Below are 115,856 nucleotides of genomic sequence, written 5' to 3'. Positions count from 1 at the left end.
TACTTTTTTCAATGACTTAACTTTTTTGAAAATTTTTTACAAAAATTACCCATAAGTCACAAGTTACTTATAAAACACTTTTATTTTTATTATTATATTTTTAATAACCCATAAGCCGTTAATAAGTCTAAATTATCCAAATAGACATTTTTAATACCCAGCTTATCAGATAAGTCACGTTAAGATATAAGTCACTTTAAGTCATAAACCATAACCCCAAATGGTCTCTTAATGTGACTTTTGTCATAAGTTGAGAGCTTAAAGTGTTTGTTTGGATAATTTGACTTATTAATGACTTAAAGGTTATTAAATATATAAAGATAAAAATAAAATTGATTTTTGGGTAACTTATGACTTGGGGGTAATTTTTATCAAAAAAAAGTCAAGTCACTAAAAAAAAGTAACTCAAACTAACTTCTAACTTATTTCTGATTTTAAACCGACTTCTGACTTACTACACAAAAAGACATTTTTCAACTTTAAGTTGGATGCAGACTCATAGACAGCAAGACATTAGTTTACTTCAAAAAAATTTGATTTAAAAATCTACCAGCAGACGTAAAAAGAAACTATACTTTAGTTCATAAATTTTGTTTATATCTTACCGGTGCTTACTCTTTCTCAAGCTTTAAGTGATGATGTATTAGATAAATCTTTGAATGATTTTACAAACAATTAGCTTGGATAGAATCATGTACCCTACATGATTTTCTGAGTTAGCTGCATTTTAGTAACACTACATGATAGATCACACGAGCTGTAAACTTCAAAGCATTTATAAATTCACTGAATTGAGCCTAAGAGCCACTAAGAGTCTCTTGGAACAATCTTTTTTCTTATCCTCCTCAAATTTCAAGTTAAGAGCATAAATAAAAAGCCTCTTGGAGATGCTCTAAATGCCAAATTATAGACGAGAATCTTTACACCGTCCAAACAAAATCAATGATGATCATGAACAAATAGCCCTCTACTTTGGAAGATATAAAGATGAACGACTTTAAAACCAAATGAAACAATTTAAAAAAAAAAAAAAAACTTTTAAAGGTTTAATATAAGCTCCTGCTTTGAATAATCTACCCGAATCCTGACAGTTTGGCACCACTAGTCAATCTGCAAGCATCTCAAACCTAGGGCGTATACCACTAGACTTTAAACCCTTTACACATTAAACCGCAAAAATAGTTACTTGTCCTTACTTGTAAATTCTTTTCTTGCAGCTCGTGCATCATTTGCAATCTGCTTCTTTCGCCTTGCACCACCAGCAGAAGCAGGGTCCACCAATGGGCCAGACCAATTTTGAACAGGTTCAACAGAGTATGAGAGTGAATTGGAACTAAATGGCACATCAGTGGGAATATAGGTAGGATCCATGTGATGTGAGGCACCCAAGGGAACACCAAGTCCTCCATCCTCATGAGGTGGTGGAAACTTTTCACTCTTGCTCTTGGCATTTGCATGGCTAACTAAACGCCGTCGCTGCTTGAAAAAAGATATGATTATTAAATGATACAGACGCCAAAAAATTAACCAAACAAACCTTTCCGTTATTATAATGAATTCATGGTGAGCAATTAGATACTCGAATTTCCATCTCAAATAACTAGAACAGTGAAAGGTCAATTCTAGCAGCTACAATGAATCGGTATATTCAGACAACGGGCACATGAACAAAAGATGTCTTTACCATGCTCGAAAAAGTAACTTTGAAGCACGAGCTTCTTCCAAATTACTTACATAATACAGTACTAATATGCAACCATCATTTAAAATGTTATATAGAAAGAAGAATCACTTTCCATGCTGGCCGATATGCCGCAATCATTAGCAGAGGCTTAAACCACCCCCCCCCCCCCCCCCCCCCCCAATATAAACATTTTCTAAAAAACTTTCAAGTCAATTTATTTATTTATTTATTTTTGTAAATCAAATATATGGAAATAGGAAATTTTAAGCACGGATTCCCATACGATGTGAACAAGATAGTACTCATCGGGTTCTTTGGATTGCAAAAGACTCTCACATTGTAGCTGTTTATGGCATTCAGCATCATGACAAATACCAAGTAATAATCCTCCTAGCTATAAATACATATCTGGTAATTATAAACGGAGTGATGCATATACACAGTGAGAGCTCACAGCATGAACTAAAATTTTCTTATAGAGAATCAAAAGATGTAGATATCAAAGTATTATGACATGGGACGTAAAGTCTGTTTCGGTAAACTTCAAATTGATACTTATGGCTTAAAGTTACTCAACATGATAAACTGAAAGTGAAAATTTTAACTTAGTATCTTTTTGAGTAATTTAGTAGTACAGGTAACTTATGATTAATTAAACATGTAATAATAAAAATAAATTTGATAAAATGTCCATTTGAATGATGATAGTAACTCCTATCATATAATATCACCAAAATATAATAAGTTGTTCATAAAATTACTTCCTACCAACTTTTAACTTGGACAGTTTTATTAACTTTGTCAGCTACACAAACACGAATAATTTAACTTAAGTCGAAAAACACTTTTAGGCTCGGGTTCATATACTTACCTGATTAGGATAACTACAACATCAGTCAGTAGAGAAATATATAAATAAATAGAATTGAAGGACTTGATTCATAATAACTAAGATGGCAGAGTGACTAGTACAAAAATTCAAATCCACAACACTTCATTGCTTCCTGGACTAAAGTTTCTTCATTCATATTGCGTGTTACAGGTATTTATTCTACTGTTAATCTCTCAGACAAATCATGGAGGGATCCCAACAACTTATGTGGATGTACTCAGTATCACCGATAGAGATGGCTAGCTATCATATTTTCTAGTGTGCATGTGCATGAAAATGAAGACTTGTATAAATCTTAACTTCTCATATTATACACCTCATTTCCCCAACCCTGCTTTGTCTTCTTTAGTAATGAAGACATCTTTTTTTGTACTTGAAGTCTATCGTCTTAGGATAAGCTTACGAATTTTTGATTTAAAATATTTCTAATTAACCATAAGAGGTAAAAGCAGGCTATTTTTGGGCAGTAGGAAGCAAAGTATGAAAAGTTTAAAACTTAACCAATTTTTTTCCAACTGATCTCAATGGTCTCTAGTATATGACAACAGATAATAGGATAAACCACACACTCCATGCATAACAAATTACTATTAGAGGATATAATAAGAAGACATACATCAAGATTAGGTTGCAGCTCAGCATTAGCTTCAGGAGCAGGATATGCTCGAACTGCCCTAGTTCGCGTTCTCTTACCACCGTCACCTTGGGCTTTACTAGCAGCTCTTCCTCTGCAAAGTGCAAAGAGCAAATTTAATGCATGGGTCAGCCTTAATACATGGGAAGAACAGATAAACACTGTAAGATATCACTTGGAATGTAAAGCAATTCAACTTCACATACACTATAATATCGAATGCGGAAGTCCTAACCTATATCTTTCACTAGGTTTGGTTGGTGAAAGATCCGTTGTGCCATAAAAAATTATTTGCTCACAGTAATACAAGATGCACAATTTTGACTCGATTTCACCTAAATGGTTTTTATACTGTCATAGACCAAGACCACCACAACATGACATCAAACAAAGTTTTCCAATGAATTAGCATCATAATAAATCCAGTCACTTGTAAAGGCAGAGAGCAGACCCGATCATTTTAGGAATTTTTAGCATCTAAATTACATATTGAAAACTTCAGGGACGAGTTTCTAATATGCTGACAAACCTCGAGGGTCAAACTACAATATTCTAGCATTTTTTTTACCATATACAGTGGCTTTGGAAACCGATGAACAATATTTTTTGCTTTTGTTGTGATGATTTAAGACGATGATGACTGTATGCTGCAACACATTTCGACGATCAAATCTTTATAGGAAGAGAAAAAAAAAAGGAGAGAAAAAGAAGAAGAATAAGGTGAATGATATGTTGAGGTCCTTTTCTTACCATTTACAGAATAGGGTGTAGTAATCTGTAATCCTAATCCTGCCTACTATATTACTCGTACTATATATATTTGGAACCAAAAGCACAATCTCAATCCCTTTAAAAAAACGATAACAGTGATGATGGTAAATGTTACAAGGTTTAAATCAAATTGGACAATTAAAATTGGTGACTAAGGGTCAGCACACAAGAACAAATGGGTCCCTTAATAAAGCAACAAGCAATGCACATTCAAACTTCATTGTTATCATCCCACAGTGAACTTTAAGGAAGAAAACTGTAACCTCAGCTTTCACCTCTGCGAGTTGGGAATAAGTGAAACTAGAGGTTCCAGAATTTTCAGGAGATGTTACGGGAGACATGTTTCCTAATTTGAATGGGGCTTGCAAAGATTTTTCAATCGGAGTATAAAGGACAGTTTATATATTCAATGCAAAGCCTCGAGGTACAGGTCTTAACTTGCGGGTTAAAGAAAAACTGAACAAACTTCATATTGATAGTGGAGAAACAGACTCTGTTCATTTGATTAGAGTGAAGTAATACATGTGGGTTAAACAAACTACTCAATAGTATTATTTGTCTAATAGTTTATATATTTTAGTTTACATGGAAGACTTAGGTTCCCGTATATTGATCCCGATTAAAGCCAACAAAATGTAAGAAGAATGTTCTTTAGAATTATCTGGTAAGCGAAAGTTTTGGGCAGTAATAATTACAAGGAAGCTCTGTAGAACAGGACATTAGGTTTAACTATTGTCATTCAAGGAGGCTGAATTTATCCACATCTTACTATCCTCAAACTGTAAGTGGATCTTGATCCCTGACAGTTGTGCAAGGACAAATATAGGTTATGAAAATGAGATTGATTAGTAAAAGAGATGGGACTGCTGAAGTTGTCCTCACAAGTCGCAGTTAATATAACTGCAAAACTAGAATGGTTCATTTAAAGTCAGTGAGGTATATGTTCTCAAAACAAGCTAAATATTTGCTACAAAGATACGACTTATAAATCAAATTTGATGGTTTAGTTCACTGCGGAGCATATTCCATACAAGGGGGATTAGAAAACAATAAATTTATCAATGAGTTGAAGGGACCTAGTCAACACAGAAGACAAATGAGAAACAATACCGCACCCAAATCATACAATTTGTGATTATTTATTATTCACAAGGACTAGAAAACTAGTAAATTGAATCATAAACCTTCAAATGGATTGCAGTAATCAGATCATATTACAGTCAAATTCTTGCTTTATTAATTTTATTACCTTCGAGCTTCATCATCCCGTCGTTTAGCATCCATTTCTTTGCTAGGAGGATATTTTGGGAGGCTAGAAGGATCACAGGCAAATGGTTCTGTAGTAAAAAACTGCACAAAAATGAAAGTTAAAATTTATATGCGGCATACCAACAAGATAATATACTACCAAGACAGCCAAGTATCACAGAAAACTGCAAAAAGTATAGTACTGAAACAGTGGTGAGGAATAAACTTATATGGGGAAACCTGCCGATACCATCCAGATGACTAAAAGTACTAAACTGTCTTGAGGAACATACTTAACATATGAACAACAAATTTTCCTAAGTGTAATTGTAAGTCCTTAATGACTACAAAGGTTTTAAGCGCTGTTTACAGATCAAATTTTATCAAGGCCGCAACAGATGATAGATGACATCCTAGCATTGTTACATGATTACGGTTTATTATTATAATGCCGTCGGTTTCTTTTTCACCCGAAGAATCATCAAAATCATCCCAGCGCATCTAATTCAGTTATAAAACATAAATTTTGTTTTATGAAGTGAATATAACGATTTTAGACACTACTATAGGTAATCACTTCAACTGCACCTGCAGTGACATGTATTTCACTATCTGTACACTGATACAAAATTGTAAGCATTGGTTAATTAGAAAATTCTACAAGCTGAATCATAAACTGTAAATAAAAAATATTAGGACATGAATGAATGGAGATTTGTACCCAAGGTATATTGTCAGACAGATTTAGATGGGAGTATTAGCACTCCCAGGAAATATTTTTATTTTTTTTTGTCAAGTTGTTAATCTTTGTGTTAGCACATACTATATGTTTGGCCTTAGAACTTACGAAGCCAATACAAAAGTATATAATCTAGTAAAGTAGAACGAAATTTAAGACCTGTAGTAACTAAAAAGCATAATTTATTTTAGGTAGATGCCCAACAGTCCAACACATTTAAGGCAGACCATAGTAAACAGTGATGCAAAGCGTCATAGGAGCTCAGTAGGGCTCAGCTGGGATAAATGGAACACTGATTTTACCAATAAACTTACTTCAGTTTTTAGTGCATGTGTTGCTGTCTTCCGCTCTGCAGGGTCAATTGCAAGAAGAGTCTCGATCAATGGCAATGATGATGGCGGGAAGGCTTTAAATGTCTCTGAAATGCATCGCTTGTAAGGTTCTCGAGGTCTAAATAGAGTTGCATTTGGCAATTTTGACTTTTTCCAATATTCATCCGAAGGTGAACCACAGAGCTTGTAAATCTTATGCAGCTGTTCTACCTTGTGAACATAATGTATATAAGACATAATATTTTAGTACCAAAGACGACAATATAAACATAAATAAAATTGATCAGTTGGGAACTCCATAATGTATAGAATACGTCGATTCAAACATAATATTGTTCTCGCTAATTTCATACTAAAATTTATAAGAAACAAGATCATAGGTTCATGCAAAAAACTATATGGTGATCAGTAAAGTAAACATTGACTGACTCACTGACAATTACTGAAAAGGCTTCTAAAGGCCCCTTATACTCGTGGATAGCACCTCATGTGTATCTCATCTCCAATAACACAGAACATTTATTATTAGCATTTGGTAAGACATGAAGTGACTTATTTCCACTCACCAGAATACCCGAAGCAGACTGCTTTTTTTATGGACAACCCAAGCCTGTTCAAATGAAAAACAAAATTCGACCAAACGAAATATTCCCCATGGCAATTAAATTTGGTCGACATAGATTGATTTAACTTGTCCTTACACTTACAGAGTTGCTTACATGTAAAGAGCAAAATGGAGAGGAAACGAAATGTTCTACATTACTGTGCTTAATTTATCATAGCAAATGTCCCTCATTCTATATATCATTTTATGCATCTTTCTGTTTCCATCAACCAGACAACTAATAATGCAGGACCGCCTAGAAGAAACCACCAAGAGACTTGGGTTGAAATTATAGGCTCTGGAAGCCTAAAAATTAAAATATTCTTGTATTAGTTTAAATAAGAATATTTATTAGGAAACCACTCTTTCTTGAGATTTTAGTAAGGAAAGATTTCTTTAGTTCTATTACATATTAGAAACTGAAGCATATGACCGATACTGAAAAGATCTTGTTTTGTATGCTTCATCCTTCTAGATTGTCCAGCATTAGATAATGTTTTTATTTAAAGACATACTAGTCTATAACCCATGTGATGCACGGGCCTTTTTTAATAATCAATAATTTTTTAATATATTAGTTTTAAAATGTTGTTTAAGGGATTTGAACCATAAACCTTTTAAGCATCTTAAATATTAAAATATTAAATAATATGTAATATAAAATCTAACAGTTCTAATCTATTTGATATTTGAGATCTAACAACTATAACTATACCAAACTACAACCAACCGTGAACCAACCAAACTTTTGCAAGTTCAGCTTTAATAATATAGTATAGATAGTATAGATAGATATATTATACAACCCTACTCAGAGCTTCTGGATTATCTTTGCATGCCATTATAGACTTTAAAGAAATAAAAGGAAGGAGAAGATTTAGGAAATTTTACCAAAAACTAACCATTAAAGCAACAGTATATTAAGCCATACTGTGTAGTTTAAAATTTATAATAATTGAAAAAAGTCAGACGCAGTACCTCTGTGCGACCAGGCATGATAGGTTTTCCAGCCAACAACTCAGCTAATATGCAACCTGCACTCCATAAATCAATGCCAACACTATAATCAGTAGCACCAAGAAGAAGTTCTGGAGGCCGATACCACAGTGTAACAACCCGGCTAGTCATGGGATGTTTGTGTTTTGGATTAAACACTGTAGCCAACCCAAAATCAGCTATTTTAAGGATTCCCCCATTATCAAGAAGAAGATTCGACCCTTTTATGTCACGATGAAGCACATTACGCTTGTGACAGTGCTCAAGTCCAGATAAAAGCTGTTGCATATAACATTTAACCTGCTCTACTGTAAACTTAACGCCTGGGCTTGCAGCTAAACCAGCCAAATCATGTTCCATATATTCAAATACCAGATACAAACTGCATGACATCCTTGAAGTGACCAAACCTTCCAATTTAATGACATTTGGATGATCAAGTCTCCGCAAAATGACAATTTCTCTAGCCATGAACTTCACGCTCTCAGGTTCCAAATTATCGAATCTCACCTTCTTTAATGCCACAATTTTACCTGTTATATTATCTCTAGCTTTGTACACATTGCTATAAGTTCCTTGCCCAATCTGGAAACACATACATAGCCATAAAAACATTGCCCATTAATATCAATTACATATAAACCAAAGATCCACAAATATCATATATATATCCCACCTTGTCGATTTTTTCAAAACTGTCGGCACGTCGAGGTAACCAACCCTCAAGTGCTTCGCCAAGAACATCCGAAAGCCAAGGTGGCCATCCAGCTGCAACCTGCTCTCCATGTCTACTCTTAGCAAAACTACTCAACCTAGGATTTGCCTTCCCTTTTCTTCTCTCACCCTTTGACCTCCCCTCTTTCTCCACCTTCTCCGTCTCAACAACCTCATTACCAACACCATTACTATTCTCAACCGTACTGGCACCAACTTCTGAACTCTCACTAACTTCAACACTCACATTACTCTTACTCCTCCTTCCGTTCCCAATCTCCCTTCTCCCTTCCGGACCATTATACACTACGACCGAAGAACCCTCTTTCCCTAAAACACACCCCATGGATAACCAATCTAAATTTCACCACTCAACATAATTCCCTCTTTTAATCAAAAACTCAACACTAATCCAAAACCCCACTTAACAATTTCCTGCTATAAACACAAACAAACACAATATCAATTTACTCGGCAAAATCGAAACAAAATCACTACATTAGTCAACTAAACAACCCTTAACATAACACAAGAAAACAACAACTAAACAAAGATTTGACAAAAAGGGGTTCACAAAAGAACAAAAACCCTAATGAATCGAACCAGTACCTAATGAATCGAACCAGTAGAAGAAGTTGAAACTGATACACTGACCTGAAGAAAAGAGTTTTTGTGATCTTTGGTTTTTCTCCCAAGAAATTTGTTTAATTTATAGTTTTTTGACTTTGGGAAGATATAAAAATATAAGGAAATTGTATGTATATATTATGGGTGTGTGTATTGATTGACTTGCAGAGGGTGATGTAACAATGGGAAGTTGTCAGCTGTAATTGCGGACTTGCACCCAAATCAGAATCAGGTTCTAAATCCGGGTCGGGTCAACCAGTTTTCATACTTATTCTTTTCCTTTTTTGACTATATTGGCTAGATAATTATATCACATTCTCCAAATTTAAAGAATTTACTTTCATAAGATCGTATTATAAATTTCTTCAAAAAAAAGATTGTATTATAAATATTTTATTATTGTTATGACATTTTAATACCTTATTATGATAATCACATTAAAATGAATTAAAACAATTGTCAATATGAATATATGACATTATATCTTTTATATCCAATATAAATAAGAAAATGATATGATGGGTATAAGACATTCAAATAAATTAATATTCGTGTATTTTTACTATCTTATATCTTAGATATTATAGAAGATACTGGAAGATTGGAGAATTTTAAAGCTTGGGGAAATGGACACTAATTATAATTATAACATGGGCTTGAATGATCCATAATATACATGAATAATAATTGTATGTTTAACGCAATTATTATAAAAGATATGTTTGGTTACAAGTTAAGCAGGTTATTAGGTATCAATCCAATGTGAACTGTCAGATTGGATCGGAAATTTCAAAATTTGAATTTAATTAGAGTTAGATAATATTGAATTCAATTCTAATTTAATTAAATTTGAGATAGTTATATACGTAATTATATTGTGTTTGTCATGTATGCTTACTATATATATCTATACTATCTATCTATACTATAATATAATAAGCCAACATAGGTTTAATTGGTAGTCGTACAAAATTTTGGTTTGGTCATCTCTTTTATAACTACAAGTCGGTCACATGTAGACTTCTTTTACTCTTATAATATTAAAGAGTTTTATACCGTTCAAATTACAAACACTTTTGATGTAATACAAGATAAAAAAACTCCACCATTATTCTTTTAGATATAATTTATATATTATTTATAATACTATATTATAATAAACCGATATTGGTATAATTTGTAGTCGTCCTAAAATTGTAATCAATTGGTAAATATAATCTGGTTAAAATTAATTCATTATACTACTAATAAGATGATGTTAAAATTTAAATTATAATTACTAAATTACGAATTCTATACCCGTCCGTGCTTCGCACGGGTTAAAGGCTAGTACTATATAACAAGACAACATGAGCATAATTTATAGTCATCTAAAATTTTGATTATATTTGTTTATTTGGTGATGTAAGTCTATATATAAGTCTGCAACACCTAGAGTTCTCATACTCTTACATCATTAAATAGTATTATGTGGTTTGAATTACAAACACATGTGATGTACTACAAAATAAAATTTTTTACCATTATTCATTTAAATATAATTTATAATTAGTTAAAAAATAAAAAAAATATACCTACTATCGTTAACATATATTATTATTATAAAAAATTATGAATAGATGTATAATTTATAATAATTATTAGTCTAATCTCTTCTCCTCCGAAATAAGAATATTGTATGATCGACTAAGTATTGTAGTTTGATCGATTGTATCATGTATAATAATTTAGATTAATAATACAAGTTGAGATGTGGATTTCCGCGTCATATATATTTTTTTTTTCTGCGCTTTGCGTTAGAAGGTAAATCTCGTATTTTATCTCTTACAAATCTTGCATCCCTTCTTTATAAAATATTCTTTACTCTTTCTTTTTTTGAGTAAAAAATATTCTTTACTCTTAATATTATATTAGAAAAAAATCTGAATGGGCATATATTAGATGAAGGTCGGGCAAGGAGGTGAAATGTTTATATATGTCTTATCCAAATAATTTACATTTATCATATTTATTTTTAAAAGTTTATTTTATTCTTATAAATTTTAAGAGATTATAGTCTTACAAAATTATATTTCAATCATATTTTATTTATTTATATCAGATCATATTACCACTCTCACAAAATATTATATTTTCTTTGAAATTGACTAGAAATAAGATTAAATGTGAACTCGCGCTATTATAAACCTCATATTTAGGATAAATAAGATAATAATTCAAAAATTAGAATCGTTTTGAAAACAATAATTGAATCAAAAAATAATTACTCTTTAACAAAGAGTTTTACACTGTTGCTATAAACGTTATTTAAACTAGTATTTCTTTATCGCGCTCCGCGCACCGGCATCAAGTATTTTGCTGTTATTTGACAAATAAATTTAATAAATAATAATATCTAAATTTAAATTTTTGAATACATCAAAATTTAAACTTTTAGATGGGATGAAAAATTTATATTAGACATAATTTTCTGATACTAATTAAGTTTATTAAATAACATTAACGTGAAAATACGTCAAACTAAATATCATATTACTCCCCCCCCCCCCCCCCTCTCTCGTTGTCCATTTTTGACTTTGAACAGTCAAATTAACTAGAGTTTGACTGAACATTGTATATATTGCATAGTTAAAAAAATATTTAAAAAATTATATCATTGGAAGGTACAAACAATATATTTTAGAATGCAATTTTTGATTTCTTAAAATAACTAAAGAATCGTCCATAATATTTTGTCAAAAAATGGTCAATTTGACCATTGAGAGTCAAACGGAGAAAACTAAAAAGGGACGGAGAGAGTAATAAAATTTTGAAACAATAAGTTAAACTGAACAAATAAATTTATAAATCTGAATGACTAGATCTATGTATGAGGATACGTTTATAAACTCGTACATTTTATTATTATATACTTTTGTGAATAATGAAATACTAGCCTCAAATCCTTGCGAAGCTGTAAAATCCTGTGGTTTTATTTATTTATTTAAATATTTCTATATAATTAGTATTGTTATTATGAGTTAGATTTTAGATTTAAATTGTTTGTATCTATATATTTAGATATTAGCATTAACTGAAAGCTTCTAGAAATTATTTTGTGTTAGTGAATTTGAATAATAAAATAGAGAAGATTCTTTATTAATGGAAAGAAGCGTAGAATTAAAGACCTTATATTTGGAAATTGGTTTATGAGGTGGAGAAAATTGTGACCCAAGTTTGGAACTTCCTATTTACGAATAGGTTTTTTGTGCTATATAAGAATCCTTTTAGAATCTGAATAAGTCGTACAACAATTTACGTGGACGGATATGCTCTCTTTTTCTCTTTGATTCTAACACGTATATGTTGACTTGAGATATTGATTTCCTGCTCCTTGTCATGTGTATTTGATGTAAATATATCTTGTTTGCTTAATCGTTTATGCTATTTGTATATAGTATTTTCTGTGAATCAGTTGGGTTGTAAAAATCGTAATAAATTGAAAATTGTTCGGATTTTGTTGATTCTGTACAACAAAATATACAACTTTTTTCTAAGGCAGTATGTTGAAATTCGCAATGTATCTATGCTAAAAATCACAGTATTTGTTACCCTTCAATTCTTAGTCGCGAAACTTTTTCCCATGTTCAAAAAATTCGCTACAAATTGATCGTATGTCCAAAATTTACTCATGATATCAATCTGGAAAGCTTGAGATATAATATTTCGTTATCAGTCATACCCGTATGTTGTTTAAATTGATTTAATTGTCTAAACTGACTTACAAAGATTCAGGGCTGTTTATACTTTTCTGCCGAGTTGTTCAGTGTTTAAAAATTCATATCTCCCTCGTGTTTTGCCATGAAATTGTGATTTTTACCAATTCTGAAACCTTTGAGAATGCTCTTTAAGTGTTTAGTTATAGTCTAATTGAGATCAGTTTGTTTGCTTCGTCAAAATCTGCTTTAAATGTAAACTGGTCCTGAGTAAAATTCTGTTGTGTTACTTGAACTTCTAAAATTCATAACTAATTCGTTATCTGTTCGTTTATTATGAATCTGATCATTTTGGAATCCTTGTTGAATGTACTTTAATTCTCCAGGTGACTATTTTCTCATATTCAGAAGCTATCTTTGGTTAATATTGAGATTTGTAACAGCATGTATGTTATTTATCTTATTCGATAAATGAAATTGTGTTGATTGTTATTAGTTGTTAAAGTTTGAATTTTGTTAAGACTTGTTATGTGCCTTGCTCTTGATTGTTTAAGGAGTACTACATGTTAATTATGTTTTGTTTATTAATTAAATGTATAGGCTTTGTTCGTGTTATTAATTTCGGATTTTAAGTGTCGACCTTGGGGTAAGTACTTTTGACTCGCTTTTAAATTTTGAAAAGATATTTCGATTCTTTTTTTAATTCGTATAAGATAGAAGAGTTTTGATTTCGAATTTATAAGATATAAGTATTTGTGAATTTTAGAACACAGTCTCTACGTTTCGAACCTGTTTGTAGTCTACGTTATAGTTCCAGAACTAGACTTAGATACCCTTAGTAGGCGCACAAGTGTGCAACTTCGGATACCTGCTAAAGGCGCGTGACTATTGAACTTTAGATTCCGGTCACTAGGTAAGTGTGGCAAAAGAATAAAAATAAGATCTCGGTCACTGAGTAAGTGTGGTCGTAGAGCAAGATTGTGATATTTAATAGATTTTCATTTCGTTTTATTTTGTTCTGATCCGTTCTATTTAAATTCTGAAATTGTTTTTAAAACATAAACTTTGGGTTGGAATTGTTTTTGCAAATATTTTACAAATTGTTATTGTTTTTCGGAAACAATGTTTTATAAAACCGCCCATTGATTTTGAGATTTATTTACAGTCAAATTGTTACTTGCTGAGCTGTGTAGCTCATCCGTTTTTTCTATATTTCAGGTTCTATTGTGGAAGAATTTTGAGAATAAGATTGAGGACTTTTGGATTTTATGCTTCGTGATTATTTGCATTAGTGAATAAAGACTTAGTGTTTATTATGAATAATTTGATGAATTTATTAGTTATTGGTTTTGGATTTATGGAGCTGCGTCTCCTAGTTTATGACTTTTGATTATTGGGTTAGACCGCTGCTTTGACTTATATATTGTTTGAAGAATAGGTTTAAGTAAGGGTATTATTTATGCTGTGAAATTAGTTTTTAATATTCCGAAAAATCGGGATGTTACAGAAACACAAGGTAATATAGATTTCAAAATTTAATGTCTATAATTTAAATTTTAAAATTAATTATTAACGTTTTGGTAAAAATAAATTGAAGTTTAATCACATTAACCGACTGACATATTTTATCTTAAAACTTTAGCTCATAATAATTTTAAAATATAATAAACACAACATTTTTTGCATGTGCAGTTCTACTGTAGAACCATAATTAATACTAAAAATAAGGTAAGGGTTCTAAGAGGAACATGACTCATACAAATATTTAATAAAGTAACAACACCTATATTAAAATTTAAAATCACATAAGGAATATATTTTATCAAAGTTATAGACACCATTGAAAAGTTTTGTTTTTAAAACAGGGAAAACACAAGTTATCACATTCCACCCTCCTTAAAAAAATTTGGTCCCCAAATTTAAACACAACAATGAAATGAAAGCACAATACAGTATTTAAGTGGAAATGAGTTATCTTTCCTCAATCTTGCTTAGGTTGTTATTGATAGACACGTTCAGAGTTTGGTCCGAAAAGAGATGCCAAAGTACCTTTGGTTGCATTATCTTTATTCCGATTGGGATCGTGTTTTGGACATTCAGAACTTTATGTCTCATCTCTCCACAACTAAAACAAGCACATGTATTCTAACGGTAGTCCTTATTTAAGTGATTCCTACCACATCTAGATTATGAGAGCTTGTTTCATGAACTTCTTCGATTTGCATTTCCACCATTGCCTCGATTGTTGAACTTTCCTAACGGTCCGGTCTCATTAAATCCCTTCATAGGCTCATCAGTCTTCTTAGTCTCAAGATCTTTCTTTCCATCATCTATTACCAATCCCCTCTCTACTACCAAGGCTTTGTTCAACACCATCTTGTAGTTGTTCAGCTCAAAAGCAGCCACATGCCTCTTAATCTCACTTCTCAGTCATTCCTCAAACCTACGCGCCCTACTAAATTCATCCACAATTACAGCCGGTGCATACTTAGCTAAACGAGCAAATTCGGCTTCATACTCCACCATAGTTTGTTTCTCTCCTTGTTCAAACCTAATAAAATCTCTCTCCTTGTTCCAACCTAATAAAATATCTCTCCAAATTAGCTCTTATTGTCCTAGGAAAATAATTATCCTTAAAAAATTCAATGAAAGTTTCCCAAGTGTAAGGTTGGGCAGCCTCTTTGTAATTGCCTTCCACTCGTCTATTATCCATAAGTCACCAATCATAAGGACTCCCTTGGAGTTAGTAACTTTCCAAACTAACATTCTTCTCATCATTACTACCTAACAACTCAAAAATTCTCTCCATCTCCTGTAGCCACTTATCCACTTTTGAAGGATTTGTAGATCCCAGAAATATTGGAAGACTCAATCTCTTAAGCTATCATGCTTCTAGGTCTATTCTGTTGGTTTCCAACCAATGTCGCTAAAGTTTCTCCCAATTGATTCATCAGATTTGCACCTGCATTAATGTTGTTATTGGTGTTTCCGTTATTATTTCGTTGTTGGCGATACATGATTCCTACATAATTTATATAAAACTTAATCATAGTACAAAATATAAAATATAAAAATATAAAAGCCAAAATATAAACTGATAACCATTTTTTTATTCATAAAAAAGTTGAAAACAATACAAGATTCTTTTTTCCCTACTCAACACATAAAAAAAATACAAACAAAAGAAATACATCATTTCCCAAACATAATCTTCCTTTGTAAATACTCTCCACTACACACGACTTGAGGTTCACTAAAATATCTAATCAGATGAATAGTTGTCTGAAGGAGAAGAATTTGCAGAGGGAGGGTAATCATAATGATGACATCCCCTTAAAGCATCCCCTACAACTGCAACACTCTGTAAGTCCTCAACTCGTGTTTCTTTTGCAAAAATCTTAATATGCTTTTTGGCACTCTTATTCACACATCTACCCCTTAATGAAGAATCAAGAAATCTGTTACAGTCCTCAACTAACTCAGCTTGAAGACTTTCAGTTTCCATCTCAAGTTCAGACCTCTTAGCATGGCCATTATTTTAATGATCTCTCCAAGATTATCTTGAATTGGTCTGTCACTATCATTATCAGAGTCAAGGTCAAAGTTATTAACAGAATTGTCACTGTCTGAGCTAGGGTCGTAGTTTGATGGTGGTGGTGAACTATCAACGAGATCCTCAATGTCAGACATCTCAAACTCAACATACTCATCTGCCATCTACAAAAGTCACAACGATATATTAATATTTTAAACCATAACTCACAGGTTACGCCTAAATGGCAGTCTACAAGAAGTTAACCTTGGCTCTGAATACCAACTGTATAGGGATGGGCACTTCGGGGTCGTGGAGTATTATCCCCACCCCAATCCCCGAATTCGATATCCGTCCCCGAACCCCGAATGGAGATTCTTTTCCTCCCCGATCCCCGCCCTGAACGGGGAACGGGGAACCCTCGCGCGGATTCGGTGAATTTTAGTTTTAATAAAAAAAACTTTTATAATATATAATATACTTATAATAAAAAAAACAAACCACTAACTCATAATATACTAATAAAATGATATTATCTCATATTTTCAACATCAAATTATATTAAAATTGATTTATAATATAAATAAATGATAATTATGAAATTATAGATATATTATATTACAGTATAATATAATAATAATCGATCAATAAAACTAAAGATTATTTTTTTAATTTTTAATAATATTATAAAAGATATCTATTTTTAATAATTTATTTAGTATAACATATATATAAATATATTATTATTTACATATATATACAATCCGGGTAGACACGAATCCCCGACCCCACCCCGATCCCCGAATTTTTTATAAAACCTTCCCTGTTCCCCGCCCCGATCCCGGAAAATTCCCGAAATACCCGATCCGAACGGGGCGGGGATCGGATCGGGGTCGAGCGGGACGGGGGAATGCCCGTCCTTACAACTGTAATGACCCAACTTTTTAAGAAAATAGCTTATATTTACATGCTAAATCTCAAATGTCATAAATTTAACAAATAGACTCCAAATGCAATGATATTACAGTTAAAATCGAAGAAATCATAGTTTGACATAAAATTTGAATAAAGTGACACAACTCTATAAAATACTAAAAATATGTAAGTTCAAATCTTTGGAGCAAACTAAGCCAATTCTCTCCCGATCCAAAAGCTAGTCACCTGAAAACTTGTAAGTAATGAGCTATACAAGCCCCACAAGATAACCCATCGTACAAGCTAGTGGATCAAGTGTTTTGCATAATTTCATAAGTTCCATAAATCCAGAATCATTATTCAAATTTATAATTCATAGTGACATAAGTTAATTCCACAGCTCACTAAGATCACAAATACCCGGTGACTCGATATCATGAGTTCATAATTTGTTAGTAATGCGCCCTTACTAAGGTTTCATAAAGTGTGCAACCCCGAAGGTATCACAACAGGCACTATTAGGTATTATAGGCTAGTTCCGGAACTATACGTAGATACTAAGGTTTCATAAGTCAGTGCTAAATGAGAATGTATATATCTAAAATATTTAACTTGATAGCAAGTCAGAAAAAAATAACTTAAACATCAAAATAATAACAAGGTCACATATTACTTATAAATAATATATTTATACACAATAAATTTAACTTGAGACATAATTAAACAAGCAACTCTATTAAAACTGAACCTTTTTAATATAATATAGTTACATAAAATAATATATAAAGAAATGATTTTGAAAAAAAAGACTCTTTAAAATAGTTTGTCTTTTAAAAATATAATAAACTAATATATAAACAATAACTTAGCACTGGTTTACAATATTTATTAACGGGGATAATTAAATAAAACAATTGATCATACAAATAATCTTAACAATTATATAAATAAATACAAGAAGATATAAACTAAGTACATACACTAATCATAACACGTATTATAAACCAAGCAGATATAAACTAATATTATATTATATATACAGACAACATTATTTTTATCTGAACATGCACAATTATAACCTACACTGCTTGTGTGCAGGTAAACACATAAAGCCCACTCAAACAAGTCCATCCATCACTTTTAAACATTTATAATATATATACTATAATAAGCCAACATGGGTATAATTTGTAGTCCAAATTTTTAGTTATATTTTTTGATTTGACACTCTCCCTCTAAAACTACAAGTCTACAACATGTGGAGGTCCATTACTCTTACATTGTTAAATAGTTTTAAATACTAAAAACACTCATGACATAAAATAATCTAGAAACGTTTTCCAATTCATAGCATCTAAAACTCACACCAACTAAAAACCCCAGCTAGAGCGTCCCAAGTTGATGAGTTCTAATCCTCTCCCGTTATCATGATGGCGTTCTCCGTTACAATGACGATCATACTCGCGTCCCCTCCGTCGATCACTCCATCTCTTCCTCAGGTTGTTGATTCGATTTTATGGACTTAATTCTTTGAATTCAGTAAGTTTATTCTCTCAATACCATATGTAATCAAGATATCCCCGTCTCTTTGAATAGGTACGTTTTTTTCTCGAATATCTTGTTGTGATCAAAGATAATTGTCTGTTGTGGTTTATTGTCCAATTTGTTTGTTTTGTATATATTACAATAGTATATCTAGTTCATAGTTATGTTTTTATATTTTTGCTCTTCTGATTTTAAGGTTGTGTAAAAAAATTTAGGTAATCGAAATCATGAATTTGTATATGGTTTGTTAATTTTGTTTGGATTGCTGTGTAGATCAGGTCGAATTTGTAACCTTTTTCCCGATTTTTTCTGACATGGTTTTGTCTTTGCCGGATTTTTGTTATGGTTGGCAGTAATATTATTCTGAAATCATGTCCATTGTAGAGTTCGATAACTGGTCTTGGTGTTCTTGATTGTGTGGGTATGTTAAGTGTGTTTTTGATCTTCTAAATTAATAGTTTTAATTTTTAACATATTTTTAGGTGCATGTTATCATTTTATTTTATTTATGTCATTGTTTTTGAATATTATATATGTATGTAATGTGCAATATTTTGAAATTGGAAGGATTCTAATTTGGTATGTTTAGCATTTGATTGTGCTAATTTATCGTTTAATTTGATGTCTCATATCGCATGTGCTAATATTGTGGCTAATTTGTGATATTTCAAATCTCTTGCAAGTTAAATATTCTTTATGAATATTTAGTATCATTTATGGGGGTCGTTATTGATGATTTTATTGTACCTTTAATGGCTTTAAGTACCTGTTTGGTTGCCATTTTTATGGATTGTGTTACCATTGTGGTGGTCATTAAATATGATATATTTAATTATCTTTTAATGTCTATTATTTTAATCCTCGATTAAATAATTTAATTTTATGTGTCTAACCAAAGGAGGTTAGATTTCTTTTGTTAGTTTTAATTAATATTTCTTTATTATCTTATTTGTACTCTATTAAACATGTACACTCCTTTCTTTTTTTGTTTTTTACTAGATTTATTATTTTTTTACATTAATTAAATTTATATATATAAAAATATATATGATTTTCTTGTATATTGATTTATGTTTTGTTTTGTTTGTTTCACTTTTCAGGATACTTGGGTTGCGAGCTGTTTCGTGACTTTCTTATTTAAACTTTATTGTCTAAACGTCCGAAGTTATACTTGCATGACTTTTGGTTAGATGATAAACTTTCTTGAAATAAAGAAATCCCGGATGCGGTTTTATTGTATTTCAATACAATTTATCTATGAATATGTAGACCTTAGAAAGAAAAAGCACTCATGACAATATATTATCATATAATATTTTATAAAAAAATTTATAATGATGTTAAAACTAAAAATATAAATACCAAATTTTGAATATCTTTTTTTTAACAAAACCTTTTTATATAACTTTTTTTTAACTCTAACGTGTTCTATTTCAATACAAACACTAACCATTACGTAACCCTTTCTAACTCTAATTTATTACACGATAAATATCTTTTTTCGTACATATGAAAATATACGAAATCTGAAAAATCTGATTTAAAATTAATTGAATAATAAATTATCACATATTAATGACACAAAAATATTTATAAATAGATAATAAATTGTAAAAGCTAAATTTTTGTGAGAACATATAATTAGTTGGTTAAAATAATTTAATTAAAATTCAACTCATTAATACAAAAATATTAATAAAAAGTTATTAAAATTTAAATAATAAATTATGAATTATCTACCCGCCCGTGCTTCGCACGGGTTAAAGGCTAGTATTATAAATAATTCACAATTTAGTTCTATCTGTCCATATCTCAATCACTCCAGACTTCAACAAAAATTAGGGGCCGTTTGGTTTGACTCAGGGAAATGGAATGGAATTCTGAAAGGATAACGAAGCGAAAGGAAAGGAATGATGCTGAATTGTATTATCTGTTTGGTTTTGATCCGGAAACCGAATGAAAGTTATATGATTATTTTTGTATATAATTTTTTAAATATCACATAACTTAAAAAAAGTTAATAATATTTATTTTTATAATGATATATTTTTTTATTTTTATAAACTAATATAATTTATTATTTAAAAATATTATTATTTTTTGAATGACTTGACTTATAAATTATTTTTAATTTATAAAAGTTAAATTAAAATTTAATTTTGATTTTCAAAAAAGCATTCACATATCACCTCTTATTTTTAATGATTTGTGAAATAAATTATAAATAGAATTGAAAAAGGATAAGGAAAGGGAAATCAAATACCTAGTGGGGGGTGGGGAATGGACAAGGAAGGAAGTTGGGTAAACCTACAACTAAAAAAGAGGAAAGGGAATGACAAATTTTATAAAACAAACACCAACAAAGGGAATGAAGTTAGTTATTTCCCTTTCCCTTTGTCAGTTATCCCAAACAAACGGCTCCTTAATCATTTATACATATGTAGCTAATCAAATATAAACATATTAATTTAAACAATCTCATAATATTCAAATATCCACAAATATTTACTAAACGATTTTGTTTATAAATATACAAGTAAAATATAATAATGGATATGAATGACATAATAATAATAATAATTTTAATAAAATAATCTATATTGATTACATAAATCTAATATAATTTATAGAAGATTAACATCCATATTAAATTATAAAATCAAAGATATTCATATCCAAAATTGATACATATACATACATACATACATACATATATATATATATATATAATGCATACTTTTCAGAATTTAATTTTAAATATAATTTTAATCACTCCAAAATAACTTTTGGATCTAATGAAAATCATACTCAAATATATACAAAAGCAAAATGACTAACAAAACATAAAAACACGAGACCTTTAAAACTAGATAAGTAGATATTGCACAGACACTTAATGACAAAAGACATATAATATGTAGCAGCCACCAACAGTATGTGTAAAACTAGGAAGAAGAGACATGCATATACACAGTGACAACCTAAATCCAATGTACTAAACAATTTATACATATAATATCAAATATGAGCAGACAGTATAAAACAGAGTAGAGCACATAAGCAGAGACATAAACCTACACATAGACGTACCTTGTAAAGAAGAGCTGTACAAAAAAATAAGTGAAGCAAGTACGTATATTTATGTACATAATTAGTTCAATGTGTTCCTACCATTATGGGTACGTGGTCACTATTTTAAATTAATATCTATCTACTTACTAACGGAAGTTTTGGCTTAAGCCTTTGCTTAAGGATAACACATAAGTATATAAATATTTTATAAAGTAACAACACCTATATTAAAATTCGTAATCACATAAGGAATATATTTTATCAAAGTTATAGACAACATTGAAAAGTTTTTTTTTATAAGACAAGGAAAAACACAGGTTATCACTATCTACCCACCTTAAAAAAATTTGATCCCCAAATTTAAACACAACAACGAAGTGGACGCGCAATAAAATATTTAAGTGGAAATGAGTTGTCATCTTACCTCAATCTTGCTGTTGATAGACATGTCTTTAGTTTGGTCCGGGAAGAGATGTCAAAGTACCTTGGTTTGCATTATCCTTATTCCGATTGGGTCGCGTTTTTAACATTCAGAAACTTTATGTCCTATCTCTCCACAACTGAAACAAGCACCTGTATTCCAACAACAGTCCTTATCTAAGTGATTCCTACGAGATCTAGAACATGAGAGCTTGTTTCCTGAACTTGCTCGATTTACATTTCCACCATTGCCTCGAATGTTGAACTTTCGTGACGCTCCGGTCTCATTAAATCTATTCAAAGGCTCAGCCATCTTCTTAGTTTTACGATATTTCTTTCCATCATCTATTATCAATCCCTTCTCTACTACCAAACCTTTGTTCAGCACCATCTTGTAGCTGTTCAGCTCAAAAGCAGCCACACGCCTCTTAATCTCACTTCTCAGTCCTTTCTCAAACCTACGCGCCCTACTAACTGTAAAGCATAATGTAACCTAAATGTAATTACGATAACTCAACACAACAAAAGGACAGGAAACAATACGTAAGTATAATACAGGAATCTACAGGTTGGAGATCCGATACGAACAGACAAAGACAATTAAGATATCTAAGACGAACATCAGTCCACTGGAAGAAATTCATTAATATGTTCAAGCCTCAGTGATGAATAAAGCACAATCAGTTTCTGCTATCAAGATTGCCTGAAGATCAAGTATCAAAGACCAGAAGATTCTAGTATATCTATTTTGATTATTTATAATCAAATTTATCGAAGCAACATCTAACCCGGAATGACTAATCAAGTATATTATCAAGCAAAAAGATTTAAGGAATTATTTCAGTTCGAGTCGTTCGTGAACCAGACCAGTGCACAGGACGTCAGGACGTACGAAAGTATTCAATGGATTCGATCAATGAATAATTGATCAAGTCAATCAAGCTGTTCCAGTTGCATTAGCATGGAATTAAATTTATATTTATTTATGTATATATATATACTATTAATTGGAATTTACTTGAAAGATAAATAATTCAAGAAATTTATTCAACAATTAATAATATATTGGGTTATATGGAGTACAATATAATTGGAGTACATGGAGTACAACCTTAGAGCCATTGGATTAAAACAGATCCTGCGGTCCCTAATAAACAGATCCATTTTTCTTGTTTTAACTTTAAAAAAAGCATAATACACACGCGGTTGAACATATCTCGTATACATTTCCGTATCTTCGTATACTTCACTATACCATATCCTGCTTTCAAATCTCAACTGCCGTTACGGATATAGTGCAAGATATACGCCTTTATCCTTTTCGTTGTTTGCTATAAGATTGAAGTGGCGTCGACTATAGGGGAAATCGCGAGGAACAAATGGCGACTCAGATTAAGATGATTCTGAGATGATTCTGGGTATGTAATTGAAGTCTTTCCTTAGTTTTCTCGCTTTTTTGATTTGTATGCCATCCTAAAGGTCTAATCGGAGTTGAATAACTAGGGTTGTAAAGTAGTATTAATCTAAATTTGTCTCATTAGGTCAGAATTTTTTTTTTGTTTTGTTGAAAAGGGATTGCATGACAGAAATATCGATTGTCCCGCGGCTTAATTCTATGTTTGTAGTGATTTTTTTTATTAATAATGAAGCCTATGAATCAGTCTAGAATAAATGGGTTCTCCATTTTGTGCTATTAGTTGATAATCTTGTTTACAATATGTGTTCTGCCAAATTAGAGATTATTTTTATATTTTGGGGATTTGTTTACAATTTCATACTCAGATCTTTTGCTACTGATTCATAGTGCAGGACTGCAGGTAGCATTGCTGAATACAAAACAAAACAGAAGTTCTGCAGAACATTCATCATGTACCATTTTCTATGGTCTGGAGAGAAAACAAGAACATTTGAATGATTATTATGCTACTTCATACCATAAATATCTGCTGACCTTTAGCTCCATAAAAGAAACTTGACTCTTGTTGATTTTCAGTTCGGAAATGTGTTAGTGCAGAACACTAAGTGTTTTTTTAGGGATTGTGTCATGCAACATATTAATATTAGTCCTTTATTTAATTGAAGTATGTTTGTGGTGTTCTGCGGTATAGCTATATTTTTTTTAATTGCAGTTGGGTTTTTATTGCAAGATTGATGCTCTAACAATTATGCCTGTCCACCCTTCTGACCTGTAAATTTGTAATACATCTGAACGTGTGTAATTGCATAACACTATGACAAAGGGGACAATAGAAGGTGATTCCAAAATACACAGGACTGGGAAGGTTATGGTTAATAATAACATGACAAAGGTAATAGCTTTAAGCGTTAGAGGGGATAGCTTTTAATTTGTGTTTGAATAAATGTATGCTTTAACGTGGTTTATATTCAATTGCAGGCAGCAACGACTGCGTGAGGTAAGATTAGAACAAAGTTAAGAATATAAGGACATACGATGGATATATACAGAAGAAGTTCACTACATCAATTATGACTGATGTGCTGTTAATTTTGTCAGACGCACAATCGGAATGGGTTAAGAACACGAGATTTGAAGTAGTAATGTTGCCTGCGCTAGGTGAGAGCACGCTAGGGGTCTGCAATGCATGCTGTGTCAAAAAAGACATAATATACAGTCATCGTTTTTCTCCCCTTTTGTAACTTATGCATTGTGCCCTCCACAACACATATTTTTGAAGAATTTGTTGTCCTCCATGAAGTTATTTCGCTGACCCTGCTTCCTCCGATATAACTATATAATTTGAACAAAGTTTTGAGCGCGCGGGACAGAAAAATACACATGATCTGTCGACTCCAAATGAGAAACGTTTATACTCAAAATATTTACACACAAACAACTCAACCAGAATACAATTATTAAAGGCAATCCAACGAATTTGATTGATGACGATCAATTGCCATGTGTGTCTGTGGAGAATGAAGAAAAAAAAAAAGAAAAAAAAAAAGCTATGACTCGAAAACTTGTAAAATCTCCGATATTGGAGTGCAGCACAAACTAAGAACATGGAAAATGCAAAGTTGAATGTACACTTCATTTTATCAGAATAGAGATGCTAGAATCTTGCGGTAGTTGTAACTGCCAGTTAATGAGTACAGTATACGTATAGACATACTAACATAAATACAGTATGACTTAAATGAATTTATTTTATATTAACAATAGAAAACTGCCAAACAAATGTCAGCCCTTGGATGGAAAATGAGTGGATGGTGGATACTTTGTCCTCCAATACTCCAATCATTATGTGTACTCCATTGAACTTTTCTCTCTATGTATATACATATTTATAATATAAATTACTATGTAGAAGTTTGACTAAGTCAAACTTGCGCCTACATATGTAGTTTGGCGCAAGTTCACTTGTGAACTTGGAATTTTTCTAAGTACCAGGATGCACTGATACACTGTATAATAGTGTGGCGCAAGTTCAAGGTCAAGTCACGGTCAATGGAGTGATAGCAGTGAACACTCTCCACTGTATAGGTGCAACCTTGATTCACTTGGAGAAAATTCTAAGTCCTGAAGCGCAAACTCAAGTCATTGCTCCAGTCAGATGAGAGATAACTGTGAAGGTGTTCCACTGTGGCGCAACAATTGACGAGCGCAACATTGGACCAAGCATCATGGCGCCATCTTTGACTTTCTGTCAAGGCACAACTTTGTTCTTTTTACTTAGAATAATTCTAAGTAAATATCCTCTCACTCCACTGCACTGTTGAGGCGCAACATTTGACTGGCGCCATGTTTGACTTCTAGAGAGGCGCAACTTTAAGTGTTTTGAGTTAGTTTTTATTTGGACAATTCAATTTAACCACAGTTAAATTGAATTCGTCCAAGACGAACTCGTTAACCATGGTTAGATGTTGGAAGCCTATAAATAGAGCATTGTAGTTTTATTTTGAAACTAACTACACACTTTGTAAGTGCACACACTATACACATTCTCGAGAGCAAAGTTAGAATATCGATTTAATCGAGAGTTTGTATTAGAGTGATTGTAGTCTCTGCAGGACTGCAGCCGACATTCGTGTTGGAATTTGTAGCACCCGAGGATTATTTTTAATATAAGAATATTCCCCGACTTGCTGGAGTTGTTTGATTACGATTGATTTAAACTGGACTTAAACAGAATTATTCCGCAATTAAATTAAATCGAAGAAATTGGTATAGACGTATTCAACCCCCCCTTCTACGTCTGATTGGACCTAACACTAACTTCATCCACAACTAGAGCCGGTGCATACTTAGCTACACGAGCAAATTTAGCTTCATACTCCACCATAGTTTGTTTCTCTCCTTGTTCTAACCTAATAAAATTTCATTTCAAATTAGCTCGATTGTCCTAGGAAAATATTTATCCCTAAAAGATTCCGTGAAAGTTTCCCAAGTGTAAGGTTAGTGATTTGTAGTCTTTGTAGCCAACCTTGTGATGGAATTTATAGCACCCGAGATATATTTCTAATAGATTAATATATCCCGAACTTATTGAATTTGTTTGATTACGATTGACATAAACTGAAATAGAATTATATTCCGCAATCGATTTAAAATGACGAATTGGTAAAAGACGTATTCAAGCTCCCTTTCTACGTCTATTGGGACCTAACAAAAAACCATACAGAGATTCGTCATTCCTGACACTGCATTATAAAATATAATTCTAGACATAAATATTAATTGTGATAAAATATATAAATGTTTGACACATATACAAATTTATATTGAATTTTTTGAATTTGTAATTTAAAATACACAAAAACAGATGCACACACATATCCAAACACACACACACAAACTAATATATATGTGTGTGTCTGTGTGTGCATATATATGTTATATATATATATATATATATATATATATATAGTCATGTTCCACTACAAACCATCTTATTCTACAAACTACAAACTGCAGCCCAACCCAAACAAATTATAACCCAGCCCATTAATTTTTGAACAGCCGCACCTTTTCTAATGTTACAACGTCCTAATATACACATTCTATACATACAAAACAAACACGCGCTGTCGTTCATCTTCTTCATCTTCAAGGTGCGATGACATCCTTTACACCATCACTTTCCATTCATCTCACATTACAATCAGATTATTAATATATCCGAGCTATCTCCAATAATCATCAATAATACTAGATACAAATCACTAACTTATCAGGAGGAATCACTAATTTTTGTAACACAAATCACTATTTTCCAAACCAAATATCACTAATTTTACAACATATATCACTATTTTCTAAAGCGAATATCACTAATTTGTACGGAAGAAATCATCAATTTTTATAAATATATTAACAGCTATATAAGAATTTTAACAACGTTAAAATCCATGAATGCGTTCTAATCATTCTTGAGAGAAAGATTGTTCGAAAAAGATCTAGGAAGGGGAACATAGATGAGAGAGATAGTCATGACGGGAAAAGGAAAAAGAAGGTGATGACAGAGAAAGGATGAAGATGGTGATGGCGAAGAAAGGATGAAGATGGTGATGGTGAGGAGTAGAGGTTGGGCAGATGTAATAATGGTGATGGTGAAGTCAGGAGCAGTGAAGTAGTGGCCATTGATGGCGGATGTGGAGTTGGAAGAGAGAGAGAGAGAGAGAGAGAGAGAGAGAGAAAATGGGGTTGGTGAGAGATATGTGGCTAAAGTAGTGGCGGCGTGGAATGAGGGCAAAGACTTGGGCAGATTTTGGGGGAGGATTGCTATGCTGGGTTGAATTAGTGCAGGTGAGTGCCTTTAGTAAATTAAGGAGTTTTAATAGTGGTTTTTAGTTTTTATTTTAAGATTGGTTTGTATTTGATCATGAGCCTATATATATATATATAGGCAAGTGATCAAATACAAACCAATTATTGAATGCAAAATTAAAACCAGTTTCCCTACCACTATTTATAACTACGGGTATCACTAATTTATACTGCACTGATCACTGTTTTTAAACAGTATATAAACAACGATTTTTATTATCAAAAGTGAGAAAATCTACTTATCTAAACTATTGATAATCGACTATAGATATCAATTTCAGTCATAGGAAGGTTCTTGGCGGTAGGAAGCCGCAAGAGAAGCTGTATGATGGTGGTAAGTAGTCGTTAGTTTTGGTAAGTTATGATGGAAAGTGTATGTGACTATTGGTGATTGTAGGCAACGGTGGCAAGTCATAGAAACATCTGGTAATGGTGGTAAGAGGTCCATTATTATGGTTCGGGTGAAGATAATGGTCATATACGTTGCATATACATGTATGTATATATATTTATATTTGAGAGATATGTTATATATATATAAAATAGTTATCAGTGATGTACAAAATAGTGATTAAAAATTGAATTTTTAGTTTGTAGGCTAATTTGGTTTGTATTGGAGTATGACTCTATATATATATAGGCTCATGATCAAATAGAAACCACTCTTAAAATAAAAACTGGAAACCAGTTTCCCTACCACTATTTATAACTACGGCTATCACTAATTTATACTGCACTAATCACTGTTTTTATACATTATGTAAAAACCGATTTTTATTATCAAAAAAATTGAGAAAATCTACTTATCTAAATTATTGATAATCGATTATAAATGATTAATTTTATCCGTAGGAAGGTTCTTGGTGGTAGGAAGCCGCAAGAGAAGTTGTATGATGATAGTAAGTAGTCGTTAGTTTTGTAAGTTATGATGGAAAGTGTATTTGACTATTGGTGATGATAGACAATGATGGCAAGTCATAGAAACGTTTGGTAATGGTAGTAAGAGGTCCATTATTACGATTTGGGTGAAGATGATGGTCATATACATTGCATATATGTGTGTATATATATTTATATTCGCGAGATATGCTATATATAAATTAGTGATATGTTATGTACAAATTAGTGATTTCTGTAGTTAAAAATAGTGATAAAAACTGTCCAGAAACTGGTTTTTAGTTTTTAGGCTAATTTGGTTTCTATTGGAGTAGGACTATATATATATATATATATATATATATATATATATATATATATAGAGAGAGAGAGAGAGAGAGAGAGAGAGAGAGAGAGAGAGAGGAAAGTTCTATGGAGACCGCAATTTCATCGGAGACCTCGGAGACCGCGTATGTTCTGCAATCAAAACACTATAAAATACATTATTTTGTAAAATATGTTCTACAAATATCATATATTCATTAAAATTGTTGAAAATCATCTATATTTAATAAGTAAATAATGTATGTTCTTCAAGTTGAACAAATGTTCTGCAGACTAGACATATTTCATAGAACAAAACATTTTGTAATGTTGCACATGTAAAACTTATATGATATTCAAGATTTTAGATGAAATAATGATTTGGTAGAACATGATTTGCAAAACTATATGTTTTACAATGTTTTTATGAAATATTTTACTTGCAGAACATAGGTGGTCTCCAGGTCTTCAGAAAAAATGTGGTCTCCATTGAACTTAACTCTCTCTCTCTCTCTCTCTCTCTCTCTCTCTCTCTCTCTCTCTCTCTCTCTCTCTCTGTATATATATATATATATATATATATATATATATATATTATATATATATATATTTAATGTTTATAGTTGTTTATATTATATCTCATATCAAAGATATAAAAGTAAATATAATATAATGACAACATTTCACATTTAAAATATTAATAAAATAAGAATGCTTACTTTTATCTAATACTTGAAAAATAGTCAGGATTTAGTATCTCTTAAAATAATAAACAATAAGTTACACAAAAAATATTTTTTTAAATTCACATCACTATATTTTAAATTTTTAACATATATCATACAAAAATCTAGAAACTAACATGTTTCAACATTGTTAAAGTTTCTTGGCGTCACCGAATGACGACTCTCTAATTTTAATGAGTAATTTAAAATATAATTATAAATTTTAGTTTAAATTCGTCAAAATTTTCGATGTTATATTATCTAGAAAATGATTAAATTATCTTTATATTTTTTTGAAAAAATAGTATTACCCATTATAAAATTGATTTTTCTAATAATCATATTAATATAGCTCGCCAATTCAAACCCTAGCAACGTTGCTTATCATCAATTACCCATTCATTAAAAAAAACTGTAAGAAACAAATATGAATAAATGGTACTCATTCTCAAGAGAGGTAATAAAGGGATATCCATTTTCATTAAAGATTCACAAATACAAATGGCCCAAAACAAATGCTATCATTTGAGGTAGAATTTTTGAAAATTGAAGAGACCTAGGTTCACTTTTTGCACTTCTGAGCTTGAAGTTGTATTTCTATTTATTAAAATTTGTGCTATCTTTTGGATGTAATTTACAAATCTTTAAACATATGTGAAAATAAACAATCTAAATCATTGTGACATTTTTTTTGAAAATGAGAATAAATCTCACAAATATGAATCGGCAATTCACCGTGATAATTCTTTCATTCAAGAAAGCCTATTATCTAACCATCGGACATGCAAGATGACCGGGGGCAATTTAGACAATAAAACTTTAATGTCCGAAAAGAAAAACTCGTCTTCTTCCAAGAATCCTGAAAATAAAACAAAGGAAACAGGAAGAATATAAGTCGATATATATTTATAACAGATTATATATATTATAAAAATAAAAAATATATCCAGTAATTAATTATTAATAAAATCACGTGTATGTGCATGTGTTGATCAAAATATACACACAATTATGATAACTCATAATTGAGACAATTAAACTCTTAATTAAGCCACAGTTAATAAAATATTAACGCCCTCAATTAAGACACAATTAACGCTCTCAATTAGGAGGCACAATTTACGCCCTCAATTATGAGGCACAATAAACGCCCTCAATTAGGAGGCACAATTTACGGCCTCAATTATGAGGCACAATTAACGCTCTCAACTAAGAGGCACAATTAACGTCGTCAGTTAAGGCACAATTAACGCCTTCATTTCTGAACCCGGAACTGCCGTCGTCGCAACCCTCAACCACCACCACTACGGTATCTCTCCCGCACACACGACCGCGAAGAGGACGATGTATATCCATCAGTAGGCGTAACATACACCAACCTCAAACGCAGATCTAAAAAACTCGAATCACTACCAAAAGAATCAATATCGGTAAAATCAAAATAATCCCTTCTCAAACAACACTACTTCATCACTCTGTTCGCATCATCATTGGTAACCACCCACCTCATCCCTATCTTTGTCTACCTCCATCCTATCTTTGTCTGTCCTTAACTCAAAACACCAAAATGAGTGACTAAATCGACGAAGATTTCAAAACACCCACCACAACAATGGCAGAAATCGACGACAAACCGTCTCAACCCTCCCCTTCCATCTCCAAATCTCCGGTGACCTACGCCATCTGGCCCCCCTCCCAACGCACCTGCAACGCCGTCACCAAACGCCTCCTCGAGACGCTCTCCTCCCCCTCTGTCATCTCTAAGCGCTACGACACGCTTCCCGAGGAAAAGGCGCGAGTGATTGCCGCCAAGATCGAGGGCGAGGCGTTCGCCACCGCCTTCATCACCGCGTCGCCCGATGACGATGGGATTGAGATTCTCCAGGGCTACGAGTCAAAAACACTGCTTCTGATCTCGCATGCTTTTGAGGCATGTAATCATTTTTCTTCACTGATTTTATTGCTCACTTCTAAGACTGGTGATTTCAGACGACCTCTCCGCGCCTTGTTTATCGCTCTAAATCTCTATTTGCTTTCTCTCTCTAGAATTTACACACTTTTTCCAAAATCATTGTGACATTAACTTCATATAGTATTAATTATTTATTGAATTTTCATAGTAATGAATTTTCTATATATATATTTAAAATATTTTTATCAAAATTTTCATTTCCACACATATATAAGATGAAATATTAATACTTATTACATTCTATGATAATTTTTTATAGAGTGTAATAAAAAAAAATCATTATCATAATACTGCCTCCATTTCAAATTACATGTCCACTTTCAAAAAAGCACATAGTTTAAGAAAAGTGGATTTTGAGGGGGAAAAAAAAGGTGTATTAAGTCATTAATTGAACCTAATATGTGGTATATGGTAGATTTTGGAAACATAAATTTGAAATATGTGAAGGAGAGTTGATTTTGGAAATATAAATTTACATTGAAAGTTGAAGTGGACAAGTATTCTAATTTTTTTTTTCTTAAATTGGACATGTATTTTGAAACTGATGGAGTATAATATATATATATATTCTATGTAATTATATTTATGAATAGATGCAACGCATAACGATGATAATAAATATTACAAATAATTTTAATCAGATATATTAATTGTGATAATGAGCTACAATTGTTCGGCACATGCACAATTATATATCTAATTTTTATCTCCTTGAATCGGCAATCTTTGTCTTGTTAACTCTTGAGCTTCTGTCCTAATTTTTGAAGGTGTGCTACAAAACAAACTCCTGCAGCATCCCTGAATTTGAACATCATTATCTGCCACAAGGTTTTACTTGATGAAGATTCAAATCAAATCATAACTCTAAAGACAGTATCTTTGAGACACCAAGGCTTGCTTTCATAATATGGACTTGAGATGATAGTATGATTCCCTGTTGATATTGCTGTAAAGAAATTAGCTGTCTTTTAGAGCTTCCGTCAATGTTACTGTCAGATATAAACAATCTGTCGTCATCTACAACTAGTTGTACTGTGTAGCTATACTGTCAAATAATTAACAGTAACTTCCCCTTATTTTTGCTATCATTCCTTTGTACGACTTGACTTGAACAATTTAATGAACATCTTCCAAGTGTATATTTATTACATAAGAGTTATTACTGGAGCTAGATAGACATATTCTGGTTGTGACAACATATTCTGCTTGGAGTAAACTAAATAAATCATTTCAAAAGTTAAGTCGACTGCTATCTATCGGCTATCGCCCATATATCCTAACATTTACTTCTATATATTAAAAGTAGACTAAAGGTAAAAAGAGCAAGATAAATACCTGTGAAAACACAGTTTCTGTAATGCCATGGGCTCCTTATCTTCTTCGTTCTCCATGTCAGTTTATACTTTCTATTGTCCCTCTGCTCTTTGCCTCAGCTCAAGTATTCTCTCCCTACCCTCAATTTCTATTCTGTACAGTACTGGATTGCCTCTCCGAGATCGGTTTTAGGGGGAACGTTTGCTTCAATATTAGTGTGTATATAAATTGGATTTACACGACACACCCTTTCTCCCAATGAATTTCCTGAAAAAATGTGGCAGGCCGAAACTGTGCATGACCAAAGAGGTTGTAGAGGAGCGTAGGGCGCTGAAGCAATTGCCGAATGCTGCTCGTCATGACCCAAGTATGTTTTCTAAGATCGTCATTTGCTGTGTTGTCTACGTGTTAGTGGGGATAGATCAACATCAAATTTTTATGTCAGAGTTCTGTTGCCATAGGGCATAAGTTGGCATCGATCTGCAAATGGTTTTGTTGAGATGGCTACTTTATGTAAAACAAGGTTATCATAGTTTAAGATTCAAATATGATCATAAAGCTCAAAACATATAGTTTGCTTAAATCCTTCGGATATAAAAATATGCACGTATGCTATTGCTATTATTGTCCCGTCAGTGAACTGGATCCTACAGCCTTGTGGCAGTCAACTACTTCTTTGATGGTAGGTGATCTCCTAAAATGATTTCTATTTACACACATTTTATATATGTACACACATGCAGGCCATATCAAGCACCTTAAGCATTTCGTGTTCATAGCTCTTGCGTCTAAGGACAAGATCAAAGATTTCTTCTTGTCTATCTTCACATCTTAGTTGAGTTTTATATTTGACTGCTGGTGTACAGACAAGTCCACTTTAATTGAGCTTTGATATTACCATCATATTTATTGGAGAAGGAATATGATTCTCTTTTTAAATTAATTTTGTATTGTAATAAATCTGACATACTTGGTTAAACGGACTTTGGGACTGTATTCTTCATTAAAAAAATTATATATAATTATAGATGTATAATTTATCTTAAAATTTATGCAATCAGACAAACCAGATTGTTGGTTATCTAGCTTATAATGGATACTTTTTGTGAACAAGCAAAGTTTAGCTGATTTCAACTTCTCGATTTTGAGCATTAATTTGTGATAATTCATCTTGTTTAGGTTCTTATGTGTCACTGATCAAGAATTCAATCAAGGTTGACGGGTCCAGAAGAAAGTTCTTCTAAATCTTCTTGTACAAATGCTGCAACAAGGAGTTTTGTGAGTGATTTTATTCCATGTATAATCGGGGTTAATAGGCAAAAAGATCACTGAACTCATGGTCAACTTGTAATTAGGTCACTAAACTCAAAAAGCTTGCAAATGGATCATATAACTAGAATTAACTTGCAGTCAACTCACTGAACTAATAAAAACTTGCATTTAGGTCACTACGCCGTCAAATTCAGTTGACTTTAACGGAATCCGTTAAAAAAATTTAAAAACTTTGAAAAAAAGAAAATTGATTTTTTTAAAAAAAAAATTTCAAAAAACTTATAAATTTCTGAAAATATTGAAAAAACTTTAAAAAATATGTAATTTTTAAAATAATATGAAAAAATGTAACAACTTCGGAAAAATCTAAAAAATTTTAATATTTAAAATTTTGAAAAATCTGGAAATTTGGGAAAAACTCTGAAATTTTTTTAGTTTCATAATTGTAAGTATAATTTTTGAACTTCCAGATTTTTTCGATTTTTTAATTTTTTTTCAAAATATATAGATTTTTTTTGAAGTTTTAAATTCTTTTCATATTAGTTAAAAAAATTTATATTTTTTCCACATTTTTTATTAATTTTTTAATGGATACCGTTAAAGTCAACTGATACTTAACGGCGCAGTGACCTAAATGCAAGTTTTTATTAGCTCAGTGAGTTGACTGCAAGTTAAATCCAGTTCAATGATTCATTTGCAAGCTTTTTGAGTTTTGTGACCCAATTGCAAGTTGGCTGTGAGTTAAGTGATATTTTTGCCTATTAACCCACTCTATTATTTCTCAATTATCTGCTACTTACAATCCTTCCACTCTTCTTACATTACACTTGTTCAAATGTCACTAACCCTGTCAAATATTGCAACCATTTAAGAGAGTCGATGAACTGATCACATTCGCGGGTAAGCTGAAATTAGCATAATATACCTTTGTATCTAACATTATGGCTACAACCTTGCCTTCAAACTGAGCATTGTACTCTTTAACAAGATCAATGGTTTTCTGATGAGAAGCATGATCACTGTGGGACATATTTTGACGAGCAACATTTATTCTAGTTTCAGCGAGCTTCCGTATCATTTCACACGAACTTGAAGAAGGACTAATTTTGCATACTAATGAGGCTTGTGGTTACTGTCATGCTAAGGTCTGGCCTCATGAATATACTGACCGCTATACAGGAGCCAAACCAAAAGGGTACTCAATCTATTGTGGGAAGGGGAAAATTCAACTGTGACTTTTGGAAGCTGCTCCTCTTGAATTAAACAACCTCCTAACAACTTGTGGAGAGCTTAACAGAATGTTTGAGAAGAAGAAACTTAACTACAATAATTTTTCTATTTCACATCATTCAGAGGGAAGATTGATCGATCTTTGAATAATGGTTCTGGTCCTTTGGTTTCAAGAGCATACTCTGGCTATCAACTCACCCTCGCCCAAAGTGTGGAGCACATGTCAAAAAAACAAAAGCTAAATTGAGTTTCTTCGACACCCCACTAAATATCATACTGCAAAATTAAGAGGCATCAAAACTTAGCTCTATCAAACAATATTAAACCACATTAGTATATGTATTAGATCATCTATTATTCACCTGTTATGTCTGTTTTGCCCATACACCTGTTTCCTTCGCATGCACATTTTACATTATTACAAATTCTACGCGGTCCTGTTTACTTAGAAATTCGGTCTTTAATACATCCTTGTATGCCACAACTTATAAATGCATCTTGCCTATTCAAAGGGTGTAAAATAAACACAGAACAAATTTTTATTAGTTATCTTGCACGGCTACTTAGCTAAGAAAAAGATAAGAAGTCTTCCTCAAAACATGGACACATGTCATTTAAAGGGAAAATTATCAAAACTATATCCACTCATAAGTTCATAAACTGAAAAAGAACACATCGACCCAACATTATTATTCACAGAGACACACGAATTTATACAGCAGTACGTGCCCATGCCTCGGACGGGATTCCACGCTAATATATCATTTTTTTAAATATATTCACATAAAATGATTCATCTTTAAATTCGATTTGCACCGGATCCTTTGAAGTTATAAGTGTGACAATCATATAGAGTTGTAACATAAGAATGTGTTTCCGTATTTGATTAATTTGACAACTTCTTAATATTTACATTTTTTAAGTTACAAAACTAGTATATATTCACTTTTTCACGGAGTTCTAATTTATCTTAAAAATGAATCTTAAGATAATTTTTTTTAGAAACCAAGATTAAAAATAGTTTTTTTTTTAAAATTCTACAAATATATTTTTTAAAATTTTACGAACATATATTAAATGATCAGTCAAATATAAATAGAAAAAGCTAATTTAAGAAAATGATTTCGTGTAGAGTAATTGGGCGCTTAGGATTAAGATGAAATATATTTCTCCCAATACAACTTGTTTCTTCCCCTCTCTTCTCCCCTTCGTCGTCGTTTACCGATAAAAAGCCCAAGCTACCAAACACACAGATTGAAATTTATACATACAAAACATCATCACTGTAGACTACACACACACAAACACCTTATATAAACACACACACATTCTCAGCGATCGAGATCTTCGTTGACCGTATCGAGCTTCGACAGCTACTCTTTTATGTTCACTCGCTAATCATCTCTCCTTGTTTTCTTCGTAAAGGTACGATCTTTATGCGTTTTTCAACTTTTTCACCGTTTAATTTTATATTTATGTGTTTGTATCTGTAATTAAGCTCGATTTAGTGAGGCTTTTTATTTTCACTGATTAGTTGGTTGAAAATTAGGGCTTTTGTTGTTGACTGTTGTTTTGGTATGATTGGGAGTAGGTTGAATTGTTTGTGGTTTAATTTGCGGTGTGCTTAGGGTTTTAGGTATGCACCGAGTGGGAAGTTCCGGGAACACGTCGAATTCGGTTCGTCCGCGGAAAGAGAAGAGGCTGACTTATGTGTTGAGCGATGCGGATGATACTAAGGTTGGTTGTGTTTTGGTTTTCGGTGCTTACTTTTACTTCTTTGCGTTTGAATGTGAATGCCAGGCTTATTTGAGTTTTAAAATCTTTTGGCAAGTCATCATTGGTTTACCTGTTTAATTTTGTGTAGTGGTGTTGGTTTTGTTGAGCATTTTTGAGTGTACACCAAAAGTGGTTTTCCTATGTATGTATGTGAGGGCTTCGTAGTTATCGATTCTATCGTACATGTAAACTGAAAAGGGGGCATGACGTATGCATTTTTTAACCTTATCATTTTAGTGGTACTGATAAGAGGATAGCTGCGGATTAGTTTACGTATATGAGCAGTGTGGATATAAAGAAGCAAATAACTGAAATATAAAATACTAATTAATAGCCATAAAATAAATTGTGAGACTCCCACAGAATATGTGTAACTGATAAAGTCATCTAAGGTGGGCCCGAATGCTCGATCCGCATTCCTTTTTATAAACCATGTTTTTCAAAATATAAATCTCATTTTTTTAGTCCATTACCTTCCTTGAAACTTAGATGCCGTGCAAAACCTATATTTAATCCAGTCACTTAAGTTTCTGAAATTGTTTCTTTAATCACCAAACTTTATAGCAGATTAAGATGTTTAAATATTCTTGTCTTAAGAGATTAACCTTTAAAGAGGTGGGAAAAAATTTATTGCTCATTTCAGATAGTAATCATTAAGAAACAGTAGACAAAAAAAGTTATCGCAAACTTGATCTTATTTTAGATCTTACTTGTCCATTTTACAAACCAATGCATACTTCTACTACCAAATTCGACAAAGTCGAGTCAGTTCATTAAAATCTAGGAAGAAATCGTGCCAATATTGTCAGAGATACTAAACCACCACATGACCTCATAAAATCTAGGAGGATATTTGGGATCGTTAATGCCAAACCACATTTAAAAACATTAGTAATTTAATTGGTTTTCCTCTGGTGTCTACTAGACTATATGTTCATTATTCCTGATATTAATCAATATTGTTTTGAGCAACAGATTTTTGGTAAACTATGTAAAATTGCTTACTGGAAAAGCTTTGACAGATAATTTGACACTTCATATTATGCAATTTGAACTCGGTACGTGGATGATGTTTTATGCTATCTTTTGCTCTTTTATCCAACTTGTAAAATATTTGCACTTCGGCGCTCGACGAAATTGCATCAGACCATATTAAACTTGTTACTAGTTCTTTCATGGCAAAAAAGTATAGAACACAGCACTATATTACTATGTTTAAAAATAGTTTTTTCAACAATACCTATATAAAAGAGGAATCAATATATGATTTTTATCATGTCCTTGCCATGTTTTATATGTATCTCTGTAATTACAATCTCAAATTACAGAATTTGTGACATGCACAGACAACTAAAAGAATTAAAATCTATTTATGTCTAACCTATCTCCTGGCAGTTTATCTCTGTATTATGACCAAAAAATTTCTGATTGTTTCAGTAATATTTTCTTAACACTTAACAGCTTGTTATATTTTTTGAATGTTTGTCTTTGTTTGCAGCATTGTGCGGGTATAAATTGCTTGGCTTTATTGAAGTCACCCGTACCTGATGGGCACGACTCCCTCTTCACTGGGAGCCGTGATGGCACCTTAAAGAGATGGACAATAGCTGATAATAATGCTACCTTCTCGACTACCTTTGAGTCTCATATAGACTGGGTATTGCAATTCTGAATCTTGATGAAGGCTGTATAACGTTATCTCCTATGTTATTTGACTGCGTCTTATGAGAGTAATTACTGTATCTGCTATCAAAAGAACTTTTTAAATTATCTAGGTCCTAATTAGGCGAATTAAGCATTAAGCTAAATATAGGCATACATATATATTAGATATTCTATATATATAATTTGATTGTTTCCATTAACAATTATACTAATGTAGATTAGATCATTTTGATTGAATTAAAGATTTGATCAACTTCTGTTTGTTTATTTTTAAGACTGTCACAATGAAATTTTACCACTCGGATTAAATAAGCCAAGTCAAATTATATATTAGATAAGTGTTCGATATGTATTGTTGAACTCCCAACTTCCTAGACGTTGCCTACTTAATTCGCCTACCCTTTTAAGAATTAAGTTAATCTGGACACTTATCCATTTTTGACCCCCTTTCCGCCTATGCAGCGACTTCACAACTATGGTTAATATATATATATGTATGTACGTACGTATGTATGTATGTATGTATGTGTAAACACGTAAACACATAATGGGGCGTTTATTAAATTTGTTATTATTATTGATAACAAATTATAGATTTAGCTACAGGACATGTATTCCTTGCCAGATACATGAACACAATATTTGAATGTCCTTCCATTTACTGAAAAAGTCTCATCCTTTTGTGGAACTACAGGTCAATGATGCTGTCCTTGCAGGTGGTAATACACTAGTTTCCTGCTCATCGGACACCACAGTCAAGGTCTATATAGAACTCTGTCTTTGTCTATATTAAAATCTTCAGTACTTCATCTATTAATAATATTTGGACTCCCATTTATCTGTACCAGACATGGAATTCTTTGTCAAATGGAACTTGCACCAGGACTCTTCGTCAACATTCTGATTATGTTACATGCCTTGCTGCAGCAGAAAGAAATGTAAACTCTCTCAATTTTTTTGTGCTCACCAAATGCAGGGATTGTGTTTTCCTATCAGTCTAATCTTGCAAAATAATTTTCTAGTCGTTAATGCAAGATGAAGTAAAATATATTTCGGAACATTTAATTATTGGATTATTTCATCTTTGTAGGGGAACATTGTTGCCTCCGGTGGGCTTGGTGGTGAGGTCTTCATATGGGATGTTGAAGCTGCCCTTTCTCCTGTCACCAAGTCTAGTGATACCGCGGAAGACGATTGTTCAAATGGTAACGGTGCCGGAAATTCACAACCGACTACTAGTCTAAGGACTGTCGGATCAAGTAATAGCATTTCCTTGCACACAACACAGTCACAAGGATATGTGCCTATTACTGCTAAAGGCCATAAAGAATCAGTTTATGCATTGGCAATGAATGATACCGGTAGCCTTCTTGTTTCTGGTGGAACAGAGAAGGTATATCCAAATCTTATAGAAGTCTTTATTATTTGCTTTACAAGTTTGCTGCTAAATTCCTCCTTGCTGGTTTGTGGGTTTTTATAATTTATATTGAGAGATTTAGCGTATCTATTGGTTTTGATGTTTCGTCCTTCGTGATGTCATTACATGGATATGACTTTAAAAGATTGATACTAGGATGTCGTTACATGGATCATATATGACTTTAAAAATTATATGTTTTCTTTTAGGTTGTGCGTGTTTGGGACCCCAGAAACGGTTCAAAGACCATGAAGCTGAAAGGGCATACAGATAATATTAGGGCATTGCTTTTGGATTCTACTGGCAGGTTTGTTGCACTGTTAAAATTTACCAGACCATAATTTTCTTGATGTTTTAAATATGGACTTAGCTGATTGAACTTTGTTTAATTAATTTCTGAAGTTACGGCGAAGTAGTGGCATTGTGACACGCTATAATAGGTGAAATTAAGTTTTCTGTTATTTTATGTGTTCTATTTACGAGTTCAACGTGAACACTTCTAGAAATCAATCTATTATACAGAAATAGTTAGAAAACGTATACTACGAATTAAAAGATTATTTTCATTAGACACTTATGTTGTTGTTTCTGATGCTGCTGATGTTATTGTTAGCTTGCGTTAGTAATTGCAATCATATATTGTCCAATCAATTTAAGAATTTAAGGGATTGTAAAAAATTGAACTGTTAACAGCTCTACTATTTATCTGGAAAGAGGATGATGAAACTAGAAATATTAAAAGATTGAAAATGGTTGCAAAGTGTTAAGGAACATGAGTGTCATAACAACTGGACGATTAAAGAGATAAAACATAAACAATTGAAGGAGACGTTGTATACGCAACTAACTTAGATTGTTTGTTTTTTTTATGGAGATTTAGTGTACTAAAAGCTATCGAAGTAATAGATATTTTAACAGTTCTGATGGTATGACGGTGGTTAACTTTTTAATGATTTGAGCAAACTCTACAAGTTGGTAACTGTTCTACTACTTTCTCTATGCAGGCTCTGCTTATCAGGATCATCAGATTCAATGATCAGGTAAATGACTAATGTTATCATTAGCCGCATAACTGTCAAAATTTCAATTTTATGGGTATTTAGCTTGGTTCCTTCTATTTTTCAGAAAGCTTCTTCAGATTTTAACCTTACACCATTAGGTACACAATGACTTTGGTATGTCAAGAACTTGTTAGAAATTAAGTAAGAGACGGAAGGTTTAGTACTACTTCTTCATTGAAGGCAGCTGGGTTTTGTTGCAGTTAAATTGTTATAAAGAAAACACGGAGCTTCAAGCATTCACAAAAATATACTCTTTTATGCATGTCCTTCTCCCTGTCTTTGAATTTGTCACCCCTCTAACCTCTTCTGCCAGTGAGGATTACTGACAAACAATTGTGCTGCACCACTTAACCTCCTTCGTGTCACTTATGAACCTTAACCTTAAGTGCTGTTTTGTTACTGCATCACTGCCTTTGTTTTGCCATCACTAGCCAGTGTAATAATTAAGTTCAAAGTTTAATCCAACAATCAAGTGCACCAAAATGTTCATTAACAGATTACTGTCTTAGATCAAATGTCGATTGAGAAGGGATCCAGCAATAGTCTTAACCCACCATCAGCTTCATACTAATTTGATAGGATCACAATCTTGGTACCCTCAGTTGCATGATGCCAAAATTTTTGGGCTCTATTGAGCATCGCTCTTTTCAGTTTGTCCGATCCAAAAGATCCAAACATCTCTCTTAAAAGTTGACCCAGATTTCATCAATTATCTTTCGGAACTTGTCCAAGACTACCTCTGATTTTGTCTAAAGTCTTTTGTGAGTTAAAATTTATTATTCAGCTGAGCCATGAAAGAAGGCCATGTTCGCACTAAGATATAAACAATTTGGAAGTGAGAGAGGAACTCACTGCATATCTGATATATGTTGATTTTGGCCTGCTTTTTATGAGAGCTGATCTAATATTAACTTGAGTAGGAAATAAATCTGAAATAGCAACATTGAATAAAATATTACTATTACTGTGTTAATAAGTTACTCTTATAGGCTTGCTATATTAGTCACTTTATTGTGCTCTATCACTGTAGTAGCCTTTTGCATGCACTACAAACCAAATAGCCGGGGGCAGGAGTATCTGTTTCATTCTATGTGAGAAAATTACATTGTTTCTGGTAAATTTTTGACTTAAAGCCCATTAAGGTGCGACATTTACTAAAGAACTTTTGTATAATATTGTATCTACTTATTTTCTTGTTATGTTCTTACTGGCTTTCAGAAAAGATAATTTGTACATGTGCAGTTGTGATTCTAAGATTTGAAAGTTAACATGTGAAAGTTGTCATCTGTAAGTGTTCTACACCATTGATGCGGTGCCAAAAATTAAAAGACTAGTTTGTATTTGTGTTTATGTTATTATTCAGGTATAAGGATGAATATAATTCCGTTGGAAGTTAAATATGTTAGTTAAGTATATTATTGGGCTTATTCTAGGTTCTTGGTACAGTAATGTGATGGGAGTTATTTTTTTTATTTTATTGTTTGAATCATGGTAGTGGATTAGTAAAAAAAATCATATATCGAGTACACTCTTATAGTTTTCTTGTTATCAGGAATACTTTTAGCGTTTCTATATCTGTACAAGGAGATGTACTCTTATATTTTTAAAGACTTCAACTGATCATTGAAATTAAGATTCTTCTCGTTATAGCTTGTTATATGTTCTGATCCAAACACACTCTCCGTCATCCTGCTAAGGATATTCTTGGGCAGAGGTTCTGTGTTCACATCACCCAAGCCTATTTATCGTCGTTTATAATGTAGATCCTTCTTTTTAGTTGTTTTGCTGAATTAACAATTATGTCTTCATCTGTTTACAGTCATTTAATTGACCAGCTCTTTTGTTTCTATTTTTAGACTTTGGGACCTTGGCCAGCAGCGTTGCGTGCATTCATATGCTGTGCATACAGATTCAGTTTGGGCACTTGCTAGTACCCCCACTTTCAGTCATGTTTATAGTGGTGGCAGAGATCTTTCTGTAAGTGCTGCGGAACTAATGTCTTTCTTCTTTTGTTTCTTGTATTATATTCTCTCAAAGGTTCTACAAGATATTTAAACCAATACTATTTGTATACTCAGTTGTACTTGACAGACTTGTCAACAAGAGAAAGTATCCTACTTTGCACAAAGGAACATCCCATCTTACAGTTGTCATTGCATGATGATAGTATATGGGCTGCAACTACAGATTCCTCTGTACATAGATGGCCAGCTGAGGTTCACAATCCTCAAAAGGCTTTCCAAAGGGGTGGCTCATTCTTGGCTGGAAATCTGTCATTTTCAAGGGCAAGAGCTTCATTAGAAGGGTCTACTCCTGTGAGTCATACTTAATTAAAATTTTTGCTCATTTACATACCTATATCGTCTTTTTAAGTGAAACATTAGTATAATAAGTAAAATTCTATCTAGAAAAGAAAGTAGTCAGTCCAGAATGTGCTGGGTGAAATCTTATTAATAATATCTGAAGATGGATCATCAGAGAATGATGTTAACCAATGTTTCACATCGACCTCGAGAGACTACGCATTTACTTCATGACATTAATTTTCTAGTAGAACTTATATATCCATTATAAGAACTTCTATCTGTCTTATTTTGTTGTTGCAACATTTCTTGTCTCTCTTGCTACTCTCAGCTCCAGAAAGGCGGTACAAAATTTTATTTCAATCTCTCTGCAAAATCTTGAGAATCTAGATTGACAGGACTGGAGTGCGATCTTATATATATATATAAATCTACTCTAACATACTTCTTTCTACCATATATACTATATTATTAAAGCTGAAATATTGGAAGTATGGTTGATTGTTATTTTTGTATGGTTAGTTTAGATCTAACCTTTAGATCTTTTAAAATAAACTAAGAGCAAGTCCAAGAGATGCCCTATATCATGTCCTAAGTATTTGGGGTATTTGATGGAAAAAGTTGCTCCAACAATGTCCTAGTGATGCCTTATATCACCAGGACAAGCTCCTCAAGCCCTATTTTTGAGGTACATCTCTCCTTGCCCTATTCCATATTTTATTATAAATTCTCATCAACACTCACGCTCTCTTTACTTTTATATTATGATTTAGTGATGAAAGAGAGTCTTTAATAATAAAATATTAAACATCTTGTGTGAATAAGGCACATTGTTGGAGTTCAAGTTAGTAAAATATGTCCTAACATACTAGGACATATTTTATATTATATTTAGGGCTTCAACTAAGACACTCTTGGACTTGCTCTAATGAGAACATTAGACTAGATCTGATACTAAAGAATAGTTTTAAGGTTCGAATCCCATTAGCATGTTCAAATTAAAAATTTATAATTATCAATTCTGAAGATGCAAATTGAACATGCTAATATAGTAACTTTTGTTTTAATTAAACATTATAATATATTGTTTACATTAGAATCTCATTAAAAATCATATATAAAATAAGACATATATACGAAAATAATAAAATATTGAAGAAGATCGCTCGGGTGAGGAACTAGTATGATATATATCCCTCAACAACTAAATTCAAATGCCTGCCACAACTGCATATCTATACTATACTGTAACCGGAACAGGGTATAATTTGTAGTTCGGTTGATCTTTTTTAGTATTTACTGTTGGATCTCGGGTCTTTTGAAAGCAAATCCATGACATCCGCTAGATTCAATATCAATGGATATTTTTTATTTTAAATTCATACCTTCGAAGTTCAGAGGTTCGATTTTTATCAACATCATACTAAAAGTAAATAATTTACCTGTATGATAATACTTTACTATTTAATTATACTTTCATCAGAATTATCTTTTTGTAGTTACAAAAAACTTTGTTAATATATTAAAGGATGCCCGTGCATTGCACAGGTTGTAACCTAGATATTTAAATGGTAGAAGTGCTTTATCCTGACCCTTTTTTAAAAACAAAAGAATGATAATATTGTAGGTTCCTGTATATAGAGAACCATCGCTTAGCATACCTGGGACTCGAGGAATCGTGCAACATGAAATTTTGAACAACAGAAGGCATGTTCTCACTAAGGTAAGGTGGCAGCACTAGTCTTGTTAAATTTTTAGTTCTGTAATAGAACTGTCCTCTCTGTTATTAGTTCTTCTAGTGTTTATCTAGGTCTATGTAATTCAGCTTTGGCCTGCAATGTTTCTGTAGGATACTGTTGGTTCAGTGAAGCTGTGGGAAATTACCAGAGGGGTTGTCATTGAAGACTACGGAGAGGTTTTTACTATGTCTTTACTTGATATTGTCCAGTGTATGGAGAAATGTTTTTTTAATATGATATATTCTTTTTCACAAGATTGTGTTCTACAAATATTACCTTATTTTATTTCTCTGATTATATATATCTATATCTATCTTTATAGATATATATTCCAGGTGTCTAATTTTTAAATGCCTAATATATATTTAATATATCTATTTCAGGTTTCTTTTGAGAAGAAGAAGGAAGATCTTTTTGAAATGGTGAGAAGTGGTTGTAAAGTTAAAGTGTTTTAAACTCTGTCGAACAAATTTCCAGATTTTATTTACTTTTTCCTTTCAGGTAAGTATTCCTGCATGGTTCACTGTGGATACCAGGCTTGGGAGCTTGTCTATACATTTGGATACCCCACAATGCTTCTCTGCTGAGATGTATTCTGCAGATCTTAATATTGTCGGGAAACCTGAGGATGACAAGGTACACCTGCTAATATGGTCCCTACCTTTTCCACATTTTCCTGTTGGACATTAAATTTGACATTCAGGATGTCTGTGTCTACCACTTCTAAGTATTTGATATTTTAATCCAGATAATATTTACCCTATTATTTGTTTGATTATATATAATGTCAAGCGAGGAAATATTCGTTTGTAGGCCTTTCGCTTTGTACTTCTGTTTCCACGTCACTATGAACTTAAGAGGGCACTTTTCATCACCATGATGACATTCCTAATATTGTTTTCAGAAGTTTCTAAGATAGTTCTGGAATAAAATGTCTACATCACACATAACAACAATCTGCTAGGTGTTAGAGAGTAGTATAATCTTTGCCAAATCACATAATGTTCCATGCAGAGCTTTACTGTTTGGTATCTGTTTTCAGCTGCTTTAAATTTGCTTTTACGTGTAAATTTGATTGTGTGCAAGGCATCCTCATATCATGTAAGATTTTTTTTCCTGCAAATTCATGATATTGTGGTTTCTCATTCTGTTGACAAACACATCAGATCAATTTAGCTCGGGAAACCCTTAAAGGTCTGCTAGCTCATTGGTTGAGCAAAAGAAGGAACAGATTTGGAACCAAGGCCTTGGCAAACGGTGATGTTCCTACTGGTAAGGAGATTACTTCAAGGAGCATCACCCTTTCGAAAGTCGAGGTAGATGGCAACAGTGAAAACGACTCTTTGGTGTATCCTCCATTTGAATTCTTAGCATCTTCATCTCCCTCTATTATTACCGAGGGCTCCCAAGGTGGCCCATGGAGGAAAAAGATTACAGATCTGGATGGCACAGAAGACGAAAAGGACTTCCCCTGGTGGGTTTTAGACTGTGTATTAAATAACCGTCTGCCTCCCAGGGAAAACACCAAGTAACTTCTGATCTTTATTCATTTTCTTTACCTCAGTGACCTTTAGATAAATATAGCATGACATTATGAACTACACTTTATTATATCAGGAATGCTACATATATAATGACTTGACAAGCTAATCAATAATAATGACTGCTGTAGATATAAAATACATATAAAATGTGATTCTACTATAGAATACCACGACTTATATATTATAAAATTTAACACTTATAATATGAACAAAAAATTTGTTTTTCGAAACTGGTTCTACGGTAGATTAATTCTGGTTCTACGGTAGAATGATTCTAGATAATTATTATTCTCCTGTAGAATCATGTTGGAATACTGTATAATTTTCAATGATTTTTGGAGTAAAATAATTGTATTTCTTTTTCGATTTACTAATTAAGATTTGTAATTAAATTTCACAAAAAATATAATAAATATATGTATTATATATATATTTATAGTGGTGTACTACGGAACTCCATATAAGAGGGTATGCTACGGAGTGCTACCCATATGCGTGTGTGTGTGTCTATACTTGTATCATTGTCTGTTCTGTGCTCTTTGAATATATTTGCAGTTTCTCTTTAGTTACCATTTTGATGCTGGTATTTATAACTTATTAGTATGTGGTGCTTTTCAATTTAATTATCATTGGGGAATATCATTATAACTAATATGTGATTTATATATAATTTTTACATTTTAACAGTACATCGCGTTCAGTTTTAATACTGAGTACTTTTTGTGCTACGCCAGTTATATATGGCCGCGGTAATTTTTTAGCTCATAGCATTTTTAAGGCGTGTCCTTAATTCCTATTGCTCAACTTCAACAGATGCAGCTTCTATCTACAACCTTTGGAAGGTTCAGCTGCCCAGATGCTTACACAAGGGAAACTGAGTGCGCCTCGCATATTGAGAGTACACAAAGTGAGTGTTTATTGAGTTGGACTTGAATACATCGCAAACAGTAGGAGGTCGTTCCCATAACCTTTTAGTTACGGAGAATACTACCATTAGCTGATCTTGACAAATCTTTCAAATCATTATATTATCAAGTCATAGTGGTCGGGTGTTGATATGTGGGCTACCTTTATAGTGTGTGTGTGTGTGTGTGTGTGTGTGTGTGAATGTATATAGGGAAGTTGCATGTCCGTTTTTACAACCTAGTATTTATCAAATGATACAGCTTGAAAAGAAGTGAAACAACAAATACTTTGAACCTTTATGTGGACAAAAAATTGCTCAACAATGACATGGAAACCTGTAAAGTTTCATAGCTGTTTTTGTTGGGGTTCAGTGTGTTAGTTGGACGTCTGCTTCTGAATCAACAGCAGGCGATAATGGATATTCACGTCTTAATGTCTTGCCCCAATTTATGTTGTAGGTTGTTAATTACGTGGTTGAAAAGATGGTACTCGACCAACCGTTGGATATTGTAAACCCCGAAGGAGCTAAATCTTCTGGATTACCCGGAGGACAGATACAGCATACATCTTCAGGAGGAGATGCTTCTTTTCGATCTGGTTTAAAACCCTGGCAGAAGCTGAAGCCTTCTATAGAGATCTTGTGCAATAATCAGGTAGTTAGTGACACAAGACATGGTAGTTAATATTTGTCTCAATGTCCAAGCAGCAATATTTCGTGCAATGATCACTCAATTGTTATTTTCCTTATGCTTAAGTTTTGTACTATCGGTTATGCATGGATGCACTCTTTATTGTTCTCGGTCAACCTAGAAACAGTTTTATAAGTGATGGTTGTACATAAAGTATGCTTTATGTGTAGCTATTCGTCCAATGTATGTGAGGTTTATATCACTAGGTGATTTTTTAGTGAATTGGATGTGAGCTGCATGATAGGCTCAAATTTGTTTAGGTTAGGAAAACATTTTGTATATCACTCTGTCAGCTTTGTCATTTTACGAGTGGGATGTAATCAAACCAAATTGATTGCTCTCGGAACCTTACCGAACCAAACAGAACTAAATCGAACCATGCGTGGTATTGCCCATGCTTGGTATTACCCATGCTTAACTGTTGGAATATACTCGAACTTAGTTCAAGCTCACGATACTATATCCACAAGCTGTTTGTTGAAGAAATTTTATGTTTTAGAGCAGCTTGTGTGTATTGTTTCACTCATAAATTTTGTAAACCATTAGCTCATAGATCTTAATAAGGAGTTGAAAATTGCTTAATGAAGACCTGGTAAGAACTAAGAAACTCTAAGTGGTGTTTTTCACATCATTAATTTGTTTCATATCTATCATGTTTATACTTAATCAGATCAGTTTAGGCATTATTGACGAAATCAAGTCAATCACAGTTTCTTGACGCAAAACCTTACTGTAATGTTTTTAATTTTTGTGTTTATTATGAAAGGTGTTGGGTCCTTTTCTAATTAAATATATATTTATCAAGTAAGAATTGTATGCCTTAATGGTAAATATGGACTCTCTCTAATGGCATAACTAATTTTCTTGCTTGTCATGATTCTTGCATCTCCAAAAATTGAACATCTTTCTTTTCAGGTCTTGTCTCCTGAGATGAGCTTGGCTACCGTTCGAACCTATATATGGAAGAAGTCTGATGATCTTGTGCTGAACTACAGAATAAAGCAGGGAAGATAACTCTCATAGAGTTGGGAAGGTGTGTAAAATTTAGTGCTGATTAGATATTTTGTTATAATTTCTAGTTGGTTCACATTAGGAAGGTAGTTCTTGTTCTAACATACGATTATAATACATAGCATTTATCCTCTTTATTTGCCAAGTTGTTGAACATCTTTGAGTAGTAATTTGTGCAGTACTGGAACTGAAAATTAATGGTGTTGTATGAGTTAGTAAAGTGTAAATGTGTTCGTCTATAATTTATGCTTTTGTATAATATGATTTCTGTTATTATATTGAATTTCTTACTAATATTATAATCAACTTGTTCTTGTTGCTTTTTTCGTCATGGGTCTAACAACTGAGTTATAATTTTTTTTAATAACATTTCTCGTGTATCAACTAATTTTTTGCAGGGCTGAGCTACCTTGCAAGATTTTTGGGAGTGATCCATTTTTCTGAGGTGCTTCTCATGATAAAAAGTACTTGATGCGTTGCTTGTATATCTGGCTGACAAGTTGGTTACTAGATCTAGCAGCACTAGAGGTGCTGGTCAGCAGTTGCCTAGTTAAAGATGAAAAGAATTGCATGTTGAAGTTTGGTGCTGACATGCTAGCTCTTTTTATACATGTGTGGAGTGAGTTGCATCAGTTGATCAAAGTAAGGAATGTTAACAGAGGAGTAAGAGGGATACTTTTTAGATGAGCCAAATTGGCGAGATATGATGTCGACAAGCTTTGTAGATTTGTATTATCGGGCTACTCTTCCTGTAAAATTGATGTGTTATTTATTAGATAATTATATTTTTCTGCAAATAAAACAGTTTCGGCCCTCCAAATATTTTCTCCCTCTTTCTATCTTGTTTCTTTAGGAGTTTTTCTTTCCATTGCTTGATACGTATTTTTAAGGCTCATATAAGACATGGTTTCATAACTTATTTTAAAAAATTTATACATCAAACTCTTTTCAAAAGAAAAAAGTTCAAAATAATTATCAAATTGTACTGTATGAGAGCATTAAAATACAGGAAAAGTTACAAATATATTAATTTGGATTTGATTTTTTTTATATATTAATTTAGATTTGATTTTTTTTACATGTATTTTTAGGAAGTTTGACCATATATTTAAAATTGGTAGCTTAAAATTTTTTCTTCTGAATAAAATATTTATATTATATTTTTATTTAGCTAAACAAATTATAAAAAATATTAATTTTTATTATATCGTCAAAGCACTTATAAATAGGTATACAAATTTAAAAATTGTCAAAAACATATATAAAATATATTGTATTTCTGTAGTTGTACTTATGTTTTAAGATTTATATTCTGTTTCTAAATTTTTTTTGAAATGAAATCCGTGCAACGTAATGCATGGAATGATTTAATATGTAGGGAAAATTTAGCAAATATACTGTGTTTGTAAGAAAAATTATAATTTTACTATTTTTTAACATAATTACGAATATATTGTGTAACTGAATGTAACCAAATGCATTTTTCATATTTTTATAAAAATATATTAGGTATATAAACAACGGGATGCAAGACAAACAAAAAAGACATATACGATACTTAATAATGTACCTTGAGGGTGGAAGGTAAAAAAAAAGATGATAGACTGTGTTTGGGAAAAGAAGAGAAGCCGGAGCTGATGTTAAATTTGATGAAAAGCCTTCTCTCTCTAATTTGATAGAATTTCTTAACTTTTCGACTACGGTAAAGTTGCATTTAGCTACTAGTCCTAACTCTCTAGGTGTACTTATTTTTCCACCTTTATAACCACTTACAACTTATTATGTAATGAAATATATTTTTTCAAATTATATTTGTAGTTCCAGATGCTAGTAGTTGGTAATTAAATGTATTTTTTAAAATTATAATTGTGGTTGCAGATATTATTGCTAGTAGTTGAAGATACAATTGCAAATGTAACCTCCGTGATTTTGCAAATTTTTTTTGGGGAAATGATATTTTGCAATTTTTATTGTATTTTCGCAATTTTATTTAAAAAATTACAGTATCATGGTTTTTCTTTGTTTTTCCATTTATAAGAATGAGAATACTATTTATTTTGTATCTATAAATTCTTGTTTGTATTAATAAGATTCACACTAATTCACATATTGTGCTTTTCTTATTAGATATCCGCAATACATATGCATATATTTTGGACGGAAATCATATGCAATCATAAATAAAATCTACTCCCTCCGTTTCATAATACATGTTCACTTTTGAACAAATCACATATATTAAGAAAAATTAACTTTTGTAAAAAACCTTCATTTATTATTGTATTTATTGCATTAACCAAGTATAATATGTGAGATATATTTGATCTAGGAAATATAATTTAATAATTAATAGGATGTGGTATAAACTTCATCTAGGAGATACAACTATTGACTACATTGCATTTAAAGTTGAAATGAGATAACTAATTTGAAACAATTTTTAGTTATCAAAAGTGGACATGTAATGAAACAGAGGGAGTAATTGTTTTGGAACAATCAATCACCGGCTAGTTGCATGTGCTCTAGTATTAATTTTTACCGGAAAACACATGAGCTGCTAGGCCCGCTCTTCCTCATTCGAATTCAAATTCAAAATAAGTGTCTGTATATATCACTGCCAACACCCTATTTCCCTCTCTTTATAAACCCTCAACCCCCCACTAATTCACACACACAAAAATATTTAGAATTTTAATTAAATAAAAGGGGTCAGAGCTGATAATAATTCAGGCTTTGGAGACAATTCTTTGTTGTTACCTACATTCAAAGGTTTGGCCTTTTAAGTCATTAGTCTATGATTGATTGCTTTCTTGAATTTCGTACATTTCTTGGATTCTTGAATTTGTTTTGGCAGTTGATGAAGAGGGGTTCTGTTGATGATGATGAAAGATTAAAACTTGGGCTTAAAAGACCCAAAATGAAAGATCTTCATTCTGTGTTTACTTCCCAAAGTGAAGGTAATTGCTTCCTTTCTTGTAAGGTTCAATTGTCCAAATGCGTTGCTAAATGTTTGGCCATGCTTTGATATATATTAAGGTTTGATGATTACAAATTTAATTTACATTGGGACGTGTAAAGTTTGGATTTTGAGTAGCTTTTATAAACGTTAGTGTGGGAGTGGGTCTAAAATGTATTGAAATTTGATTAAAAAAATAATTTATGTATCGAGTTATATCATTTTAAGGATTTTAAAAAAGAATGTAGATGTAGATATGGGAGTTGGGTTTTTGGTTGACACACCCTGATTGCAATAATTTTTCCAATTGAGTCTTGAGTGTTTATTTCGTTTATGAATAAATTTCTCTCTTTTTAAGAATGCCTATTTTTTTGGGGTATGTATGTGTTCTGGACTGTGATTCAGTGTAAAATACATGTGGTTTATATGCTTAGTTTGTGTGTGTTAAGTTTGCGATCAATGGAACAGGGATTGTCCCACATTATACAAAATATTGGATGAAAGGACATGCTGCTGATAGTTACTATGCTGCTCAGAAAGAAATGTTTCGAGCCAAAAGAGAAGCTATTACCATGAATTCTGATGTTACTCAATCAGTAGAAAGGAAGAAGGGCGCTGCCTGTACAGCACTTGATCTAAATGCCACAGTTGATTTGACCAAAGACAGGACTCCAGCGTGTGCTTATAACAACAACAATCTGACCTCTAGTTCTAATATCAAGATCGACAAGTTAAAAGGCTTTGGCTTTGATCTCAATGTGGAAGATGTTTCAAGTTCTGCTGATTATGACCTAGTCTGTCCTAATAAACATATTAAGCAATTAAAACTAAGAGATGATTCGGAGTGTGAGAGTACGTGTAATCCAGTGGAAGATAAAGATCCAATGAAAGTATGGAAAGAGATGAAGCAAAATGGTTTCATGTCATCTTCCCATGGAGGTATACCAATTCCAAAACCACGTGGGAGGAAAAGTAAAGCTGACGGTCTCAAAAAAAAGATGGAAATTGCCAGGAGGGAACAGGTTGATAGGTTTGCAAAGATTGCTGCTCCTAGTGGACTGCTCAATGGATTGAATCCTGGGATTATTAACCATGTAAGAAACAGCAAGCAGGTTCATTCTATAATTGAGGCTCTAGTAAGGTCTGAAAGACGTCACAATTTCCATACTGGAAACAACAAAGAGAAAATTCAGATGAAGACAGAAAGAATAGAATCAAGTGATAACCGAAGAAACCTGAACTTGTCAGGAATTGAAGGATATAATCTTTGTCAAGAAGATTGTCTGCTAAATAATGCATTAACAATCAGACAGACAAGTCACTTCCCAGTACGAGACAACAATGCCTCAAGCTTGGTACTGAACAACATTTCTAATTAAAGTAATTGTTCCTTATAATTCAATCCAATATATCAGGATATAAAACTTGCCCTAAAATCTTAATTATCTGAAACTATTGCATTGCAGGATACCAGCACTTTGTGTGATCAAGACTCGACAGACTTATCAAGCGTTTCTTCTTTATCTTTCAAAGGTCTCTCTATACCATTTAACTCTAAAATTGTGTATATATTGGTACTAAATTTGTATCGTTTGACTTGAATGAATATGTCAAAAAAATGCAAGTTAGTCTTACATTTTAAGATCATAATTAGAATATAGTATTTAGAAGTGATTGAAGTAGCATGTGAATAATTAATGACAAATTGGAGGTGTTTGACTGTCAAGTTGAGCAGTTGAATCAATTAACTGATTCTGCAGACTGCAGCATTTTCATTTTTTTAGCATAAGTTGTTAACTCCAAGTCCATGAAACCAGCACGAGTAATAAATTTTTCACTACTCTCCCTGGGATTCACAACATAGTGTAATGTGAGTCGATGGCCAACATTGATCTGAGTTGATGGCCAACATTGATGTTTAATGGATAAAAATAAAGACCACTTTCACAAGGATAAGATACACCCAACTATCAATGATTATTGAGAACCTTTAGATTGCTTATGTCTTTAATAACCAATGATTTTAATATAGATTGATCACGACACAACTTTTATAAAAGTTGAGAGATTCCCGACATTATTGTATATTGCATGAAATAAAGGTTAACTTGTAAGCTAATATATGATTTTTGTATCCACAGCTGCTAATGTAGCTTCCCAGTGGCTAGATCTTCTTCAACATGACATAAATGGTCGCCTTGGAGGTATGCTCAGCATGAAATCTTGTACTTTATTAAAGATATAAATAAAAAATTTATCATGTCAACCTTGTATTATATGCTGTAATTATTTCTTGCAGCACTACGACGCAGTAAGAAAAGAGTTCGATCTGTTATTCAAACGGAGCTCCCTCTTCTTATATCTGGAGAATTTTCTCATAATCAGGAGAATGATACTTATGTTAGGAAGATTCCCTTCTCTACTTCATCAGTGAATGCAACAGCAAACATGCACAAAGCTAAATGGAACGTGCTGTTTAATCAGATGGAAAATGCACTTTTGAGTGAAGAGAGGCAACTGGTATGTCCTTCAGAACCAGGGGCGGATCTAGGAATATTTTGTTAGGGGGCACCAAGCAAATTTTCGAAAAACACTTATATATTTTTAGTTTTTAAGGGGGGCACTTATATAATTTTGTAAAATTTAGAATGGTGAAAAAACGTCAAAAATTCTTTTAGGGGGGCGGGGCACGTATCTCCCCATGCCTCTTACTAGATCCGCCCCTGTTCAGAACTTTACTGTCTCCCTAAATTTATATACATATCTGTTCAGAAAGATCTATTAAAAATAATCCTAGTTTAATCAGCAATGTCATCTGAGACATGTAAAGAAATGGAACTTGGGCACCATTACTGTAATATATTACTCAGCTTCTTAAGTGAAGTCATTATCACTTATAATTTTGCAGTATATTGAGATATAATAAACCAAATTCATCCTATCAATACTTATAGATCTTTTGCTATATTTATTTTATTTCCATATGCAACTCATAATTGTTATATCAATGCGCCTAAAGACAGGGTCATTAACTTTTGAGTTCTGATGCTTCATTTATCGTCCTTTGCCTAGTCCATTCTAATACATTCTTGTGTTCTCTGCCCAATATTATAGGTCTTAAATCTTCTTTTCTATTTAAGTAATTCTTTCTGTGGTCCTGCACTTATCTTCAAGAAGTGTTTACTACCTAGTTATACAGTTTGCAGACATTGTTTGGAAACTAACTACTGTTGCTTAAGTAGTTCAATTCGTCTCACTTTTTATCATGGATGGGGAACCCTAAGTAGTTATCTTTATTTATTATTGTACACAGGAAAATTGGTTAAACCAAGTAAAGGAGATGCAGACACAGTGTGGCTGTGGTCTTTCCCAGCTTACTGGAAAACCTGGTATGCAGCAACTAGGGATACCGGGGACTGAATACAGGTAAATTTCAAGGAACAATCTAATCGTGTTAAAAACATGAAAGGCTTTCTAGGAATTCCGAATAGCAACATCCTCTCATCTTTGTAAAGCGAAAGCACCAAAATTACACAAAAATAAGGGTTAAGTGTCCAAAAATGGCACATCCAGGGAAGGTGGCTTATGGTTGGTACCCGCTCAAAGCGTTTTAAAACTGCTTTACAAGTGGAACACCATTTTCCACTTTTAGGAGGTACCCAATTATTATAAAAATTTAGTGTCACTGGCATGTGTTTTGCACGCATGAGTAACACGGGCGCCTTTATCAAAATTTCAAGCAATAATGCCTTAAAGATCACGTCTGGAGAATCTGACCCCAAATATCACTATATAATGTTACATCGTTTAGCGTTTATAATTTTTTTTAAAGAAAAAAAACGTTATATCGTGTTGCCTTTGCTGTTATTTTTAAGCCCAAACCCATAAGAAAAATACATACAAACCCTATAAACATTAACGCAGATGATGTAATGTTATGAGATAATATACTTTATCTAACATTGGAAGCCCAAGCCCAGATAAAATATCAATGCTACATCATGTAGTGTTTTATTCTTATAAATCCTAACGATACATGATACAGTGTTTTAATATGGTATCCAGAGCTGCGATATTTTCATAATATGATATTTAGGGCATTTCAACTCTAAATTGTGATATTAGGCCTTTTCTCTGGAGGGTTCATTGAGTTACTTGGGTGCTAAAATGGCTCACACTTCTTGGTAACCAACTGACATCACAGCATTACGTCATGGTTCATCTATAATAGCAATGAGGAAGATCATCATATCTTTCTTAGGCAGAAAACATCTCTGGGGAGACTAACTAGGTACTAATCTCACTATCTGATCATGATACTGCAGGATAGAGAATTCCGAGGACTTGGAAGGAGTTGTAGCAGTGATGGCAGCCGCGGCTGCATTTTATTCGACGTGCAACTTCTCAGTGGAAAACTTGCCCTGCTTTTGAGAATTTCAGCTGCAGCTCAACCCCTGCATATCGAGTATGAGCCAGTTTTAGATCCTGATCAAAGTGGTTCTCCTTGCATAACATCTTAGTGAAGTCTTAGAGCATGGGTGTAAACTTTGCTTTTCTATGTTCTCTAGTCATTTTTAACACTACTGTTTAAAATATCACGCCACTGGTTAACAGCTTTATTTAATTTGTCGTTAGTTTAAAAATAATTCAAAATAAAGTTGGCATCCTGCAACTCCAAAAGAATGTTAAAGAGAGTGTTTTGCCGGCGTAAACACTTTTCTTGACGTCTCGTTGGAGATGCTCTTCTATAACATTAAAAATATATTTTTTTAATTTTTTCTCTGATAAAGTAAAAAATTTAATAGCATGAGCAAAATTAGAGTTTTGTTATTTATAAAAAAAGGGTTTGTTTTGTGGATGAAAATAACTAAATTAGGTCAGAGCCTAAATACAAACATGGTTCGCATGTGATGTAAAAGGAGTTAGCTGTCCTAATTATTTTATCATTGGAACTGCTATGGGTCAAGATCTTTATATTCGATTTGAAAAATGAGATTAATTATTGTTTGATATTGTCCGGACTTGATTGTTATAAATTGAATTAAAAATCACTTTCCGCAACATAATCAATAACATGGAGTGATTAATAAAAATTGGACTAACAGTAAAACAGAAATAAAATTTGTGGCAAAATTGATTATGAACAAGAAGGGTGAAAACTTAAAATTAAAAAAAAATTAGTATTCTTCTCTATAAAATTTTTGTTTTAAACTGTTTGTTCAATATGTAGGATCACATCGTAAGTCATCCCAAAAATACTATAACTAGGATTACTGCCCGCTTCGCACGATTCTATTTTTTAATTTTTTTATTAATAAAAAATGAATAAATAATTTAAGATTTTGTTGAATTGAATAAATGTAGTGGAATTACAATGCACGGCCCTTTTTTACAACGGTTTTTCTATGGTGTGCCCATGGGCACACATTAAGCACCAAAATTTATGAAATTGGAGGGTTTCTATTGGCTTACCTTCTTTAATAATGGTGGACCCCCTGCAGTTACAACAACCACACCAATCAAAACCCTCCATTTTTATTAATGTTAGTGCTTAGCATGTGCCCATGGGCACACACTAGCCAAACCGTTTTTACAAAATGAACGGGCGTTTATTGGGCGCATAAAAACCTAGAATTTACGGTCCATCAAGTTACCATATTTTTGAGGAAGTTGCGTTATAATTCTATGGCCGTGTCTTAAAAGCTGAGTGATAGTTGTGCTTTAAACCTCCCTAGTTGAGTTAAAAGCCTCTTCCTATCTGTTCTCCCTTGGACATGGCAGCCTCCTTCCAGGGGTGTCGATGGATCGGATTTGGATCGGATCGGCCTTGATCCATATGCTGATCCGTTAAATATTTTTGGATTCGGATCCGGATCAGATTATAGCAGGATTTTTTACAACATGATCCATATCCGAATCCGTAGGATAACGGATTTTCGGATCAGAGCTCCGCTCCATGTATATTTATAAAAAAAAATAAAAAAAATTCCATTATTTGTATTTAGAATTTTCAGATGGCAAAATAATTTTGCGCAAACAAAACAAAAAATAGAGTTACACGGCCAAATTTGCACAGACTAACAATGTCACTGTATAACTAAGATGTCTTGTAACACTCTTATTAGTTAAGAGTAGACTAGCAAACTTTCTCATGTTCTGAATTTAAGTCATATATAGTAAGCTCTGTAAGTGTGTGTATTAGTTTTACTTTTATTTACTTTTATATATATTATATTAGTTAAGTAATATATATAAATATATTAATATAAATAAATAAATATATAAAGCCGGATCGGATTTTTTTCCGGATCGGATCGTATTAAATCCATATCCTATACATATCGGATTGGATTTTTTCTGAATCGGATTTTTTTCGGATCGAATATTATTTTAGGTGATCCATATCCGCTCCGTTAGCTCCTGGATCGGACCGGGTCAGACCGATCCATATTATTTTAGCTGAACTGAAAATAAATGTTTACAATATATACGTAAAGAACCTATTAGTTTATATAAAAGTCTTTCGGTAGTAAAATTAGAAAATACGTGTATAAATTTAGGATGTGCATGTAGCACCATCCTAATTTTAATACTAATTCAAAATAAATATTTTTATTGAAAATTATTTATCATATTAATATAAAATAATTTCTTTCTTTAATATAAATTTAGTTATGATATATTTCTCAACTACCCCTTTTGAAATATATAAGTTATCTAAATATTAATATTTTGTGTTAAAATTATTAACAAATTATTAATTTTTTATAAAACAAAATTGACTATTCATGCATAATTATTACACAAACACTCCTCGGCATGGCCTAGCGGCCATACCTCGGCTTTCAAATATGTATATTTTAAATATAATTATGATTTAATTTTAAAGTTGAGAATTACGTAACGTCTTACTATAGAAAAGGTAATATAAATCTTTAAAATTCAGAATCATGTAACGTCTTTCTAGAGTAAGAATAGAAAATACATATATAAATTTAGGATGGGCATGTAGCACCATCCTAATTTTATTACTTATTCAAACTTATTCAAAATAAATAATCTTATTAAAAATTATTTATCACTGATGATAAAAATAATGATTATAAATATAAAATAATTTCTTAGTTTAATATAAATTAAGTTATGATATATTTCTCAACAACCCCTTTTGAAATATATAAGTTATCTAAATATTAATATTATAAATATTAATATTATGTGTTAAAATTATTAACAAATTATTAATTTTTTATAAAACAAAATTGTCTATTCATGCATAATTATTACACAAAGACTCCTTGGCATGGATTTCAAATATGTATATTTTCAATATAATTATGATTTAATTATAATAAACATAATAATTGTTTTAAATATATTATATTTATTATGATATTAAGTGCTTAGATATTTATATCTAAATTTATTTATGCATCAAAATTTTATTTTAGAGTTTATCCTTTCTAGACTTTAATTTATTTATGCTTTTTGCCCATGGAAACATGCATCATAGTAAAATCGTAAAAATGAATTGTTTGTCGCATTTAGAATAATGTAATCTTAGAAAGAAAAAAGGTATAAAACTATATTTTAAACTCCGTCTTCATCACCTTTAAAAAAAAAAAAAACAAACTCCGTCTTTATCACACCATACTTCTTGGTTGCGAAAACAACTGGTTCGCTTTTACTCTTGTGATATGGAGTTCTAAGTTCATCATCACCCATTATCAGCCCCACATGGAATGATAGATAAGCTTCGGAAAATTCCTGGGTTGTAACATATCTGTAAGGTGCTAGTATTGCTTCTCATCTTGTTTTGATGTTACCTACAAAACATGTTATTTAGACAATGCAAACAACAAGTTAGATTGTAGAAGGGTGGCGGGGTTGGGGGGGGGGGGGGTTGAATACAATCTACAAAAATTTGAACAACTTTTGCACAACAGATTATATTCAAACTACAAGAGAACATAAAAACTAAAACAGAAATTTAAAGAACAAGGATCTTAAAAATTTCAGGTGGATTGTTTGATCCAACTGAGAGATTTTTTTATATCAAGAACCTTCCAAGTAAAAATACTTGGCTGCTTACAAAAGAATGAAGAGCAGAAGATTACAATTTCTTGCTAACTTTCTTTAGTGCTTTGCTCTTTAGTTCTTGGTTTTTGGATACATTGAAATGTAGAATTACAAAGTGAATATATACTACTACAAACAAAACTAGTCTGTAAAAGTATTTTCCTACTCACTTTCTAGCTAGTACAAATATAGAATTTCTTGGACTTGATATTGCATTTGGCAGCTTGAAATTCTTGTTGCTTTGCCAGAAATGGTAGGCTTCGAGGTTCTCAATATTTGACTAAACTCCTTTTGGTTTAGCTTCCAAAGCTGGTGCAGCATCTGTCACATCAACCCATGTGAACTTTGTCTTTAACCTGACTTGTAGCTATCAATTGCTGATAATCAATTGCTAATATCATCAATTGGTAATCCTCTGAAATAGCAATTGATAGTCTTCTTTGAGTTATGGGATAATGATGATGTTGATATAGCGGTTGATAGTCTTTCTTCCAAATAGCCATTGATACTTTAAAATTACCGATCGATCTTCACTTCACTTGGATAGATTACATGACTTCTCATATTTACAATTATGTCACCCTATCTAAACATCCATTGATAGATCAACTGCTAATCTAAAAGTACATATTATTTTTACATCAACTGCTAAGATACTCCGGCTTTGTTACAATACTTCATCAGCCGTTGATGGGTCAATCTGATCAATTGATACTGCCTTAACATGCCATCAATTGATCAGCTACATGCAATTTTATTTTAAGTAAGAATAAAATACTTTGTATCATCAAGCATCACATATTCCTAACAATCTCCCCCTATTTATATCTGTAGGAATTTCAGATATAAATTTGAGGTGCTTGATGATTACAAAACACACAATAAAGAAAACAAATATCTTTGCATTAAAGAGAAGAATTTAAATTGCTGAAAGATAAGAGTTTTACAAGGATTGGATTTTTGCTCCTCTAGACTGAGCAGATATTCATTGTTTCCTTTTCTTCTGTCTGGACAATTTCTTGTTTATCTCCCTCTCTAGATCTTCAATGAACTTGGCCTCTTCTGTGATCTTAGAATTGAGTTTGTTCTGCATTGCCCTCAAGATGTCTATATCAGCATTTCTAGCATGATCCTTTAATCTGAAAAATCTCTTAACGCCTTGATCATCTCTAAAAGTCATCAGTCTTGAGGGATGATTGTGAATGCAGCTACCAATATCAGGAAGGGACAATCTTAAGGGGAGATCAGAAGGTTCATTCCATTTCTTCCTTATATCTTCAATTCTTTTAAGAATTTCACTTCTGATTCCTTGAGAATATGAGGTTCTGTTGTCCAGCTTCAGGTACACTGTCTTCAAATCATTGTAGTCTTGATCTAAGATCCTTTCTAGTGGCCATGCAATTCTTGCCTGAGATAAGTAGTGGAATTCCAACCTTTCTGGAAGCTTCTTAGTCCTTGTCAAGGCCTTTACACTTAGCAATTCATTCAGATACAGATTGATTGGGGGCTGTTCACTGATATGAAATGCATAAGCATAAGTAGATTTAGGGACCTTAGCAATTTCTGGAACAGGAGGAATCACCACTTCTCTTGAGGGAGACTTAACTTGAACAGGCCCAACTGGATCATGCCTTCTAGGATTTCCTCCTTTCTTTTTGATATTAGCAGGCACATGTTTGGCTTTGCCTCCAGTTTTACTTTTCTTTGGCCTTAGAGAATCTGCCAGCTCATCTTCTTTAGTCACAAAGATTTTTGGGAAGTTCATGGATGAGATGTCAAACTCTACAGGCTCTTCTTTCAGCTCTTCTGGATTGATGAATGGTTTTGATTGAGTAGTAGAAGCGGGAGGTGGATCTTGTCTTGGAGACTTCACTTTTTCTTCTTCATGTACCACAGTAAGATTTGGTACATTTTTCTTCACACCAGCCCTAGTCTTCTTTCTAGCCTTCTTTTCCATATTCTTCTTGGCTTCATCCAGAATTTGTTGCTGAATAGCAATGTTGGACTCATCAGCCAAATCACCAACTTCTTCACCAAGTTCTTGCAGCAATTATGCAGCAAATCTTTCAATGTCTGCATCTTCATTTACAGAAGGCTCTTGGGTTCTTTCTTGTTCTTCTTTGGCCTTAGCATACAAGGGGTGTCCAGGAGGCACACATATAACTTCATTGTTCCTTGTAATGTAGGCAAATTCAGATCTCCACACAGAGTCTTGATCTAATTTGCCAACAACTAGCTTTGGCTTGACAGGCTTCCCTTCTGCAAGATCTTTGGCTTCTTGCTCAGCCCTTTCCTTCTAAGCCTTCTCTCTCTCTCTTTTCCTCCTCAGTCTCATCCCACTTCTTGCCAAATTTACCTGTTAGGTCCCGATACGATTGTAGAAGGGGGGGTTGAATACAATCGTCACAAAATTCGCGCGGAATAAATCTGATTTAAATATAACTGGATAATCAGATTTTAATTAATTAAATAAACAAGGTTCAAGTAAAAAGTAATTTAAACTTGAAAGTCGTTATTAAATTAATTAAGGTTCAGTTTTAATGTCCACTAAATATTCTAGAATAAATTTGACAGGAAGTATTCTAATTTAGGGATTAAAACAATCGAGTGATCAAAGCACAGAAAACTGTGGATATAACAAGCAAGTTACGAACAACTTGAAAGCTTAACAATGCTTTGAAATCAAAGAGAATGAACACTTGAAAATGAAGAATGGATGCCATATTTATAGGCAAAGCATTGTACATGCAAGACAATCACTAGACAAGACAATTACAAGCTAGCAAAGACAATTACAAGAAGGGTAAGACAATCTAGGCTTGGGCAAGACAAAAAGGGGCAAGGGATGACAATCACAGATTGTCTACCAAGCTTTAACCAAGTCAGAAAGACAATCTAAGGGGAAGGGAAGACAATTGCACTGCCAGTAAGACAACTGCCAGAATCGGCAAGACAATCCAGGATTGTCTTGCACACCAACCACTTGACTCGGCAAGACAAGACAAAGAGATTGTCTTGCTGTCATACTCATACCTTCGGCAAGACAATTCACAAGAATTGTCTTGCACACCATTGAAACACTGAAATGAATCGGCAAGACAATTAGAAATTGTCTTGCTGATTCAACCAAGACCCAGGCAGACAATGGAGAATTGTCTTGGAAGCAAAGTGAAGCCACTCGGCAAGACAATCCAGAATTGTCTTGCTGAGGTGGTTTTTGTGATTAAATAAAGAAATAAAATAGTATATTAAAATAGAAAATTATTCACTTAATTAATTTAATCATATAAATTCATAAATTAAATTAATTCGAGAGTGAATTAATTTAATAAATAAATTACATAATTAATATAATTATTTGAGAAGTGAAATAATAGTCTATTAAAATATTTAATCACACAATCTTTAGTAGAACAGCTTCCGGTCTTCTTTAAACTTGAATAACTTCTTCTTGATTTGTCGAACGAACAAACTACCACTTCTGCTTGACTTCAAATATTTAATTTGAATAACTGATACACAGAAGTACTGTCTGGTTCATCTGTATCTAGTTAAATCAAATATTCTTTGTCAAATAAACAATAAGAATTTGGTTAGTTCGTCGAGTCTTCGTCTTGTACGTACATCTTCATTAAATGGAATCTTCTGATGAAATAAATACTTGAATCTTCATACCTTCCGAACTCCTTGAACTGCTACACAGTTTATTTGACACTGAGGCTTGATCATATGGAATGAACTTCTTCCAGTGGCTTGTATCAGATATCTTGGAATTCTTCTGACATTCTGATTCTTGTATCTACTAGACTTTCTTGAACTGATTCCAACTAAACTATCTACTATCTACTGACATAACTTATCAGAGACGGTTCCAGGTTGAGTTACAAGTTGAGTGGTTATCAGACACTAGTTGAGTTATCACTGGTTGTACAAAATAGGATTAGACATATACCTTTGAATAAGGCCTTTCAATCTCCCCCTATTTGTTTGTTAGACACTAACACACAAATTCAGATGAGGATAACTCAACTAACAACAACTAACAACTTTCTATGACTCAATAAACATTAATACCAACTCAACCTATTAGGAAACAATCCCAATTGATAAGAGAAACATAAAACATTAAAATGCATAGTAGATGGTTTCTGGTAATACATATAACATTGTACCAGTCTCTATTTTTCTTCAGACAACTACTTCTTCTGGAATACCTTTCAATCTCTTAAGACCTTTCAATCTCCCCAGAGGCCTTGCAATCTCCTTCCAAGATATAACATGTAATTCTCCCTTAATCTTCTCCCTCATATGTTCATAATATTCTCCCCCTTAGATGATAGATTAGAACATTGATATTCTCCTTCCATGGGTTCTGGCAATATTATTCTTCCCCTATGTGACTCTGCACTCCCCCTAAGTGAGGCATAGAACATTCTTCCCCTTAGAGCATGGATCATAGAATATTCTCTCAGAATATTCCCTCAGAACATTCTCCCCTTTAACATCATTGAACATTCTCCCCCTTAGTTGAGGAATCCTCAATTGTTATCAATAATGATTCCAACTGATTAGATAAAACATTGAATGACAGAATCCAGTATGAAGAAGACAGGGTTTCGTAGAAGGTGCATCCAGTAGAAAAGTAACCATAGTAAGCATCCACTTAGATAAAACATTATAGATACCAATTTTGAACAATAAGGTTTAAATTTGGTTAACAGTGGGTGTCTCACAAAAACATTCTGCAGGTGTATCACTCGACACTTAAAAAATCTCTCTGTTTATAGGTAAAGGTGTCACTCACAAGTTCTGTAAGTGTTTCACTCCACACAAATCCTGAGCTTCCATAGATGGTGTGATGTACCTGCAATTAAGATCACCTTTGCCTCCTCATGGAAGGTCATTGGTGGTGCAATGGGAGTTCGTAATTCCCGATCCTCGTAGACTCGTCGGATAAATCCAAGTCATAGTCCACAAGTTGCCAACTACTTTCAGAAAGTAGTAAATCCTTTAAAGGATCCAGAGTTTGATTCTGGGAGGGTAGACGTTAGGCCTTTCAATGGCATGGAACCTATGTTTCCCTCGGATACCTGTTAAGGCATATGATCCTTAGAAGAATCCTCTACCAGAGTAGATTGCCTTTCACCTTCGAGGGTGAAAGATCCCTTAGGGGATCCGGAAATATTCCTTCCAGGAGGGTAGACAAGGACGTTTTAGATGGCAACGTGTCCAAGTTTCCCTCGTATGCCTATGAAGGCACTTGGTTCAATAAAGAACCTGCAATTCCAGTGTCTATCCCTGATATGGACGACAAAGTTATTGCAACCGTCAATTACTTAAATATTTACCAACCACAGAAATATTCACAATATTAGTATTCACAACATGGATACCAATAAGAAATACTTTACAAGCATGCAACAAAATTAAAATGGAATTAAACATAAACATAAAAACTATTTACAAGAGCTCATGTCATGTTTAACATGCCAAGTTCACAAACCAATCTTGAGAAAGTGGATTTATCAAGTGGTTTAGTGAAGATATCAGCAATCTGATCAGTTGATGGTACAAAGTGTAACACCATAGTTCTATTCATGACATGTTCTCTAATAGTATGATACCTTATGTCAATGTGCTTGGTTCTCGAATATTGTACAAGATTGTTGGAAATGGCTATCGCACTTGTATCATCACAAAATATAGGGAATTTTGTTTGATACAAGTCCATAGTCATTAAGCTGATTCCTAATCCATAAGATCTGAGCACAACAGCTACCTCCCACAATATATTTTGCTTCGTATGTCGAGGTAGATACTGAGTGTTGTTTCTTGCTGTACCAGGAAACCAACTGTCGTCCTAGAAACTGACAGCTTCCAGAAGTGCTTTTCCTATCAATCCTGCATCCTGCATAATCAGAATCTGTATAGCCTGTTAGGTCAAAACCAGTGTTCTTAAGGTACCAGATACCTAAATTTGGTATGCCCTTAAGATATCAAAATATCTTTTAACAGTTATAAGATGTGACTCTTTAGCATTACTCAGGAACCTTGCACATAAACATGTTGCAAACATTATATTAGGTCTACTAGCAGTGAGATAGAGTAATGAGCCAATCATACCTCTATTGCTTGAAATATCAACTTTCTTACCTGATATGTCCTGTTCAAGCTTAGTGGCAGTGGTCATGGGTGTCTTTGCCAGTGAAGAGTCTTCTCGATTGTATTTCTTCAGAAGATCTCTGACATATTTTTATTGGCAAATGAAGATCCCATCATCTTTATGACTTACTTGAAGACCAAGAAAGAATGACAGTTCACCCATCATACTCATCTCATAGTTACTCTGCATTAACTTAGCAAATCTCTTGCACAAGTTATCGTTAGTAGAATAATATTATCAACATATACTTGAACAAATATCATATTATTATCATGCAATTTGTGAAAGAGAGTTTTGTCTATGACACCACTAAGGAAATTGTTTCCAATTAAAAACTCAGAGAGTGTGTCATACCAGGTTCTTGGCGACTGCTTGAGGCCATAAACAGCTTTAAACAAGAAGTACGCAAAATCAGCAAATTCTAGATTTTAAAAGCCAGGGGCTGTTCTAGATATACTTCTTCTTCAAGCTTTCCATTCAGAAATGCACTTTTCACATCCATATGATAGAATTTAAAGTTGGAATGTGCAACAAATGCAAGAAAAAATTCTGAACGCCTCAAGACGTGCAACTGGAGCGTAGGTTTCATCATAATCAATTCCCTCTTCTTGGGAGTAACCTTTAGCAACCAGTCTGGCTTTGTTCCGTACAACAATGCCATCACCATCAAGCTTCATCTGGTAGACCCATCTAATTCCAATAACAGACTTTATCTTTGGTCTTGGAACCATGGCCCAGACTTCTTGTCTCTCGAAATGATTGAGCTCTTCTTGCATGGAAAGAACCCATTCCGGATCGGCTAGTGCATCTTCAATTTTCTTCGGTTTTTCCTGATATAGAAAACCCAAATATAGACATTCATTCTGAGTTGCACTCCTAGTCTAAACACCAACATCTGGATCACCAATGATTAGTTCAAAGGGATGATCTCTACTCCAGATCATCTCCCTTGGAAGATATAATCTTGATGATTCGCCAGAATTATCATTGTGATGCTGTGTTTGACCAGTTGATCCACCATCTCCCCCTGAGTTGCTGCCAGGTTGACTAGATGATCCACCACTAGCACTAGTAGAGTCCACAGTGTTTCCATTGTTTTCTCCACCAATACCTGGATCAATATTAGCATTGTTAGTCTCATTACTAGTTGTAGCATCAGGTTATTCATCGTCATCATCCGAGTCTGAGTCAGGATATTTATCAAACTTTAGTGACTCAGATGGATCTTCAAATTGGATACTTGGGAGTTTAGTGTCATCAAAAGTAACGTTGACACTTTCCTTGACTTGTAATTGATCAATGATAAACACCTTATATGCTTGATGAGAATAACCAACAAATAATTGCTTAAAGTGCTTTGGGTTCAAACTTGCCACGATGTTCATTGCCATCCTTAAGCACATCTCAAATACATGAAAGTACTTGACCGTTGGTTTCTTTTCGTTCATACGCTCATAAGGAGTTTTCATATTTTCCTTGTTGATCAGAGTTCGATTCTGGGTGTAACAAGAAGTATTTACAGCTTCAGCTCAAAAGTAGATGGGCAACCTTGATTCGCATAGCATAGTTCTTGCAGCTTCAATCAAGGTACGATTCTTCCTTTCTACTACTTCATTCTGTTGTGGAATTCTTGGCGCTGAGTATTGTCTTGTTATGCCATTGTCGGAGCAAAATCTGTTGAGAGTTTTATTCTTAAACTCTATTCTATTATCGGACCTTATTGCTCTGACACGAAGTTTATCATTCGAATCCAACTCGATCTCCTTGATAAGATCAATTACCAATTGAGGAGTTTCATCCTTAGAATGTAAGAATAAAACCCATGTGAACTTAGAGAAGTCATCAACAATCACCAAGGCATATCTCTTTCTTGATAAAGACATCACATTGACTGGACCAAATAAATCTATTTTTAATAGTTGCAGTGGTTCAGTAATGTTACTGGTGTCTGTGCCTTTGTATGATGCTAACTTAGCCTTCCCATTCTGACATGCCTCACAAAGTCCTTGTAGAGTGAATTCCAAAGGAGGCAGTCTTCTCACCAAATCCCTCTTGACCAAAGAGTTTACAATTTTAAAATTAAGGTGAGACAGCTTCTTATGCCATAGCCAACTATCTTCAGATGAAGCCTTTGAATAGAAACAATTATCTTCATCATTGGTTCCTGAATTGAGATCAGCTACGTACAAGTTAGCTTTTCTTACTCCACAGAGAGCAAGACGGTCATCTTTAGTGTGAGATATCAAATACTTCTCCTTGACAAAGTTTACTTGGAATCCCTTGTCACAGAAGATTGTGCTTGAGTCCTTCAACCAAAGAAACATTTTCAATGATAACATTTCCACCAAATAAATTGCCATATCCCGTAGTACAACCTTTGCTGTTATCTCCAAAGGTGACAATTGGGCCAGCTCTCTCAATCACATTTGATAGCAGGGCTCTATCACCGGTCACATGTCTAGAAGATCCACTATCGAGGATCCATACAACCTTTTCAACCTTGTTTGGCTCCCTGCACATATCAAACGAATTAAACCTTCTTCGGAACCCAAACTTGGTTGGGCCCGGCATACTTAAAGAATTGACCTTTGTCAGCTTTGACAATAGATCCTGTTCGAATAACATCAGCATCCACCTTGACTGTACTTACTTTCCTACAAACAGCCTTGAACACTTTAGGTTTAGGCTTGGGAAAATAAGTATCCTTCTTGATAGGAGAAGGACCGGCAGTCTTGGTTTTTGCAAACTTACTATTTATGTGTTTTCTAGGTGTTGTGTTTTCTTTGTTAGCATGCATACTTTTAAAATAAGCAGACATTACATTAAACGCACACAACATGCAATTATCAACACCACAAGGTTTATGGCATATATCAACTAAAGGAACAGTAGGCATGTTATTCAGAACAACAGGGGGTTTAATAGTTTCTACATTAACATTTTCAGAAGTTCTAATGTTATTAGTAGAAGAGCATGTATTGTTATCATTCCTGCATTTAACAAACTTATTAGGCTTGTTAAAATTATTCTTTAAGCCATTGGCACCTATGCCAGCTTTGGGCGAACTGAATGTGCCCTCGACTTGCATTGGCTCTACAGATGCCAAAATCTCCTTCTCATTCTCAATATCCTCTAAATTCATTTCATATTGAATAATCACGGGCATATCAAGTTATGGTTCTGCGACAGGGGTTTTGAATAAAGGTTTGGGAGCATCCTTTAAAACATGTGGGATACCCCTGTCTTCAGCACTCTTAACAAAAGGAGTTATATTACTAGCCTTACCTACCGACTTGTTGTAATCGAAACCTATACCAACTTTCCTTTTAATCACTTGTTGGTCCACTAGGTTCTTAACAATATTAGTCGACTCCTTATAAGCAAGGCACCTAACCTTCTCTTCAGCTAACTGCTCATTCAACTTTTTCTCCCTAAATTCTAACACTTTGACTTTGTTAGACTGAGTCAACAAGTCACCAGTTAATTGTTCAATTTTAGGGGTGAGAACAAGTTTTTCTTTTAACTTTAACTCATGAACTTCTTGCTTTAAAGCTTTGTGTTCAAGAGTCAGAGCTTTGAGCTTATTACGAGCGTCATCACGTTCAAGTCCTAATTGCATAAACAGTTTAGGGCAAGTAGGATCTACCGGAAGTCCGCCAGTGCGATGTGGAGGTGTAGAAGGTTCCATAAAAGCCATTAGAGCAACATTCCCCCGCTCTTCCTCCTCATCACTATCTGTGTCATCCCAGCTTTTTCCTTTTGCCACATAGGACTTCCCTTGGCTGCTTTGGCCTTGATGCTTCTTTAGCAGAGCCTCATACTTCTGCTTTAGCTCGTCATAAGATTCTTTCTTCTTTTCCAGCTGATTGGGCTTCTTGCACTCCGATGCAAAGTGACCAGGCTCATCACAGTTGAAACATTTAAACTTGCTTCGATCAACCATCCCAGTCTTGTAAGCCCCCTTTGATGTTGTGGACGAAGATCCCCCTTTCTGAAATTTACTACCAGAAGATTTAAACTTGTAGGAGGGATTCTTCCTAAATCTCATGTGACCAAACTTCCTGGCAAACATAGCAAGAGATTCGTCCTCCAGCTGATCTAACTCTTCCATCGAGTAAAATTCATCATCTCCCGTACTTACTGAAGTATGTCCCATTTCCGGCACAACATACTCGTGGGAGCTTCTTGAAGGTACAACAACCTTCCTTTCTTTCACAAGAGGTGATTGTATTATGAGGGCAGTAGAATTGCTGACAGACGTAGACGTGTTCAGTGTCTTTCCCCATCCGTATCTCTGTTTAGTTTGAGCCTGTTCCAATTCATAGGTTTTCAGTTACCCATACAGCTGTTCCAATGAGATCTCTGTCAAATCTCTGCTTTCTCTGATGGCGGTTATCCTATGCTCCAGATGCTCAGGGAGTGTCAGCAAAAACTTCAGGTTCATCTCTTTGTTGTCGTAGTATTTCCCGTTCAGATTCAGATTGTTTATCAAATTGTTGAATCTGATGAATACTTCAGAAATTCCTTCTTCGGGATTAGAACCAAATTGCTCATATTGAGCCACAAGAATTTCCTTCTTGTTTTCACGTACTTCCTCAGATCCTTCATTGATAATTTGTAGAGTGTCCCATATCTGCTTAGCACTTGTACAATTGACAACATTATTGTACATCACTGGATCCAATGATTCGATCAGAATGAGCTGTAGAGTTACATCTAGATTTATCAACTCATTATCCTCATCCGAGAACTCAGCAGGTGTTTTCAGATAGGTTCTGTGACGAATAGTAACTCCATCTTCAGTATGTTCCAGGATAATATTCATTGGGGGCGAAAGACCCTTCGTCAAAATATTTATGTATTTTTTATTCGCCGCCCGGAGGAACAAAAGCATGTGTCTCGTCCAGAGACCAAAGTTAGCCTTGTCAAAAGGTGGAATTTTAATGCTGCTAATTTTTGCGGTAGACATGGTAGAAGATTGGGTGTTTGAGTGTTTGGGAAAAGATTTGGATTTTGACAGAAAAAATAATTTTCAATCAAAAATAATTTTTGGAATAAAATTATCTCGAATTAAAAATTATTTGAAAAAAGATTTGAAAGAAAAATAATTTTCGATCAGAAATAATTTTTGGAATAAAATTATTTCGAATTAAAAATTATTTGGAAAAAGATTTGAAAGAAAAATAATTTTCGATCAGAAATAATTTTTTGGAATAAAATTATTTCGAATTAAAAATTATTTGGAAAAAGATTTGAAATAAAAATAATTTTCGATCAGAAATAATTTTAGAAATAAAATTATTTCGAATTAAAAATTATTTGGGAAAAGATTGGATTTTTGAAGGAAAAATAATTTTCGGCCAGAAATAATTTTTGGAATAAAATTATTTCGAATAAAAATTACTTGGAATTTTTAGAAATTTTCAGAGTGAGTGTAGGATCTGATAAGGTAGATTATATCAACCGCTCTGATACCAATTGTTAGGTCCCGATACGATTGTAGAAGGGGGGGTTGAATACAATCGTCACAAAATTCGCGCGGAATAAATCTGATTTAAATATAACTGGATAATCAGATTTTAATTAATTAAATAAACAAGGTTCAAGTAAAAAGTAATTTAAACTTGAAAGTCGTTATTAAATTAATTAAGGTTCAGTTTTAATGTCCACTAAATATTCTAGAATAAATTTGACAGGAAGTATTCTAATTTAGGGATTAAAACAATCGAGTGATCAAAGCACAGAAAACTGTGGATATAACAAGCAAGTTACGAACAACTTGAAAGCTTAACAATGCTTTGAAATCAAAGAGAATGAACACTTGAAAATGAAGAATGGATGCCATATTTATAGGCAAAGCATTGTACATGCAAGACAATCACTAGACAAGACAATTACAAGCTAGCAAAGACAATTACAAGAAGGGTAAGACAATCTAGGCTTGGGCAAGACAAAAAGGGGCAAGGGAAGACAATCACAGATTGTCTATCAAGCTTTAACCAAGTCAGAAAGACAATCTAAGGGGAAGGGAAGACAATTGCACTGCCAGTAAGACAACTGCCAGAATCGGCAAGACAATCCAGGATTGTCTTGCACACCAACCACTTGACTCGGCAAGACAAGACAAAGAGATTGTCTTGCTGTCATACTCATACCTTCGGCAAGACAATTCACAAGAATTGTCTTGCACACCATTGAAACACTGAAATGAATCGGCAAGACAATTAGAAATTGTCTTGCTGATTCAACCAAGACCCAGGCAGACAATGGAGAATTGTCTTGGAAGCAAAGTGAAGCCACTCGGCAAGACAATCCAGAATTGTCTTGCTGAGGTGGTTTTTGTGATTAAATAAAGAAATAAAATAGTATATTAAAATAGAAAATTATTCACTTAATTAATTTAATCATATAAATTCATAAATTAAATTAATTCGAGAGTGGATTAATTTAATAAATAAATTACATAATTAATATAATTATTTGAGAAGTGAAATAATAGTCTATTAAAATATTTAATCACACAATCTTTAGTAGAACAGCTTCCGGTCTTCTTTAAACTTGAATAACTTCTTCTTGATTTGTCGAACGAACAAACTGCCACTTCTGCTTGACTTCAAATATTTAATTTGAATAACTGATACACAGAAGTACTGTCTGGTTCATCTGTATCTAGTTAAATCAAATATTCTTCGTCAAATAAACAATAAGAATTTGGTTAGTTCGTCGAGTCTTCGTCTTGTACGTACATCTTCATTAAATGGAATCTTCTGATGAAATAAATACTTGAATCTTCATACCTTCCGAACTCCTTGAACTGCTACACAGTTTATTTGACACTGAGGCTTGATCATATGGAATGAACTTCTTCCAGTGGCTTGTATCAGATATCTTGGAATTCTTCTGACATTCTGATTCTTGTATCTACTAGACTTTCTTGAACTGATTCCAACTAAACTATCTACTATCTACTGACATAACTTATCAGAGACGGTTCCAGGTTGAGTTACAAGTTGAGTGGTTATCAGACACTAGTTGAGTTATCACTGGTTGTACAAAATAGGATTAGACATATACCTTTGAATAAGGCCTTTCATTACCCATATGAATGGCAAGACCAGGTAGCTTAGATTTATCTGATTTTGGCATAGGGAAATCTATAGCCAACTTGTTCTTACCATGTGGCTTTATTGGGGATGGAGGATCAATCAGGCATGGCTTGAATTCATTTACTGAAGATGACTCACCTTGACACTTTATGCTCTTGACTGTGACAGTCTTAGCTTTCTTTGGTGGCCTCTTCTTCTTTGCAGCTGGAGGAGCCTTGGATCCTGAGACAAGAGCAAGTTGCTCCCCCTTAGATAGTGACTCTCCCTCAGATGTAGGCATTTGTTCTCTGGAGGGTAGAGAAATAGTTGCAGGAGGATTTTCAGAGATGGTTGATGGTAGAGCTGAAGAGGTGGCAATGACAGATGTAGATGGAGCTGATGTTGATGGTGTAGTAGAAACAGTAGAGACTTGAGAGACTTGTGCAGAAGTAGTGGCAACAGTGGCAGCTCTTGAAGACTTCTCCCCCTTTTTGGAATTAGCAAGCACATCACTAGGAATAGGAATGTTCTGAGCTTGGAGGAGAGTGAGAAGTAATCTCTGTTGAGTGTTTTGATTGATGAGAACCTGATTAAGTTGACACTCAACATCTGATACTCTCTTATCTAGAGCATCGACAGAGGCAACCAGTGGAGAATCTTGATGCAGTTTGGATCTTATGTTAGCCATGGTGTCATAAGACATCCTAGCTTCTAGATTTTTCTCATTATCCTTTTTGACATCAGATACTACATTGTGAAGATCTCCAATTTCTTGTCTGAGCTAGGTAAGGTGAGATTTGTGAAGTCTCAGGTTATCCTTTACAAACATAAATATAGTTTTCTTCATGGGATCTTCATCTTCTGCCCACTCCATGGCTCTTTTGTATTGCCTTAGAATTTCCATATTAGTGTCACCAAAATTGAAGTTTTGGCTGAACACCCAATCTGGCATTTCTGAAGGCCCAGCTACTTCTTCATCTTCATCATCATCTTCATCAGCCAGGGAGTCATCATATTTAGAATCACCCTGTGTAGAGAGCATGCCCTTAGGAACAGCAGCATGTGCAATTTGTGCTCTCTCCAGTGCTTCAGATGTGTGAAGCAACCCCAAAGTTTCTTCTGCTTGGACATTGGATTGGCCAGTCATAATTTGGTAGGCTGACACTGGATGAATGAATTTAGAGGCATCCAAGGGGTCCACAGCAGTTTCCATCCTTGTTTCTTCTGTATCTGCATTTCTCTCATTATCTCTATGTTCTTGCATCAGGGTCTCACCCTGGCTCACCACACCCTCACCTTTACCATCTAAGGTGGTACCCACAATCTCTCCTTTTGCCTAGGAGGAAGAAGTTCCCAGCCTCTCACTCACATCCTATCCTTTTGCCTGTCTGCAAGACAGCCTCTCCTCTAGCTCACTTTCTCTCAGCCCTAAAAGTGCAGTAACAATGATAAGTTCTTCACTAGAAGCTCTTGTGACAACAAGATGATCTAATTGAGTTGCATCTGCCAGTGGAACTTCTTCTATCAATGGCTGAGGAATAGCCATTGATGCTACATTGTCATTCATCAACGGCTGATTGCTGTTAAGCACATCCGTTGATAGAACTGCACTTACCGATTGGTGAGAAATACCGATCGATGATGTGAAAGGATTAGCAATTGATGCATTAGCAGTTGATGCATCAATAGTGACAAATAGTGAATCTGTGAAGAGTGATGGATTTGGTAATTCCACAACTTCACTAGTAGTCAAAGAAGAAATTGATTGGTGACCCAACAAATCCTGTGAAGGATGATCACCAATTTCAGAGATTGACTTCTCCAAGAACAGAGTTGGAGAATTTGGATGGGGGATGTTGTATAGTAAATCAACCTCCTCCATATGGAAATCTGAGATTGGAGAGAGTGTTTCAACTTGAGGGGACTGTGACTCCACATTTGTTGGAGCCACATCAAACTGAATTTGAGAAGTAGATTGTACAGTCACAAAATCTATGATTTTGGACTGTATAGAAGTGTGTGTGTCAAGTGCCCTTTTCTTGGTTCTTCTAGAGAAGGTTTTGGGAGGTGTTTGGTCAGTGTCCCTGCCCCTTTTGTTCTGTGCTCTTGGAGAAGATCTCTTTTCAATAGTGGCACCTTGTTGAGAAGATGTCACTAGTAGGGTGTTTGATTCCATATTAATCACCACATCTTTTTGGGAAGATGTGGGATGGCTTGGCTGGACTTCACTCGCCTCTCCTTCCTTATTCTGGGGGTTTCTTTGATGTTCACCCCTCCCCTCACCACTAACCACCTTCACACTCCCCTCAGGCTGTGAAGAAGTTGTTACAACTGGTATCTTTTGGGAGACACCAGAGGTGGTTTTCTTAGTTTTGGACTTTGGAATTCTCTTGGTTTTGACTGCTTGGGTAGGAAGTTGGGGGTGTTCAACTTCCATTGCTGCACTGGAAGTAGAAGAAGGTTGGGGATAAGAAGAAGTAGTTGGAATAGAAGGTACCTGCATTAGTGATGGAAGTAGGGGTGAGCATTCGGTCGGTCCGGTCCAAAACCAGACCGAACCGAATAGACCGAGGACCGAAGTTTTAATTTTTTTCGGACCGAACCGGACCGAAGTTTTATAATGGACCGGACCGGAAGAACCGAAATTATTTTTAAAATAAAAAATTATATTATAAATAAAACTAAAATTCATCTTTTATTTTAAAATTTTCATATTAATTAATCACCCCCAATTCATTAAACATAGATATAATTAAATTTACAAATTAGATATTATAATTATAACATATAAGATATATAATATAAATATTAATTAAAATCATATATATTTCGGTCTATTCGGTCCGGACCGAAATATTTTTTTACGGACCGGACCGGACCGAACTTTATTTCGGTCTATTCGGTCCGGACCGAATGGACCGAATTTTCAGAAAATTAGGACCGAACCGAACCGAATTTACACGGTTCGGTTCGGTTTTTCGGTTCCGGTTCGGTTTTGCTCACCCCTAGATGGAAGTGACAATGGTACTTGCTCATTTGCAAGTATTCTCATCAAGTCACCACAGACCCTCTTGCTTTGCACCCAGCAGTCCATCTTGTTTTCTGGCTGTGCAATTACTAAATCCTTGACTAGATGATTAGCAATGATCATCAAGAATCTAACAAAATAAATATTATTGGGTCTTCCTTCATGAGGACCCAATTTAGCAACAATTTCATACAACACTAAATTACCAATGTTAAAGTAGTCATCAGTTAATAGCATGTAGAACATGGATTGCATAGACATGGTGAAAGCATCATAATTAGACACTTTACTAGAAAAGACCTTTATAAAAGAATCACAGAGAAAGCTCCACTCTTTGCGCATATGGCGTCTAAGAATTTGTCCTAAGTTAGATAAATCACCATTGTAGTGCATATTTCTAAGCATGCTAACAATTTCATTATCACTAGGCAATCTATCAGTAGAGTTCCTAGGAAGATTAAGAGCAACCCTAACAGTTTCACCATCAATATCATAGCTGACATCATTGATAACAACAGACAGAGTTTTGGAGGATGGGTTATACCTGGCAGAGGTCCACATTTGCTCAACAATCTCACAGAAGATGGTTGGAGCATGAAGCATAGCATACGAAAACTTACATTCCTTCATGAAGTCCATCATGGTATGGAAGGCTTTAGCATTTTTCGCCTCCTTGTCTACATATGCAACATGATTATTCTGCTCATAGATAAACCCAGTTCTGCTTGTGTTCTTGACAACAGGCGCCATTGATGATAAAGCTTAAGAAAAGATTAGGGCTTGTAGGAGTTGAGAGAGAAGGAGAGTTAAGAGTTTGCAAATGCAGGTGAAAAGTGAAATAAAATTAAAGTCAAACTATTTATACTCTCAGTAAAAGTAAATGAAGTAACCGTTCAAAAAGTAGCCAAGCGTCACCGATCGATATATACACATATGTATGTATATACCGATCGATAATTTAATTGGGGAACTGGCAGTTGCTATTTTAATATATCAATGGCTAAATAAAAGAGCCATTGATATATCAAAATTTCATTTACTTATCCAGTGATATGTGTCACACTATCAATTGCTAAAAATAGCGATCGATAGTGAACATAAAGAAAAAAAATAGCTCAATATCCCATCAGACACATATCACAGGCTGCATTACATAAGATAAAAGCTAACTGGAGAAATTTAACATACCAAGTTCAGTTACTAATCTTGAGAATGTAGATTCATCAAGTGGTTTGGTGAAAATATCTGCTAGTTGCTTTTCACTGGGAACAAAATGGAGTTCAATTGTTCCATTCATCACATGTTCCCTAATGAAGTGATACCTTATGCCAATGTGCTTTGTTCTTGAGTGCTGCACTGGATTCTCAGTTATAGCAATAGCACTTGTGTTGTCACATAACATAGGAATTTTGGAGATTCTCAATCCATAATCAACTAATTGATTTTTCATCCATAAAATCTGTGCACAACATCTTCCAGCAGCAATATATCCAGCTTCTGCAGTTGATGTAGAAACTGAGTTCTGCTTTTTGCTGAACCAAGAAACCAGCTTGTTTCCTAGAAATTGACAAGTACCAGTAGTGCTTTTTCTGTCAATTCTACACCCTGCATAATCAGCATCTGAAAAACCAATTAAATCAAAACCAGAATCTCTAGGGTACCAAATGCCAAGATTTGGAGTACCCTTGAGATATCTGAAAATCCTTTTAATTGCTATTAAATAAGATTCCCTAGGATCATCTTGGAATCTAGCACAAAGACATGTGACAAACATTATATCAGGTCTACTGGCTGTTAAATATAAAAGTGAGCTAACCATGCCTCTATAACTTGAAATGTCCACTTTCTTTTCCTTAGTATTCAATTCAAGTTTAGTGGCAGTGGCCATGGGAGTTTTAGCAGTTGAGCAATTAATAAGATCAAACTTTTTCAATAAGTCATAGACATATCTAGTTTGACTTATAAATATGCCATCACTTACTAGTTTGACTTGCAAACCAAGAAAGTAGGTCAATTCTCCCATCATGCTCATTTCATATTTACTTTGCATTAGCTTGGCAAACTTTTTACAAAGTTTCTCATCTGTAGACCCAAATATTATGTCATCCACATAAATTTGAACAAGTATACTAGAGTCATTAACATTTCTATAAAATAATGTTTTATCAACAGTACCTCTTGTGAAGTGATTCTCAAGAAGAAACTGTGATAAGGTGTCATACCAGGCTCTAGGTGCTTGCTTCAATCCATAGAGAGCTTTCAAGAGAAGATATACAAATTCTGGAAAATTTGGATCTTCAAAACCAGGTGGCTGACTTACATAGACTTCTTCTTCAAGCCCACCATTCAGAAAGGCACTCTTGACATCCATTTGATAGACTTTGAAATTGGCATGAGCAGCATAAGCAAGAAAGATTCTGATGGCTTCAAGTCTGGCTACAGGAGCAAATGTCTCATCATAATCTATTCCTTCTTCTTGACAGTAGCCCTTAGCAGCCAGTCTTGCTTTGTTCCTTGTCACCACACTATTTTCATCCATCTTATTTCTGAATACCCATCTTGTACCAACAATTGCTCTATCTTTTGGTTTGGGTACCAGCTTCCATACTTTGTTCCTTTCAAACTGATTTAGCTCTTCTTGCATAGCTAGAATCCAGTCAGGGTCAAGAAGTGCTTCTTCAACCTTTTTAGGTTCTTCCTGTGATAGAAAGCTACTGTATAGACAATCATCCATAGTGGCTCTCCTTGTTTTGACACCAGCAGCAGCATCTCCAATAATAAGCTCAAAGGGATGATCCCTTGTCCATTTTCTTTGTGGAGGAAGATTTGACCTGGATGAACTGGCTTCATTTGTGAAGTCAGTTTCATTTTGAGAAGCTCCCCCTACGTGTATGGACCTTGAACTACTATCCATTGATGAACTAGTATTGGATAAATCATTAGCCATTGATGTAGATTGAGTTACATCAACTGCTGTTCTGGTATTGGGTAAATTATTACCAATTGATGGAGGAATCACACTAGAATTTATATTTACAACACAGTCATCATCATCACTTTCCAGCTCAATAATTCCTTCAGATTCATTTTCAAATTGAAGAACATCATGAAATCCTTCATCATTCAAGCCTTGAATTTTCTTGTCATCAAACATCACATGGACAGATTCCATGACAATGTTTAATCTTAGATTATAAACTCTATAGGCTTTTCCAACAGCATATCCAACAAATATTCCTTCATCTGCCTTTGTTTCAAATTTACCAAGATTTTCACCTTGATTTCTTAACACAAAAAGCTTGCATCCAAAGACATGCAGAAAATTCAATGTTGGCTTCTTTCCTTTAAACAATTGATAGGGAGTCATTCCTTGTGCTTGATTTATCAAAGAGATATTTTGAGTATAACATGCTGTGTTAACAGCTTCAGCCCAAAAGTAAGTTGGCAATTTTGATTCTTCAAGCATTTTTCTAGCAGCTTCAATAAGAGTTCTGTTCTTCCTTTCAACTACACCATTTTGTTGAGGAGTTCTTGCAGCAGAGAACTCATGGTGAATGCCTTTATCTTCACAGAAACTCTTCATAACAGAGTTTTTGAACTCAGTCCCATTATCACTTCTGATCCTTGAGACTTTTCTTCCTGGATCAATGTTGTCAACTATCTTAATATGATTGATGATGATTTCACTTGCTTCATCCTTGGAGTGAAGAAAATAGGTCCAAGTAAATCTTGTAAAATCATCCACAATCACAAGACAATATTTCTTCTTTGAAATGGACATGATGTTGACTGGTCCAAACAAGTCCATATGTAGAAGCTGTAGAGGTCTATCAATTGATGATTTCAGTTTGCTTTTGAAAGAGGACTTTCTTTGCTTTCCAATTTGACAAGCATCACACAAACCATCCTTGGAAAATTCCAATTTTGGCAATCCTCTAACAAGATCTTTTCTCACAAGATCATTCATAGCCTTGAAGTTTAAATGAGACAATTTCTTATGCCACAGCCAACTATCATCTAAACTTGCTTTGCTGAACAAGCAAGTGAGGGAATCTGCACTTGTAGAGTTGAAATCAGTTATGTAGACATTTCCTTTCCTATTTCCAGTTAGAACCACTTTGTTATCTTTCTTATCAAAGATAACACAGGCTTCTGTTGAGAACCAAACTTGATGTCCTCTGTTACAAAGTTGGCTGACGCTAAGCAGATTGTGCTTAAGCCCTTTCACTAATGCAACATTATCAATGATGACATTTCCTTTTGAAATAATGCCATATCCCAGAGTAAATCCTTTGCTGTCATCTCCAAAGGTTATACTTGGGCCAGCTCTTTCCTCAAACTTGCTGAGCAGGGTAGAATCTCCAGTCATGTGCCTTGAGCAGCCACTATCAAGACACCAAAGATTCTTTCTTCCTCCCTGCACAGATTCAAGACACTTTAAGTTGATTTAGGTACCCAAGCAGTCTTGGGTCAAGTTTTGTTTGACATAACCTTTGGTTTAGAAAGATTAATTTATTTGGATTTAGAAGGCTTGGAAACAACTTCATCCTCAGAATTAATTTTCTTAACCTTAGGCATCACAGCCGAATTAGAGGAACCAACATTAGTAGAGTTCACAGAAAATTGATTTAAATTAGCATGATTCATGTTGACATGAGGATTGGGCACAACAGGCATGTTAAATGCACCAAAGAATGGATTAGGCATGAAAGGCATATTAGCATATTGAATGGGAGCATGTGGAAACATGGACATATAAGGCATGTGAGAATTCATCATAGGATTAGGCATGCAATAATTAGGTAGAGCATTTTTGCAGTTAACAGCAAGATGATTAACACTACCACATTTAAAACATGTTTTTCTGACAGCATTCTTCTCAGGTGGGTAATCATTCTTTTTGTTGATTCCAACTTTGCCATTCCCAGAGCTCTTTTTCTTTCCTTTTCCAGCTTCCATTATTTCTTCACTATGACCAATCCCTTCTTTTTCAATCTTCTTGGAACTCCCAGATTCCTTCACAAAATTCTTATTGATGGGCCCATATTTCTTATCCAACTTCTTGAGTTTGTTTTCATCAACTGCTGTTTGATTCTTTGATGGATAGCTTTCATCCGTTGATTGAGTATCTATCAATGGATGATCACTATCCACTAAGAGATCAGATTCATCTAACAGTTTTTTGTTCTTTTTCCAAGAATTTTTGCATGATTCCTCAAGAACTTGTGTGGAGCACATGTTCTCAAGAACATTCCTAGAATCCTTCCATTTAGCAATTATCTCTTGTTCTCTTTCCAATTGCTTTTTGAGAATTTCTTCTCTTTTCAGAACAGCCAATAACTCATCTTTGGCAAGCTCAGAAGACTTTTTGATTTTATCCATTTGGATTAGATCAGTTTCAACCTTTCCATTTCTTTCAGTAAGCAAATCATTAGTCCCTTTGATTCTAACATTTTCTTTTGTTAGAGATTTAAGAGAGACTCTAAGATTATAGATTTCATTAGACATGTCATCAATGATTTGCTTGCATTCAGATTTAGAGAGATCAGATGTGTTGGTAGTCTTTACCTGTCCATTGCTGGTGGTGGAAGAATCAGCTTCATCTCCTATTGCCATCAAGGCAAGGTTGACATGCTCCTCATTGTCAGAATCTCCTTCATCAGCAGCCCAGTCACCATCCTTAGTTATGAGTGCCTTTTCCTTGCTTTGCTTGAGTAGATCAAAATACTTTCTTCTGTAATCCACATTTTCTGAGGAGGATCCTTTCTTTTCAACAGAAGATCTTCTGCACTCATTAGAAAAGTGTCCAGGCAGACCACAGTTAAAGCACTTGAATTTTGATCTATCAACCATACCAGATGATTTGGATTGATTTCCTATGTTAAAAGGTCTAGAGTTGACAGCATTTCTTTTGAATTTGAGTTTGGAGAATTTTCTGGCAAGAAATGCTAGATGTTCATCAAGATCATCTAGCTCATCTTGAGCTGAAGGATCTTCATCTTCCTCAATGATTTTTCCTTTCTTCTTTCCATCATCCTTCTTTCCTTCACAAGCAGAGTTGCTTGAAGGCTTTCCAACAATTACAGACTTTAAGGCCTTCTCCTCTTCCTCTTCCTTTTCTGCTACAAGAGCCACAGTTTTCTCCCTCTTGGAGTTCTTTTCCAGTTCTTCATCTTGTTGTATTTCAAGCTCATAGGTTTTAAGAATGCCATAAAGTTTGTCAAGAGAGTATTCATTAAAATTCTGAGCCTGTCTTAGAGCAACAGTCATAGGTTTCCAATCTCTAGGCAATGCTCTCAAGATTTTGAGATTTGAATCCTTGACCATGTAGATTCTACCATACAGCTTTAATCCATTTAAAAGTTTTTGAAACCTGTTAAACAGATCATTTAGAGATTCTCCAGATTTAGAGTGAAAGCTCTCATATTGTTGAACAAACAACTGCATTTTGTTTTCCCTAACTTGATCAGTGCCTTCACATAAGGTTTGAATATTGTCCCATACTTCTTTTGCAGTGGGATAGTTGATAACACTATCAAACATGTCATCATCAATACCATTGAAAAGAATATTCATGGCCTTGTTATCCTTGTGCACTTCTTTCTCATCTTCTTCAGTGAACTCAGAAGAATTTTTGGGCACTTCAACATCTTCTGCTTCACTTCCATCAAGTCTCAGGGCAGTGTTGATTTTAACTGGAACATGTGGTCCTTTATCAATGCAGTTGATGTAGCTAGGATCCAGGGAGAGAAGATGCATCCTCATTTTTACTTTCCAATGAAAGTAGTGTTTTTTGACCAACATTTGAATCTTGACTCCTTCATCTCTTCTTCCCATTGTTGATTGTCTTTAGGATCTGAAAACTTCTTGTATGTTAGAAATCTCGCTCTGATACCAATTGTTATTTAGACAATGCAAACAATAAGTTAGATTGTAGAGGGGGGGGGGTTGAATACAATCTACAAAAATTTGAACAACTTTTGCACAGCAGATTATATTCAAACTACAAGAGAACATAAAAACTAAAACAGAATTTTAAAGAACAAGGATCTTAAAAATTTCAGGTGGATTGTTTGATTCACCTGAGAGATTTTTTATATCAAGAACCTTCCAACTAAAAATACTTGGCTGCTTACAAAAGAATGAAGAGCAGAAGCTTACAATTTCTTGCTAACTTTCTCTAGTGCTTTGCTCTTCAGTTCTTGGTGTTTGGATACATTGAAATGTAGAATTACAAAGTGAATATATACTACTACAAACAAAACTAGTCTGTAAAAGTATTTTCCTACTCACTTTCTAGCTAGTACAAATATAGAATTTCTTGGACTTGATATTGCATTTGGCAGCTTGAAATTCTTGTTGCTTTGCCAGAAATGGTAGGCTTCGAGGTTCTCAATATTTGACTAAACTCCTTTTGGTTTAGCTTCCAAAGCTGGTGCAGCATCTGTCACATCAACCCATGTGAACTTTGTCTTTAACCTGACTTGTAGCTGTCAATTGCTGATAATCAATTGCTAATATCATCAATTGGTAATCCTCTGAAATAGCAATTGATAGTCTTCTTTGAGTTATGGGATAATGATGATGTTGATATAGCGGTTGATAGTCTTTCTTCCAAATATCCATTGATACTTTAAAATTACCGATCGATCTTCACTTCACTTGGATAGATTACATGACTTCTCATATTTACAATTATGTCACCCTATCTAAACATCCATTGAGAGATCAACTGCTAATCTAAAAGTACATATTATTTTTACATCAACTGCTAAGATACTCCAGCTTTGTTACAATACTTCATCAGCCGTTGATGGGTCAATCTGATCAATTGATACTGCCTTAGCATGCCATCAATTGATCAGCTACATGCAATTTTATTCTAAGTAAGAATAAAATACTTTGTATCATTAAGCATCACATATTCCTAACAAAACATATTAAATTATGTCCTCTAAGGCTGTAAGGCTCATCTGTACGTACCCTTGAAACTTTATGTCAAGTAGTTGAATGTTATAAAAAAAGGCATACTTACTTGTTGCAAGAAGTCTGCAGCTCCTTGCCTCTGTTGACATTTGAAACCTGTTGTATCAAAAAACTCAAGCATATGTTCTATTCTGTTTCTTATCAACTCCAGAAGTTGAGGACCTGGATTATCCAAAATAGCAATCAAAATCAGACATACAATGATACAATATTTTAATATCAAGTAATTTTTTTTTATAGAAGTCCTTTTGTCTTATTTGATTAACTCCACTATTTTATTTTCTTGGAAACAATTCCTTGCGCAACAAAATTCATTGGACTCAAACAACCATGATTGGGAAGGATCTAATACATAAAAATATTACAAAAGATAAGAGAAATATATGTTGTGTAAATATTTTATAAGCACGCATCTCTTAAATCATAGTATGAAGATCATTCAAAAAACAACAAATTTCATCTCCTTTTTTCTAGTTAAACCTATCATTCTTCTTCCACTGCATGGTTACTTTGATCACAATGGATACAAATCTTTGTTATTTTACACTAACTATAAGAAGATTGTAGAGGGGGGGGGGTTGAATACAATCTTTTACAAATTTAAAAGATTCAAGAACAATACACTAAGAACACAACAAACAGAAAAACACCAAGTATTAAAAATACGGGTGGATTGAATGATCCACCCGTGAGATTTTATATAGAAGAATCTGTGGATTGTTTACAATTCGCACAGCTGCTGGTTCATCACTCAAGAACAAGTTCTAACTCTCAGATTTTCTCTTAAGTAATTTGAACAAGTTCAACTGATGCTTCTAACTTGGTTATATACTCCAAGTTTTACAAAGCTTTTAAGTAGATTACAAAACGCACTCTAATCTAAAAACAATGCTGCACATCTTTGTCTTATGCATGCTTTCTGCGATGTCTTCATCTTTGACCATCATCTTGATTTGATCCAGATTGCATTGCATGAGATAAGTATGTTTCTGCTTCTTCTTTATTTTCCTAATTAGGCTTCCATGTCTATTTTAGTGTAATTCGATCCATGTGATTTTCGATCCATGTGATTTGTCAGACTTGAGCTCTAGTCGCTTTCAACTGCTCTTTGTTTCATCAGTTGAAAGTTCTGGTTACTTTCAACCGCTCTCGGCTTCAGTTGAATGTTGCGCTAGTCTCATCAGTTGAATGAATTACGAGCTTCATCAGTTGAATGCTGTTCCAATCTCATCAGTTGAATTCCCTTGCATCATCAGTTGAATACTTTGTCTTCAGTTGAATGCGTGGTTTTCATCAGTTGAAACATGGTTCAGTCTTCATCAGTTGTATAGTTACATCTCATCAGTTGAATGTTCTTCACTTAGATAAAATTACATGGCATTTGATATTTACAATTAGCCATCCTATTCTACCCATCCGTTGACAATTCCCAAAGACAAGAAATATAACAATTACAACTGAAATTTGATAAAGATACTAAGTAAGACATGTTACAAAGTGTTTATGTTATCATAAAAAATTATTGATTCCTAACAATCTCCCCCAATTTATGACTGGAGAAGATGCAGACATAAATTCTACACTTGATAATAACAAAACATTAATAAAATAAAATGCAGAATTTAAATACAAGAGTTAGAAAAGTTTACAGATGATCATGCTCCTCTAGACTGAGCAGTTACTTGTTCCTAGAAGATCTTCTTCTTCTGGACTTAAGTTTTTCTTCAAGAATATCAATCTGTTCCTGAAAGATCCTGTAGAACCATTCTTCATCACTGTCTTGCCTGTTGAGCTTGGATTGGAGAGTCTTCAGAGTATTCAAGCTAGCAACCTTGAGTTGATCTTTAGGTCTGAAAAATCTCCTAACACCTTGACTGTCCCTAAATTCCATGATTGGAGTAGGTTCATGGTGAATTTTCTTTCCAGTGTAGGGGATTTTCAGCCTTCTCTACAGACTAGCATCTGAGGACCATTCCTTCCCGATTTCAAGGATTCTCTTTAGTTCCATTTGCTTTGCAGGTGGTGTAAATCCTCCCGTCCTCTTCATGGAAGCATATATCTTTGTTAAAGAGCTGAATCCCTCAGAATTCAGAACTCTGTGAAGGGGTCAGGTGACATCACCCTTGTTTTTGTAAGAGAATGCCAATCTTTCAGGTAATTTGGAAGTTGCTTCTATTCCTCTTACTTCTTGAAGATCATCCAGCTCCAGCTCCAATTCAGAGATTTCTTCAATATTGGCAATGACAAGATAGTCATCTGGATTTTCAGGTTCTTTTGGAGGTTTACTAGGGTTAGCCATCCTCTTAGCCACAGACTTGACTTTCTTCTTTGGCATGGAAGTTTCTTGAACAAGAAAAGCTGGGATTGGGATATCTTCCAAGACAATTGGCTCCTCCTTTGGCATTATTGGCTCATCATGGAAGTTGACATCTGGATGTACCACTGTGGTGTCCTTGATTGGAGAAGAAGGCTTTGAGATAGGCTTTTCAGGCACTTCTTCTCTTCTCTTGGCTACCTCAGGCATCTTAGATCTAGATTTAACTCTCTTTTTCTTTGGAGAAGATTCAAGAGTCAATCTTTTCTCAGTTTGAAGCTCAGCTGCCAACTCCTCTTCTAGCTCAATAGCATACCTTTCATCAACCTCTATTTCTTGATTCAAGGAGAGTTGAGATTCATACTCCTTTCTTTCACATTCTCTGGCCACCTCTTCAGCTTTTGCAAATGAGTAGTGAGGATGGCCAGTTCCAATAAACAGCTTTTGGCCTTCTCTGTAGATGATGGCAAAGTGAGATTTCGGGGCCACATCTGTAGAATCTTTGTAGCTCTTAATTTATTGGCCCAAAAGCTTGTATTCATTCTTGTCAGGCCTGGCTGGTGGAAAGTAGATTGAACTTGAGTCTTTTCCAGGCCTGGAGTAACCATAGTTGTTTAGGAATAGGATGGCCTTGAACTCATTCATAAATGATGGCTCACCCTTTTCTTTCTTGGAAGGAATAACAATTTCAGGTGTGATCACCCTGAGAATTGTAGTTGTTGTGGGAAAAGTGGTTGGAACAGTGGTGGCTGCAGATGAAGATTGAGAGGTTACAGAAGTGTTCTTTCCCAATAGAGCTACTCTCCTCTCAATAGAATCTAGAACTGCAAGTCTTTCAAGTCTTTTCTTTTCTTTCTCAGTATGGAGAGGAGGAGGAATTTTGCTTACCAACTCTGCAGGAGTAGGCAATGGTTCTTTCTCCCCCTTTTTGTTAGCAGCAAGTGTAGTGGAAGGACTGGAAAGAGAAATGCCAGAGGCCAGAAGAAGATGTTGTAGAAGTCCAGTTTGCACTCTTTGATGCTGGAGCATCTCTTCCATCCTAGAATTTAAAATGTGGACATTTTCTTCCAGAGCCTCCACTTGCTTTTCCAACTGAACTTGCTTTTTCTCAGTTGCAGATATTGCAGATTTGACATATTTTGCAGATTTTCTTTCTCAGTCTTTTCATCAATCTGTTTGGTGAGATCAGTTTTGACAGAAGTGATGAGAGAGTTGAGATGCTCTACCTCCTTCTGAAAGTGGAGAGATTGATACTTATGGAGTTTGAGATTGTCCAGAGCCTGACTGGCAATAGTGGCTGAGATGGATGGAGAAGAAGATGAGTTCCCAGCTTGAGGTTGGAGAATGAAGGAGACTTGCCTTTGCAGCTCCATGCTGACTGCAGCTGCATTGGCAGACTGAATGGAGAGCCAAGAGGGAAGAGAAGTTATAGGTTGTTCACCAAGAGATTCCTCAAGTGCATCATTGAGGTCTTCATCACTGTCATCATAGTGAAAATCATCTCCAGCATTGGTAGTCAGAGTTGTAAGTGCCTCCTTTGCTCTAAGCATAGATGATGAAGTGTGAATCAGATTTAGACTCCTCTCAGCTGCTTGATTATCCATCCTTGCAAAAGCTTGGATAGAAGACATCCCATGAGTAAAAGTCTCAGGGTCTAGTGAAACACTATCCAATATGGATCTGTATTCTGCTTGATATTCTTGTTCACTAAACCCTTCATTGACACCTGCATTTCTCTCATTTTCTCTCTGTTCTTGCATCAAGGGCTCCCTTTGGCTCACCACACACCTTACCTCTTCCTCACTTACCCTTACTAAAGGGCCACTTTTTTCCTCTCCTTTTTCCTGGCTTGAAGAAATAGCCAGACTCTCCACTCCCTCTCCTTTTGCCAGCTCCCTAGGCTGCCTCTCCACTCCAGAACTCACTTCACTCAGTCCTAAAAGTGTTTGTGCTACCATGTGATCAACTGCTGTAGAGAATGGTAGAGTAGTTGAAATAGAAGCAGTTGTCAACTGATGAGGGACGTCAGTTGAAACATGAGTAGTGGAGACATTCAACTGATGAGAGCTGTTAAGCAGATCAGTTGAAGGACAAACACTATTCAACTGATGAAGGAGATCAGTTGAAGAAAATGAAGAAATAGGTTTAGAAGCTGTGACAGTTGAGTCTGTGGTGATTGATTTTGCATGTAAGTCCACAGAACACATTGTCACAGAAGAATAAATTTGATGAGATTGATCCAACAAATCATCAAACTGATGATGATCAATCTCAGAATGGGGCTTCTCCAAGAAATCTAAAGATGGAGAATTTACAAGTGTGGTGTGGATTAATTCCACATCCACAGAAGAGGTTGGGGATTGTGTTTGAATGGTAGATATAGTAAGATCATGTATATGTGTAATTGGTTGAGAGGAAGAAGGGGGCTGTGACTCCACATTTATTGGAGTCACATCAATCTGACTTTGAGAAGAAGTGTGTGCAATGTGCTTTACCTTGTCACTTCTCTGCTTCTTTCTCCCATAGGCCTTAATTGGTGAAGAAGTGGTGTCCCTCCCCCTTTTTAGCTGTGTCCCTGGATGGGGACTATTTTCAATAACAACATCCTTTTGGGAGGATGCTGCTAGGGATGAGCTTGAATCCATTTTAATCTCTGCAATCTTTTGGGAGACTGCAGAGTGGCTTGGCAGGGCATCACTCTTCTCACCATCCTTATCCTTAGGGCTTCTTTGATTTTCACCCTTTCCCTCCCCCTCACTTCCTCCAATCACACTCCCCTCGGGTTTGTGCTTCTTAGATTTTACAACAGATGCCTTTCGGGAGGCACCTGAGGTTGGTTTGGAAGATTTGGATTTTGAAGGTTGTGCCACTTGTGTGGACTGTTGATGGGCCTCCTCAACAACCCTGATGGCAGAAAGCAAAGAAGGTGAGGGTTGAGAAGGAGTAATAGGAAAGCCATGTACCTCTTTTTCCTTTCCAGCCTCCATGATTGGCAGGTAAACCACCTCTAAAGAGGGATAGAGATTCATCCTGAAGAGGTCCTTGAAGATCCTCTTTTCCTGCACAAAACTTGGAAGCTTGGCTTCCTGGTTAAAGATGACTAGCTTATCATCAACATGATTAACCAGCATCATTAGAAATCTAACATAGTAGATATTCCTAGGTCTATCTACCTTATCACCTAACTTCTCCCCAATTTCATGGATCATCAAAGTACCAAAATTATAATACTCATTAGTTAAAAACATGTAAAGCATCTGCAAAATCTGAGAGGTAATAGCATTAAAATTACTAATTTTACCAGAAAAAGATTTCACATAAATAGCTCCACTCTCTTTTAAGACCTCTCCTCTCAATTTTACCTAATGCATCAGTGGGCAAAACATAATTCATAGCATATAACATGTTAACTAACTGAATGTGAGAGGGCAAAGTTGTGACAATATTTTCAGGAATTTTAAAAATGCATTCATAACATCACAGTTAATTACATGAACAGTATTTTTGAGAGAGAAAGAGATAGTGTCATCCTCACTATTAAATTCAGCCGTAGTCCATATCTCTTCCACAACTTCATGGTAGATAGTAGGAGTTGAGAGCATGGCATGAGACAGTTGGCTTGATTTGATGAACTCCATCATCTTGTGATATTCCTTCTCCTCTACTGCCTCAGTGTCCACAAATGATGCGAAGTTGTTCTTCTCATAGATGAAGTTAGTGGGAGAAGAGTATTTCTTCATTGGCGCCATTGTAGTTACAGTAAAAAGCTTGAAGAATATGAAGGCTTTCTTTGCACAGAGAGAGAAGGGGAGTTTGTGAATTCGAAAGAGTGAAGTGAAAAGAAATGAAAATAAATTAAAACACTTAAATACTTTCTCAGAAAATTGCTGTGATTGGCTGAGAAATTACCGTTGAGAAGAAATTACTCTTATTGAACTCTACAAAAATTACACACACGATCGTGTGTATAAAGCAGGAGAGAGACAAAAGAAATTTCAACAGCTCAGATCCAATAATATTTTCAACGGATGAAATAAGCGCCCCTTTTAAAATTCCTATTCAACTGATGATGATCAGTTGAAGAAAAAAAAACAAAACAAGAGGATATTGTTTCAAACATCAGTTGAAACAATTTTACTAGTTCATCAGTTGAAATATTACTGACTTTATCCAGAATTATAACTCACTTAATTTTGATAAATCAAAATTAATTAAATTCTGGCTGCCAAATTACAGAAAACTTCACTATAAATTAGGAGAAATTTAACATACCTAATTTACTTACCAACCTTGTGAATGTGGATTCATCAAGAGGATTTGTGAAAATATCTGCAATTTGTTCTTCACTAGGAACAAAATGCATTTCAACAGTACTAGCCATCACATGTTCCCTTATGAAGTGGTATTTGATGTCAATATGCTTGGTTCTTGAGTGTTGTACTGGATTTTCAATTATAGCAATAACACTGGTGTTGTCACAAAATATTGGGATTTTTGAGAGATTTAAACCATAATCAAGTAATTGATTTCTCATCCACAATATTTGTGCACAACAGCTGCCAGCTGCAATGTATTCAACCTCAGCTGTAGAGGTTGATACAGAGTGTTGCTTTTTGCTAAACCAAGAAATCAGCCTATCACCAAAAATTGACATGTGCCTGTTGTACTTTTTCTATCAATTTTGCATCCTGCAAAATCAGCATCTGAATATCCAATTAGATCAAATCCAGAGTCTTTAGGGTACCAAATACCAAGATTTGGTGTTCCCTTAAGATATCTGAATATTCTTTTTATAGCAATAAGATGTGATTCTTTAGGATCAGATTGAAATCTAGCACAAAGGCATGTAGAAAACATAATATCTGGTCTACTAGCTGTCAGATATAAAAGAGAACCAACCATGCCTCTATAATTAGAGATGTCCACAGATTTCTCATTAGGACTTAACTCTAATTTGGTGGCTGTTGGCATGGGAGTCTTAGCTTCTTTGCAATCCATTAAATCAAACTTTTTAAGTAAATCATAGATGTACTTAGTTTGATTTATGAATAGACCTTCCTTTACTTGTTTAACTTGTAAACCAAGGAAGTATGTGAGCTCTCCCATCATGCTCATTTCATACTGACTTTTCATTAGATTAGCAAACTTTTTGCAAAGTCTCTCATCTGTAGAACCAAAAATTATATCATCTACATAAATTTGAACCAGAATAAAGGCACCATTTACATTTCTGTAAAATAGTGTTTTATCCACAGTTCCTCTGGAAAAATGATTATCTAACAAGAATTGAGAGAGAGTGTCATACCATGCCCTTGGTGCTTGCTTTAGTCCATAAAGTGCTTTGAATAAAAGATAAACATACTCTGGAAATTCCGGATCTTCAAAACCAGGAGGCTGACTGACATACACCTCCTCTTCCAGTTCACCATTTAAAAAAGCACTTTTGACATCCATTTGATAAACTTTAAAGTTTGCATGAGCAGCATAGGCCAAGAAGATTCTTATTGCTTCCAGTCTTGCAACTGGTGCAAAAGTCTCATCAAAATCAATTCCTTCAGATTGAGAGTATCCTTTAGCAACAAGCCTTGCTTTGTTTCTGGTGACAACTCCATTCTCATCCACCTTGTTTCTGAATACCCACCTTGTGCCTACAATTGTTCTGTTTTTAGGCTTGGGTACCAGCTTCCAAACATTGTTTCTCTCAAATTGATTTAATTCTTCTTGCATAGCAAGAACCCAATCAGCATCTTTGAGAGCATCTTCTATGACTTTAGGTCCATCCTGTGAAAGGAATGCACTATACAAACACTCATCTTGAGTTGCTCTTCTTGTTTGTACAGATGCATTTGCATCTCCAATAATTAGCTCAAAAGGATGATCCCTTGTCCATTTTCTTTGTGGTGGAAGTGATTGCCTTGATGATGTAGCTTCATTGTTGAAGTTCAGGTTTCCATGTTGGAAAGCTCCCCCTAAATTTGACATCTCATTATTTCTAGACTGATTGAAATTTTGAGACATTCTTTCAACTGATGATCCTTGAGATGTTTCAACTGATCCTTCCAATGTAGTTTCAACTGATGCTTCAGTTGAATTTTCAATAGCAGTTGTTTCTTGTACCAGAGAGTCATCAGTTGGAATATTAATTCCAGGATTAATTCCAGCATTCTGAACAGTGTCATCATAATCATCATCACTGTCATACAAATCACCTTCACCCTCATTCTCAAATTTGAGATTATCATGAAATCCTTCATCTGTCAATCCTTGGATCTTTTTATCATCAAAAACTACATGAATTGATTCCATAACAATGCTGGTTCTCAAATTGTATACTCTAAAAGATTTTCCATTAGAGTATCCAACAAAAATAGCTTCATCTGCTTTGGCTTCAAATTTTCCAAGATTTTCACCTTGATTTCTTAGAACATAACACTTGCACCCAAATACATGAAGAAAGCTAATTGATGGCTTCTTTCCTTTGAAGAGTTGAAAAGGAGTTAGATTGTGAGGTTTGGTAATTAGAGAAATATTTTGAGTAAAACAAGCAGTGTTCACAGCTTCAGCCCAAAAATAGGTTGGAAGTTGAGCTTCATTAATCATGGTTCTTGCAGCCTCAATAAGAGTTCTATTCTTCCTTTCAACAACACCATTTTGTTGTGGAGTTCTTGGTGCAGAGAACTCATGAATAATTCCCTCTTCTTCACAAAATTCTTTCATCACAGAATTCTTGAATTCTGTTCCATTGTCACTTCTTATCCTTCCAACTTTGACATCTGGATTGTTGTTTAATGCCTTGATATGATTGATGATGATTTTCCCAGCTTCATCCTTAGAATGCAGGAATAAAGTCCAAGTGAATTTTGAAAAATCATCAACAATCACCAAGCAATATTTCTTCTTTGAGATGGACATTATGTTGACTGGTCCAAATAAATCCATATGCAAGAGCTGAAGGGGCTTCACAATTGATGAAAGAGATTTGCTTTTAAAAGAGCTCCTCTTTTGCTTTCCTAGCTGACAAGCTCCACACAAGCCATCTTTGAAGAATTCCAGCTTTGGTATTCCTCTTACCAAATCCTTCTTAACTAACTCATTCAAGGTTTTGAAATTTAGATGAGACAACCTGTTGTGCCATAGCCAACTGTCATCTGAGCTTGCTTTGCTGAGAAGGCAAGTGATAGATTCAGACTTTACAGAATTGAAGTCAGCTACATACACATTTCCTTTCCTTTGTCCAATTAGAACCACATTGTTGTCATCTCCTTTGGTGACAACACAGGCTGCAGGAGTGAAATTAACTTTGTAACCTTTGTCACAGAGATGACTGATGCTAAGCAAGTTGTGCTTAAGACCAGACACCAATGCAACTTCATCAATGATGACATTCTCTTTTGCAATCAAGCCATATCCCATAGTATATCCTTTGCTGTCATCTCCAAAGGTAATGCTAGGGCCAGCTTTCTCTACAAACTTTGTGAGCAGGGAAGAATCACCAGTCATGTGCCTGGAGCATCCACTATCCAAGTACCACAAATTCTTCTTGTGGTTTCCCTGCACACATTTCACAAACAGATCAATTTGATTTTGGTACCCAAATTGCTTTGGGTCCAGATTTGTTAGTCTTAACAGCTTTTCCCGCATTCTCAACTTTTCTCTTGGATTGAACTGGTTCAATCTTTGGTTTTGGTTGAGAGATTGGAACATCAACATTGTTCTTAAACACATGCATTTGAGGTATGCATACATTGTTCATGCCATGCAAATTTGAATGGAATTGAGGCATGTTAAAAGCATTGAAATATGGATTGAACATATATGGCATGCTGGGCTGAGAATATGAATTGTGAGGCAATAAACCAGGCACCATATTCATAGCAGATATATTCATGTGAGGAACAGATGTCAGAGATGTCATAGGAATAGGCAAAGATAAATTAGGAGCAGTCACAGTTTTACAATTAGCAGATAAATGATTTACACTACCACATTTACTGCAGGTTTTCCTAGGAGCACTTGCATTGGAAGTGTAATTAGTGTGCTTGTTAACTCCTATTTTACCATTTCTATTTCCCTTCTTCTTTTTAGTCTCTTCTGATTTATGCTCACTAGCATCCAACTTCTTCTTATTCTTAATACTGGAGTTAAGAGTGTTGTTAACACTATCACTTGTCTCAGAAGAACTATTCTCACCTTTAACAAAGTTCTTTTTAATAGGACCATATTTCTTGTTGAGCTTCTTGAGAACTTTCTTGTCAACTGGTGAGTTTTTGTTCAACTGATGACTCTCATCAGTTGAGACTTTGCTTTTCAACTGATGATCATCATCAGTATTCTCATCACTTGAACTGTTCTCAGATATCTCAAGAACTTTCTTATTCCTTTTCCATTCATTCTCCACAAAGGTTTCTCTACGTTGCATGTTGATGATATTAGTAGAAACTTCTCTCCCAGATTTCCATTTAGCAATAATCTCTTGTTCCTTATCAAGCTGTTTTCTTATGATCTCTTCTCTTTTCAGAACAACCAAGAGATCATCTTTGGCTGTCTGACACTCAATTTTCAGTTTCTCAAACTCAATAAATTGAGCTTCTAAAGCACTGTTTCTGTCACTAAGAAAGGTGTTAGCCTCCTTAATCCTACTATTTTCCTTAGTGAGAGATTTTAAAGAAACATGCAAATGATACAATTCTGTAGATATTTCATTTATGGTAGCATTGCATTCATCTTTAGTTAACTCAACTAAGTTTGTAGTGAATACCTGACTGCTGCTTCCAGTGATTTCTTCTTGATCTGTGGAGTTAGCCATTAGAGCTAGATTGACAAACTCCTCCTCTTCATCAGAATCATCCCCAGCTGCCCAATCATCCTTTGTGATGAATGCTCTTTCCTTTTGTTTGAGAAGTTCATAATATTTCTTTTTGTAGTCAATGTTTTCACTTGACTTCTTCTCAACTTTAGGCTTTCTGCACTCATTTGCAAAGTGACCTGCATTCCCACAGTTGAAGCCCTTGAATTTTGATCTATCAACCATGCTTCTATCAGACTTGGGATTGCCTTTAAATGATTTTGCAGAATTGAAATTCTTTTTGAATTTCAGTTTGGAGAATCTTCTTGACAGGAAGGCTAGGTGCTCATCAATTCCATCACTTTCTTCACCAGAATCAGCTACATCTTTCTCTTTTCCTTTTCCTTTTCTTGACTCTGAGCTCTCTTCTTTGACCAACTTCTCAGTTTCTTAAACTTGAGACTTTCCCTTGTCCTTGACAGCATCATCAAGAGATGCAACTAGAGCCACATATGAATGCCCTTTCTTTTGGCTTTTCTCAATCTCTCCATCTTGCTCCATTTCAAGCTCATAAGTCTTTAAGGTTCCATACAGTCTCTCTAGAGTATGGTCTTTGAATTCTTGTGTGTTTCTGAGAGAGACTGTCATAGGTTTCCATTCTTTGGGAAGAGCTCTTAAGAATTTCAAATTTGAATCCTTAACTTGATATACTCTTCCAAAAAGTTTTAGACCATTTAACAGTTTTTGAAATCTGTTAAATGTGTCACTCAAACCTTCACCAGACTTGAAATGGAATGACTCATATTGTTGAATCAGAAGCTGCATTTTGTTTTCTCTTACTTGCTCATTCCCTTCACAGATGGTCCTGATGGTGTCCCAAACTTCTTTGGCACTTGTGCAGCTGATAACACTATCAATCATTTCTTGATCCAAACCATTGAACAGAAGGTTCATGGTTTTCTTGTCCTTGTGCACTTCTTCATTATCTTCTTGAGAATATTCATGGATAGGTTTTGGAATCATTTTACCTACCATATCTTCACCATCAGCTCCCATACTGGTGCAGACCTTCATTGGGACATGAGGTCCTTTCTCAATGCAGTTCACATAGCTTTCATCAATGGACAACAAATGCAAATGCATTCTCACTTTCCAGTGAAAGTAGTTGTCTTTGTCAAGAACAGAAATCTTCACTCCAGCATCCTTCTTTCCCATCTTTCTTTAGCAGTGTTGATCTTTTTCCCTGTTTGTTGGGAACCTGGCTCTGATACCAATTGTTATTTTACACTAACTATAAGAAAGATTGTAGAAGGGGGGGTTGAGTACAATCTTTTACAAATTTAAAAGACTCAAGAACAATACACTAAGAACACAGCAAACAGAAAAACACCAAGTATTAAAAATACGGGTGGATTGAATGATCCACCCGTGAGATTTTATATAAAAGAATCTGTGGATTGTTTACAATTCGCACAGCTGCTGGTTCATCGCTCAAGAACAAGTTCTAACTCTCAGATTTTCTCTTAAGTAATTTGAACAAGTTCAACTGATGCTTCTAACTTGGTTATATACTCCAAGTTTTACAAAGCTTTTAACTAGATTACAAAACGCACTCTGATCTAAAAACAATGCTGCATATCTTTGTCTTATGCATGCTTTCTGAGATGTCTTCATCTTTGACCATCATCTTGATTTGATCCAGATTGCATTGCATGAGATAAGTATGTTTCTGCTTCTTCTTTATTTTCCTAATTAGGCTTCCATGTCTATTTTAGTGTAATTCGATCCATGTGATTTTCGATCCATGTGATTTGTCAGACTTGAGCTCTAGTCGCTTTCAACTGCTCTTTGTTTCATCAGTTGAAAGTTCTGGTTACTTTCAACCGCTCTCGGCTTCAGTTGAATGTTGCGCTAGTCTCATCAGTTGAATGAATTACGAGCTTCATCAGTTGAATGTTGTTCCAATCTCATCAGTTGAATTTCCTTGCATCATCAGTTGAATACTTTGTCTTTAGTTGAATGCCTGGTTTTCATCAGTTGAAACATGGTTCAGTCTTCATCAGTTGAATAGTTACATCTCATCAGTTGAATGTCCTTCACTTAGATAAAATTACATGGCATTTGATATTTACAATTAGCCATCCTATTCTACCCATCCGTTGACAATTCCCAAAGACAAGAAATATAACAATTACAACTGAAATTTGATAAAGATACTAAGTAAGACATGTTACAAAGTGTTTATGTTATCATCAAAAATTATTGATTCCTAACAATCTCCCCCAATTTATGACTGGAGAAGATGCAGACATAAATTCTACACTTGATGATAACGTACAACATTTGGAGTCCAATAACGTAGTAAGTAAGAAGTTATATGAAATACGACCTTCTTGTATTATTCTCATCTGGTTCTTCCTCTTTTGCTTTTTTCTGAATACACATACAATCAAGCTCAGGCCTAGCAAAATCATTACAATTGACCCTGTTAAGATGACTATGATTTTCTCATTTTCGCTTCCCATACTGCAGTCACCTGGTTAGGAATATATATTGGTAAATCAAGTTTATATAATATAATGCTCTAGTACATCGCGTAAATTGATAAGATAGTATTGCAAGATAGATTTCAAACAACTTGGAAGCATTTTATGTATACATGCTGTTCATCAGGATATTATTCTTATTATTAAGTATCATATAAGGTTGTAATATGAATCATGTAAATATAATCATGATATTAAATATTGCACATATAAGCTCATCATAAAAAGGGATCATCTACTCCGAACTTACATAATAATAAATGAAAAAAAAAGATTGACTCCCAATTATTTAGAAGAGATTTTCTCCACAATCCTCTTATCATGTACTCAGCTCCAACCAAGGAGTCAATAAATAGTAGTAGATGATTTATAATATAGATAGATGTATGTCCATTAAGTACACATATAAATTAAATGCTTTAACAGAGTATATGTACCTCTACACGTACCACATCAGGCACCACACACGGTCTACATGATTCAAATCAATCTGCAAATCATGAACAAAAGTATAGAAATCGCGCATTTGGAAAAATATAATCAACTATAACATAACAAATAGTGTAGAAATTATTATCTATTTCTCATTATATATCTAATTAATTATAAGTAATGATCAATTAATAGAACTCTCAAATTTTAGAATGAAGAGGCTTTGTATTAAATCTACGACATCAAAATTCTTCCATTCTGATCAGCAGAGGAAGCAAACAATTCATATCATTTCCTTCCTGCAAAGTTCAACATGCATTTTCAATTCTATTATGCTCTTTTTCAAACTAAATTTTCAGACATATTTATGGCAAGCAGAGCTATAACGGTATAAGTACAGTGACAGACTTGAGCTACATATTTAACACATGATCATAATCAAATTTATACAAACAATTTGGTGGAAGAGGATATTACATAAAAAGAGGGAGATCAGTGTGATTACATATATTTAAAAATATGAAACAAATATTAACAATTTAAAGACCTATTAAAATCGGTGATTAACATTAAAGAGGAATTAAAGGAAAAAGTACTAAACACATTCTGCAGTCACGCTTTATAAGTTTGATTGCCCGATTTTGCAAGGTATGCAAGGTACATAAAATCTTTAACATCATCACTTAAAAGAAAAACAAAATCAAACACATGTGTAAAAGAACACTTGGTATGCAAATTAAATGGAGAAAAAAAATTACATATGTAACCTAACCGGTTTGAACACTTAATAATCGAACACACATTCTCTCCCGGAACTCCAATCAAACACCTGGTAAAATCACTTATATGATCTAATTCTCTCCCGGAACTACAATCAAACACTTGGTATGCAAAAAGATTCATATTGTATAAAAATTCTCAAATAATACAACTGAATTGAAAAAAATGAAGAGAGCTTTAATCAAATAGTTTATATGCATTCACAGTCATTGATGTTTCTACTTGCCTCGGGTGTTATGAGATTCGTCACATCTGCTGCAATCAAAGGCTGATGCATATGATTTTCAATTACAAATCTGCATACATAACATTTGAAATTAATTAGTACAAATCTCTAAAATCATATATTAAAAATATGTCGGCAAAAATGAAAAACAAAGCAGGTCAAAAGATGAGATATGTAGAACTAAATAGTAGTATTATGACTTTATGAGTGAATGAATGTGATCTCAGATTTAAGAAAGATTAAAGTGAAAAAAATGAGAAGTTTGAATTTGAAATTTTGAATCCGTGCGTGTGTATCAATGTGCTTCGTGTGTGTGGGTTTGTGTAAGGCTGTGTACTGCAGTGTTGGAGAACGGGCTTATACTTTTGTTACATGCTTAGAACCAAATACACGCGTGTTGATTCATCAGGAAAGCATGGTATGTATCAGCGTAGTATTATACTGAATACCGTATATTTAGGAGGGCAAAGGTGACATTTCCATAGGGAATGGCCTTCAGGCTTTATAATTTAAAGTGATTACGGTTATCAATTGCATCAGCCTAGACAGTCAAATGTCCATCTTTGTCCACGTTGTAATCATAAAAGAATGTGTTTTTGACGTCTCATGTTTTAATTTGAATTTTTTCAGCATCATACTCCTCGATGCGTGCTTTCACATCCTGCTTGAAATTTCTAACATTTGATGCTATAACGCCCACATTCTCATATGAATCAATCATTTCTTTCATTACATCATGAGCTTGTACATGGCCAATATTTGCCCCGGCTAAATCAAACATAACTTTTTTTATATAAAAAAGTTCACATTTCTATGACATCATAGGAATTGTTCGCCTTCTTTAGATGTTAAAGGATGATTAGTACTTCACTAAAATGTACCTATAATGTAAGCACTTGAAGTAGCAGGTTTATGATTATTTATGTTTCACAATTACATTTGGGAGAAGTTGTTCTCCTCCGCTTGATCAGCCTTCTACCAGCGGCTACTTAATAAGTTGCAACATTATTACATACAATGTACTCATGTTTGAAATTAGCATATTTATCATATCTAGTGGTACTCTTCCGCACACCGAACCCACTTGTGCGATCGTAATTTTTGTAACAATTATATGCCTCATGCAAAGTTGAAAATATGTGATTTTCACATAGCTTTATATCACTACGCCATAAAAAGCCTTCTGCAACATAAAATTTATGATGCAACAGGGGGCTAATATGTTGCTAAAGGTCCATAAAAGAGCTGAGGTAACATATTTTATATGATAGTTTTTTTCATGTTGCCCTAGGGGGTCTAAGGCAACATCTTTTTCTCCTAAATCAACAGAAAATATATGTTAGTAAAGTCTATGTAAGCTAACATTTTATTCCCCTAACCCATCATTATTTTTTGTTACCTAAGAGTGTTTGATTTTCTTTAAAAATAATGGGCCCCACCTGGCTGCCACGTGGCAATGTGGGGCCAGTTAATTTGGCAACATTTGCACAAGCTACTGCAACATTTTAAAAAAAAACAATTTTTGCAATATTTAAGCTAGCTAGTGGAACATTTTACCAAATTTTTTTTGGCATATATGCTCTAAATATACTATACTTCCCAAAATAAACAATTCCAATAAACCATACTTAAAATCTTTACATCAAACATCCAACATCCAACATGTAACTACTAAAACATCCAACATCCAGCTACCAAAACATCCAATTCACCAACTACTTAAACCACCATCAAATTCATAACAATAAACGTATCCTTTATTTTTTGCCTCCAAAGAAGTCTTGTCAGCTTCCCTATAGCCCGATCAACAGCTTCCCGCCCTTTAACTTTAGAAACTACTACTTTATCATGATCTGCATGGTTAAGAATGGTCAAAAGAGTATTAATAATGAATGATTAAGTTAAGAATGATAAAGATGCATGGTTTGGAGTATTCTGACCATGTTACATATTTGAAAGTGGTTTATCGTTTGAATTGAGATGTAGAAGAATGGGTGTTGAATATGAGATATTGTGAATTAGAAAGAGAGTTTTGTAGATAGATATGATGTGAATGATAGAGAGTATGTGGAATTGAGTCTAGTTATCAGAAGTAATATTGTGAGTGAGATAGAACGTTAGTCTTAACGACGACGCTTCAAGCTAACCGGGATTTCTTCTGATATCAAGATGAGCCAACTTCATTGCGAACGATAATGTCTACAAGGGATCTTACGAAGCTATCACGAGCGAGAACGTCAAGAAGAGGACATACCTTGAACAACGGCTTATGGGAGCAGAGCAAGAATTTGAGAAGACCTTGGCAATATCTTTCTTCAATAAAAACTTATTTTAATTCTTCTCATCATCATTAAGTCCTTATTGGGATATCTTTTCTACAAAAGTTTTGATAAATGAGATTTCTTATTTCTCGAATGACGAGAAAACATTGGTATTGATTATTGATATTGGTATTGATTCTTGGTGTGTGATAAAGGTTATTGTGAGAAGACAATGATATTTCTTGATATTCCTTGATATTCTTTGATATACCTTGATATTCCTTGGTACTCTTTGAGATTCCTTGATATTCCTTCTATCTGATTGGGATGAACAACCCTATTTATAGGGGACACAAGGTATACCTGTCTGTGTGATAGGAGTTGGATGGGACGCCATCACTTGTGTGTGTTGTGATTACAAGAAGGTTAACGACCTTTAGTAGTGTCTAATATAGGCATGCAACACTAAGTTCGTTTGATCATATTGATCTCTCAGTCACTCATTTAGTCCAACATGACCTATTTTATACACATCTGGTTCACATCCTAAATTCTCAAAGATTGATTTTTGGGAAATGAATTCTGCAATTGGGAAAGATTGATGCTCCTATTTCTTTAAAGTCAAAGGTATGCCAAGGTCGATTAAAGGTGGGGGATGATAGTACGAAGCGTGTACATTTTCGTTCTCTTCGCGGATTCTGAGGACAGAATCCTTATAAGGGGGGTAGAATGTAACATCCCAGATTTTCAGAATTTGTTTATTAATATAGAAATAAGTTTTTGAATATTATTATTGGCTTTAATTGATTTCTTTCTGATAAGATGAATGGTCTGTGTAGTATGAGTATAATTGTGATGTGGAATATAAGGTTTAAACAGAATATGCATTCTTCTTCTATGATTTCGTATATCTTGACGACCCGGATTTTTTTTCAAAAATTGTTTATCGTTATGAAAGTTATTTTCTTAGAAAGAAGGAATAAAGTTTAATATGTTATTCTAGTTTAATGTGTTTTTAAATTTGTATATTTAAACTCCGGGTTATTGTTTTATCAATACAGGGTTGTCTTTTCAAAATTATATTTTATATAATTGATTTTAAAGATTTAAAAGATTGCTATGTGAGTTACATGGCTAAGTGTTGCATGTGAAATTGTGAGTTTAGTTAGTTATGATAATTTAATGTGAATATTGCATGAATTTTGGTGTAAATTGATTTTCTGTAATTGGTATTAATATGTGCCAGAACTGTGGGTTTAATTATTGATATTATCAGAATGAGTCATGTGTTATTTAGATATTTTCAAATGATTTATATATGGATATATGAGTATCCTTTCAAAACTTATTTCAAATATTATTTCTGAAAATACAGAGGTTTGTCATGTAAAAGTTAGATGGTTGATATGTGAATATATGTATTACATGATTAAGTGTTACGTGTGTAATGGTCGTGTAACCAGTTATGGTTATTTACGAATATTATTTGAATATTTGGTAAATTATTTGATAACTAGTTTTCTATTTTGATTGCTTATATATGTTGCAATCACGAGTTTTCAATTTTCATATTCTCATAATAAAATATGGAACATTTGGATATTTTCTAGATAATTTATGAATAATATGTGATATTTATATGAATATTTGTGAGACTTGTGTTATCTGGTTTATTGAATTGACTGCTCATATATGTTCGGATTTGAGATATTTCCATTTTGATATGATCGGGATAAAATATAGTTTATTTAGATATGTTCATATCGATTTTTGGATTGCTATGTGATTTTATAATCGATTTATGAATTTAATTTTGTTTAATTATTAATTATATTTAAATAGTTATTTAACAATTTAAACCCCGCGGGCGTTCGGGAAAATTTCGCCATTAAGCTATTTGGGACATTCTGAGCATTTTTCGTGTTTTAACTTTTTCAATCCGGAGTACGGTTTGCCCCGTAAATGGTCCGGTACGATTTTGTTAATATTTTTAAAGTTAATAATTATCTGGTTGTCTCGTAATGCGTGAAGCATATTCCAGCAATATTCCAAAGCATATTCAAGGAATATTCCAAAGCATATTCAAGGAATATTCTCTTATCTTCCTCTATAAATATCCCTTACCAGTTTATTTCGCGCGTACAATCATTTCGTCAGTTTCTCTGCACGAATACCGAGAGAAGACGAACGGGTGTTCTTCGTGTTTTTCATAATCAAACGAGGATTTGAAGGCGTTATTGGAATCCGATGGAGGCGTATAAATAGTCAAAACGAAGCTCTGGACGCGTAGAATCTAGTACAATCATCCGTTTATGTGCAGATTTGTCAGGTGATTTTATATTAATTTTACAAAATTCGAATTATTATGATTTAAATAGTGAATTTTTGCAAACGTGATGTTTTGATTGATTTGATGATTCCATGTTGTAGAGCATCTTCTTCCATTCGTTTTCATATATTATATGTCGATTTTTGACTTCCATAACATATAGAAATAAGGGTTTGATTCTTGAGATGTGTTCTTGAATGTTTTTGAGGTGTTATTGAATATTTTTAATTGGAATTGGGGGTTCACGAACGGCTGAGTCTGGGTTTAATTGGATAGTACCACTGGATAGCTTGCGTGATTCCCAATCGATCCCCGTATTCAGTTTTTAAGTTGGTAGCCTGTGGAGCCCCGCCGGAGTTGAAGAACTAACGGCGGCGGCGAAGCTTTGAGCCGGATTTCCGGCCAAGTGCAGTTTGGTACCCCAACTTTTAAAGATGATGAAGTCATCGTACCCAAGTTTTGAATCTTACAAAACACCCCCTGTAACTTTGAAAAGTTGCAGTTTGAACCCTGGACAAAACTTTCAAAAGTTTACAAAATAAACCTTCTGATTTAATTTTCTAAAATTGTTTTTAATTAATTATTTTAAATTCCAAAAATAATTTTTAATTATTTCTTTATTCAAAAATAAATCTAAATTAGTTTTTTAATTAATTTTAATTAGTAATTAAATATTTTAATTGGTCAATTAATTTAAATATTAATTGATTAATTAATTTAGTTAATTATTAATTGATTTTAATTGATTAATTAATTAGATTTAATTGTTCCTTTGGATTTAAAAATTCTGAAAAATAGTTTCGAGCTTTGAATTATTTTTCTAAAATATGTTCGAGGCTCGTTAATTGATTTCAAATGATTTTGGACCCGATCTTGAGCAATCGGACTTGATTATTTATTCAAAAATGGATTCTTTTACCCGTTTTAATTCCGAAAAATGTCTAGAAATTCCAGAAAATTCCTGAAAAATCATTTTTAACCTGAGACTTGATTTGACATCAATTGGGATGGGAGACCTTATATGAAAAATGTTGTCTGCTATCTGTTTGATATGTTATGTGCCAACAGGAGAGTTAGAAAACGGTTTTGCTTATAACTTTTGATCGGTAATTCAGAATGGAGTGAAACGAAAAAGAGATTAAAGCTTATAAAGTCTATTTTAATATGACATAATAATATGGTGGAGTATAGAATGTGAATAATTGTTGTTAAATGTATAGAATATGATTATATGTGATCTAATTGTTATTAATGATTGCATGGACTATCTGGTTGTTCGAGTATTACATACATGTAATAAATGATTGAATGACATAGTGTCGTGTCTTGATAAATGTCGGATAAAAGCATATGGATTATAGTGATTGGATTTGATTGGTTGATTGTTGATTGAGATAGGATAACAGGTGGATAGTCTAATAAATAGACGAGACGATGTCGGATTTTCGATAAGATTTATATGATATTTAATTGATAAAATGTTATGTGAAATATTATTAGACTATATGATAGAGTCAAAGCATGATTATATGCTAAGTGATATCTGATAAGTGCATAGACATTATATAGGTTGATATGTGATAATGTGTTGAATGTTATCGATATACGCGATATGTATATGCGATAGGTTATGGTACCGAGTTTGATAAGTAGAAATAAGAATCAATAGATGGTTTAGTGATTATGGTAGTATTTTATTCTCATAAAGGATTTGGACGAGATGTATACGAGCAAAGACATTCAGAAGGTCAAACGACGATGCAAAGCGAATAAGAAATAATTCGAAGAGACGAAGTCGTACTACGAATAGAGTATATCCAGAGATGGTCTGGAGGTTATGATATGCACAGATTGTGAGATGGAAAGATAAGATTAAGCTGTGTGTGGAATCGGATTTAAGGCAAGTATTCCTAAATCCTTCCTCATATATATATATTGCATGTTCTGATTATTCTGTCAAGATTATGATATTGTTTATGCTGAGACCCTTCTCAAACAAACTCTTACTTCTGAGAATGAATCCCATGATTGTTTTCTTCTTCCAAGTTTTGAAAGCCAAACACCTAATTACTCTCAACTTTCTATTTTGATCCATTCTTTCCAATCCTCAAGATTTTAAAAATACCAGTTCTACAAATTAATTCGAAGTTCAGACCGTCATTGAAGCATGTGTTGCTCAGTGAATAGTTAGGAATTTCCTGAACTATGATTTATCAAAAGACAGACTGTGGTTTATGAAATGTTGATTCCCAAAAGTTGATTTGAAATATTTCTGTTGCTGAATGATTATGATTCTGTTCTGTTGATTCAGTTGTCTGTTGATTTAAATTGTTAGAATTGGATTAGTTTTTATAAAATATGTGGACCAGATTCGTGGTCAGACCAGATTCGTGGTCAATTATAGGCCAATGTGTGCCTTGGATCCAGTATAGAGAACAGGGCTGTGTGCCATGTTCGGGGTTAGTGCGTGACTGATCAGCAGCCTAACCTTTGGTTTTTAAGTAAAAATGTGATGAATCCAATTCGACAATTCCTCTGTAAGTTTGAATTCTGATTTCAATTGCTGATAAGAATTGTGAAGTTTTCAATTACATATCCTGAACTTGTGAACCCTGATAAGATATTTCAGGACTATTGTTGCTTATATACACTTGCTGAGCATTGTTGCTCACCCTTGCTATGCCTTTTTAACCATTTCAGAAAAGCTTAGAGATGAATTGCTTGATTGAGATTGCGAGTATGGCTAAGGCTAAGCGAGAAGTCAGAGTTATAGAACATCCAGAGGACAAGTGGAATGTCCAGGGAGATTGTCAAGGTTGGTTCTAGATAGAATTGTATTGATGAAGCTGCAAGTCATAATTGAAATAGATTGACAGTGATCCTTCTTATCGAAGATGATCTGAGATTGTAAGACATTGTTTATTGATAGTGGTTGATTCTAATTTCAATACTGTAACCTGGATGCGATCCTGTTTTAAGGGGGTTAAAGTGTATTCTTTAAAATCTTTTATTAAAGTTGTCAGGTTTTAAATCCTTTGATTTTTATTACCTTTTCAAAAATACAGGTTTTCAAAAGTGTTTTAAAATGATTTTGTGTAGTGACGTCAGAATCCAGACCCCCGGATTCTCGGGCTGTCACAGTGACTGCAAGAACTGCCCGAGTCACCAACGTTTGATATAATTAAGACATCGCCCTGAAAAGAATCATAGTGAAATCTTAATATAATAGCACTATGGAAGAACATAATTTGATAGATAAGGTAGAGCTTGAATAAAGAAATGCATTGTTTCAGTCTACTTATTACTCACCTGCCTAACAATGGACATAGTTGTTGTACCATTGTTAAAAGAAAAAAAAGCATTGATAGGAAAGCTAATAGCAGAAGAAAAGCGTAAGAAAGAAATGCACAAGGAAAATGTGAATTAAGACGTAAATGGAAAGAAAGAGTACATGTAACCTGACCAACATACAGTCACCAACATGTAGAAGCACATTAACATCCTTTTATTTCAACTCCAAAACCTTCCCTCCGCCTCCTTTATAGCAATATTAAATCTGTAACAAAAATCCCCCAACATCAACAACAAAAATCACCCTCATTTCAAATTAACCTAATCATTCCTATGCATATTCTTTCTCATCACATTCAAATCTATATAACATCATACTGATCTTACGATACAAACATCAATTCATAAATAAAAATCAATCTTAACAACATTCATATTATTAAACAAGAGCAACCAATTAAAACAAATAAATTAAAGTGAAATTTTTAGGTATTAATTGGGCAGATGTGTTAAATGTGTTCTGTAAAATAGAGCATAACAACATATTTAAAAACAGAGCATAACAGCACAATTAAAAATACATACTTTGAAATCAAAAAATTAGTTTAAAATAATAAAATAAAAGTAAAAAACAGATAGCAAGAATTTATTGAGGAATCAATATATACTGTAAATTCTATGTACAAAATTAAAAGGGTGTTCATGTTAAATTGATAGCAAAGGTATAAAAGAAGAGGATCAGCTAAAAAATGAACAAATAAATATATCTCCCAAACCTTATCTAGAATCACTGAAGATAGTACCAGATGCATATTATCTTGACATGAAACCAGAACCCAATTAACAAACTGAAAATCAAGGTTATAGAGTTTGAAAGCAGAACCAACTTACAAAATGTCCCTGAAGCTTGACATTTGGGGCCTCCCAACCTCCGTAAGCATCACCTGGAGTTGGGAATCTTGCATTCTTCCTCAAGCTCTAAATAAGACTATTAACATCCAATAACAACAAATATTGTTGAGCTTGCCAATGTATCAAACTGGAATCGAGTCTGAAATTATCTAAAGGCACCCCCCTAAGAAATCCCCCACCAACTTTGAAATGACCTGGATTCTAAAAAAATTAAAGTACCAAAACCTTAATACCAAATTTAAAATGCAAACACCTAGCCGAAAAAGCCCTGTAATCAAAAATAATGTGCAAGTAGATGTAGTTTAAGTGATAAATGAGCTGTAAATACGAATAAAATAAAGAAACGAAGCTCTGATTTGAAGGACCAAAACCCTAATTAGGAGTAACAAAGCCTAGACCCTTCGGACAGAGCCCTTATTTGAATTCTAACAGCCAATTAAGCCCTAATTTGAAATCTAACAAGCAATTGAAGATAGAGATGTGCCATAGAAATGAGAGAGACGATGGAGATGAGAGAGACGAGAGGTTATTGAGTAAAAAGAGAGGTGTGATTCAGTAAAATGCGGCGGGTTAGCGAAAATTGAAGTCCAGCTTCACCCATTTTGTGTGAATTTCACTGGGAACTGTGCCTTATATTAATTTCACAAGTAAAATATTTTTTTATATTTTAATAAATAAATAATTTCATTATTATTTATAAATAAATCTATTTATTTAATCAAGTCCTTTTCAAAGTTGTTTTTATATAATTAAAATGTATTTGATTTATATTATTACACAATTGTATTTTTTTATTTTTAATATAAGTAGTTACTTTTATCTTTAATTTTATGTAAAAAATAGTATATCCACCTTATAATAGCGTAAGCTAACATATTTGCATGGATGTTGCAACCTCACATAATTCCTAGCTAAAGCAACATCACGTTTGTGGCTAAGCTAACATAAAAAAACACATTGTTGCGGTAGGGTAAAATGACATTGCTAAGGTAACATAATCTGGCAACATTCACAAAGACTGTGTTGCGATTGGCCTTTTATGGTGTAGTGTATGCATGACCATTTGGAGATGTAAAAATTGTATAATCATCGTATATGCATCATCTGTAACAACGGTCGTCTCAGATTCAACATAGTTTTTCTCATTTGTTACATTTATTGTTTTGTACTGAACATTTAAAGTTGAAGGAGCAGTCTAGAGATTCCTACAAAAGTAAGATTAAGATGTTATAAATTTACATGTATGTATGTGCAGTTTGGGTTTAAAACGGTTTGAATTAAGATTAAGCCGAAACCAACCCATAAATTGCCTTTTTTTAAATAGTCAAACCGTAATCATAAACCGCATCTCAATTTCGGTTTGAATCGGCTTAAAATCGGGTTGGATCTTTTAGATTGTGCGATTCAACCAGAACTATGATCGCCTGGGCTACGAATACATGTTCAAAAGTCATATTTTATGGGGTGTATTCAATTGAGATTAAAAAAAAATTCATTCATGAAATTTGAGGGTATTCAACTCAAACTTTAAAAAATGTATCAAAATCTTGAGGTATTTAATTGGGATTTCAAATTATGCTACAAAATCTAGTCAATTGAGATTTAAAAAAAAATTCATTCATGAAATTTGAGGGTATTCAACTCATATTTTAAATAATGTATCAAAATCTTGAGGTAATTGGGATTTCAAATTATGCTACAAAATCTAGTGATATTCAATCAGGATTTTAAATTATGATTAAAAATATGATGGTATTCAATTTGGATTGCTTAAAATTCATTTAAAATCTGATGATATTCAAATGTCAATGGATTTTTTTAATTTCATGAAATGATGGGTTTTGTGAGATTGTTCAGTATATTTTAAGTTTTTTGAAATTCCACCAAAATCTTGAAAAATTGTGCTTAAATCCTAAAGAATTCATATCATTCCTACGACATTTTATTTTATTAAGATTCCACATAAAAGTTAAAATCAGATACAATCTATTGAAATTCATAGATTTAAAACATTCAATAAAAATCTCAATTAAATACATTCCGTTTTAAAATCTTAATTAAATACATTACGTTAATTTCTTAAGGGGTCGTTTGGTTGGAGAGGGGGGGGGGTATGAAGTTGGAATGAAGAATCGGGTTAAGCTAGTATGAGTTTGAGGTATTTCTAGTATCAGGTGTTTGGGTGAGTGGTGGAATGATTATGGTTGAATTAAAATATTTATGAGTTAATTGTAATTAATTTAAAATATCATTAAATTAATATTTATATATATTTTTGAGTCATTAACTTCATTTTGTATTTTTTTTGAAACAAAGGCGTTAATATAATAATAAAAAGTCATACGGCATCTATAGCAATGATCGAGTCGAACAAACAATAAATTGTAATCGCCTGTTCTCATAAAGAGACAGTTAAACGATATTTTGAAAAAAATGTATATACAAATACGAGTACCCGCTTCATGCATCCTCGTTGAATTACCAGCAGATAGAGCTATCGTTTGAGCTATCGACCAAAATGGCGATTCCATGCAAATTTTCATCACCAAATCAAGACCCCGCTTACAATTAAGAAGCGAAAAACAAAACTCTCACCAGGGAGAGAAAACAACCTTAGATCTGAAGCAAAACCACAGAAACAAGAGAAATCGGACTGAAAATCCACCCGCTTGAAACAGAGGAGAAAGACAACGAAATCTCTGATGGTTTTAGATCTAAAAATTCTCCCGAGAATAGATACGGAGTGGAACCACAAAAACAAGAGAAATCAGACTGAAACTCAGTCCCTTGGAAGAGAGACAACGAAATCTCCAATGGTTTTAGATCTAAGTTTCCCGAGAAGATGTATTATTCAAAAACTAAGAAGAAAAGAAAAGATCTTACATGAAATGATATAAATAGTAATGAAAATAAAAGAAAAGAAATTTAATTCCTCAAACCCATGTTTCATACCCACCTCCCCTCATGGGTATGAAAATCTTATATCTTGGAAAAAAGGCCCTGAATAACAATAATAATAGAATTAATGCCCCAAATAACGTTTTTACAAAAAATGGCCCCAATGACAAATTAAGACGCATGGCGAGTAGCGTTTTAGTATTAACTCAAAAACGATACTTCGTGTAGCATTTTCTATATTATTACAAAGATAAACGCTACGCGCAGTAGCGTCTTCACTTTTTATATTATTAGATTTAAATGCTACACGAAGTAGCGTTTATCACTTTTAAATATATATACGCATTTTTCGAACAGTTAACGGCACTGCATATCAAGAAACCACCGAGCGAAATTCTAACAAGTGAAGTTGCTGCAAATCGTTTCTATACTCCGGAGGAATTCAGTGCAATGGATTTTAATGTATGTCCCTACTCTCTTTGCACGATTTTAAACTGATTTATGGGATGAATTTATATTTGTTTAAATGCTAGCTATGTGTTTGATAAAATGTCTATATGAATTTGATTTAAGAATTTTTGTGTTTGCTATGTATATGTATATTGATTTTCGTTGTACCAGACTGATAGTAGTAATAAAGCTTGAACTGTAAAAGAATCATACCCTTCTCCATAGTTGTTAGAACTGCTAGCCATTTCTAACATTCAAAACCGAAAGTATTAGTTCGTTCCCGCTTAGATTCAGAAGTGCAATAAGTTGTGCTGTCTATTGCGGTGCTATCCATTGCGGTGCAGACAGACACTGGTCGTCGCCTAGTCGTACGTTAGGCCACACACACGGTCTTCACTGAGGGAAGTATAATAATAATTTATAATATAACATGCCAATTCAAGGTCCCTTGAGCAATCTTTATGTATAATTGTGATGTTCTACAGTCTCTGTATTTTGCAAGATTAGGTGTCGTTCAAGTAGTTTGATGTTGGCTAGTAGATGTTGATGAGCTGAAATTTTCTGCTTTGTGATTATTTGAAATTTGTGTATCGGTTTTCGGAGCCTATAAGGCTATAATGGTTGCTTTAAAAACACTTTTGAGGTGACATTACTGGTTGCTTTTAAATGGGCATGAATCATGATATAAGCTCAGGGGACCTTGAATTGGCGTGTAATATTTATATACTCTGTTTTACCTATCATGATATATGAATATTTGATCTGAGCTTTTTATCAATCAGTGGCATATAGTGTAGTTGCCTGTTTACTGCAATTGCAGAGCTTTTTACCTATCAGTGGCATATAGTGTATTTGATATGATATACGAATATTTGATCTCAGCTTTTTACCTATCAGTGGCATATAGTGTAGTTGCCTGTTTACTGCAATTGCAGAGCTTTTTACCTATCAGTGGCATATAGTGTATTTGATTTGAACTGCAGTAATTCGTATTTATTATAAGTTCCCGTCATTTTGTAAACTATTTGCTTTGGCAAATTAAATAGTTAATTAAATAGTTGTTTTAGTAATATTCAAACACAAACACACACCCAACCAAATTATAGTTCCCGTTTCAAGATTAACTAGTTACTTAGTTGTTTTAATATTAAGTGTTTTAACTAGTTTCTCTCTAAAGTTAGTATGATGTGTTGACTTTGTATATTCGTTCATTTTGTTCACAGGCTATTATTAGAGACCGGGGACCTCGTGATCCTACCATTTTACACTTACAGGAGACTCATAGGTCTCGAGCTGTTTGGAGAGCTGGTGGTGCGCCTTTGCAGACGTTCAGGCGTCGTGACGCCAACCAATCTGATATGAACATGGATGTTCGACTGATCCCCATTATACAGGCAGCTGGTGTTTATGGGTTAGCTCGGGTATCCAGTATGCAGCTTGATTGGAGTTTGATTCGTGCTCTGGTAGAGAGATGGCGACCAGAGACACATTCATTCCACTTGCCTGTTGGAGAGTGTACTATTACACTACAGGATGTAGGTGGACATCCCGTGATGTGTCCTTCCTCCCCTGCACCTGGACAGACCTAGCGGAGCACCATTGGTCAGATTTTTGGACAGGTTCCTCCAGAGAACGTTTTCAACAACGGGAGGATACGGCTCACATGGTTCAAGGGTCTCACTCCACCAGTATTACGGGATGATGCATGGGTTGAGGAGGTTAGGCTTCTCATCAGGTGCTACTTGATCCAGTTGTTTGGGAGGTCAATGCTCACCGACCATTCATGTGGAGCTATACATTCGATGTGGGTTCATTTCCTTCGTGACCTGGATGCATTTGGAGGTTATGCATGGGGTCTAGCTGTTCTGGCCCATCTTTATAGGGAGCTGGACAAAGGTTGTAGAGTGGGTACTCGGGGGGTAGCTGGATGCCTTATCTTACTCCAGCTGTGGGCATGGGAGAGGTTGCCCACTCTTGCCCCTGTTCGGAGCACAGTTACCCTAGTGGATGTCGTTTTTTGGCAGGGTCAGCTCCAGGGACCACATGGAGTCAGGTACGTAGTAGATGTCTTTTTACTAGTTTGTCTCTTTCAAGTTGTGACATGTCTTTTCAAATTGAGTAATGTGTTTTTTTTGAATTTTTATGATGTATATAGGTGGCTTGTTGGACATTCCTACCTGGAGTGTGATGGACGCACCGTGGGTACGGCTCGGATGGCATTGGATGGGCTTGCTCCAGGTCAGTTCATTTGGGAGCCTTATGTTGGGATTCTTGACACACTCCCAGACTACTATTTAGCCGGCCGTCCACTCTGGCGCTATCGCCGCCCCATGGTATGTTTTTACATAGTCGAGCCGGATCAGCCGGATAGAGTCGCTAGACAGTTTGGCATGATGCAGCGTATTCTGGATCAGCCGCACTACTCCGTGGAGCATCACGCTATGATGCTGAAGGGCCAGAAGTATTGGATTATACAGTGACACATCAGCCGAGTATGGCACTCTGGCATCATCGTCTGGAGCATATATTTACTGATGACCTGATCGATGATGATGATACAGTCCCGGAGTATATGGATTGGTACCTGCCTAGGACCGTGAGGTTCGTTAGTCACTTGGGTGCATTGCTCATAGGCCTGGTAAGTATCTTTTCACTAATATATCTGCACTTTCTGTGACTTCATTCCTGTCTTTTCCTTATAAGTAGTTGCGGTATTAGTTGTATTAGTTGTCATGCTTTATTTGATGAGTTTTTGTTGGTGATATTTGTATTTGTATTCGTTCTATTTCAGGGAGTCTTGCTGCAGGCTCTAGTAGAGGGTACTCGACATCTCCCGGATATGCACCAGATAGCCACTCAGAGTCTGCAGGCTATCCGAGATCGGAATGCATACGTGTTTCAGCAACTTCTAGTTGAGGAGCATGAGGCTGTATATGACGAGGAGGGGGAGGATGCAGGTGATAGAGGAGGCCGAGCTGGTGGTGAGAGAGGCCGTGGTGGTGGCAAGAGACACCGTGGTGCTGGCAGGGGAGGCCGTGATGCTGCCAGGGGAGGACGTGCTAGTGGCAGAGGAGGCCGATGCGGTGGACGATTAGTTGATGAGCCGGTTGATGATGCTGATCATGCTGATGAGCAGGATCATGTATATACAGGCGATGATGGTGGACCTGAGTCTTCGACTGCTGCTGCTGTTACTGCTACTGTTGGCGAGTCTTCTGCTGCCGCTGCTGCTGCCACAGCTACTGCTACTGTAGCCGAGGCTTCTACTCCCGCTACTGTTGCTACTGTCGCCGAGGCATCTGCTGC

At 34.1% G+C, this 115,856-nt stretch overlaps 4 protein-coding genes and 3 long non-coding RNA genes across 15 annotated transcripts; 2 read left to right on the top strand and 5 right to left on the bottom strand.

The window, feature by feature from the left end:
- Positions 1-888: 888 nt before the first annotated feature.
- Positions 889-9,414, bottom strand: LOC108203094 (probable serine/threonine-protein kinase At1g54610). Of its 4 annotated transcripts, none has more exons than XM_017371824.2 (7): positions 9,224-9,414; positions 8,577-9,049; positions 7,883-8,485; positions 6,283-6,510; positions 5,231-5,331; positions 3,193-3,304; positions 889-1,476 (listed from the first exon to the last, which is right to left on the bottom strand). In XM_017371824.2, the coding sequence occupies exons 2-7, from the start codon at positions 8,958-8,960 to the stop codon at positions 1,183-1,185; spliced, it is 1,722 nt and encodes a 573-aa protein (XP_017227313.1). In that variant the 5' UTR covers positions 8,961-9,049; positions 9,224-9,414; the 3' UTR covers positions 889-1,182. The 4 variants fall into 4 exon arrangements, with proteins under 4 accessions (XP_017227313.1, XP_017227314.1, XP_017227312.1 ...); XM_017371825.2 differs by having other exon boundaries at positions 8,577-9,052; positions 9,269-9,414; XM_017371823.2 differs by having other exon boundaries at positions 8,577-9,052; positions 9,224-9,412.
- A 6,398-nt stretch (positions 9,415-15,812) lies between these two features.
- LOC108201288 (uncharacterized) lies at positions 15,813-35,766 on the bottom strand. Its single transcript, XM_017369579.1, has 4 exons — positions 35,614-35,766; positions 22,659-22,913; positions 16,455-16,653; positions 15,813-15,958 (listed from the first exon to the last, which is right to left on the bottom strand). The coding sequence occupies exons 1-4, from the start codon at positions 35,764-35,766 to the stop codon at positions 15,813-15,815; spliced, it is 753 nt and encodes a 250-aa protein (XP_017225068.1).
- A 1,272-nt stretch (positions 35,767-37,038) lies between these two features.
- On the top strand, positions 37,039-50,849 carry LOC108202715 (uncharacterized). 2 transcript variants are annotated; one of them, XM_017371235.2, is made up of 19 exons: positions 37,039-37,343; positions 37,547-37,655; positions 39,193-39,351; positions 40,054-40,119; positions 40,208-40,297; positions 40,450-40,752; positions 40,986-41,083; positions 41,781-41,816; positions 43,694-43,814; positions 43,916-44,152; positions 45,768-45,863; positions 45,990-46,055; positions 46,263-46,301; positions 46,381-46,515; positions 47,046-47,407; positions 48,237-48,330; positions 48,788-48,982; positions 49,934-50,051; positions 50,428-50,849. In XM_017371235.2, the coding sequence occupies exons 2-18, from the start codon at positions 37,557-37,559 to the stop codon at positions 50,030-50,032; spliced, it is 2,295 nt and encodes a 764-aa protein (XP_017226724.1). In that variant the 5' UTR covers positions 37,039-37,343; positions 37,547-37,556; the 3' UTR covers positions 50,033-50,051; positions 50,428-50,849. The 2 variants fall into 2 exon arrangements, with proteins under 2 accessions (XP_017226724.1, XP_017226725.1); XM_017371236.2 differs by having other exon boundaries at positions 37,115-37,343; positions 37,555-37,655.
- Positions 50,850-52,580: 1,731 nt separating this feature from the next.
- Positions 52,581-57,615, top strand: LOC108201961 (uncharacterized). 2 transcript variants are annotated; one of them, XM_017370311.2, is made up of 8 exons: positions 52,581-52,798; positions 52,884-52,986; positions 53,454-54,340; positions 54,452-54,518; positions 55,127-55,189; positions 55,285-55,505; positions 56,299-56,411; positions 57,311-57,615. In XM_017370311.2, the coding sequence occupies exons 2-8, from the start codon at positions 52,887-52,889 to the stop codon at positions 57,414-57,416; spliced, it is 1,557 nt and encodes a 518-aa protein (XP_017225800.1). In that variant the 5' UTR covers positions 52,581-52,798; positions 52,884-52,886; the 3' UTR covers positions 57,417-57,615. The 2 variants fall into 2 exon arrangements, with proteins under 2 accessions (XP_017225800.1, XP_017225799.1); XM_017370310.2 differs by having other exon boundaries at positions 52,581-52,986.
- A 3,142-nt stretch (positions 57,616-60,757) lies between these two features.
- LOC135149737 (uncharacterized) lies at positions 60,758-85,658 on the bottom strand. Its single transcript, XR_010287922.1, has 2 exons — positions 85,376-85,658; positions 60,758-60,811 (listed from the first exon to the last, which is right to left on the bottom strand). It is a non-coding gene; the product is annotated as an uncharacterized LOC135149737 (long non-coding RNA).
- A 13,110-nt stretch (positions 85,659-98,768) lies between these two features.
- Positions 98,769-100,168, bottom strand: LOC108202197 (uncharacterized). The gene is made up of 3 exons (XR_001803020.2): positions 100,005-100,168; positions 99,409-99,461; positions 98,769-98,961 (listed from the first exon to the last, which is right to left on the bottom strand). It is a non-coding gene; the product is annotated as an uncharacterized LOC108202197 (long non-coding RNA).
- A 1,837-nt stretch (positions 100,169-102,005) lies between these two features.
- LOC108202997 (uncharacterized) lies at positions 102,006-109,792 on the bottom strand. Of its 4 annotated transcripts, none has more exons than XR_010287949.1 (4): positions 109,182-109,792; positions 108,451-108,555; positions 102,664-108,193; positions 102,006-102,262 (listed from the first exon to the last, which is right to left on the bottom strand). It is a non-coding gene; the product is annotated as an uncharacterized LOC108202997 (long non-coding RNA). The 4 variants fall into 4 exon arrangements; XR_010287948.1 differs by having other exon boundaries at positions 108,458-108,555; XR_010287950.1 differs by having other exon boundaries at positions 108,463-108,555.
- Positions 109,793-115,856: the final 6,064 nt, after the last annotated feature.

This window comes from Daucus carota, chromosome 9, assembly GCF_001625215.2.
Source record: "Daucus carota subsp. sativus chromosome 9, DH1 v3.0, whole genome shotgun sequence".
Lineage (NCBI taxonomy): Eukaryota > Viridiplantae > Streptophyta > Magnoliopsida > Apiales > Apiaceae > Daucus > Daucus carota.
Note: the sequence above shows the minus strand (reverse complement) of the source record. Positions and strands in the feature narration are given on the sequence as shown.

Bases quoted from the DNA above. Each gene is read 5' to 3' on its own strand.
- LOC108203094 (XM_017371824.2), bottom strand. From the start codon at position 8,960: ATGGGGTGTGTTTTAGGGAAAGAGGGTTCTTCGGTCGTAGTGTATAAT. The intron at 8,486-8,576 runs GTGGGATATATA...ATGTGTTTCCAG, and splicing joins GTTTTGAAAAAATCGACAAG to ATTGGGCAAGGAACTTATAG. The intron at 3,305-5,230 runs GTAATAAAATTA...TGCACTTTGCAG, and splicing joins CGGGATGATGAAGCTCGAAG to AGGAAGAGCTGCTAGTAAAG.
- LOC108201288 (XM_017369579.1), bottom strand. From the start codon at position 35,766: ATGATACGGAAGCTCGCTGAAACTAGAATAAATGTTGCTCGTCAAAAT. The intron at 22,914-35,613 runs GTATATTATGCT...AATTACATTTAG, and splicing joins CCATAATGTTAGATACAAAG to GTTACATTATGCTTTACAGT. The intron at 16,654-22,658 runs GTAAATCGAGCA...TGACTTTTGTAG, and splicing joins TTCGAGGCAATGGTGGAAAT to ATGGCAGATGAGTATGTTGA.
- LOC108202715 (XM_017371235.2), top strand. From the start codon at position 37,557: ATGCACCGAGTGGGAAGTTCCGGGAACACGTCGAATTCGGTTCGTCCG. The intron at 41,084-41,780 runs GTTTGTTGCACT...TTCTCTATGCAG, and splicing joins CTTTTGGATTCTACTGGCAG to GCTCTGCTTATCAGGATCAT. The intron at 45,864-45,989 runs GTAAGGTGGCAG...ATGTTTCTGTAG, and splicing joins GAAGGCATGTTCTCACTAAG to GATACTGTTGGTTCAGTGAA.
- LOC108201961 (XM_017370310.2), top strand. From the start codon at position 52,824: ATGATTGATTGCTTTCTTGAATTTCGTACATTTCTTGGATTCTTGAAT. The intron at 52,987-53,453 runs GTAATTGCTTCC...TCAATGGAACAG, and splicing joins GTTTACTTCCCAAAGTGAAG to GGATTGTCCCACATTATACA. The intron at 56,412-57,310 runs GTAAATTTCAAG...ATGATACTGCAG, and splicing joins ATACCGGGGACTGAATACAG to GATAGAGAATTCCGAGGACT.